Source organism: Muscardinus avellanarius (genome assembly GCF_963383645.1).
Source record: "Muscardinus avellanarius genome assembly, chromosome: 13".
NCBI classification, from domain to species: domain Eukaryota; kingdom Metazoa; phylum Chordata; class Mammalia; order Rodentia; family Gliridae; genus Muscardinus; species Muscardinus avellanarius.
Window position 1 is genome coordinate 96,411,269 of NC_137799.1, and position 143,341 is coordinate 96,554,609.

General features: G+C 47.2%; 2 protein-coding genes across 3 annotated transcripts in view; one reads left to right on the forward strand and one right to left on the reverse strand.

The window, feature by feature from the left end:
- Positions 1-4,660: 4,660 nt before the first annotated feature.
- Positions 4,661-120,706, forward strand: FANCC (FA complementation group C; the record flags this gene model as incomplete). The annotated part of the gene is made up of 17 exons (XM_080709023.1): positions 4,661-4,825; positions 7,336-7,420; positions 10,819-10,913; positions 60,739-60,852; positions 62,499-62,563; positions 82,079-82,243; positions 92,416-92,572; positions 101,876-101,928; positions 103,111-103,210; positions 108,571-108,646; positions 110,605-110,686; positions 112,653-112,827; positions 116,179-116,385; positions 116,563-116,748; positions 117,164-117,270; positions 120,419-120,509; positions 120,563-120,706. The coding sequence occupies 17 exons, from the start codon at positions 4,661-4,663 to the stop codon at positions 120,704-120,706; spliced, it is 2,067 nt and encodes a 688-aa protein (XP_080565149.1).
- A 21,710-nt stretch (positions 120,707-142,416) lies between these two features.
- Positions 142,417-143,341, reverse strand: part of AOPEP (aminopeptidase O (putative)) — a gene marked incomplete at both ends in the record, with an annotated part of 267,301 nt that continues 266,376 nt past the window's right edge. For both annotated transcript variants that reach the window (XM_080708670.1, XM_080708669.1), the window contains one exon: positions 142,417-142,557. In XM_080708670.1, coding sequence (XP_080564796.1) covers positions 142,417-142,557 — 141 coding nt within the window. The remainder of the gene's footprint in view (positions 142,558-143,341) is intronic.

The following is a 143,341-nucleotide window of genomic DNA, read 5'->3' on the forward strand; positions in this document are numbered from 1 at the left end:
TCACTCAGTATTTATTGTTCGCTAGGCATGTCTAAGTTCTAGGACGACGTCCAGCAGAAGGTGCAGTAGCCAGGTGAACAGATAGATAAATACTTGGGGTAATTGCTGCTGTGCAGGCCTGCGAAGGGCAGTGGGGAGGCGGCCGAGGGGAAGGAAGGGGTGGTGTTTGTGCAGAGGCTGGGGTGGGAGGCCGAGCTGGCTGCTGAGCTGGGAGAGCAAGCCGGACGGTGTTTTACAGGCTAAGGAGTTCGGGTTCTCCGGCAGGGAGCTGGGTTTCTTCCCGGGAGGATTTGGAAGAGGGGTTTTAAGTGGGAGAAGGGCTGGTGTGAGTGATGATACACAGGGTCGACTTAGGAAATAGAATCCGCAGATCTCCGTGGTGGCTCGCAGGAGGCGACAGGGAGAGGAAGGCAGGACTCGGGCCACCACCTGCACGCTGGCAGGCCGTTCTGACAGTCCACCTGCTTCCTCATTATTAGCCCAGATTTGCTCATTGTCGTCACGGCCCCATCCTTCTCAGAACAGTTAACTGTTTAGTGCCATTGTCTTTTGCAGGGTAGCCAGGTTGTATACGCGTTAACTTTCGTGCTTTCCTATTTACTAATGGAAACTTCTTTGTTGATACTTTTAGTATTTCACTTGGAATATCTGATCTGTTAAGTGTTCTGTCAAGAATTTAAGTGGAGCTGGGCGTGGTGGGCAGGCTTGTCATCCCAGCATTTGGGATGACAAATGATCCGGAGGATCGAGGTTCGCGGACAACCTCAGCTACTTAGTGAGGCCCTCTGCAACTCAGTGAGACCCTGTTTCAAAATAAAGAATAAAAAATTAGGCGGGGGGTGTAGCTTGGAGGTTGAATGCCCCTGGGTTCCATCCCCAGCCCCGCAAAAAAAAAAAAAAAAAAAGAATTTAAGTGGAATCAATTTCTTTTTTTATTTTTTTTATTTTTTATTGGTGCACTGTATTCATACATCATAGTAGGATATATACTTTTGTAGACATACATGCACACTTTTCCCAGTCAGCCCCCACCCAATCCCCACCCCATTCTCTCCCTATCCCTCCCTCCCAGGCTTGGCTTAGTAGTTGACATCTAGTATTATGGCACTTTATCTAAAATTAAAAATGATAATCTCACATAACAGTTTCATTTGTCTGATACCAAGCTTTTGATGACTTAAAGATAACATTTCAATATTTCTTTTTGCTTTCTTTCTTACCAGAGAATATTTTTTTCTATTTTTTAGGTGAAACTATCATATATTTATATATTTATTTTTCAGAAAAAAATCTATCCTAATATGGAATATGGAGTCTAGGTACCCAAAACGATCTTGAAAAAGAACAAAGCTAGAAGATATATATTTTCTGATTTCAAACCATATAAAGCTACAATAATTGAAACAGTGTAGTACTATTCTAAAGGCAGATATATAAACCATTGGAGTTAAATAAAAGTCTAGAGCTAAATTCTTCCCTATATTGTCAAGTTATTTTTGACAAGGTTTCCATGAACATTTGGTGGTGGAAATGATAATCTTTTAACTAAATATTGTTAAAAAATGATAATTACATGGAAAAGAATAAAATTGGACCCTTACCTAATCCCATATACAAATATTAACTCAAAATAGATAATAGACCTAAATACAAATCTTAAGACTATAAACTTTTAGGAGAAAATCTGGGTCATAAAACCTCACAACATTGAAATTGGCAGTGATTTCTTGGTTATGATTTCAATGACACAGGCAACAGAGGAGTATACAGACTCCCTAAAAAATAAAAAAATAAAAATTGTATATCCAAAGACAATGTAAACAGAGTTAACAGTTACTAATAGAATGGGATAAAATATTTCCAATTGCTATATCTGAAGGTATATTAATATTCCAACTAGAAATCCTAAAAATTAACAACAATAAAGGCAAACAGTACCATTTAGAGATAAGTAAAAGACTAACATAAATAATGAATCTCCACAGATAACCAATCTTAGTTGTCTGTTGGATGGAAAATCTTGTTTCTCTGGTTCTGGTGTGTGTTACCTATTTCTTCTTTGTAGTTAATCTCTTTGAGTATTTTCTCTAGTGCTGGTTTTGAAGACATAAATTCCTTCAGTTTCTGTTTGTCATGGAAGCTTCTTATTTCTCCATCTAATTTGATAGAAAGTTTTGCTGGGTAGGAAATTTTTGGCTAGAAGTTGTTTTCTTTCAGAGTTTGGAATATGTTACTCCAAGCCCTTCTGGCTCTCATAACTTGGTTTGGGAAGTCTGGAGTGATTCTAATTGGTTTGCCTCTGAATGTCACTTGGCCCTTTGCTTTTGTTGCCTTTAAGATTCTCTGCTTGGCTTCCACATTGGTCATTTTGACAATTATGTGGCGTGGGGATCCTCTTCTCCGATCCTGTCTAAAGGGAGTTCTATAAGTTTCCTGGACCTTTGTATCAACCTCTTGCTCTATGTTTGGAAAATTTTCTGCTATTACTTCCTTGAAGAGATTGTTGATCCCTTTGGTTTCACTTTCTTTTCCCTCCTCTATTCCAATTATTCTTAGGTTAGCTCTCTTAAAATGGGCCAATATTTCTTCAATATCAGATTCCTGCTGTCGGATATTTTTTTCTAGATTAGAAACTATGAGTTCATTTTTGGAATGATCATCTTCTAAGAGCGAGATTCTGTTCTCCATGTGTTCTAATCGGTTGTTTGTGCTTTGAATTGAGGCCTTTACTTCATTAATTACATCCTTTATCTCTTTTTGGCTCTCTCTGAGTTCTTTTCGAAGCACCTCTATTATTTCTACAGTTATTTTCCTGATTTGATCTTCTAGAAATCCCTGATTTTCTGTTTTATCGGGTTCTGATGTTGTGGGGTTGTGGGCATTCATTGCTCCAGTATTATTCCTCTTTCCCATGATTTCGGAAGTTTGTGCCTTCTCTGGGTTCTTCCCTTGGGTCACTATGACTTCCCTTAAGGTGTTCTGGATCTCGAGTCAGTAGTATCTCGGACCCCACTACTCCTTTACTGGGTTGTATCACAGAGTCTCTGACCCAGAGAGTCGATAGAGGCTGCTTTAGACTGTGGGGGGTGCCAGGTTGCACGTTCTCCTATGGTGTGATATCTCTGCCACCACCCCTCCCCCACTGGGTCAAGTCCCAGGGAGTACAGTACTGGGATTTCTCCTCTGTGGCCCGCAATTTGACTCACTGTTCTTGAGTACGCAGATGTGGCTGTACTGGCCTCGCTGAATTCACTGCTGCTGCCGCCGGTGGCAATATGGCGCCGCTGCTACGCCCTCGGCTATGGGGCTGGCGTTTTTCTTCTTGATTTTGATTTCTACTCTGAATCACTGCAGTGTGTGCTGAGTTCGGCCACTGGGAGCTTTAGATGCTCTCTGCGCGGAGAAATCCCGCCTGGCTGTTCCGCAGTGGCTCACCTCGGCTTGCTGTAGCCGTCCCGTGAATTCGCCGGTGCCTCTGGCAGTATGGCGCTGCTGCCGCGTCTGCCGCGTCCTCGGGCGCGAGGCCGGTTATCTCCTCTGTGGCTCTGTTCTCAGTCCGCTTTCTCTCTGGAGCCTGGTGATTTTTTGTTTCACTGGTGATGGTGTTTTCTGGCTATGAAAGGCGCTGATTTTGTGGTAATGGAAATTTGTTGTTAGCGGGGCTCTTAAGCCCCGCTTTTTTCGGTCGCCATCTTCCCGGACTGGAATCAATTTCTTGAAATGACATCTCCGAGTGTCATCCCCGGCCCTGGAAGCGCAAGTCCGTGAAAGCCTGCACCTGCTGAGAAGGGCCTCCTTTCCCACTCTGCTTCCCAGAGGCCTCCGTGGCACGGCTAGGAGGAGGGCTGAGTCCACTGCCTAGCTCCCTGGGCGCATGCTCCCCGCAGGTCCCCGCGCTTGCACATGGACCTCAGGGCAGAAAGTCAAGTCAGGAGACTGCTTTCAGTCACCAAAGACTTGTGCACTTCCTTAATAATTGGAACTTATTATATTTTACTAAAATATAGTCCTTCCTTGTGAAGTAATTGAGATCAAGCATGTGAAGCAGTCTTTAAGCAGATTGTTTAAATTGATGCATGTGGAATGACTTCTACTTTTTTCTAAGAAATAAAGGAAAACTGGGAAGAAAATTCATTAAACAGTAATGCATAGAGGTTTATTTTATACCTAAATGAGAAGCCAGAAATGCATATCAAATATAAGAACTTCAAAAACATTTCTTAGGCACAGACTACTATTAAACACCCATGGATGTTTTTGATTTCCTATTACATTGAAATACTCAAAGGAACTTTATATTCAGAACGTTTAAAAATAGCTCGATCTTACAAAGAAGATGTAGAGCATTATCAGCTGAGCTTTTGGTGCACAATTAGCATGTGCCTGTGGAAGTAAGTGATTCTGATCTAATGATATTACTCATGGTGAAAAGCTGAGGTGGTAAACATCAGAGCCACAGCTGGCGACACGTTTGAAGATGGTCCTGGATGGGTAGCATCGAAGGCCAGGGAAGGCCCCGGCCTCCTCTCCACCCACCAGGGTGTCAGGGATCCTTTCCAACTGCCTCGTTTTCTTCCTCCCTACAGATTTGGGGTGTGCTCCCGTTCCCCCCAGTGCTTGGCAGGCTGCGGTGGAGGAGGTCACTTTCCCCTGTGTTGAGATGGCCCGGGATTCCGGAGGCCTTGCTTCTGACTCTGAGTTCTGGCTGCAGAAGCTCTCTGTGTGGAATCAGGCCTCCACTGTGGAAGCGCAGCAGGACACCTGCCTTCACCTGCCTCGGTTCCAGGAGTTCTTGAGACAGATGTATGAAGCCTTAAAAGAGATGGTAAGTAATACGCCGAGATGATGAAATTATTGTGTGACATCAGGGACTCTACCAGATTCCACCAAGCCATGACGCTGCCCAGGACATGGTGGTACTGACCCCAGTATAATCAAAGATTAGAAAGGTCCGTTCTCCATGGGTACTGCACACGGCAGCTGCTTTCCTGCCCTCTGATTTATGATGTTGGCCTTTTCTTTTTGGCTACTTATATTTTCACATGAGGCTTTCTAACCAAGCAAGTCGTTTTTATTTTTACTTACATACATATTGTTTTTCTAGTGCCCCTCTCTCTCTCTCTCTCTCTCTCTCTCTCTCTCTCTCTCTCTCTCTCTCTCTCTCTCACACACACACACACACACACACACACACACACATATTTTTAAATTAATTAACTTATTTTGCCATGCTAGGGGTTGAACCTTCTGCATGCTAGGCAGATTCTCTACCTGTAAACTATACTCCCAGCCCAAGAAAGTTGTTTTTATTTTAGTTTTCCTACTTTTACTGGTGTGTCATCATCTCACCTAAGTGCTGGTGACACACGTGCACACAGCCTTGGCGGCTTCCCTGCCCCCTCCCCATACAGGATACTGAAACTGACGTTGGTATTTGCACAGATGAACATAATACCAATGGAATTATTTTAAATCAACAAGAATGCCTGTTGTCAAGTAGTAAACGGGTTCTCTTCCAGGCCTCGGATGTCAAGGTATTTGCTCACGTGTGTATTCTTTCCTTAACCCTGTTTTCAAGCGGGCTGTCCTAAGAGATACTAAAGTCTGTTCTAATACTGAAGTTTCATAAATGAGATCTTATCTATTTCCGGGCGTGGTGGCGCACGCTTGTGATTCCACCACTTGGGAGGCTGAAGCAGGAGGATCGTTGTTCACGGACAGCCTCAGCTATTTAGTGAGGCCCTTTGTAACTTTGTGAGACCCTGTTTCAAAATAAATAAAAAATTGGGCTGGGGGTGTAGCCCAGAGGTAGAATGTCCCTAGGTTCCATCTCCAGTACCGCAACAAATAAAAATAAAAAATAAGGCTGGGTGTGGTGACGCACGCTTGTAATTCCAGTACTTGGGAGGCCGAGACAGGAGAATCAAAGCCAGCCTTAGCTACTTAGTGAGGCTATCAGCACTTTGGTGAAACCCTGTTTCCAAATAAAAATATAAAATAGGTTGGGAGTGTAGCCTGGAAGTAGAAGGTTCCTAGGTTCCATCCCCAGTACCATAAAAAAGAAAGAAAGAATAAAATATAGGGCCGGGGATGTCACTTGGAGGTAGAGTGCTTCTAGGTTCCATCCCCAGTACTGGGGAAAAAAAAAAAAGATTTCGTCTATGGAGTATCTTTTAGTATATTTTCATCTTTTTAGTAAATGTTTCAAGTTCTCTTTTCTGATATCAAGATTTCCTGTCTTCACTATTGCTATGTAATTTATTGTTCAGAAAACATGATATATTTTCCTTTTGATGTAATGTTGCTTTCATTGTGAAGGATATTTTTATGACAGCACACACGCTCATATTAAGAGCGCATCATTCATTTTATATTGATTCTTAATTTTCAAAACAAATGCCAGTAGCAGAGCTGTTCTGCTTCCTTTCCATTAAACAAAGAAGTAGAAAATTTGAAGACTAATTTCGTTGATAATAAGAGTTCTTATGGCTTTAGAAGTTAGAAAGATATAGTCTGTATGGACAACCAGTGGTAATTTTTACAATTGTTTTTGGTGGTAAGTTGACCTTCCTGTGGCCCCAGGAAGTCTAGGAGCAGCCTTGATGCTGAGCCAGATGAGGAAGTGATTGCTGCAGCCCCAGGAGGTGCTTATTGTCTCGGCTTGCCTGCACGTTGTCTCATTTTGGTCTTACTTTTAATTTTTCATGAAAGGTAAAGAAGTGAGAAGGGCCCGTTGTGCAGCAGCATGTGCGTTGTTTAATCCTAAGCTGTTTTCTATTTGGTTGGTTCTTTTTCTTGTCTTGTTGTTATAGATTAAACATGGTGTCACTTAGCATGTGACAACCACGATAGCAGTAAACGGAGGTATATGTCTTCTGCTCTGACTGCGTTCGTTTCTTTTCACAAATTCCAGAATTCTTTTCCTTTCGAACATTCTTTGAAATAACCTTCCTGGAGCTGAGTTAGAAACCTCTTTTATTTTGCTAGAATAAAAAAAAAAACAGGATGAAGACAGGGGATTATAAAATTATCAATCAAAAATCATTTTAAAAATTCTTATTCAGTTTATGTTATTTTTCAAAAACTATCCTTTCCTGACAGTTATGATTGAAGTAAAATTAATTTTGGTATCCTGGTTTAAGATGAATGGCAGAGGGTCGGTTGGTTGTTTACCTGTATTTCGTTTTCTTAGCTGAAGATTCTCTAATCCTTCTTGCCTACTTTTCTAAAACATAAGAAACAAGGAACATCCACCCTTCTTCAGCCTGTGGTGTCAGTTCGTTTCTGTGACTACATGGTGCCCTTTTATTGACCCAAACATACCTTTCTTTTCAGGATTCTAATACAATCATGGAAAGATTCCCTACAGTTTGTCAACTGCTAGCAAAATCCTGCTGGAATCCTTTTGTCTTAGCATATGGTAAGAATCCAAGCTGTGTCCTCTCAAAATAAAAATTTCTAATGATAATGTCAACCTCGGTGTTGTTTAACAGATGATAGAGGCCTGAATGATAAACTTATCAGTCCCTTTACCTCGTGACCTCCATGGAAGTGCTCGCCACATGTATTCATTGCTGCATTGCAGAGAAGCCGCTCTTTATTATTGTCTGTTGTATTTATCTGAACACACACACACACACGTGCAGAGGTGTAGGAAAACAGGCTTGTTGCATCAAAGAGCAGGAATATAACACTTGTCTGCAATCACCTCATCAGGTCATTTCTAACTCCATCTGAAGTGGCTGTACTAATGATACCAAGTTAATTTCTTTGTTTCATATTAGCTCATACACGTCTCCCCTGTTCCCCAGGGGCATTCTACCTCCAAGCTACACCCCCAGCCCTATTTCTTGTTCTGTATTTTGAAACAGGGCCTCATTGAGTTGCAAAGGGCCTCACTAAGTAGTGGAGGCTGGCCACGAACTACCATCCTTATGTCTCCCCAATGCTGGGATTACAATCATGCACTACCACGCCTGGCTAATGTTGCTTTTTGAAAACAGTAAATTTCCATCATGAAATGAAGTCAGCCGCCCACAGTGTAAATTGAGATCAGGATCAGAAGTAAGAGTAATAAGGAAGGAGAGGTTACTTGGAAATGAAAAGACATCACAGACAGGAGAAGAGCCGGGCGTGGCGGTGCATGTTGTCATCCCAGGACTCGGGAGGCTGAGACTGGAGGATTGCAGCCAGCCTCAGCTACTTAGTGAGACCCTGTTTCAAAATAAAGAATCAAAAATATTTTCTGGTAAGAAAGAAAGCAAAAAGAAATACTGAAATGTTATCTTTAAGCTATAATACTAGATGTCAACCACTAAGCCAAGCATGGGAAGGAGGGATGGGGAGGGAACGGGGTGGGGATCGGGTAGGGGCTAACTGGGTGATGTGTACATGTATGTCTACAAATTTTTTTTCCCATTATGCTGTATGAATACAGTGCACCAATAAAAAAATTTTTTTTTAAATGTGGCTGGGGTGTAGTAGTGCCTGCCATGCGGTGAGATGCCCCTGATGGGATAAGACAGCACACTTACTCAGGGTGTGTGCTGCATGCAGCGGCTGCCTGTACTGAGGACGGAGGCCGTTGGCCCAGCGCTGCTGTCTCGCTGGAGCCGGAGGTAGAACGCCTTCGTTGCCATTCACTGTCCAGTCTGTGTATCAATTTCTCCCAAAGCCTGCCAGCTTAAAACAGTAAAGAAACACTCGCTGTCTAAAAATTGATGGCTTCACAACTTTTAACTGTAGAACAAAAGACTGCAGAATTCAGCTTCTTCCATTTGGGATTTCAGTTCAAGGTATAAAAAATAACCTTGGTTATATCTTTTCCTACCACTCATTTTTGCAATCCAAATTTGCACTAAGATCTGCTGTCATGGCTGTCCCCAAAGTGAGCGGTTCACCCAGGCAGTGTCCATGTCATGACGTGCCCACTGGGCGCTCCAGCCCTGACCTCAGCATCTAGGAGGGTCTGCCAGACCCGCCCAGGTGCTCAGTGCTCAGCACACAGTGACAAGTGATGATGGCCCGCGCCTGCGCTTGAGCGGCTGGCTCTGGCCAAAGAAAGCCCTGCAGCCCGGGGCATTTCCCTGCCTCTTCTGTATCCTGCTCTGTCTTCTTTTTAGAGAAAAATCCAAGAGTGTTTCCTCATTGAGCTGAGAGCAGAAGTAATACTTGGGAAACACGACCTTTTGGATTCTTTTATATTTAAGTTCCACAACTACCTTTATCCATTTTCCTCTCCTCTCTCCTCCTCTGCTTCCCCCGCCTTTCTTTTCTCTCTTTCTCTCTCGCTTTCTCTCCCTCTCTCTTTCCCTTTCTCCCTCTCTCTCCTCTCTTTCTTTCCCTCTTTTTTTGGTGGTACTGGGGTTCCTGGAAACCCTTCTACCTCCGGGTTACATTCCCAGACCTATTTTTTATATTTTAATTTGGAAACAGGGTCTCTTAAGCCAGCGCGGCTGGCTTTAAACCTGCGCCATCCTCCTGTCTCCGCCTCCCAAGTGCGGGGATGACAAGGTGCGCCACCACGCCCGGCCCTCTTTCTTTCTCCCTCCCTTTCTCTTTCCTTCTCTCTTTAATCCCTCCCTCTGTCTGTCTCTGTCTGTGTGTCTCTCCCTCTGTTCTGGAAGTGCTGCCCATTGCAATCCATTCTTTGACCCTGGATGCTGGTTGTGCCAGCATTTCATTGGATGTTTCTGTCATAGAGTTTCTTCAGATATTTAAGCCACAGGAAGTGCAGCGGCCATGACTTTACAGAGAGGTGCTGGTTAAGCCTGAAGAACCTCAGCATCCTTCGAGGTTAGCTTAATAGGACTCTCAGACTGAGAGCATCGTAGGCAAACCGGCGCCCTAGAAGGTTTGCTTGAGCTCGGAACAGCTGGGGGAGTGAATGTCCTTTAGAATAACCTCTGACGTGTTTGCTTAGCAGTATTAGTTACTGGGTGAACAGAAGCTTATGACTGTGACGGGGAATGGATTTAAAACTTACTGTTAGCATCCTTTGCTTTGTGGTGACAGCACAGGGGCAGCTTCGAGCGTGGTCCCCATCCTTGCAGCACAGGGGCAGCTTCGAGCGTGGTCCCCATCCTTGCTCGTCGCGAGCTGATGCGCAGGAGCAGCTGCTGGCTGTCTGGGCCTCAGCTCCACGGCCTCGGTAAAGCCTGCAGTTGCCTTCTTCTGGTTCGGGCACTGCCATCTTCAGTTTTTAAGCGTGTTCTAAAATCTCTACCTGGAACGGACTCTGTCACCACAAGAGGAAAAGCTCCCCAAGCGCTGTTCCCGCCCGCGCAGAGGGCAAAACTCGGCGTTTTCCTCACACCCTTGCTAAAGTCTTGCAGTTTAAAGTGTTAGGAGCGTGGCAGTGGTGTCTGTCCCATCAGGCTGTTGGGCACTAAGCAGAATATGTTGTAAAACAATCCCTTTTGTTAAATTTGCTTTGAACAAGTGAGGGTATTTTGGCAAATTAGAGGATTAAACTAGAAATACTGGCTACTGCCACACCAGCAGTCATGCTGCCTTAAAAAGCCTGAAATCGCTCGTGGTTGAGATGTGGAGTAGAGAGCTGACCTTGAGAAAAGCCCCGTGCTTCCAGCTCCTCCCATCACTCTTGTTGCCTCTCAGATGCTGCTCTTACAGAAGGGACTGAGCACACAGGGTGAGCACAGTGACCCCGAGCCCGCAGAACACCCAGACTTGAGCTCCACACACACTCCTAGCTGCCGCTCCCGTGAGCCGAGGAGTCGGAGATTTTAAAGGGTTTAAAAACAGGTTATCTTTTTATCTGCTTGGTGACCTTATTCATTTTAGTTTTCCTTTCCACAGATGAAATACAGAAAATTCTAATATGGTGCTTATCTTGTCTGATTAACAAAGAACCACAGAATTCTGGAGAAGCAAAACTTAACTCCTGGATACAGGTAAGAGCAAACCTTGCTCTGCACTGCTTTGAAATAAATCAGTTATTTAAAGGGACCGCCTTTATCTCCCCCCTTCCTCTCTTCGCCCAGTTCTCTGATGCCTTAGAGATTTTTTAGGCATACTTTCCACTGTCCATTGCCTCACTGAGTGTAAAGGTATTCAAGAGAGTTGAATGAAATAAATTCTAAAAGATGATGGCTTAGGGTAAACGTTTACCTAATCATGCTGACAGAACCCAATATTGAGTCGTTTTGCAGAGCTGCTTTGAGGTCATTGAAAGGATGTACTCCGCTTCCTTCTAGCAGGTGGTGTCTTTCAAAAACAGCGATTTCTTACTACCAAGCTAGCTTAAGTCCTTATACGATTCCTTTCCAAGCATTCCTCTGCCTCTCAGGACCTATGCTGTATACATTTAAAACTGAGAGGGGCCGAGGGAGCAGCCGCCTGTCTCTCCTCCCTGGCCTAAGCCGGGGCCTGGCCAGGTGCTCCCAGGTGAGTTCTGGTGCCGCGTGTCCACTTTGCTCGTGCTGCCAGGGCCCTCGTGGTGGCCAGACCCGGCAGCCACACCTCCCTGTGTGTCTCCGCCTGTCTCTGCTTCCTTTGGGAGGGCGGGCACAGCTGGAGGATGGTGAGACCGCCCCTACCACCGGCATGCTGGCTGTCCCTCGCTCTGCGCTGCTGTCCTGCGGCCTCGGCCTGAGGACTCGCTGATGCCTGTCGGACAGCACTTAGTATGTCGTGGCTCCCGTCGGCCATGGGTGTGGGGGGCGTGAGGAAGCCTTCCCGCTGGGTCAGTGCGCACAGCTGTCAGCCTGGCTGGTGAGATCTTTACAGTCCCTGCTTTTTATGATTCCTTCATTTTAGACAGAGTTGCTTACAGAAATGGCAAGTGTTTTTCCCTTAGGTTAAAAGGAGAATCGAAGTGGAAAGGATGTAAAGGACTGGGTGAAGGAAGGGAGCAAGGCACGGTGCAGTTGCACGGGCAGTTCGGGAGAGGGCTGACGAGGAGCCCTGAGGGTGGACCTAGAGACGGAGGCGTGTGCTGAGGACCAGCTGTGGTGGGGTGCCGCTTCAGGCTTTGACCGTGGATGGTTGCCTCTATTGAATAACTTATTTTAAAGACTGCTTAGTTGTGACTTTGTGTTGACTAGCTCAACGAGTTCTTCTAATTGACTATCTAATAAAGTATTTTTAGAATGATTGGATTAAGTCTTCGTGTAGCTTATGACTTTAATAGCCTATTCTTGCATTTCTTACCTCTTTTATTCTGTGGTTTTCCCTCGTTCAATATTGTGCCTACTTTTTAAATTTTTAAAAATTTTTAAAAATTTTTTATTGGTGCACTGTACTCATACATCATAATGGGATTAAAAAAAACCTTGTGTAGACATACATGCACACATCTCCCAGTTAGCCCCTACTCAATCCCCACACCATTCCCTCCCCATCCCTCCTTCCCATGCTTGGCTTAGTGGTTGACATCTAATATTATAACAATTTATCCAATTTCACCTTAAAAAAAAAAGAAAAAAATATCCTCTGGTAAGAAAGAAAGCAAAAAAATATTGAAATGTTATCTCTAAGTGATCAAATGTTTGATATCAGACAAATGAATCTGTTATGTGAGATTGTCATTGTTAATTTTGTATAAATTACTATAATATTAGTGGTGGTACTGGGGTTGGAACCCAGGGGCTTTCTACCTCTGGGTTATACTCCCAGACCCCTTTTATATTTTATTTGGAAACAGGGTCTCACTAAGTAGCTGAGGCTGGCTTCGAACCTGTGCAATCCTCCTGTCTCAGCCTCCCAAGCACAGGGATTACAAACGTGCGCCACCACACCCGGCTTCATTTTTGTCTTTTAAAGGAGACATTTTAACTTTATTCTAATCAAATTTATCAGTCTTCCTCCTACCTCCCTTTTCTTTGTAGTACTAGATGAAAATTGAACCCAGGACCCTCCACCATTGAGCTGTATCCCCAGCCCTTTCTGTTTTCATTTTGAGATGGGCAAGTTGAACTCACAGTCCTCCTGCTTTGGCCTCCCAAATCACTGGGATTACAGGTATGTGCCTCTGTGCCCGGCTAATTTTTCCCTCCAAAGTTAATTATTTTACATCTTATTTGAGAAAACTTTTCCAACTTCAAGGTGTACTGCACACCTTCGTATTTTTAAAAGCATGTTGAAGCCGGGCGTGGTGGCGCACGCTTGTAATCCCAGCATTCGGGAGGCTGAGAATGGACGATCACGGTCTGCGGACAGCCTCAGCTACTTAGTGAGGCCCCTTGCAACTCAGCGAGACCCAGTTTTAAAATAAAGAATAAAAAATAGGGCAGGGGTATAGCTCGGAGTTCGAATGCCCCTGGGTTCCACCCCCAGACCCCTCACGCACACCCCCCCCCCACAAAAGGCATTTTGATTTGCCTTTCTCATGTAGAGCTGTGTCTGACAGTTGAAGGTAGGCATTGATTTTTACTCCTTCCACATGGCGGTTAAAAGTTGTTTCTCCCATCTGAGGCTCCTGTTGTCATGAATCAAGGATCTTTGTGTGTGCGGGTATGATGCTGGATCTCTTCATTGGTCTCATGATGGTGAATTTTATGTGTCAACTTGACTGGGCCACGAAGTGCCCTGATATCTGGGCAAACGGCATCCTGGGTGTCGCTTTGAGGGTGTTTGGACAACCTTCACATTTAAACCTGTAGGCTGAGGAAAGCAGATGGCTGTCACTCATGTGGGCCCTGTCCGTCACTTGAAGCCCATCAGTTTGTCCAGGATCTCAATGGTCACTATGCCTGTGGAGCAAAATTAATTTTTATCAGTTTTGTTGACTACTAACAAATTCAGTAGTACCTGGTGCAGAATAAGTTGTTGAATGAATTAATTGTTGACAAGATATTATACATTGATTATTTCAATTAGTCTTCCTGGTAACTTTGAAAACGTTTCACCAAATTTGTATTAGCATTATCTTTGAATGAGGTTACAGGAATAGGGAGGTGCCAGCCATATGTCCCCTGGCTGTTCGCAGGAGGACAGGTGCCCGTTGTACTGTTTCCTGCATGTTCATTAGGGTTGTCTTTAATCTCTGACTTCTTTGCAGGGATCTTTTTAAACAATTCTGGGTTCCCTTTCTGGAAGCTCAGATTTGTCTTATTATTTATTTATTTATTTATGTACTGGGGGTGGAACCCAGGGGCTTTTCTACCTCAGGGCTACACTCCCAGACCTATTTTATACTTTATTTGGAAACAGGGTCTCACTAAGTTGCCGAGAGCCTCACTCAGTAGCTGAGGCTGGCTTTGAACCTGTGCGATCCTCCTGTCTCAGCCTCCCAAGTGTGGGGATTACAGTGTGTGCCACCACGCCTGGCTTCAGGCTTGTTTTAAAGGCCAGAACACTGCCTGGCACATAGTATGCATCCAGTTATTATTTTCTAACTCATTAAATAAGAGAATGGCATTTTAGATGGTCACACGTGCCGCTGTGGTGGGGAGGGGTGTCTCTCATGTGGAATGACGAGAGTGAAGGGAGGGGGTGTAGTGCAGTGGACACTGAATGTAGGCAGGCTAGAGAATGAAGCATTTATGGGAAAAAGTCAAAATGAAGATTACAAAAGTAGTTCAGCTTGTGAGCGTTCATGTAAATTTGTTTATAAATTTGTACTGTAAGGCAGTCAGCAAAGCGAAGCAGTGAATCAGGAGCATTGCAGGATGATGTTGAGGTTTTAGAAAACTAATCACGCTTCTGACATCTCCTGAGTTGGAAACCAGAGACAGGCCGTTGGAAAGCTGAGCATCCCTTCCACAACAGATTTGTGTGTGCTTAGCAGGGGCGGGGAAGAGGGCACTGGGGATTCAACCCAGGGGCATTCTCCCTCTGAGCTACAACCCCACCCCTTTATTTATATATATATATATTTTTTTATTGAAATAGGGTTTTGCTAAGTTGCTTAGGCTGGCCTCAAACTTAAGATTCTTCTTTTCAGCCTCCCAAATATTGAGGTTACAGGTATGCTCCACTGTGTCTGCCTACTCCCAAAAGAGATTTAAAATGCACGCTATGCCTGGTTTGGGTGGACTGCTCTGGAGTTTGTAGACAGCTGTCGGGCACAGGGGAGCCTACCTGGCAGGAAGGGGCCTCTGTGGCCTGGGGTCGTAGGTTAGTGTGCAGTGGCCCCGTGGGGGAGGGAGGGAGGTGGGATCACACAGAAGAAAGAGTTGAGCTGCAGCTGTCTCCCTGAAGGCCTCTGCTGTACCGGGTGCTAACCCACCAGTCACTGGGGTGTGGCCTCTGTGATGGGGGTCTGATCTTGGGTAAGCAGAGACAGCTGAGGCCGGTGTGGCTGTCAGGACTCATCATCCTTCACCAGGACCAACACTGTACCATTCCCCTGGGGGAATGAGATGGACGTTCTGTCCTCTCTGGGACTCAAAAACTGGGCAGCTTGCATCCCGTAGGGTTCATGGCCAGTGGCAGTACCATTTCCCGAGGAATGAGTGTAAGGGCAAGCGGGAGTGGGATCCCTGAAATAAGCCACATGGAATGTCCGAGAGGGAGAGCAGGAGGTCAGCGCGGCCTGGCCTCTCCTCCGCACGTCCCTAGTCTTCTCCCGCACACAGCCCACGGCCTGTGGCATTGTCTCCGGGCATCCTTAGGACCCTAGTTCAGGGAATACAGTACAAATTATATTCCATCCCCTGCCTGTTCGTAGATGAAAGTGGATGGGTGTAGGCAACCGAGGAAGAGAAATTTGGATTATTCCTTTATAATTTTGTTTTCCTTTTCTTCCTGAGACTTTGGAAACCCCAAAAGCTTTCTAACACACTGTCTAGGGCATGGGAGTTCTGGTGGGAGACTACCAAGTTCAGCAAGTACGTTTAGCAGACTCACGGAATGGCATCTGCTATTATTAGGTATCACACTTTTATTTAGTCTGCCAAGAGTTTCTTAGCATCTCATAGTTCTGCAATATAAATACAGCATTTAGCATTTTGTGGGGTTCTGGAAAATGTGGGAATCACTGCTGTTCTCATTTGCAAGTATTCCAGGGCACTCACCGTGATCCGCACTTCATTCCTCACGTGAAGTCGAGCCGTGCCTGTTTTTTATGTCTGTGCCTGTGCGTGCGCTGGGGAGTGGTGACCGTCTTCGAGTCATTAACCTGAATGCACAGCGCTTCTCATTAAACTTCCTAGAAGGAAGAAAGATCTGCTTCCTTTGAAGAGGTAAATGAGATACCATTTGCGTTCCTGGCTAGGTTTTGGTTTTTTTGTTTGTTTGGGGTTTAATTTTCTTCCCATTTCATTTAGATGGAGTCCTGCTTATTTTAACTCTAAATTGTATCAGATTGTTTTTTCGTAGGTTGCCACTGCTCAAATAGGCCAGATCAAGACGTTTACTGCCAATTAGGAACAGGATGTTGGAGATGCTTAGTGATGGTCTCCGGAGGACCTGTTTTATGTTTTCGGTTTGTTTTGTTTTATTTTTGTTTTATGATCGTGTTGGCTTTTCCATTAAACTATAACTTTAATTGAGTTGACTTAGTTAATAGAACACTGACCAGATCCCCTACTTATCCCCCTAGCCTCCCCTAGCTCCCCACCCTACTCCTATTGTGTCCAACCTGTCTGAAGTAAGGGGAATGTTTAGGTTTGTGTATTACAGATCTATGATCCCGAGACATAGGTTTACGTCTTTAATCTAAATTGCCTCAGTAGTGCACATTGAACAATTAGGAATAAATTCATAGGAAGAGTAAATTAAATGATAATGTCTATAGTGGGAGCGTTTCTTAGTGAGACTTTGGAAACCCCAGGAGCTTTCTACCACACTGTCTAGGGCAGGGGAGTTCTGGTGGGAGACTACCTAATCCAGCAAGTGGATCATACAGTGTTTGTTATCTTTTTAATTTACGCAAATCAGAGTATGTAATTTATGAAAGATCTCTCTCGCAGGGCTAGGACAGATCTGGAGTTTCTGATTCCTAGAACAGTAACGCACCTGAGGCTATCTCAGAGTTTCCGATGATGGCTGCTGGCGAAGGTCATGTGGGCATCTGCCCTGCAGCGGCTGCCCAGTGTCTGCATCTGTTTTGAAGAGCGGTTTTTCCCAGACCACATGTGCATTTCTTTAGGGGGCTGACATCCCTCCCAGGAGCCCGGCCTCGTAAGCTGGTAACTGCAGCTTACTCTCTCTGACCTAGAGATGTTATACTTTGCTTTGTTTGACTCTTGTTCTTATCAGATCTGGTTCTGTTTAATATTGGCCGCATTGCAGTTTCTATGAATTAGCAGCATTGCAAAGGAACCAGGCATATTTAAAGTCGTAAATCTTGATTTCCAGGACTTTTAAAAGCTTTGTGGTTTAAATAGTCTTTTATTCTATGGTAGACATAAAGCATACTTATAAAAATTCTGGCTATCAGGAGGCTTTCATTGTTCAACGGAAACTCTGAAATAGCCTCAGATGAGTTATTGTTCTAGGAATCAGAAATTCCAGATCGGTCCTAGCTCTGCTAGCGAGATCTTTCATAAATTACATACTCTGACTTGCATGTATTAAAAAGATAACACATGCTGTATGATCCTATTTATATGAGGTTTCTAAAATAGTCAAATTCATAGACACAGAAAGCATACCAGGAAGTAGGGGAGAGGGTAACGGAGGAGTTGTTTAATGGGTATAGAGTTTTAGTTTTGTAGGATGGAAACATTCTGGAGATATGTTGTACCAAACTGTGAGTAAACTTAACGCTACCGAAGTGATCCTTTAAAAATGATCATGCTAGCTGGGTACAGGGACGTGCACCTGTAACCCCAGTGCACGGGAGACTGACTTAGCAAGACTTTTATAGCAACCTAGCAAGACCCTGTTTCATAACAAAAAATAACAAGGGCTGGGAGTGTAGCTCAGCTGCAGAATGCCCCTGGATTCAATCCCCAGGGCCAAATGTAAAAAATAAGTTAATTAATGAAATAAAAATGGCTATGATAGCGAATTTTACATTGTGTTTTTACCACAATTTAAAAATTAATGCTTTTGTCAAAATGGCAGATTTACTGTTCATTGATTCTTTACTGTTGATTTTGTTCTGTGATTACTCTTCTATAACTTATAGCGAGTAAGCTTGACAAATTAGATTTAACCGTGATACAGAAGTAGCATTGAATTCTGGCTTGTGCGAGGCCATGGCGCAACTCAGTGTTAGCAAAGTTAAGGTGTCAACAGTGATTGTTTCTGTGGAATGGCACAGTAAAGACTGAGAACAGCTCTACCTTTTTATTATGGGTTTTTTTCTGTTTTTGAGGCTTTTCTTTTTGATATTGGAGATTGAACTCAGGAACATTCTATACCCCAGTCTGCTCTACTTATTATTTATTATACTAGGATTGACCCATGAACATTCTATCTCCAAGCTGCACCCTGGCCCTGTTTATTTTTTTATTTTAAGACAGGACCTTGCTAAGTTGCTGAGCTAGCCTCAATCTGTGACCCTCCTAACTCAGCTTCCCAAGTGCTGGGATTGCAGATGTGTGCCCCCACATTCAGCTCTGCTTTCTGAGTTTTAATAACAAGTCTATATTGCTTGGGTTGAATTTGTGTCTTCCTCAGATTTCTAATGTTGAAGTCCTCGTCTGCATTGCCTCAAAATATGATCATATTTTAAAGTGGATCATTTGGTTAGTTAAGATGAGGTCATACTAAGTAGAGTGAGCCCCCAACTCAGTATGACTAGTGTTCTTATAAAAAGGGGGAAACTAGACACGGAGACTTGTATCCCAGCAGAGCACCACGTGGAGAGTAAGGCAGAGACGGGATGGTATCTGTCCAAGTCAGAGAACACAAAGATTGCCAAAACCCCAGAACCTAGGGGAGAGGCCTGGAACAGATTCTGTCTTGCAGCCCCTACAAGGGCCAACCCTAGTGTTACTTCACATTCAGAATCCTGGCGTTGGGACTGTGAGACATTAGTGTTCTGTGGTTTAAGCCCACTTAAGTTTGTAGTACTTTGTTACAGCAGTACTAGCAAACAAATACAATTTCTAAAATGAAGAGTTTTTAAAAATGAAGAAGGAAGGAAGGAAGGAGTCTTCTGTGGCTCCTGGGAGTTTGTTCAAAGAATACTCAAATTAAGAAGGAATCTGTATCATGTGAAGTTGTTCATTGTAATAATTTTTCTGTGTATATGGTACTAAGGATTGAACTTCAGACATTGTACTTCTGAGCTACACCCTTAGACCTATATTATTATTATTTATTATTATTAGTGTGTGTGTGTGTGTGTGTGTGTGTGTGTGTGTGTGTGTGTGTGTATGGTACTGGGTACAGACATTTTACTTCTGAGCTATACCCTTAGATCTATTTTTATTTTATTATTATTATTATGTGTGTGTGTGTGTGTGTGTGTGTGTGTGTATGTGTATGGTACTGGGTATTAAACCCTGGCGCATTCTACCTTTGAGCTACACTCTCAGCCCTATTTTGTTATTAAACTTTGAAACAGGATCTCACTAAGTTGCTAAGGCTGGACCTGAACCTGCGATCCTCCTATCTCAGCCTCCCAACTACTGGGATTATAAGCATTCATCACCACACCTGACTTTATTTAAATTTTTATTTTGAAACAGGAACTTGCTAAGTTGTTGAGGCTGGCCTCAAACCTGAGCTCTTCCTGTCTCAGCTTCCCAACTACTGGGATTACAGGTGTGTGCCACCGTGTCTAGCTTATTAATTTCTATAATTGAGGAAAATGAGAAATAATCCAAGCATCCAGGCATTAGTGAATAGCCAGCTGATTCATATAACATATCGACTTGATGAAATACTATGTTGTCATTTTGTATAGCGTGTGAAATGCTAAAAATATGAAAAGCATGAATAAAAAATCGAATGCAGAACTACTTACACAAAATGGTAATTGCAACACAAAAGATATATGCATTGAACTAAAATGGGAAGGGAACACATAAGATGAAAAGGCTTTATTAGGATAACGAGGTCATGTTTTTTCAGTGATTCTTTTAATTTGTTGCCTTCATTACATTGAATTCTAGTAATATATTGTGGCTATAATATTATTTTAAAAAGTCAACTTTAAGCCGGGCGTGGTGGGGCCAGCTTAAGTAGGGCCGAGGGTATAGCTCAGAGGTAGAATGCCCCTGGGCTCCATCCCCAGTACTACACACACACACACACACACACACACACACACACACACACACACACAAAAAAAAAAGTCAACTTTATTGAGGAAAATTTTATATGGAATAAAAAGTATCCCATTTAAGTGTATAATTTGGCAATTTTAACAAATTCATGCACCTTATGAGCACTACTACAGTCTATCAGTAGACATTCCGTCATCCCCAAAAGTTCTCTATAGCCTTTTATAGTCACCGTCTCCCATTGCTGATCTAGCTAACCACTCTGCTTACTATCTCCATAGCTGATCTTTTTATTTTCTATAGTTTCATATAAACAGAATAATATGGGATATATACATTTTTATCTGGCTTCTTTCATTCAACTTTTTTTTTTTTTTTAACAGGTGTGGGGATGGAACCCAGAGGCATTTGACCTCAGAGCTACACCCCCTGCCCAGTTCTTTATTCTTTATTTTGAAACTGGGTCTCACTGAGTTGCAGAGGGCCGCACTAAGTAGCTGAGGCTGTCCGTGAACCGCAATCCTCCTGTCTCAGCCTCCCGAATGCTGAGATTACAAGCGTGCCCACCATGCCTGGCCTTTCAACATTATGTTTTTGAGGTTGGAACTTAAATAAATAGTTGATTACTCTTTATTATTGATGAATATTCCATTGAATCAGAAGGCCAGTTTGTGTATCTATTTATTGGTTAAAAGCAGTTTGGTTTGTTTCTAATTTTTGGCTATTATGAATTTATGAATAAGTTGCTATGAACATTCTTGTAAAAATTCTGTTGTTGCAGGGCGTGGTGGCGCACGCTTGTAGTCCCCGCGCTTGGGAGGCGGAGACAGGAGGATCTCGCTGGTTCGAGGCCAGACTCGCTGGTTTAAGAGACGCTGTTTCCAAAAAAATATATAAAAATAGGTCTGGGAGTGTAGCCCAGAGGTAAAAGGATTTCCAGGAACCCCAGTTCCACCAAAAAAAAAAAAAAAATTCTGTGCATCAACTTTTCATTGATCTTGAATCAGTGCTTAGCATTGGGATTGTTACTGTGTGGTAGTAGGTGCGTAACATCATAAGAATCTGCCGAGAGCCAGTGGTTCCACATTTTCACACATTTCTTTCTTCCATGAGGAAGGAAAACCAGGAATTTAAGCGCTTCCTCCCTGCCTGGCTGCACAGGGCGGGCGGGCAGGGCAGCCGGCCTTGATGGAGCGGCCTTCTGTGGTGGGTGTGACTTTCTTTGATTGGCATTTGCTTGGCTGTGGAAGATGAGCGGCTGTTTTCCTCGCTCCCACACACCTCGTCTGTGGTTGTTTATTTGGTGTTTTCGTGGATGAATGAGGCCTGGAGCTTCCTACTCTGTTGCAGACATCAGCCCGTCAGATTTTGAATACCTTAAACGCTTTATTGGGAGAAACCTTAGTCATGTAGTGGTTTCCTCTTTATCTATTGCTGCTCTTTGCTAGAGTGTTAAAGGTTTTTGTGTCTGTGTTCATGAGGAGTATGGACTATGTCCAGAGTTTCCTTATGGCCTTTCTTAGTTTTAACATCAGGGCAGTTCACCCTGATTCGGTAAATTTGTTTGTTTACCAAAGGTTTGGTAAAACCGTTGTTGGTTGTAACATCAGAGTAATGCATCTTTTTTTTTAAGTTTGTGTAGGAATAATAATTTTTCTTTCTTGAATGTTTAATTGAAACTTGTCCTGACGTTGTGTGTGTGTGTGTGGGGGGGACTTTTAAATTCTGGGTTTGTTTTCTAAATAGGTAAATGCTAGCTGGGCATGGCCACGCACACTTAAAATTCCAGCAATTAGGAGGTCGAGAGGAGAGGATTGTAAGTTTGCAGCCAGCCCCAGCTACTTAGTGAGGCCTTCCACAACTTAGTGAGACCCTACTTCAAAGTAAAAAATAAAAATGGGCTGAGGCTGTGGATATAGTCCAGAGGTAGAATGCCCCCGGGTTCAGTTCCCCAGCAACACATGACATGCCTTTAAAATATTTTTAATATATGTGCAATGTGTACAGATGTTCTTTTTCATTTCTTTTCTTTTTGGGTATTGGGGATGGAACCCAGGGGCTTTCTACCTCCAAGCTACATTCCCGGTCCTATTTTTTAATCTTTATATTTTTTGAAACAGGCTCTCACTGAGTTGCAAAGGGCCTCACTAAGTAGCGAGGCTGTCTGCGAACCGCAATCCTCCAGTCTCCACCTCCCAAATGCTGAGATTACAAGCGTGAGCCACCATGCCTGGCTTTCTTTTTCATTTCTGATATTGGATCTTGTGCCTTTTCTCTTATTTGCCTCATAAACTGAGCAAGAGTTTAATAAATTTATTAAGTTTATTTTTTTATTTTTTTTTATTGGTGCACTGTATTCATACATCATAGTAGGATACATACTTTTGTAGACATACATGCACACTTTTCCCAGTCAGCCCCCACCCAATCCCCACCCCATTCTCTCCCTATCCCTCCCTCCCATGCTTGGCTTAGTAGTTGACATCTAGTATTATGGCAATTTATCTAAAATTAAAAATGATAATCTCACATAACAGTTTCATTTGTCTGATACCAAGCTTTTGATGACTTAAAGATAACATTTCAATATTTCTTTTTGCTTTCTTTCTTACCAGAGAATATTTTTTTCTATTTTTTTTAGGTGAAACTATCATATATTTATATATTTATTTTTCAGAAAAAATCTATCCTAATATAGAATATGGACTCTAGGTACCAAAAACAATCTTGAAAAAGAACAAAGCTAGAAGATATATATTTTCTGATTTCAAACCATATAAAGCTACAATAATTGAAACAGTGTAGTACTATTCTAAAGGCAGATATATAAACCATTGGAGTTAAATAAAAGCCTAGAGCTAAATTCTTCCCTATATTGTCAAGTTATTTTTGACAAGGTTTCCACGAACATTTGGTGGTGGAAATAAAAATCTTTTAACTAAATATTGTTAAAAAATATTAATTACACGGAAAAGAATAAAATTCGACTCTTACCTAATCCCATATACAAATATTAACTCAAAATAGATAATAGACCTAAATATAAATCTTAAGACTATAAACTTTTAGGAGAAAATCTGGGTCATAAAACCTCACAACATTGAAATTGGCAGTGATTTCTTGGTTATGATTTCAATGGCACAGGCAACAGAGGAGTATACAAACTCCCTAAAAAATGAAAATAAAAAAAAATTGTATATCCAAAGACAATGTAAACAGAGTTAAAAGTTACTAATAGAATGGGATAAAATATTTCCAAATGCTATATCTGAAGGTATATTAATATTCCAACTAGAAATCCTAAAAATTAACAACAATAAAGGCAAACAATACCCTTTAGAGATAGGTAAAAGACTAACATAAATAATGAATCTCCACAGATAACCAATCTTAGTTGTCTGTTGGATGGAAAATCTTGTTCCTCTAATTCTGGAGTGTGTTACCTATTTCTTCTTTGTAGTTAATCTCTTTGAGTATTTTCTTTAGTGCTGGTTTTGAAGACATAAATTCCTTCAGTTTCTGTTTGTCATGGAAGCTTCTTATTTCTCCATCTAATCTGATAGAAAGTTTTGCTGGGTAGGAAATTTTTGGCTGGAAGTTGTTTTCTTTCAGAGTTTGGAATATGTTACTCCAAGCCCTTCTGGCTCTCATGACTTGGTTTGGGAAGTCTGGAGTGATTCTAATTGGCTTGCCTCTGAATGTCACTTGGCCCTTTGTTTTTGTTGCCTTTAAGATTCTCTGCTTGGCTTCCACATTGGTCATTTTGACAATTATGTGGCGTGGGGATCCTCTTCTCCGATCCTGTCTAAAGGGAGTTCTATAAGTTTCCTGGACCTTTGTATCAACCTCTTGCTCTATGTTTGGAAAATTTTCTGCTATTACTTCCTTGAAGAGATTGTTGATCCCTTTGGTTTCACTTTCTTTTCCCTCCTCTATTCCAATAATTCTTAGGTTAGCTCTCTTAAAATGGGCCCATATTTCTTCAATATCAGATTCCTGCTGTCGGATATTTTTTTCTAGATTAGAAACTATGAGTTCATTTTTGGATTGCTCATCTTCTAAGAGCAAGATTCTGTTCTCCATGTGTTCTAATCGGTTGTTTGTGCTTTGAATTGAGGCCTTTACTTCATTAATTGCATCCTTTATCTCTTTTTGACTCTCTCTGAGTTCTTTTCGAAGCACCTCTATTATTTCTACAGTTATTTTCCTGATTTGATCTTCTAGAAATCTCTGATTTTCTGTTTTATCGGGTTCTGATGTTGTGGGGTTGTGGGCATTCATTGCTCCAGTATTATTCCTCTTTCCCATGATTTCGGATGTTTGTGCCTTCTCTGGGTTCTTCCCTTGGGTCACTATGACTTCACTTAAGGTGTTCTGGATCTCGAGTCAGTAGTATCTCAGACCCCACTACTCTTTTACTGGGTTTTATCACAGAGTCTCCGACCCAGAGAGTCGATAGAGGCTGCTTTAGACTGTGGGGGTTGCCAGGTTGCACGTTCTCCTATGGTGTGATATCTCGGCCACCGCCCCTCCCCCACTGGGTCAAGTCCCAGGGATTTCTCCTCTGTGGCCCGCAATTTGACTCACTGTTCTTGAGTTCGCAGATGTAGCTGTACTGGCCTCGCTGAATTCGCTGCTGCTGCCGCCGGTAGCAATATGGCGCCGCTGCTACGCCCTCGGCTGTGGGGCTGGTGTTTTTCTTCTTGATTTTGATTTCTACTCTGAATCCCTGCAGCGTGTGCTGAGCTCGGCCACTGGGAGCTGTAGATGCTCTCTGCGCGGAGAAATCTCGCCTAGCTGTTCCGCAGTGGCTCACCTCGGCTTGCTGTGGCCGTCTGGTGAGTTCGCCGCTGCCGCCGGCAATATGGCGCTGCTGCCGCGTCTGCCGCGTCCTCGGGCGCGAGGCCGGTGTATCTCCTCTGTGGCTCTGTTCTCAGTCCACTTTCTCTCTGGAGCCTGGTGATTTTTTGTTTCACTGGTGATGGTGTTTTCTGGCTATGAAAGGCGCTGATTTTGTGGTAATGGAGATTTGTTGTTAGCGGAGCTCTTAAGTCCCGCTTTTCTCGGTCGCCATCTTCCCGGAAGTCTTTTTTTTTTTTTTTTTTGTGGTGGTACTGGGATTCCTGGAAGCCCTTCTACCTCCGGGCTACGCTCCCAGACCTATTTTATATTTTTGAAACAGGGTCTCTTACGCCAGCGGGCTGGCTTCGAACCTGCGCAATCCTCCTGTCTCTGCCTCCCAAGCGCGGGGATTACAAGCGTGCGCCACCACGCCCGGCTAAATTTATTAAGTTTTTTAAACAGTCAGTTTTGGATTTATTGATTCTATCTATTGTTTGTGATTTTTTTTTCCGTTTCCTTTTATCTACTTACTTTGGATTTAATTTGATTTTTTTCCTAGTACTTAAGCAGGAAGCTTAAATACTTGATATGAGACCTTTCTTTGTTTATAATATAAGACTGAAAGGTATAAATTTCGCTCTAATCACTGCTTTAATTATAATCCCTTGAATTTTGACACTGTGTTTTTATTTAAATTTAACTCAAAATAGTTCCTTTTTTTTTTTGTTTGGATTTCTTTTTTGACCCATTGGTTGTTTAGAAATGTGTTTTTAAAATTTCTAAGTATTTGAGGATTTTCCAGATATCATTCTGTTTACTGATATTTAATTTAATTCTGGATTTTCCAGATATCTTTCTGTTACTGATATGTAATTTAATTTTGTTGTATCTGAGAACATATTTTTATTACTCAGTCATTTAAAATTCACTGAAACTTGTTTTATGGCACTGAATTTGGTCAGTCTTAGGGACTGTTTCATGTAAACACAGGAATGATGTTGGATAGAATATTCTCTAATTGTCATTTGAGCTGAAGTGCTTGCCGGTTGTTATAGACTGAAAGACTTGGGTTTTCTTTCCCCTCACAACCTAACAAGTTAGTCTGCTTTTGTTTCATGAACGCTGACAGAAGGTGTAAGATTCCTGGGTCATAGGCAGCACAGCCAGCAGCAAGAGTTAGATGTTTGTGTCTGTACCCCTTGTCCTGAGGCCCAGGGAAAGGTGCAGAGAGTGTTCATAAATACTGTGCGCAGTGCCTTTGAGGAACCTCACTGCGCTCACATTTTTCATAGTAGGCTACAAAAAAATCCCATTTTCCTGGAGGGAGACATCAGCTATTATGTCAGGCAGTCACACCTCTGTCCTTTGCTCCTAAATCAGACCCTGTCTCTTCCAAAGCCCTTGGCTCTACCCACAGCCTTCAAAAGGTGGCCTGGAAGAAAGGCCGCCAGCGCCTCTGCTCACAGAAGGCAGGAGCGCCAGCGCCCAGAGGGCTGGCTTCCGGGAGCCGCGTCGGCGTCTGCAGCCTCACTGGCTTTCTCTCTAAGCTCAGATAGTTACCAGATGACGATGAGCCCCAGTTGTGAGCTGCCCACTTGTACTTTCCCTTCTCTCATCCGTTGCATGGCTCAAAGCGCGGTTACTGGGTACAGACACCTTTGGAATTGCAGCGTCTTCGTTTCATTTTGCTCTTGTGAAATTTCTTTTGCTTTTCTCGTAATCGTCTTTGTCCTTGAAGCCTTACATCACAAGTTTTCTTTCAGTAAGTGTTTGTGTGGTACATCCTTTTCCTTTTTCGCTCCCTTACTTTTGGGGGGGTGCTGGCGATTGAACCTGGGGGCACTTGGCCACTGACCTATATTCCCAGACATTTTTATTTTGAGATAGGGTCTTGCTACGTTGCCCGGGGTGGCCTTGAACTCCCCAGTAGCGAGGATGATAGGTGCGTACCACCACGCCCGGCTTACCCTCTCACTTTTAAACTATGCATGTCTTTGTACCTAAAGTGGGTTTCTGTTAGGTGCATATGTATCGTCGTTTTATTTTAATCCAGTCTGACAACTGCTGCCTTTTTGTGCAGTACTGAATACATTTCTACTTGATGCAATTTTATGCGGCTGGTTTAAATCTTTAACACCAGTTACTGTTGATCAGTCACAATATTGTAACTGGTATCACACAGTTCGTGGCATTAAATGATAATCATTTTAATGTCCTTTTTGATTTTCAATGCAAGGAACTCTGCTTTACAATGTCCTGGCACCTGCTGGGGCTGGAATGCCTGGCTAAGATGGTTATTTCTTATTCTGTTAAGAATAGCTTTGGTATTTTGACGAAGATTATGTTGTACCTGTAGATTTCTTTTGGTAATATTGCCATTTTATTGGTATTAATTCTCCCAATCCATGAACATGGGATATCTTTTTATCTTCTAGTGTCTTCTTAATTTTTTCTACATTGTTGTATAATTTCCACTATAGAGTTCTTTTATCTTACAGGTTTATTCCTTTTTTTTTTTTTTTTTTCATTTGTCTGTTTGAGGTTATTGTGAATAGGATTGCTTTTCTGATTTCTTTCTCAGCAAGTTTGTTTCTGGTGTATAGAACAGCTACTGGTTCTTGTATGATGACGTTGTGTCCTACGATTTTGTTCATCTTTTTTTTTTTTTTTTAACAGGTCTGGGGGTGGACCCAGGGGCATTTGACCTCCGAGATACACCCCTGCCCTATTTTTTTTTTTTTATTCTTTATTTTGAAACCAGGTCTCACTGAGTTGCAGAGGGCCTCATTAAATAGCTGAGGTTGTCCGCGAACCACAATCCTCCGGTCACGGCCTCCCGAATGCTGGGATTACAAGCATGCGCCACCACACCTGGCTCATCTTTTTTTTTTTTTTTTCATAGAATTGTTAAGTTTTCTAATAATCATATTTTGCAAACAAATAATATGTTTTTCTCCTTTCCTACTTGTGTGTTTCTTTCTCTTACCTAATTCCTCTGGCTAAAATCTCAAGTAGCATATTGATAATGGATACCCTTGTTTGGCTGCTGATTTTAGAGTTTTTTCCTCCATTCTGTATGATACTGGCTGTGGGTTTGTCATATAAAATCCTTGTTATGTTGATATATGATCCTACCAAGCCTAGTTTATTTGGGACATTTATCGTGAAGAAATGTTAAACTTTGTCAGAGGCTTTTCTTGCATCCATTAAGATGATCATGAGATTTTATCTTTGATTCTATTTATGTGTGTATCATTTTTACTGAGTTTCGTGTGTTGAACCATCCTTGCGTCCCTGGAATGAAACCAACTTGATCATGGTGTATGACCATTTTAACGTTCTGTTGATTTTGATTTGCAGTTATTTTACTGAAGTCTTTTTGCACCTCTGTTCTTCAGGCAGGATGGCCTGTAATTTGTTTGTTTGTTTTGTTGCTGCTGCTGCTGTCTCCTTATCAGGTTTGGGTAGCAGGACAGGACTGGCTTAACAGAATGAGTCTACAAGGGTTCCTTCCCTTTCTATTTGGTGAAATTATTTGAGGGTCACTGTTGCTAGTTCTTCTTTAAAAGTCTGGTAAAATTCAGCAGTGAATACATCTGGTTCTCGGTTTTTCATTGTTGGAAACTTTTTATTACTGCTCCAGTCTTATTGCTGGTTACTGACCTATTTAGGATTTTTTTGTATCCTCTTGATTTAATTCTGGTAGGTCATATGTGTCGAAAATGTGTCCATTTCTTCTAGATTTTTCAGAATATTCCTTAATGCTCCTCTGGTTTCTGTGGTATCTGAATGATCCTCTGGTCTCTGTGCTTTAGTACTCCCTTTTTCATCTTTAGCTTCACGTATTTGGGTCTTCCTTCTCTTTCTTTTGGTTAGTTGAACAATTTGTCAATTTTGTTTATCTTCAAAGAATCAGCTTTTCATTGATCATTTGTTCTTTTAGTTTCTATTTTATTTATTTCTTTTTTATCTTAATTATTTCTTCCACTTACTTGATTTTAGTTTGTTCTTGCTTTTCTTGAGATGCATCATCAGGTTATTTTAGATCTTTTGTGTGTGTGTGTGTGTGTGTGTGTGTGTGTGTGTGTGTGTGTATGTGTGTGTGTGGTACTAGGGATTGAACCCAGCGCATTCGACCTCCGAGCTACACCCCCAGACCTAGTTTTTGGTCTTTATTTTGATACAGGGTCTCACTGAGTTGCAAAGGGCCTCACTAAGTAGCTGAGGCTGTCCGGGAACTGCCATCCTCCTGTGTCAGCCTCCCGGATGCTGGGATTACAAGCGTGCGCCACCACGCCCGGCTGTCTGTTTTTTTAAATATAAGCCCTCATGGCTCTAGATTTCCTTCCTACTACTTTCTTTGCTGTATCCCACAGGTTTTGTGTTTTCATTTTCATTTGATCCTAGGAATTTTTTATATTTCCCTCCAATTTCTTCAATGACTCATTGTTAATTCAGAAGTATATTAGCCAATCTCTACATGTTCATATAATTTCTGTAGTTTCTCTTATAGTTGATTTCTAGTTTCATTCTATTTTTATTTTATAAGATGCAAGAAATTATTTAATTATTTATTAATTAATTATTAATAGAAATTAATAATTATTTAATTAATTATTTAGTATTTTAATATTTGGTAAGACTTGCTTTATGCCTAATATATACTCTGTATTGGAAAAAGTTCTGTCTGCTGATGAGAAGGATTGTGTGTCCTGTAGCTGTTGGTTGGAATAGTCTATAGATGTCTCTTAAGTCCAGTTTATTGATTGTGGAACTTAACATGCTTTTGTTGATTTGTGTGTGGAGGGGTAGTGGGGATTGAATGCTGGGGTGCTCTACGTCTAAGATATACCTCCAGTCGTGTGTGTGTGTGTGTGTGTGTGTGTGTGTGTGTGTGTGTGTATGTTTTTGGAGACAGGATCTCATAAAGTTGGTAAGGCTGGCCTTGAACTTGGGTTTTTCCTGCCTCATCCTCCCAAGTCACTAGGACTACCGGTGTGTGCCAACATGCCCGGTTGGTATTTTTTCTTTCTTTTATTTTTTTAGTCTGGATAATCTATCTGTTGATGAGAGTGGAATATTGAAGCCACCCAGTCTTACATATTGGGGTCTAGCTCTCCTTTTATTTCCAGTAGTGTTTGTTTTATAAAATTGGGTCCTGTAAGCAGAGTGTGATGGCACATACCTGTATTCCTAGTACTTGGGAGGCTGAGACAGGAAGATCACAGGTTTGAAGCCAGCCTCAGCAACTTAGTGAGGCTGTCAGCAAGCTAGCAAGACCCTGTTTCTAAATAAAAAATAAAATGTGTGTGGGGGGGTGTAGATGAGAGGTAGAGTGCCCCTAGTTTAATCCACAGCACAAAAAAAAAAAAAAAAAAAAAAGAAAAGAAAAAGAAAAGTGAACTGGGTCCTCTGCTATTTAGAGCGTATGGTACAGATGTATTTACATTGTGATGTCTTTTTGATGACTTGCTCCCTTTATCCTTGTGTAGTGACCTTTGTCTCTTCTGACTCATTATTGCCTTGAAGTCTGTTTTGTTGGTGTAAGTACAGCTACTCCTGTTTGCTTTTGAATTTCGTCTGCTTTAAACATCATTTTTCAGGCGTTCACTTTCAGTCTTTCCTGGTGAAGTTTCTAGCAGACAGCATATTGTTGGGTAGTGGCATTGTTATTGTCATCATGCTTGGTACTAGAGATCGAACCCAGAGGCATTCTACTTCTGAGATATGCCCCCAGTCCTATTTTTTTATTTTGAAACAGTGTCTTGCAAAGTTGCTAAGTCTGGTCTTGAATCTGCAATCCTCCTGTGTCAGCCTCCCAAGTACTAGACTTACAGGTGTATGCCGCCATGCCTGGTGGGTCTTATTTTTCAATTCAGTCAGCTAGTCTGCAATTTTTAATTGAAAAGTTAAGATCAAGCTGGTTGTGGTGGCGCACGCTTGTAATCCCCACATTTGGGAGGCTGAGACAGGAGAATTGTGCAGGTTCGAAGCCAGCCTCAGCTACTTAGTGAGGCTCTCAGCAACTCAGTGAGACCCTGTTTCTAAATAAAATATAAAATAGGTCTGGGAGTATAGCCTGGAGGTAGAAAGCCCGTGGGTTCCACCCCAGTACCACACACAAAGAAAAGTTAAGATCATTTACATTCAGGGTTATTATTGAAAGGTATATGTTTGTTCCTGTATTTTGTTGTTGTTTTTCTGGATGTTTTAAGTATTCTGTCTTAATTTCGTTATCTCTTTTTTTGTCTTAAAGGCTTGATGGTTCACTCTGTTGGTAGTGTTTAATTCTTTCCTGATTCTCAGTTACTTATCTACTCTTCTGATGATACTTTTTCCTTCCTATGTGCTCATTATTTACTATTAAATCATGTTAATAGTGTTTACTCTTCTTTCTCTTATTGGTGTAGGATTCTGTAAGTGTTTTCTGTAATGCTGGTTTTAATGCATTTTCTTAGTTTATGATTTTCTTGGAAGGTTTCTTTATTATTATTCTGAAGGATAACATTGCTGGGTATAATAACCTAGGTTGGCTCTTACTTTCTTTCAGGACTTAAATACATTATTCCATACCTCTCCTACTGAGAAATTAGATAAATACATCGTACCATGCCCTTCCAATGAGAATTTCTGCTGAGAAACTTATTATTCTGGTTGGTTTGCATTTAAACTTGTCTTGGCACTGCTTTCTTGCAACTTTTAATATCTTTTCTTTGTCTTGTACTTTGGAAGTCTAGTTATAGTATTTTGTGGAGTGCGTCTTTTCTAGACTGCTTAAGCTTCTCAGTGCCTCCTGTTCCTGGCTGTCCACCTCTTTTTTTAAGTTTTTGGAAGTTTTCTGTTATTTCATTTGGTAGGTTTGTATCTATCTCCAGTCTGTAGTTCTTTTCCCTTTCTATTCTGATTATTCCTATTTTTGGTATATTAATGACATCTGAGAGCGCCTATATACTCTGTTTATTTTTCTTATTTGTATTACTATCTGAATATGAAAATTCACCAGGCGTGTGCTCAAATCCTGATATTCTTTTCTTCTAGTTTTTTGTTGAGGTTTTGAACTGAGTCTTTAACTTTTGTGGTAATGAGGATTGAACCCAGGGACACTCTACCTCCAAGCTATAGCCAAGTCATATTTATTTTTAATTTGAAACAAAGTCTCCTTAAGTTGCTGAGGGACTTGCTGACTTGCCAAGACTGGCCTCTCACCCCAGATCCTCTTGCCTCAGCCTCCTGGGAGTACAGACACCTGCCATCATGCCTGGCTGAATTCAGTTGGTTTTTCTTATTGTTTTGTTCTAACTTGACTTACTACGCTTTGCATTCCTAAGGTTTCTGTTTGGTTATTTTTCAAATTTACTTCTTCATTGAATTGCTTCTTTGTGTACTTCATTGTCCTCCTCAACTCACCTAGCTATTTGTAAGTGAATCATTTTTGGTATCCTCTTGGAATTTCTTGAGCTGTCTAAAGATCATTCTTTTGAGACCTTTCCAGGCGTTTTATCCATTGGTTCTTTTTGGGGTCGGTTACTTGGAGTTTTAAAACATAAAGAGAGCTATATTTCCAGCAGGTAGTCTTCCCTGGGTACCATGTTGGTTACTTGGAGTTTTAAAACATAAAGAGAGTTATATTTCCAGCAGGTAGCCTTCTCTGGGTGCCGTGTTACCTAGTGTCAACTTTAATTCAATAGACATTCTTGTTTACTATCCTTGTGGGGTTTTTTATTGTGATTGTGGAAACCATACATTATGCATCCTGTCGGATCCTGGGGGATCCACTTTTCCTGTAGGTCTCATTCAGAAAGGTATGGTGTAGCACCAGACAAGATGGGTGTGCCTTCTGTGGCTCTTCAGTCCTGTCAGCAGCGTGCAGTCTGAAAAGGTTTGGGAGTGAACTATGCTGAGGTCCCTCACTGTTTAAAAAGGTGTGGCTTTTTGCTCTTGCTGTGGGCTGTGACTGGCCCCCTTCCCGTGCCTACTTGGGGTTAGGTCATCAGCTGGGTCCTTTCTTCTTCCCTTTCTTCCTCCCTCCCTCCTAGAGGCACCTCTGACCTACATCCCTAGCCTTTTTTAGTTTTTGTTTTGAAACAGTCTTGCCAAGTTACTGAGGGGCTCACCAAATTGCTGAGGTTTGCGTCAAACCTGCAATTCTCCTGTCTCGGCCTCCCAAACTATTAGTATTACAGACTTGCTCCACCACAGATGGCTGGCTACTGGTTTTATCTCCCATGCTTGTGAAATTGAAGTACCCACAGGGGAGCATGAGTCCAGAGAGAGAGAGGGAAGGTGTTACCTCTCCCAGGGACAGCACAATTCGAGTTGGTTTTGGGAGTCTGAGTCTTGTGGTGTTAGGGATTTTGTAGCCCCTTTGTGTTTGGGAGAGAAAGCTTTTCACATCTTGCTTAGCCTATGCATGTAACCTTTAAGGACTCTGGTCACTGGAAAGCAGGATAGGAGACTGTCACCTGCCAGATGAGAAGCTGTCGTTGGCAGGAACGTTGCTGGGGTGGCATCATGGTTATTTTGGTGGTTTTGAGTTTATGCTTCTCAGAACGTTCTTCAGAAATATCTCCTGGCTGTCTTGACCTCTTCTTTTTGGTGTCTTTTCTATTCAGTGACAGAAGCCATGGCCAGCTGTCGGTGTGAGCTCATTGGCACACCTCCCAGGGAGGGGCTTCTGTGGCCTGGTTTAGGGGAAGGCTTGGGTCTTCCTTACCTCTGCAGGTTCCTGGTTGAACTTACTTGTCCATTAAAAAGGGAGGCAGGATTTGATTGTGTTCTCCTCTTTCCTGAATGCCCATTTTGGGTATCCTGCTAACATTTAAATACAGCCTGAGTTAGTACTTGAAAAGTATACCTTTAAAGTCACATTACTGCTGCTGTGAGCAGAATGAGAATGGAAAGCAAATTTTTGATGGAAAATAGAGTTTGGGCATAAATAGACCCCAGGACACTACAACTACTGTGTTTTTGTATTCTATGAGTTAAATTATTGGACAAATGTAGGGGAGAATTTTATTGTTTCTCTGGTATATGCTTGACCTATATCCTCACTATTAAGGGTTTAGCTTGGGCTGTATATCTTTTTTAAGAGGATTGAAATGGAATTTGGAGGGGCGCATCTGTTTTATTGCAGTGTGAGATGTATGGTAAGTTAAACCATTTTTGTGCAAGCTGAAAATGTAATATTAAAAGTATCCAGTTTTCTAGCCATTTGTGCATGTTAAAAATAACTCGCTCTTCATGTTCAGTGGTGTTCTTGTTAGACAGTATAGGGGCCTTGCTGTAACACATGCAACAGATTATAAAAAGACTGCAACTTTAATACTTACAACATGGCGCAGACGGTGCCGGCAGACCCTGGAGCGCAGCACACTCTGATCGCCCTGCTTCCCACGGCGTGGGTGGCCACAGCCTGCACACGGCCAGGCCCGGCCAGGGCCCTCGCGAGGGCCTGTAAAGCAGAGCACGAGTAAACAGCATTCCACAGGCTATTTCGAAAGTTGAGCTTTCCTTTAGGTTGCCTTTCCCTCTCACTCTCCTCCTTCTCCAGCCTCCTCCCTTAAATCTTTGTTATTTAGGCCGTTGGCTTTTATCAGGCAAAACCTCATTGCATATGTGTTTGCTTTCATTGTCCAGCTTTAAAAAAAATAGCTTTACAGCAAAATAAAACATATTGAATGCTCCTACAGTCCCACTTAGTTTGTATCTATTCGTTAGAGTTATGAAGCTAGTAAACCTCCCGGTCCGTTTCTCTAGGAAGATATTATTTTAAATAATAAATTTATAGAAATTTATCTGAAAATGTAGCTACCTGAATCTTAAGTATTTTCTCCCTGGAAGAATGACTTTTAGAAGAAGGATTTGGGAAAACATAGATATATTAATAAAGAGCGGTTAACATTAGAGATAGGCACCTTCCCTCTTCTCATGTCTGTGGATTCTCTTAGAGGGACAGTGTCTTATGTTAAAAATTATTGACAGATTGTTCCTACTTTCATACATAAAAATAAAGATAGACTGTTCTGGGTCTCCATTTTTAAAATAAAATGTGACTCTTAGTCATTATTATAATAATTGAGTAAAATAAACTACCTAAAAAATAAAAGTTTGCCGGGCGTGGTGGCACACGCTTGTAATCCCTGCGCTTGGGAGGCTGAGACAGGAGGATCGCGCAGGTTCGAAGCCAGCCTTAGCTACTTAGTGAGGCTCTCAGCAATTTAGTGAGACCCTGTTTCCAAATAAAATATAAAATAGGTCTGGGAGTATAGCCCAGAGGCAGAAAGCCTCTGGGTTCTACTCCCAGTACCACCAAAAAGAAAATAAATAAATAAAAATAAATAAAATAAAAAAATAAAAGTTTTCAGTCTTGTGGTATATAGTAAACTACAGTCCCTAATAAAGTCGTAGTATAACTGATTTTTTTAGCATAAACTGATAAAAATAAATTGCCTGTAGTTATACTTTATAATGATATTGTCAAAACTAACTTAAATAGAAAATAGAATGAATATATATATGTTTTAAAAGGAATAAGTTCCTTTTAAAATCATACCTGTATAAAATTTAATGCTCTACATAGATTTGGGGGAGTTTTGTTGTTACTCATGAAAGCATTTAAAAAATGCTTTAGTCATTTTCACTTATGATAAAACCAATCTAATTCTCTATTCTGATGCTCCTTGCCAAGCTTTAGATCACAGCAGCTTAATTTAAGAAAAAAAAAAAAATGCTGGCTAATCCTCTTTGGTATTCTGAAGCTATTTTGGGCACCCTTTGTTCTATGGGAAGTTCCAGTCTGTTTACGGGAGCCATGGGTGTCTGATGTGGGACCCTCTGGCAGAGAGGATTGGAACTCTGGAGTCGGGTATGACTGGGACAAGTTAAGTTAGTTGCTGAATTTAACTTAGTTTTGGATATTTTTTATCCATAAATTGAAGATTACGTTTAGTTTTAATTGGGTATGGGCGAGGCGGGTTAGTTTTGGTTTAGCATTTGGTAACCATATCAAAAGCACGGATGCTGGCATTGCAAATGTTGGTATTACTGGCTAAACTTACACTTGGGACCAGTGCTCAGTTCTCCCTTTGCTGAGCTTCCTGATGGGCCTGAGGTTTGATGAAAGACACCAGTCAATCCTCCCTCCCAGAAAGTGTGTCTGAAGTGCCTGGGCTCTCCTTTCAGGCTCACACTGTGGTTCCCAGCCTGAGCTGCCTGACACCGTGGAAGTTCAGACTCAGAGCGCTTCCTTTAAACTGACCGTGTCCTCATGCTGGAGGCCTGTGGGCGGATAGGAGTGTAGCTCCTCGAACACCTAGCAACTAAGGCAGGGAGGCGGGAGAGTTTGAGGCCAGCCTCAGCAATTTAGTAAGACCTTGTCTCAGAATAAAATTGAAAAAAAGGGGAGGTGATGCTGGGGGTGTCGCTCAGAGGCAGAATGCTCCTGAGGTCAGTCCTCAGGACATCAGAGTCTCAGGTGCACACACAAGAAGTTGCCTATCCACATGAGACAGGTGGTTAAGAGGACCGCAAGGCTGACCGTTGTGCATATTTTTTGTGTGTGGTTGTTTGAGTGAACTTAAAACATAGATCTTTTACATGAGTTTAGACTACTGTTCCTGAGATGAATTTACTTTTCTTGCCTTGGGTCTATAAAAACGCATTAGCATATACGACCTTGTTTTATAATTGACTGCAGTGCTCCTGTGCCTCTGGTGGTAGGTACAGCTCTGTATCTACCCTAAGTATTTGTAATGGTATTTGTGTTGAAGATTAGCAGCTCTCAAAGTATGCGCCAAGGATCCCTCTGTATTTACCAGTAGAGTAAAAGAGCCATAGATAAAACCTATGTAAACACAAAATCTTTTGGGGGGTCCAGAGACCGGAAAACGTAAGAGGTGCTCTGTTTTTTGGGCTTGTTGCTGTGATTCTCAGATAAAATGGTCGGCTTCTATGAAAATCTTGTGTGAGTGAGCTTGTAAATGTAGACTGAAATCGACCCATAGTCCTGAGGTTTTAATTCAGTCTGTCTCCTTTACATTTTCAGAACATTTTAATGAATGCCTTTTTATTTATTTTTTATTTTATTTTATTTTATTATTATTATTATTTTATTTTATTTTTTTTTTTTTTGCAGTACTGGGATGGAACCCAGGGGCATTCTACCTCCGAGCTCCACCGCCAGTCCTATTTTTTTATTCTTTATTTTGAAACGGTCTCACTGAGTTGCGGAGGGCCTCCCTAAGTAGCTGAGGCTGGCCGCGAACCCCGATCCTCCTGCCTTTTTGTTAAGGAATCGTTTATCAAGCAGAGCTGCCAGTGTCCTCTTCTAAGTGCAGCGAGCACCATGAGTTTCAGAGTTACGGTCTCCTTTTTCATTTATCTGCTCTCTCCTTGCAGTTTGGTGCATCTGGACTCCTCTGCCACCTGCGTTTCAATAGTTGGCTCCTGGCAGACACTGGAGGTTGTCATCATTCACGTGTGATTCTGTGCCTATCCAGCTTGGATATGGTTGGAGGGTGTCCCTCAAGAGTTCGTGCAGTGGGGTCTGGTCCTCAGTGTGGCTTTGTCAAGAGGAGATGGGCCTGTAAGTGAGACCTTAGGCGTTGGGCTGTACCCTCGAGAGGGGATGATGTGCTTCTCTTGAGACCCAGCTGGTCTCAGCCCTTCGCTCTGGCTTGCTGTCTCCTCTACGTGATCCTTCTCCCTTACACGTTCCCTGACAGGAGGACAGCTGCCATGAAGCGATGCGCATAAGAGAACCCTCACCAGAGAACTACCGTGCTCTTTGGATTTTCAGCCTCCTGAACTGTGGACGAAATAAACCTTTTCTTTATAAGTTTTCCAGCCTCAGGTATTTCATTATAGCAATGAAAAACAGATGAATCCACAGACCAGTCATGGACTCCATGGAAATTTTATTAAGACTAGAACGTGGTATTCTTTTGTGCATTCTGGGTGTGTTTCTAACGACCTCATCTCAATTACCTAATATATTTTTTAGTTTTCCATTTTCAGTTGTGTTTTTGTGGTACTGAGGATGGAACCCAGGGGCATTCTACCTCCGAGCTATACCCCCAGCCCTCTTTTTTTTTCTTTATTTTGAAACCAGGTCTCACTGAGTTGCAGAGGGCCTCACTAAGTTGCCGAGGCTGTCTGTGAACTGCGATCCTCCTGTCTCAGCCTCCCAAATGCTGGGATTACTAGCATACGCCACCACGTCCAGCTCAGTTTTTAATTTATATGTCCTCTGTAGTTAAAAGTACACCTTAAATCTTTAGGACAAGTGATTGCTTGCCTTCTAAGTCCATTATCTCTAGAACCAGGGAGTTTTCCCTGGTAGCATAGGGCAGGGCTGAGTCACTGGTTGTGAGAAGCTGTCAGTCGTGTGAACGGTGCTGGGAGTTCCTGCTCTTCCTGGAGATGGGCCTCTTGCCCGTGGTGCCCACTTCTCTCTGCATGGCCGCGGCTTCTTCTGCTGGAGCAGTTCCCCAGTTCTCTTTGTAGCCAGCAACAGCTCTGGAGCCTTTGATTGGGTATCCAGTCTCATGGACAGGAGAGTTTTTCTCCTTCTCTGAGGTTAATACAGCAGATTTATATTTGACATCAGGGGTTATTTTCGTGATAATAAGCTATTATCCTGTTTGTTGAGTTCTGCCAAGTGCCTAATTGATTTTTTTTCCAGTTTTCTTCCAAGATTATAGTAGTTAAGAATCGTGTGTCTTACGTATTATGTGGTTATAGCTGCAAATACTTCTTTAAGCAAAATATAGGTGTGTGTCTTATTATAGAAAGCAGTACAACATCACCAGTCTGAGGTTTGGAGTATATTAAAGGACTTGGCTTCTGGAGATCTTTTTAAACTTGGAAACCTTTAAACCTGCTATTACCTATCACTTAAAAATGAATCTACAGCTATCTAAGTAGGTGGCCTGCCATGTCTTGGCTAGGATTAGAGAGCGGTGTTTGTTTCTTAAGCATAAAGGAACAAATTTAAGTCACCAGCTGCTAAACCAACAGATTTCAGTGTGGGTTAGTTAGGGACTATTGTAGGTGTTGTTGTGTGGTGGTAGAACATTTTTTTCCTCTTCTACATTTATTTTTGGCAGAATCTTTCTTTAATCTTTTTCTTTTTTCACCCCCCCAAAAAAAAAGTAGCAATTTTGTGAGTAGATTGCTTTGAAGAAAATGCGAAAGGAAAGAAGGATCCGGACTTGGCTTGTGCCTGCTCGTCATGAGTAGTGGATAAGCAGGGCTTCGAGGCTTGCCAGACCTTCATTTTGTTTTGCTGTTCCCCCTCCCTTCACATTTCCAAAGGTTTTGTTAGTGACTTTCAGATGGGACTTCAAGTCTTGGAACAGCTCCATTAAAAGTTTGTGTGGTCTCGCCACAGTAGCAGCCCTGCTTATTTTGTCCTATACTAGTTTCATAGACGTTAACTGAGCTGGAAATGAGGAGAGGGAGCAGCGCACAGGGCGATGTGTGGGCATTTTCCCTCTGATTTGTGTAAAAAATGTTCATCAGAACGGACGTTTACTTCAAATGTTGCTTACAAAGGAAACAAGTCACATCATTCTAAAATAGCTCATACTATATCATTTGAAATTCTCCGATGTGTTGTCTTTTATCATTGTGTTTTAATATTGCATAATTCTAGACCAAATGGATAAAGGGCAATTCACTGTGTGGATTTTCTTTCTTGTCAGGAGATTGGCTACAGTTTGCAGCTCAGCATAATCTTAGTTGACTTGTTCGGGGTGGGAGGGAGGGATACATTTTGAGTGAATCTAAAAGAAAAACTTGGCTAACTTTATGATTAAGATGGGCTTATTCTTGGCTCAAACAAATATCTTGAAGTTGTCTTGAAGTCTTTTATTTCCTACCGCGTTTATTTCACATAATTCTCCCAACCATCTCATGATACCCCAGGGCAGGGATAATGATCTCCATGTTCCCCAGAAGTGAGAATAAGAGCAGTGTGCCTGGAACGGCACCCGGGAGTGGAGGAGGGCCTGACTGCCACTGCCTAGCCCTGCTGCTCCTCCGGGGGGCCTGGCGACAGCCTTTGTGTTTAATGCAGTGACTGCCGGAGGACACAGCCACGTAGTGTTGATACGTTTATTGACACTGACAAAGGGTCACACTTTGAGATAAGTCCAATCTCAATTAATTGCTCCAACAGCTCCGTGAATTAGGAACTATTATTATATCCTTGTTTTTTATACTGGGAAAGAAGGCACAAAGAAGCTAATTGTCTTCCTGAGACTGTGTGGCCAACAGGAGGTGGGCGCTGTGTGGACTGCGGTCACACCCAGCTGGGACCCCACCTGTGCCACTGGCTCCCAGGACTGGCTCATGGGCCCCACTCTCACACACCAGACACTGATTGACTTGGGATGGAACCCAAGGCCATCCTACCTCCAAGCTACACCCCCAGCCTTATTTTTTAATAGACCTTTATTTTTTAATAGACTCTTTATTTTGAAACAAGGTCTCACTAAGTTGCAGAAGTCCTTGCTAGGCTACGAACCTGCAATCCTCCCAACTTAGCCTCCCAGGTACTGCTTGTCTCATGTTTTGTTTTGTTTTGGTGGTACTGGGGTTGGAACTCAGGGGCACTGTACCTCTGAGCGACACCCCCAGCCCTATTTTTTAGTCTTTTTTATTTTTTAATCAGAATTTCACTAAGTTGCGAAGAGCCTTGCTAAGTAGCCGAGGCTGTCTGTGAACCGTGATCCTCTGGTCTCTGCCTTCCGAATGCTGGGATCACAAGTGTGCACCACTACGCCCAGCTTTATTTTTTATTTTGAAACAGGGTCTCTCTGAGTTGCAAAGGGCCTCAGTAAGTAACTGAGGCTGACTACAAACCACGATCCCCCTGTCTCCGCCTCCTGAATGCTGGGATTACAAGCGTGAGCCGTCAAGCCGGGCTTGATTGATGTTTTAAATAGCATCTACTTGCATTTGTCTGTAATCTTGAAGATTTGACCATGAAAACTTAGAAAGGAGAGGTCTATTAAATTTACAATGATAGAAGTAGAAAATTTTAACTGCTAACTACATTTTATCATCAGAACTGATGGGTGTTAACTACTGTAAATCATCCTAAGAATAAAAGAAAGGTTGATTAAGAAAGAAAAAGAGTTTGTCTAAACAAGCATTTTACCTAATTAAAAAGTATATAACAGGTTTGAAGGTGTAAAACTTTGGGGGGAAATGAACTACGGGAGAACATCTCAGCGACAGAGCCGTCGTGCCAAGTAAACGAATACCTTTTGAAACTGGAAGTCGTTGCCATACCCTCAGCCATGGTACAGAATCAGGGCTGGTGGTGGGTTCTCCTCTGAACCTCTCCTTCCTTCAACAAATGGAATGCCTGTGTGTGCCAGGCACCGCCTGTTCTCTGCCTGCTGTGTGCTGGTGTGCAGTGGTGCTCAGATGGCCCAGCACAGACAGCTGTCAGTCAGCACTTACTCAGCCCAAAGTGGTCTGTGTCCTGCTGGGAGACAGATGACCCAGGGGGCCAGGGCAGATGGATGTGGTCACTGCTGGCCTGGTCAGGAATTAGAGGTTTAATAGTGAGAAAGAGGGAGGGCGGTATGTGGCAGGGAGGGACAGGCCAGTATGCGAGGCTGGAGAAGGCAGAGGGCTTAGCAGTTGACCCTGGGGGCTGGTCTACATCTGAGCGGTAGCAAGAGGGCACAGGGGGTCCTGAGGATGGGGGGACGTGTCCAGGGGATGTGGTAAGGACGTGATGCCTGGCAAGGTCTCAGTCCCTTCAGAGCCAACACCAGTTTTTCAGAATAGATATTTATAACACGCCCTTAGCTGTCCTGAAGCAAAACTCCAAGATATGAGTGCAGCATCTCTTTCCTGAGACGCTGGGGCCAGGAGTGCTTTTTATATTTTGGAATCTTTGCATGTACATAATGAAATTTAAGTCAAAACTCAAAATTTGTTTTATATACACCTTTTGTACATAACCTGAAGGTAAGTTTATCCTTTTCTTTTGTGGTACTGGGGATTGAATTTAGGGACATTGTATCTCTGAGTTATACAGCCAGCCCCCCGACTTTTATTTTGCGGTACTGGGGATGGAACCTACAGGCATTGTACCTCTGAGCTACACCTCCAGCCTCATTTTTTAGTCTTTTTATTTTTTGAAACAGGGTCTCACTGAGTTGCAGAGGGCCTCGCTAAGTAGATGAGGCTGACTGTGAACCATGATCCGCCGGTCTCAGCCTCCCGGTGCCACCACACCCGGCCACCCAGCCATTTTTTATTTTTTATTTTTTATTTTTTATTTTGAAACAGAGTCTGGCTAGGTGGCTGAGTATCAAACCTGTGACCCTCCTGTCTCAGCCTCCCAGTACTGGGATCACAGGCTGAGCCACCACGCTCCATCATTTAGGAGTTAAGCCCAAGAGCATCCTTCCTTAGAGCTAGAACCCCAACCCTATTTTATTTTTGCTATGGAACGGGGTGTTGTTAGGTGCTGTTAGTTTATCCTTGTTTCTGAGGCTGTCCTCGAACCTGCGATTCTCTTGTCTCAGCCCTTCAACTACTGGGAATATAGGCATTCGTAAGTCACACTGACCTTTTATACATTTTTTTTTTTTATTTCGGTACGAGGGATGGAACTCAGGGGCATTCTACCTCCGAGCTACACCCCTGGCCCTAGTTTTTAGTCTTTTTCTTTTTTTTATTTTTTGGTGGTGCTGGGGTTCCTGGAAGCCCTTCTACCTCCGGGCTGCTACACTCCCAGACCTATTTTATAGTTTTATTTGGAAACATGGTCTCTTAAGCCAGCACAGCTGGCTTCGAACCTGCGTGATCCTCCTGTGTCCACCTCCCAAGCGCCACCACGCCCGGCCAGTCTTTTTATTTCTAAAGCAGGGTCTCACTGAGTTCCGAAGGACCTCGCTATGTAGCTGAGGCTGTCTGCGAACTGTGATCCTCCAGTCTCCACCTCCCAAATCCTGGATCATAAGTGTGCATGCCACCACACCCAGCTTATACAGTAGTTTTAATAATTTGTGCATGTAACAAAGTTTCATGGCATAAAATTTTCCACTTGTGATGTCATGTCAGTGCTTAAAAACTTTTGGATTTTGGAGCATTTCAGATTTCAGAGTTAGGAATGCCCAACCTGTACTCTCTCTCTCTCTCTCTCTCTCTTTTTTTTTTTTTTTTTTTTTTTTGGTGGTACTGGGGTTCCTGGAAGCCCTTCTACCTCCGGGCTACACTCCCAGACCTATTTTTTTATATTTTTATTTGGAAACAGGGTTTCTTAAGCCAGCGAGGCTGGCTTCAAATCAGCGATCCTTCTGTCTCCGCCTCCCAAGGGTGGGGATTACAAGCGTGTGCCACTGTGCCCGGCAACCTGTACTCTTTCAAGAAAAAACAAAAACAAAATACTATAATGCTTTTACTAGAGTATACAGAAAAAAATAATATAAACACAATATAAAGAGCTGGTGTGAGCCAGGTGTGGTGGTACATACCTGTAATCCCAGTGCTAAGGAGACCTCTGCGGATCCCGAGCAGCAGAGGAGAGTGGCAGGGCACAGAGGCAGATGCCTGTGAGCGCTTCTACCAGGAGGTCACTTGCCAAAACAGTAGGCAACTCTTAGTAAGCTCCCGAAATACAATCAAATCTCTCCCGATGGACATGGAGAAGTCAGAGGACGTCGAAACATGTAAGGAAGCTGGGTGTGGTGGCGTATGCTTGGAATCTGAGGACCTGGGAGGGACTTCCCTTTCTAACAATTGCAGACTCAAAAATTGGTGAGCCCTCCTCCCGGGGGTGAGAAAATCTGAACAGATTGTGGGAAAATATGCTTGAAGGTATGAGGAAGTTTATACTACGTGAGTAAATATTCTAGTAAATATTTGTGAGGTTGGATTCAGGAAGGAACAGGGGTCAGGCCTGTCATTTGGGATGGGTGCTGCCAGTTCCAGAGTGAGGATGATAGTATTGCAAGACCAGGAGGAGAGTGGCAGAAGCTTGGGCCTCACGAGCGACCACATCCTGCTGACCCTCTTGCTGTAGGTTGGGATTGCCAAGGGGCCTTACGAGTGCGCATGCGCTGAGGTAGGCTGGCTCTGGCAGGTTGGGCATAGCAGCTTCAGATGGCTGGGGGCTGGTGCCTGACCCCTGTTCCTCCCTGAATCCGACCTAGCTAATATTTACTAGAATGTTTACTTACATATTATAAACGTCCTCTTACCAGCTTCAGATGGTTGGTGGCTGAAACTAAGGCAGTCCTGGGGGGCCAGGGCTTTAGGATTGACAGAAGCCTCCTTGAAGAGGGGAGATACAGTAGCCCTACCTTATCTGAAATTTTACTTTCTGTGGATTTAGCAACCTGTGGTCAGCCACAGTCCAAAAATATTAAGTGAAAAATCTGGAAATAAACACATTATAAGTTCTAAATTGTGCACCATTCTGCGTAGTGTGATGACATTTCTCACCGTCAGGCCGGGGATGCGATCAGCCCTTTTCCTCGAGTCCTCCACTCTGTATTTCCTGTGCCCACGAGTCGCTTAATAGCCATTTCCGTTATCAGATTTTCTGCGTAGGTTTTGCAGTGCTTGTGTCTAAGATCCGGTAGCATCCACGATTTCACACATCCACTCAGGGTCTTGGAATGTGGTCCCCATGATAGGAGATGGGAAAATGATTATAATATTGTCTTGGTGCCTCAAATTATTTCTGCCTCCATTCTGGCACATGCAGTATCTCATGCAGATAAAAATAGCCAGACGCACAGAAAGCCAAGATAATGAAATTGAACCTGTAGAACCAACAGGCATTAAAACAGACACGTCAGAGTGCGTCTGACACGGCGGGCATTAGAAGAATCAGACTTTAAAACAGGTATACTAAATCAGTCTGTTTAACCCACCATAGTAAAGAAGAAAAATCAACTAGTGTGGAAAAAGGCATTTTATAAACTCTCACGTCTATCCATGATAAAAATCTCAGCACGTTCATAGTAGTAGGGGTAGCCTCAGCTTGTGTGGCATTCGTCAAACACCTGCAGTTACCACCACACCTAGAGGGGAAGGCTCACCAGGAACCTAGACAGCTTTAAAAGGCAGGAAAAAGAAATAAAGGACCACATATCAGAAAAGAATAAATTATTATCTTATTTTATTTTTAATATATTTTTATTGGTGCATTGTAGTCAAACATCACAGTGGAATACAAGACTTGTGAGGATACACAAGCACACATCATCCAGTTAGCCTTTGTCCACTCCCCTCCCCCTCCCTCGATCCCATGCTTGATTTAGTGTTTAACATTGATATATTTATGTGCATCTTGTGTTCTGAAAAGATTCCATCTTCCCCCTTCCCATCCCCTCTGATTGGTCGCCGTATTTGCTCCTCCACGGGGCCCTCTCTTCCACTTGATTCCCTCCAATTACCCATTTCTTCCTAGTTCTTGCATACTAAGGAGAGCATCTGATTTTTTATTTTCTGTGATATTTCTCTGTGTATGCCGCATTGCAGGTTAGAAAGAAAGAAATTAAACTGCCCCCTCTTTTCACATGATATGTTTTCATAGAAATCTAAAGGGCCGGGGTGTGGTACTTTTTCCTGTTACAACAGGAGGATCACAGGTTCGAGACCAACCCCAGCAACTAAGCAGGACTCTCGGCCACCTAGTGAGATCCCCTCAGCCTCCCAGCACGGGGATCACAGGCACGCGCCGTCACCCCGTCTTCTCTCTTGTTAGTGTGTCTTTTGTTATTGGGCTTTTGCCAAGACATCCTGCTGCCTCGGCATCTATGTGTTGAGACCCCCCACTCCACATAGTTAATCGGCAAAAAGCCCCGAGAAAGAGGTATCGTCTCTGGCCAAAATATCCCCCACTTTTACCCTTCATGACTATTAATGATTCCTTTTAACTTTCTACACGAATTGCTCTGATGATGTGAGATTAGGACTATGAAAAAGAAATTGAGTCCGTGGATATAAATTTTCTAATAATTTGTCTAAACGTCCTTGGCCTTGCTCAATAGTAATGAAAAAACTGGCCAGAACTCAGATGCTGTAATAAGCATTCCAGCTCAGACTCTCACTTTATCACTAACTCAGGATTAAGCCATTAACTAGCTCAGTTCAAGGTAACCCTGTTTACCCTTGAGACCCTGCCTAGAAACTTTGGGTGTGACTTCAAAGCAATTTGACTGAAGGACAGCTTAATTGCCAAAATACAATAGAGCCAAGGAGAAAGATTGTTGACCTTTACGCCCAGTAGGAGTGTCCCCGAGACAGTGAGAATGCCGCATGGCTAGAAATGAAAATGACAAAATAAAGGACAGATATTCTAAATATATATGTATGAAGGAAAGGAAATACCGTAAGAGTAAGAAAGCACTTTTTCATGAAGAAGAGCTTATCATAAGAATGTCCCGACTGGGAAAGAAAGGAATTAGAAAGTTAGAAGCAGGTTGCAGAGGGTTTGTGATAGGGGCAGTTAAGGAAATACATCTGACAACTAAATCCAAGAACTTCATGGTGTTGTTTGTGGTGTCTTATTTGCCAAGCTGTGTTGTGAGTTTTTGTAAGCTTTCAGACTTCAGAAGGCAAAGCGGATGAGATCTGAGCCCATCGCATCTCCCTGGACGCCATATCTCCCCATGCTTGTCATATGGATATAGATGGAAACCTCAAAAAAAGAAAGCAAAAGAAGATTCCATGAGAAGGTGTATTCTCCAAGCCCTGGGCCTTGGGCGTGCCTGTATTGCCTTTGGAATTTGCCCTTGGACCTGCCCTGCTGCAATATCGGAAGAAAGAGCTGGAGTTAATCTCTTAAATGCTGGACTAATCATTTACTTTGTTTATATGTAATTTACTATTGTTTTGCTGTGATTGCCCCCCTTCCCTTTCTTTTTTCTCCTATTATTAATCTCACTGGTGAAGGGTATAAATTTCTCTGGGTTCCTGTAATAAATTGTCATTGGCTCAAGAAGCCTTTGTCCACCTCAGATTCTTTCCCAACTGTCGTACCTAAAAAACTTAGGGAATTCATAGAGGGGAAGGAATCGCTGCAGATAGTTTTCTGCAGAACTCCACCTGCCTTTTGCCCCATCTTTCTGAGGATTTGACCGGGAGCTGACAATAACGACCCAACTGAGATTAGTCGGCGACAGGCTTTGGCTGTGATCCCCGTGCTGGGGAGGAAAGGTAACATCCCCACAGAGGCAAGAATAAGAAGAGGGCAGCCGGGGTGGAGGCTGTGGCTGCGTCCAGGTGGGAGGGAACAGTGGTTGGGTTGGGCCCAGGGTGAGAATGGCAGTCCTGGGGAGAAACCCACCAGCCTGGGCGTCTCGGCGGAGTGGGAGGGCTGCTGGTGGGTGGTGTGGAGGAGGTGGGGAAGGTGTGAAGATGAAGCCAAGGCAGTGTCTAAACTGGGCGGTGGTGCACACCTGTAATCCAGTACTTAGGAAGCTGAGCCAGAAGAATTGCAGATTCAAGGCCAGCCTCATCAACATAGCAGACACCCTGTTTTATTTGTTTATTTTTATTATTTATTTTTTTGGTGGTACTGGGGGTGGAACCCAGGGGCTTTTCCACCTCCGGGTTATACTCCCAGACCTATTTTATATTTTATTTGGAAACAGGGTCTCACTAAGTTGCCGAGAGCATCACTAAGTAGCTGAGTCTGGCTTCAAACCTGTGTGATCCTCCTGTCTTAGCCTCCCAAGCACGGGGATTACAAGCGTGCGCTATCACTCCTGGCTTGACACCCTGTTTTATTTTATCATTTTATTGTATTTTATTATTATTATTATTATTATTATTATTATTATTATTATTTGGTGGCACTGGGGTTCCTGGAAGCCCTTCTACTTCCGGGCTACACTCCCAGACCTATTTTTACATTTTTATTTGGAAACAGGGTCTCCTAAGCCAGCGCACGCGGCTGGCTTCGAACCTGCGCGATCCTCCTGTCTCTGCCTCCCAAGCGCGGGGATTACCACGCCCGGCTTGACACCCTGTTTTAAAAAAATAAAATAGGGCTGGGAGTGTGGCTCAGAGGTAGAATGCTTCTGGGTTCTGTCCCCACTACTGCATAAATACCCCCTTAAAAAAATAACAAAACCCAGGTAGTGTCTAGACTTTTTACTTGTGCACCCATGTGGATGGCATTTAGTCTGGTTGCAGAGATTAAGAGGGCTTGTAGTGGGATGTGAGTCTGGACGTGGTAAGGTTAAGCTGTCTGTTGCACCCTTCGAGCTGGTGATGGTGTGTATGACAGTCGTGTGTGATGAGCCCGGCCAAGGCTTGAGAGCTGGGTTGCGGTAGAATTTCGGGAGGCGTTGCCGCACTAGTACAGGTTGGATATTAAAAAGCCTCCAGAGGCCATTGTTGAAGGCTTGTCCCCAGGTGGTGGCCCTGTTGGGAGGTGGCAAACCTTAGGAAGTGGAGCTTAGTGGAAGGGTCTCCGGTCTCCGGGGTCATGCCCTTGGAGGGGCTGTTGGGGCCCTGACCCCTTCCTCTCTCCATCTGCTCCCTGGCGGCCGGGGGTGAACAGTCCCCAGTGGCACTCCCACCACCGTGATGTACTGTGGTGCCACCAGCCCAAAGGACGGGCGGTGTGATGGCAGAAGAGACAGAGCAGGGCCAGGCACGCGGGCCAGGGTCCTGCTCTGCAGGCAGCACGGCTGACTCAGCCCTGTGGTGCTGAGAAGGGAAGAGAAGGTGGTGGTGAGGACTCGCGAGGGCTCATCAGGCAAGGGCCACCGTGTGTTGGAGAGGTGGGCGCGCAGAGAGTTGGGTGTGTTTGCAAAGACAGGCAGAGTCACACTCAACAGGATGTTTACCAAACATACCATCTGCTCAGGGCCTATTTTCTTTGTAAAGGATACACTTCTGGGTCTACCCATGCCTTTCCATGTACATTCTTAAAAGTATGTTTCAGCACCATGGTTTGAACCATTCACACTGCTGTTTTGTTCAGGCTTATTTTGTAAAGCCTTTTGATTTTGATTTTTGGAAACCCAGCCGTTTATCCCCCCTGGAACTAATGAGTGAGCAAGCGAGAGGTTCTATGAGCAGAAGGAAAAGCTGCGGGCTTTATTATGATTGGACCCGAGTTTGGAAATTCTGTGAATTGTGTGATGTCAGCATCCTGCTCGCGGAGCGGGCTGTGTAAACAGTGGGTGTTGGGGCCTGTGAATGAGCAACCTTCTCACCCACGGACTGAACACTGCAGTGCTCCGGATTCCGAGTGTTTACTTCATAATAGAGAGGGCTCTAAAAATACCACGCCAGTTAAGTTTTTATTGTAGATCATTCTATTTAAACTGAAATGGGACATATAAATTTTAAAGAGAAAAAAGAAAACCAGTGAAGGCAGTATTTTTTTTTTTTAAGAAAAGCTACAGAGAGCTGTCTGCAGTAATTGCTTTGTCTGTGGTAATAGTTTCATCTTTTAAGTTAGAGTAATTGGTATTTTGCATCGCTATGTTCGAAGGATTTGAGTAGCACACTCAAATGCACAAGTAGTGTACAATCATGGAAATGTATGTCAGATTCGAGATGAAAAGAAAGTCTTCTTTCTGAACCTGACTCCAAATACAACGCGTTTTTTATCTGTAATATTACTTTCAGAAATTATAGAGACATGTCCTACTGTAATTTTGCGTATCCAGAGTGAGGACAGAAAAGCATTTGGAAGGACTCAGCTGTGGGCCGAGAGACAAGGCAATGGTTCAGGGTTGGTTTGTAGACAAACAGAATTATGCAACAGAATCCATGAAAGACCTCTGTCTTCTCCTAATGAGGGCAGCTTCTAGACATTTGGCCTGTCTCAGAGAGGCCAGATCAGCGCTGGCACTGTGCCATGGAAACTAACAGTTATTTAGCACCTCCTATGAGCCACATCTGCATATAGGGTTTCTTTCATTACTACTAACCTTCATGGGTATTATTTTTGCCGTTTTAAAGAGAAAGAATCTGAAGCTCACAGACAGTGAGGGATTTTCTCCACTAAGCAGGAGAGCTGCGGGTGCAACCTAAGTGTGTTTCACACTTCCCGTCCCGGGATGTTTCAGCCTGAAAGGATCTACTGCTCTGAGTAATCTCTGCACACGGCCGGAGGCCTGGCTGCATCCCTGTGATAGGTTTGGGCCAGAGGAGTGAGCAGCTCCAGCCAGCACAGGGAGAGAGTAGCACGCTGTGGGCTCCCCTCTGTAGTCTCCTCTGGTTCGCTCCCAGTGGGTGTTTAGATAAGAGTCTGGGCTGTGGCCAGGCCTTAGGGAGGGGCCCCGGGGTGTTGGAGAAGGGAAGCGTGGAGTTCCTCAGCCGCCAGAGTCTGCGATTTGCTGGGCCTGCGCAGGATGAGCGGAGTCTGCCTGGCAGCGAGTCGAGGGGTTCCCATCAGAAGGAGCTGCAGTCGTTTCAGGAGAAACTCCGACTCGGCTTCCCAGGTGTCACCTGTGGCTCCTCCTGAGCCCCTTCACACGTCTCTTATTTGGTGTGGGAAACTGAGGGTGGTACCACCACTGTGAGGGAGTATCTACAAGAGCAGGCTGTGGTGATGCAGGGCAAGAGGTGCCTCGTCCATGACAGGGAGGAAGAAGGCAGAGGCTGCTGCCAGAATTATCTCCCTTCTTCCCAAACTAAGGCTCAAGTCACAGCAGCTCCCGATGACCGGACCCGGCCTTGAGCCCCAAACCTGCTTTCCATCTAACTCCGTGATTTTGTTGACAGTCCTAGGAAGTCAATTTTATCATCCATGTTATATAGAGAGAGCTAAGAACTGGGGAGGCTTGACAGTGTTTACACGATTATCCTGAGGGTTATCTAGGACTCAAAGTCTATTTAAGACTTCATAACTTTTCTTTCCTTTTTCCTTTCCTTTTAAAATTATACAAATTATCCATTAACATAGACTTGTTAGAACAATCCAGACACATTAGCCTCCCCACACCTCATATTCCTCCCCAGACGTCATCTCTGACCTCAGCGACTTCAGACCCTTTGAGTCTTCTTTGCAAATACGGAAACACGCGCGTTCGTTTTCACACAAGCGGGAATATTCTGAATGTCTTCTTCAGCAGTTCCTCTCTTCGATAATAGCAGCTTTTGTAGTTATTTCTATATCAACTGCATAAATCTCTTACCTGCTACTCATTTTTAGAGCAGAGGTAGGAGGAATATAAAAAACTTTAATGCAAATTAATTTTTTGCGAACCAATTTTTAAACATTGAAATATGTGGGTATAAGTCAGAGCTTCTCAGCCAAGGTGACTTTTTTCTCCACGGGGACTTGCCAGTGTCTGGAGCTGTTTTGGGTGTCACAGCTTGGAGGGGCTGGGTGCTACAGCGTCTGGGGGTAGAAGGCTGGATACAGGACAGCTCTCTGCAGCAAAGAATTACCAGCCCAAAGTGCCCATTCTGCCAAGATTGGCAACACTGTCTTAAACGACTCACCTTGATTTCAGCAGCTCTTCCAAGCAGCTTGAGGAATATGTCGTTTCTTAGCACTAACCTTTGCCTAGAAGAGTGCTGAATACTAAACTTATTTTAACAGTGGAGCTGGCTGTGGTGATCTAATACTTAGGAGACTCAGACAGGAAGATGGCAGGTTCAAGGCACATAGCATAACCCTGTTTCAAAATGAAAATAAAAGCTGAGGGTGGTGGTGCACGCTTGTAATCCCAGTGCCTGGGAGGCTGAGACAGGAGGATTGCACAAGTTCGAAGCCAGCCTCAGCTACTTAGTGAGACCCTGTTTCCAAATAAAATAGAAAATAGGTCTGGGAGTATAACCCGGAGGTAGAAAAGTCCCTGGGTTCCACTCTCAGTACCACAAAAATAAGTAAATAAAATAAGGCTGGGGATGTATCTCAGAGGTAGAATGTCCCCAGGCTCAATCTCCAGTACCCAAAAAATAATAAATAAAAATAAATATGGTAGCTGGACGTGGTGGCGCACGCTTGTAATCTCCGTGCTTGGGAGGCTGAGACAGGAGGATCGCGCAGGTTCGAAACCAGCCTCAGCTACTTAGTGAGGCTCTCAGCAACTGAGTGAGACCCTGTTTCCAAATAAAATATAAAATAGGTCTGGGAGGATATCTCAGAGGTAGAAAGCCCCTGGGTTCCACCTTCAGTACCACCAAAAAAATAAAAATAAAAAATAAAAATGGTAGAATTTCAAGTTTTCTAAGGAAAATTCAGTTATGCTATGGCTTCCCCCTGATTCAGAATATTTTAATGCACCCAGAGTGTGGTTCATGGAAGAGTCAACATCTCAATGACAATTTACTGACTCTTGCTGTCCACCCATGTGCTGGGAAAGTGTTTCTCACACATGTTCTATAGAATTAGCTTTCCTTCTGTGGGAGGTTGTTCCACTTAGGATCGAGTAGTCACGGGTTCTGAAAAATTGGAAATGTCTAAATTTAAGTGGTGTTATGTAACATGAGGAACTATGGTGATTGCAGATCTATTGAGTAAATCCGTCCTGTCCTAATGTGCGTGAACAATAAGAACTTTAACTGTTGGGGCAAGTTTTGGGATCTAGGTTGGGAAGCAGATATTATTGAGGTTAATTTATTTAGACTGAAGAAATTAATGTATAGGCCCCAAGCAGAGACTCTATTTATTCTTAAAGCCTAGCCACTCATTATTTCCTTGCTTATAGAATGCATTATTGCAAATATTCATAATGAAGATAATATATTTTTCTCAAAATTATTTTAAATTAATTTAAATATGCCTGACTTTCAGGAAAAATTGATTAAAGATCATGCCTTTGAGTTAGGGCGTACGTATCTATTTGGACTGCAGCACATGTGCTGGTTGTATGTCAAGATATCTTTTCATTCTTTATTTGACAAACACAAAGAAATACCATGGAAATGAAACCATATTTTAACTTTAAAAATTCTAACAAATTTTCAAGTCATTTGCTTCTTGCTGCTTTTACAGTTTTATCTCTAGCAATGAGTATGTGTTATGCCTTATCATTTGATAGCAGGTGGTTCCTCACAATTCTATTAAAGATTCCCATCTTGAAAGTTGCCCGTCAGACGGCATCACCATAATGAAAGTTCCTCCTGGAGAACTTCGCATGCTCCAGATGACAGCCCGAAGTAGCTGCCGGCCTTACCAGCGTGTGTCTGAGAGCCTCGCGGGGTCGGGAGGGATGTGAGCCTCCCCACGCGTGCATGTCGGCTGAGCCTCTCGAGACGGCTGCATTTCGTCTTGATGTGAGTGGAGCGTGCCGCCTGTTGAGCTCCGTCCTTTCCTCTTTCCCGTACACCTGCTGCGTTGGGTCCATTCAGGATTGCCGTGGATCCTGCACTGTCTCTGTGCCAGAGAATTGACATCTTCGTGACATTACGTTTTTCTTGCTAAAGCCATTCTATAAGCCGGGCCTGGTGGTGCACACTTGTACTCTCAGTAGTTGGGAGGCTGAGAGAGGAGGGTCGTAGATTCGCAGCCAGCCTCAGCAACCCTGTGAGGCCCTGCACAGCTTAGCGAGATCCTGTGTCAAACTAAAAGAAAAAATAAGGCTAGGAGCGTAGCTCTGAGATAGGGTGCTGCTGAGTCCCCTCCCCAGTACCACAAACACAAAAACTAAAATAAAACCATGCCATGTATCTCCACCTTGCGGGTCTCTTAAAGCAGGTTTTGGTACGCACTACTTTGCTCATCTCCGTGGTGCTGTGCGGGGCATCACTGCCCGCTTCACTCCAGGGGCAACATTTCCTTTTCACTTCCTTCCTGTCCTCTGAAGGAAGTGAGTTTACTTATTTATTTATTCCACACTTACCTGTTTTACTTTAAACAGATTGTCTTTGTGGGCGGGGGGAAATAATAATTTCAAATTGTGTTATTAAGAAAATAAGCCAATTTTCAGTATAACAACCAGTTTAGAAAACTACACATCACTTGCAGGTGATTTCATTAATTTAGGGGTTTTTATTAGTTAAGTAAATAAACAGTTCCAGCATAGCAATAACAATATAAATGTTTTACTAGATATGTACATAAGACGTCATGGCATCCTAACACGGGGAGTGACTGGTTCGGTGTTAGGGCACAGGTATTTTATACAGAGGTAAAGGACTGCCAAGTGTCACAGTGGCAGCACGTCTGCGCCCATTTCTCACCTAGTAAGACAGAGACTTCGCGAAAGGTTTGTTAGAAGATTAAGCACATTGTGATTATCTTGGGAGGGTGAATAAAAATTAGATGGAACTAAAAAAAGCTTTGTTTTACCAGATTTTCAGAAGAGATTTTCAAGTGAGTAGATCTGCATCATAGTGTGCGTGTGTGTGTGCGTGTGTGTGTGTGGGCACGCGCATGCTCATGCACTGGGGATTTAACCCAGAGGCATTCTACCTCTGTGTTATACCCCCAGGCCTGTTTTATTTTTTATTTTTATTATTTAATATTTGGTGCTGGGGATTGAACCCAGAGGCATTCTACCTCCAAGCTATACCCCCAGCCTGATTTTATTTCTTATTTGGAAACAGGGTCTCGCTAGGTTGCTGAGAGCCTCACTAAGTTGCCAAGGCTGGCCTTAACCTGTAATCCTCCTGTCTTAGCCTCCCAAATATTGAAATTACAAGCATGTGCCACCATGCCCAGCTCTTACGTTTTATTTTGAAACAGGGTCTCATTAAGTTGCTGAGAGCCTCGCTGAGCTGCTGAGGCTGCCTTAACATGCAGTCCTCCTGTCTCAGCCTGGCATAATGATTTTTATTTAAATACAGCTAGTAGCCGGGCGTGGTGGCGCACACTTAAAATCCCCGGGCTTGGGAGGCGGAAACAGGAGGATCACGCAGGTTCGAAGCCAGCCTCGCTGGCTTAAGAGACCCTGTTTCCAAAATAATAGAAGGGTTTCCAGGAACCCCAGTATCACCAAAAATAAAATAAATAAATAAATAAATAAATACAGCTAGTACTGAGTGGACCTTTCCACAGAGGTGGTGCTTTCTGCTTCTCCTGTTCTTCCTGGTCTGCTCGGCTGCGGTGTGCCCTTAGGTTACAAGCTGCAGAGCTGTAGTGCGTCTGGCTAGTCAAGGGAATTGCATCCACGGTGGTATGGGGTTTCGGTCAGCATTATCCAATTGAGCCAGCCTCTTTAAAGTAAAAGTACTTAGCAGACTCCCCCCAGTATTCTGTGGGTGTTTTATGACTCGAAACTTAGGAAAACTGACTGAGAAAAAGACAGTTCATGGAGTTCTGTAAGGAGGACACAAAGGAATCCTGTAGTGTTACGTTGTACGTAGTTTATAGAAGTAAAGATGAAGTAAAGATGGAATGACAAGCGGCTGGCTCACAGATGCTCTGCAGCTCTGCATAGGGATGTCGAGGTCTGTGAGGCAGTCCCTCCGTCCAGAGCGGAGGGCGCCGGGCACAGTGCGGAAGGAGTGTGTGGGACCACACCGCAGGGCTCCCCAGAACGGAAACCAGGAAGGAGCCCCTGGCGCCTTCAGGAGGATTAGATCTTAGCTGGCTAGAAACCAGGGCAGGGCTCCTGGAGGAAGATTTGGCAGATAGGCGTAACTCAGCTAGAGATGGGAAGGAGAATTTGAGATTCTCAGGATAAAGGGATGAGAGGGGAGTGGGAAAAGCTTGAGGAATTTGAGGACCAGCGGGGAGCCTGACTTTATCTAATAATGGGGTCAAAGAGGAAGGCTGCAGGTGGGTCTGGCCAGGCGACTGAGGCTGTGGGGCAGCCGTGCTTAGTAACCCAGAGAGAGTCTGAGCGTAGGGGTCTCGGAGAGTTTCTGAGGTGACCATCCTGCCTCTTTTCTGTTCCCTCCGGGCCCTGCTGTCAGAGGCAGCGAGCCGCCATCCCTCCGGAGCACCCTAGAGCTGCCGGTTGGACCGCAGAGTGGTTGTCTGACCCTCCTTACGGAGCCCAGTGTTGGGCTTGTCTTCTGTCTGTTCCTGTCTCCACGGCCCATCACCCCAGGAGCCCCGTAGGAGGCTTGAATACAGATCACACTCAATACGTGTTTGTTGAGTGAATGAATAAGGGATCCTGGTTTACAAACAGATTTTTCATATTGTTTGTTCGTTTTTATTTTTATATAAAGAGATGTGTAATAGAAAGCAAATTAATGGAAATTCTAAAAGAATTTAATGACCGGATGAAGAAGTTGTTTGGAGAACCATCAGCTTTGTGCTGTGTCTGTCTCAGTTCAGAACACCAACCACGTGTGGCTGTGCTAGCCCTTTACCTGATCAAAACTACAACTCTTCATCCACAGGCTGATGGCACGCCAAGCCACAGCCTGCGGGGCGGCTCCCGGCTCCTGCCTGCAGTGAGTGAGGAGCACCCAGGAACGAGGCCAGCTTCCCCAGCTTACTTACAGCTTCTCCCGTGAAAGGGTACGCCCAGCGCGGTGGCGCACACTGGTGATCCCAGCATTCCGGAGGCTGAGACGGGAGGATCACGGTTTGAGGACAGCCTCAGCTACTTAGTGAGGCCCTTTGCAACTCAGGGAAATCCTGTTTCAAGATACAGAATAAAAAACAGGGCTGGGGGTGTCACTCAGAGGTAGAATGTCCTGGGTTCCATCCCCAGTACTGCAGAAAAAAAAAAAAAAAAAAGAGAGAGAAAAAGAAAGGGCACCTTTGCGGCATAAGCACTTTGAACGGGTTTCCAAACACAGAGTTCCTTCTTCCTTAAAACTACATGAACCAACATTGAGCTTAAAACTGCGTTATGCTTAGTCGTGTTGGTTCCTGAACTTTCTGCGTTTGAAGGATTTTAAGTCATGGATCAGGGTGACATATTTGCACATTAAAAAAAAGTCAGAATCTGTTTCTTTACATCCACATCCTGTCTGTAGTGACCGCTGCATATATTTAAAACCCCGGTTCCTCCTTGGTAAAGCTGAGGGGGTTGGAGCAGAAGATCTCCAGGATTGCTGTGCAAGCATTGGAAAAGGATCGATTAAATCACTGGAGGAATTGTCCAAGGCCAATACCTAATGGTTTTGTATTCAGACTGTGTGCCACTAGGTGGCACTAAAAACATTGTTCTTAGCAGTGAGAAATCGAATTGCTTGTTTATGTTGTGATGCTGGGGACTGAACCCACGGCCTCCACATACACTACCTCTGAGCTGCATCTCAGCTCAGCCTCATCAACTTTGGAGTTTACTTTCAAAGCGAGAGTTAGGGGAATAAAGTTTGAAGTGTCTGTTTGGAAGGTATGTAACTACGGACAAGCCTCAGTCTGTTGTTTTGAGGGCTTGTCCCTTTATCCTCTTATCCAAGGGTAAAACTCTCCCGGCCCACCATAAAAATTCATACTCGGGAATCATGGAAGACCAAACATAAGCTAAAGCAAGTAATTTTGTTTCACAAAATATTTTATGATAAAAATTACAACGTAGTAGGGCATGGTGGTGCACACTTGTAATCCCAGAATTCTGGGTTCGCAGAGAGCCTCAGCTAATTAGTGAGGCCTGTTTCAAGATAAAAAACAAAGAGGGTTGGGGATGTAGCTCGATAATAAAGCTCCCTTCATTTCAAGGAAAAACAAAAAGAGAGAAGAAGGAAAAGAAATTTCAAATTACTCCTAAAATCACCCGTTGGCTTTTATTCTGTTTTCCCCAGTCCTTTTTTGTACCTAATAATTAAGATCACACTGAACATGCAGTTTTATACCTTTCTTTCCAAATTATTATACTAGCTTTTCCTATAAAATTTCTTTTTGCAGTGTGATAAAACCATGATAAATTCAACCGAACCGTTGTTGTTGGGTATTTAGTTACTTTCAGATTTTTACTGTTATGAACCCAAATCTTTCCTCAGATGCACTCTTGGAAATTGAATTACCAGGCAAAAAGGAGCTGAACATAATGTTTTGGCTACTATCAAAGTTGATTTTGTGCTGAGACTGGGTAATTTATTAAGAACAGAGCCTGACTTCTCGGGTCCCGGAGGTGGAAAAGCCTGGGGCCCGCGCTGGGAGAGGGCTCCTGTTGACCACCCCATGGCATCGGGTGGAAGGGCAGGAAAACGATGGAAAAGAGACAGGTCCGACTTACCCTTTACCAGAACCCACTGCGGAGAACACAGCATCAGTCAGTCCTGAGGCAGAGCTTCCTCCCTGCCCCCAAGACCCTGCTCTCAGCAGCAGTGTGCTCGGTGGTGGTGGAGGGCTACATTCAGTCACAGCAGCTAAGCGCTGGGCTCCGCACAGCAGCAGAGGGCCCATCTCACCACACGTGTGCCAGCCCTGAGTTTTGTGGTATAGGGTTGTTTGTTTAACTGCAGCATGAACTATTCTTAGAGCATTTGATTTTGTGTGTACGTATGGTTCTGGGGATTGAATTTATATAACCTTTGGTTTAAAACAATCAGCTTCTAACTATATTATTTTGGAAGGTCAGCACAGGAGATCTGCCAATGGAATGCTTTCCCCTTTATCCGCAATTTCTCTTTATGCCCTTTCAGGAGCTATGGGCAGTCTGTGGCCAGAAATATTAAATGGAAAATTCCAGAAATAAACAACATACAGGGTTTTAAGTCCATGCCATTCTGAGGCATGTGAGACTCTCTAATTCCACCCCACCCTGGCCTTGAATGATGCGTTTCTGCCTGGGTTTTCAGAGAGGCCATGATGGTATCAAAGCACTGGTGTCCAGCTAACCCTTACTTTGCTAATGAGGGTGCAGGGCAGTGATGATGGCAGTGTTAGTACAGTATATTCAGTACATTGGTAAAATTGTTCTATTCTTATTACTGACTCTTGCTAATCTGTTACTGTGCCTAATAAATTAAACGTTATATACCTTGTATGTATTAGAATAAAACAGTACAGACAAGGCCCAGCACTGTTCAGGGTTTCAGTCATCCCCTGGGGGTTATGATGCCCCCAGGATAAGGGGGGGCTACTGTGTTTTCATTGGCACAACAGGCATACTGACCAGTGGAACAGAATAGAAGATACAGAAACAAACCCACACACCTATCGTCAATTGATCTTTGACAAAGGGGCCAAACTCATATGAAGACAGCCTTTTCAACAAATGGTGCTGGGAGAACTGGCTATCCATTTGTAGAAAGATGGAACGAAATCCTTACCTCTCACTGTGCAAAGGGATCAACTCGAGATGGATCAGAGACTTAGACATTAGACCAGAGACTGTGAAGCTATTAGAGGAGGGCATAGGTTCAACACTCCAACATATAAGCACAGGCAGTAACTTTCTCAACAAGACCTCCAAAGCGCAAGAAATTAAAGCAAGAATTAACAAGTGGGATGGCATCAGATAAAAAGTTTCTTCTCATCAAAGGAAACCATCAAGAACCTAAAGAGGAAGCCTACAGAATGGGAGAAGATCTTTACCAGCCACCACTCGGATAGAGGGCTGATATCCAGAATATACAAAGGGCTCAAAAGACTCTACACTAGCAAAACAACCCAATCAAGAAATGGGCAACTGAACTGAATAGACACTTCACAAAAGAGAGATACAAATGGCCAATAGATACATGAAAAGATGTTCAACATCACTAGCCGTCAGGGAGATGAAATCAAAACTACGCTGAGATTCCATCTAACCCCAGTGAGAGTGGCAAAAATAAGGAAATCAAATAACAACAAACGCTATCGAGGATGTGGGGAAAGAGGAACTCTTCTACACTGTTGGTTGGAGTGTAAACTAGTTCAGCCGCTTTGGAGATCAGTGTGGAGATTCCTTAGAAAACTGGGAATGGAGCCACCATACGATCCGGCTCTACCACTCCTGGGTATCTTTCCAAAGTTGAAATCAGAGAACTACAGCAACATATGCATACCCATGATCACAGCAGCACAGTTCACAATAGCCAAAGTATGGAACCAACCTAGGTCTCCATCAGCGGATGAATGGATTGCAAAATTATGGGAAATACACACAATGGATTCTACTCAGCTATAAAGAAGAACAAACTCATGCCTTCACAAGAAGATGGAAAGATCTTGTGTTAAGTGAGATCAGCCAAGCATAGAAAGAGGAGGGACATATGTCTTCTCTAATATGCTCAAACTGGGGAGTACTCTTTGATTATTTTTCCATCCATCTGTACTAAGATGGAGCCTGGAAATGTTCTGGCACTGAGCTACACCCCCGAGCCTTTTTTTTTTCTTTTTTTTTCTTTTTTTTGCAGTACTAGGGATGGAACCCAGGGTCATTCTACCTCCAAGCTACACCCCAGTCCTATTCTTTATTCCTTATTTTAAAACAGGGTCTCACTGAGTTGCAGAGGACCTCACTAAGTAGCTGAGGCTGTCCGCGAACGGCGATCCTTCTATCTCAGCCTCCCAAATGCTGGGACCACAAGCATGCTCCACCACACCTGGTTTATGTTTTATTTTGAGACACGGTCTTGCTTAATTGCTGGGGTTGATCTTAAACTTCCAATTGTCCCAAGTACTGGGCTTACAGGCATTCTCCACCATGCCCAGCTAAGGTGCTAATTTATTTATTTATTTATTTATTTATTTATTTATTTATTTATTTATTTATTTATTTATTTATATTTTTTAAATTTGAAACAGGATCTCTTAAGCCAGCATGGCTGGCTTTGAACCTGCGCGATCCTCCTGTCTCCGCCTCCCAAGCGCGGGGATAACAAGCGTGCGCCACCACGCCCAGCTAAGGTGCTACTTTTAACACTAACTTAATGTCCTTACACCTGGAATCAACAGGAACTGGGTACTTGGACAAGCGCAATGACTAGCTTCTCAGTGACCATCTTTACAGGATGACTTGGTCCTAGGCATGTACGTAATAGGCACTTCATGAAGTTAACTTTTACCTTTCTGTTTGTTTTTTAGGATTTATTATCTCACATACTTTCAACATTCAGATTTGATATCAACGAAGTTAGTCTTTTTACTCAAAGTCTTGGATATGAGTCTGTAGATTACTACCCTGGTTTGCTTAAAAACGTGAGTATGTTGTATTTATTAGTATTGAAATTTTCATTGCCAAATGTCTCATCAGCCCCAAGGATAAATGGAAATACTTCATTCCTCCAGGGGAAGCTGTTTAACTTTTCTTTGTTTATCTCTTCTTACCTTGGGTGGACTTGCGGCCATGTAAGGAAGAATTGTGAGGTGGAAGGTTGCAAGAAGAAAGGAGACCAGGCAAGCTCCGTGAATCAGCAGTCACCCTCTCTCTCTAGTAACACGCCACTTCTTCATTCACGTTTGAGGGGAGAAAAGCATTCCTTAGTATAAACTCAGCCTTGTTCTGTTCGACAGATCTTATATTTAAAATTACTTCATAGTGCCGGGTGCACGCTTGTGATCCCCGTACTTGGGAGGCTGAGACAGGAGGATCACACGGGTTTGAAGCCAGCCTCAGCTACTTAGTGAGGCTCTCAGCAACTTAGCAAGACCCTGTTTCCAAATAAAATAGAAAATAGGTCTGGGTGTAGCCTGGAGGTAGAAGGCCCCTTCCTAATACCACACACACACACACACACACACACACACAAAAAAAAAAAAAAAAAAAACCCTTCATTAGAATTTTATGTTAAAGCAAAGAAGTAAATTAAATAACTTTGTAAATAGTATTACATATTTACATCTTAATATCTAAGCTATGTTTTCTTCTGCCTTTCATTTCAGCCAAATTCAAGATTTTTTTCTTTTTTTTGGCGGTGGTACTGGGGATGGAACCCATGGGCTTTCTACCTCCAGGTCCCAGACCTATTTTATATTTTATTTGGAAACAGGGTCTCACTAAGTTGCTGAGAGCCTCACTAAGTAGCCGAGGCTGGCTTCGAACCCATGTGATCCTCCTGTCTCAGCCTCCCAAGCGCTGGGATTACAAGCGTGTGCCACCACGCCCAGCTTCAAGTTCAAGATATTTTAATTTATGATCATGAGATAACTCTTCTAAAAGTGTTAATTGGTTTTCAGTGTTTGTATGTTTGTAGTCATTTTGGTCTTTTGGAAATTCCATATACAAAACGCATTTTTTTAAAAATAAAGAACTAAATTTTAGCTGGGCATGGTGGCGCACGCTTGTAATCCCAGCATTCGGGAGGCTGAGACCTAGAGGATCATGGTTCGTGGACAGCCTCAGCTACTTAGTGAGGTCCTCTGCAACTCAGTGAGACCCGGTTTCAAAATAAAGACTAAAAAATAGGGCAGGGGTGTAGCTCGGAGGTCGAATGCCCCTGGGTTCCATCCCCAGATCCGAAGGAAAAAAAAAAACAAAAACAAAAAACCAAAAAAAAAAAAAAACAAAAAACAAAAAAAGAACTAAATTTTGAAAGAAGAAATAAATGGACTCTGATACAATTTTTTTTTCAAATGAGTGTGGTTTTATGTCTTAGGAAGTTAAGTTAGCGATCTGTCTCCCGTCCTTTGCCAAGGTAGGAATGATGCACACTAACAGACACTCAGCTTAAACCCCACTCATGGCAGATGTGACCCGGCAGCACCCTCTTCTCACTGGACTTCGTAGAACACGAGGAGAGGGTGGGGAGGGAATCTCCCCGGGAATATCAGTCACAGCAAGAAAAACAGAGCTGACGGAACCCTGTTTGCAGAATGAGCTAACCTGCAACGATTCTGTTTTACAGATGGTGTTATCATTAGTGTCTGAACTCAGAGAGAATCATCTTAATGGATTTAACACTCAGCAGCGGTAGGTGTTAAACTAAACACCCCTCTTCTCCAGTTGCACAGTGTATGGATTCAGTTATGAGAGAGAAATTCTGACTCCTAGGAAACGATCGCTCAGAGTTCATGAATTGTATTCTGTTTGGAGAGACCGTTGGGTGAGAGCCGTGGCAAGCGGGTGGCCTTTGCAAACTTTCTGGTTTGAATCACTATTTTTCTCAACTCTTACAGGACAGTAAGTAAACCGTGGAACATCTGTTGTATATCCATTAGATAAAAAGCCCTCTGAGGCATACAGACAGATAAAGCCGCACTGAGGCTTCTCCCGGGATTGCTCAATAAATAAGAGGAGAATATGCAGGGATGCAGGCGTGCCCTCGCACTGGCCCACGCCTGCTCTGCCCACCACCTCGAGCGCATGTGTGTGTGCGTGATCATATATATGTCTATATGTTTATCTACACGCAGTACCGGGATATTCGCAGGCAGTAGATATTTGATGTGCAGTTACGGCCTATTTTAAGAAATATAATATTCCAAAATCTAGACTAAACAAACCACATAAATTCAGATATATTAAAAAGCAGTTATACTTTATAAATGTTTCTTTATGAAAGAATTCACAGCTGTTTTCTTTGAGCATTTAATATATTTATTTATTTTTGGCACTGGGAATGGAACCCAGGGACATTCTACGTCCAAGCTACACCCCAGCCCTATTTTTTATTCTTTATTTTGAAACAGGGTCTGACTGAGTTGCAGAGGGCCTCACTACGTAGCTGAGGCTGGCTGCGAACCGCGATCCTCCTGTCTCAGCCTCTCGAGTGCTGGGATGACAAGCGTGCCCACCACGCCCGGCTTGAGCATTTCATTTTAAATCATTAACCTATAGATATGCATGTATGTATTTATATATGCACACATACTTGTAAAGCTACTGTCGATCCAAGTTCTATTAGAAATGGTCTTTGTCCCTGTGCAACTCAGGGAGACCCTGTTTCAAAATAAAGAATAAAAATAAAAAATAGGGCTTGGGGTGTAGCTCGGAGGTAGAATGCCCCTGGGTTCCATCCCCAGGACCACAAAGAAAGAAAAAGAGAGAGAGAGAGAGAGAGAGAGAGAGAGAGAGAGAGAGAGAGAGAGAGAGAGAAAGAAAGGAGGGAGGGAGGAGAAAGAAAAGAAAAAGAAATGGTCTTTGTCCTTATTCTTTAGAAACCCTTTGCATCTAACCCTCAAGCTGTAAAATTCTTAGAAGATAACATTGGGAAATCCTCATGGCATTGTATTTGGCAAGAATTTTTTAGGTATACATCAAAAGTATAAGCAACAAAGAAAAATAGCTATGTTGGACTTTATTAAAATTAAGAACTCGTGGCTGGGGGAGGTAGCTCAGTAGAAGAGTATCTGCCTAGCATGCCCATGACCCTGTTTTGTTTATCTGTTCATGAGTTGATGGGTATTTGGGTTGTTCCTACTTTTTGCCTATTATAAGTAATGTTATGAACATTCATATAAAAGCATATATGTGCTTATACAAGTATTACTTATATGACTTTTTGATGAAATGTGTATTTCAATGTTTTGCCCATTCTTAGGCTGGATTATTTGTCTATTATAACTGAGTTCTAGATATGAGCCCTTTATCAGATATATGATTTGAAAATACTGTCTCACAATTTATGACCTCATTTTTAAAGTGGAAGTTAACTTCATCTGTTCACTTGGCGATGGTCCTTTGAGTTATTTCTGTGTTTGAACTATTACAAATAAAGTAGCTGTGAATATTCGTGAGTATTAGTGAGTATCCATTGCTCAGTAAGAAGGACCTGATCGTGCTATAGTATGGTTGAACCTGGACAACGTGATGCTGAGAGAAGCCACTCACAAGAGACCACGTATCACATAATCTCAGTTATAGGAGATGTTCAGAGTAGGCGGATCTAACGACAGAGAATAAATTAGTTTTCTGGGGCTAGAAGAAGGAACGGTGATTTTCCATACATGAGAACTAAAGATCTTCTAAGGTAACAGAGGTGCCCTAACCCGAGGTAATAGCGATGGGTTTTCAACTCAGTAAATGCATTAACATCATTAGGTAGGACATGTAGGCTAGGAAGTTTTGTGATAGGATGATCTATACCTTAAAAATGGCTCTCTAAGAGGCATGGAAAGTATGTAGACTTATTTATTAAATGTCAGGTAAAGACTGACTTAGCTTTGAGGGAAATGTGTCGATGAGGAAAACAGCTACACAAGGGGCACGGGAGCGGGGAGGCAGTGGAGGCGTGTTAACATCAGCAAGGGCCCATGCAACACGGGAGGCAGCGGAGGACAGCGCTGACACGCCTGCGGACGGTGGCGAGATGGGGAAACAGCTTCATCATCGTTATAAATGAGCACGAGTTCAACTCCGTTCAAAAGCTGTAGCGTCTCTAAATAGATAAAAAGATCTAACCATATGCTACCTGCAAGAGTCTCGTCTTAAATATAAGGACATAATATAGACTGGAAGTTAAAGAATCGAAGGCAAGTAGGAGCATCCATATTTATATTAGGTAACTGTCATGAGAGGCACAGGACATTATATAAGGATAAAAGGATCAACTCACCAGAAAGATGTAATAGTAATTTTTATTATTCTTTATTTTGAAACCAGGTCTCACTGAGTTGCAGAGGGCCTCACTAAGTAGCTGAGGCTGGCCGCGAACCACGATCCTCTGGTCTCAACCTCCCGAATGCTGGGAGTACAAGCGTGCGCCACCACGCCCGGCTAATACATAAGCTTTTAATAGCAAAACCTCAAGTAAACATTGAGATAACTGAAGGGAGGCATAGTAACAGCAATAGCAGGACATTGCAGTAGTGGGATATTAAGCAGGCTGAAGATCAGTAAGAAAACAGAAATTGAACAGTGCAGTAGACCAGTTGGATCTAGTAACCGTACACAACTACTCCACCAAATGAGAAAAGAGTGTACATTTTTCTCAAGCACACATAGAACATTCTCTAAGATAGGTCACATGTTAGACCACAAAAACTAGTCTTAATTTTTTTTTTATGGTACTGAGGGTGGAACCCAGGGGCTTTCTACCTCCAGGCTATACTCCCAGACCTATTTTATATTTTATTTGGAAACATAGTCTCACTAAATTGCTGAGAGCCTCACTCAGTAGCTGAGCCTGGCTTCGAACCTGTGCGATCCTCCTGTCTCGGCCTCCCAAGTGCTGGGGTTACAAGCGTGCGCCACCACGCCCGGCTTAAACCAGTTTTAAATTTAAAAAGATTGAAGTCAGATCAATTTCCTTTTCTGACCATAGGGAAGCAAACCTAGAAAGCAATAGCAAAAGAAAACTGGAAAATTCATAATATGTATAAATTAATATGTATAAATTAACATCTTAATATGTATAAATTATGTTTTATTATGTATAATAATATGTATATTTTATACATATGTATAAATTATGTATAAATTAACATCTTAAATCAGGACAAAGAAGTCACAGTGAATGTATGTATGTATGTATGTATGTATGTATGTATGTATTTATTTATTTATTTATTTTTGTTGGTACTGGGGTTTGTGGAAGCCCTTCTACTTCCAGGCTACACTCCCAGACCTATTTTATACTTTTTTTTTTGGAAACAGGGTCTCTTAAGCAGCACGGCTGGCTTCGAACCTGAGCAATCCCCCTGTCTCCGCCTCCCAAGCGCGGGGATTACAAGCGTGCACCACCACCCCTGGCTAATCACAATGAATTTAGAAAATATCTTAAGATAAAAATTAAAGCACAACATAACAAAATTTATAGGTTTTTGCAAAAACGGTACCAAGAAGGAAGCTTAGAGTGGTAAATGCTTATATTAAAAAAGAAGAGCTGGGCATGGTGATGCATGCTTGTAATTCTAGTACTTGGGAGGCTGAGACAGGAGGATTACAGGTTTGTGGCCAGCCTCAGCTATTTTGTGAGGTCCTCCGCAACTTAGTGAGTCCCTGTTTCAAAATAAAGAATAAAAAATAGGGCTGGGGGTGTAGCTTAGAGGCAGAATGCCCCTGAACTCAATCCCTAGTACTGCAAAAGAAGAAAGAAAGAAAGAAAGAAAGAAAGAAAGAAAGAAAGAAAGAAAGAAAGAAAGAGGAAGGAAGGAAGGAAGGAAGGAAGGAAGGAAGGAAGGAAGGAAGGAAGGGATCTCAAATCAACAAGTTAGTTATTTTAAATTTTTTATTGGTGCATTATATTCATACATTATATTGGGGTAAAAAACTTGTGTGGACATATATGTACACATTGCCCATTTAGCCTCTACCCAATCCCCACCCCATTCCCTCCCCGTCCCTCCTTCTCTTGCTCGGCTTAGTGGTTGACTTTGATTTGTTTAAGTACATTGTGTGTTTTAGAGATTTTCCTCCCCCCCCCCCTTTCTCCTCTTGTTTGCTCCTCTATAGGATTTCCTTTTTCGTCTAGAGTTCCTCCTATGACCCATTTTTCCCTAGCTCTCACATATTAGGGAAAGCATCTGATTTCTTATTTTTTGTGACTGACTAATCTCACTTAGCATAATGTCCTTCAATTCCATCCATTTACCTGAAAATGATGTAATTGAGTTTTTTTTTAATGGCTGAGTAAAATTCCAATGTGTACATATCCCACAGTTTTGTAATCCATTCATCTGTTGATGGACATCTTGGCTGGTTCCATAGTTTGGCTATGGTGAATTGTGCAGCTATGAACATAGATACACATGCATTAGTTTGGTAGTTTGGTTTCTTTTCTTTTGGGTAGATACCCAGAAGTGGTATTGCTGGATCAAATGGTAGATTTGTTCCCATTCTTCTGAGGATTCTCCATACTGTTTTCCAAAGTGGTTGCACTAATTTGCAATTCCACCAACAATGTTTTAGAGTTCCCACTTCTCCACATCCTCGCCAGCATTTGTTGTTGTTTGTGTTTTGAATGATTGCCATTCTAATTGGGGTAATGGGAAATCTCAGAGTTCCATTTTTGTTCCTCTTTCCCATGATTTCATAAGTTTGTGCCTTCTCTGCTTTCTTCCCGGGTCATCTCGACTTCACTTAGGGTATTCTGGATCCTGAGTTTGTGATAATTTCAGCCGCCACTACTCCTTTGGGTCGTATGGCACAGTCTCAGACCCAGGGAGTTAATCAAGGCTGTGCGAGACTGTGGGGATGCCAAGGTGGGCGTTTTCTCATGGGGAGCTGTGACTAGGATGTGTTATCTTTGCCACCACTACTCCTTTACTGGGTTGGACTGTAAAATCTCAGACCCAGGGAGATTATCAAAACTGCGCAAGTCCCTGGGGGTGCAGTGCTGGGATTTCTCCTTTAGGGGCTGCAATTTCACTTATGGTTGTTGTGCACGCTGATCTGGAGCTGTCATGGGCGTGGTGAACTCACCACCACTGTTGGCAATAGGCGCTGCTGCCATGCCCTCGGCTGTGAGGCTGGCGTATTTCTTTTCTGGTTTTGAGCTCCATGCTGAGACCCTGGAGGACGTGATGATTTTGGCCACTGGGAGTTTTAGACGTTCTTTGCACTGAAAGAACTGCTGAATTACACCTGAATGATCCACAGCTGCTCACTTCAGCTCCTTGTTTACCTTTCCTCTCTGGAGCCTGGTGCTGTGATGCATGATGGCGCCGGTGTGGCTCCACAGTGCGAGCTGGTTTCTTTTCTGGTCTCTGGTTGTTCTTCTAGTCTTTTTTTTCTCTGTCCCTTGTATTTACAGTTTTTATTTCTCTGCTGATAGTGTTTTCTGGCTATGAAAAGCGCAGATTTTGTGGCAATAGAGATCGAGTGTTAGCAGGACCCGTAAACGCTGCTTTTCTCGGTCGCCATCTTCCCAGAAGTCTGTTGTGTCACTTGTACTTTTCCCTGCAGTCTGCCTACGTAACAGGCAACCCTGTCATCATAGACAGGGGCTGGAGCCTGTGACCGCTGGACCTCCTGGCTGGGAAGGCAGGCACTTTGTATCTGCAGTTAACCTGGCCGTGAAGAAAACCAGTCAGTGCTCTCTGGATGGAAGGGCTAAAAGCTCAATACAGCGATTCAGGCATCTGCTCAGCACCAACGGCTACTATGAGAATTTTATCCCATTTAATTTATCATCTGAAAGAAAAAAAAAATCCTGTCATACCACCGCACGGAAGAAGCCATTAGTCAACAGTGCAGCTCAGCGGTGGCAGGAATAGCATTGAATGGCAAGTTGGCTTGGCAGCAGGGGGGTCAACAAGTTAGATTTACACCTCAAGGAATGAGAAAAAAAGAAAAAACGAAACCTAAAGTTAGAAAAAGGAAGGGAATAATAAGGACTAGGACAAAAATAAGGAAAATAGAAAAACAATGGAAAGAATCAATAAAATGGAGTGTTTTTTTTTAAAGACCAACAAAATTGACCAACCCTTTGTTACACTGAGAAAGAAAAAAGATTTGAATAGCAAAAATCAGAAGTGAAAACCGAGACATATAAACAGATGCCACATATATAAAAAGGATCATGAGAGGCATGGCACGGTGACACACATCTATCATTCAGCTGCTTGGGAAGCCGAGGCAGGAAGATTGCAAGTTGCAAAGCAGCCTGGGTAATTTAAGGAGACCACGTCCCAGGAAAAGGCTGTCGGGTCTGAAGATACAGTTCAGTGGTGGAGCACCCTGGGTCCAATCCCACATGCCAACTCACCCAAAAAGATCACAAGAGACTAAGAATAATTATTTGCCAGCACATTGGATAACCTAGAACAAATAGATCATTTTCTAGAAACATACAACCTACAGGTCCAAGTCATGAAGAAAAAGAAACGGAACAGACTTAGAACCAAGGAGGCAGAGTCATTCACTCACAACCTGCCAACAGCACACAGATTTCACTTGGCTTCACTGGAGGACTCTGCTAAGCACTTAAAGAGCAATTAGCACTAGTCCTTCTCAAACTCTTCCAACAAATTGAAGAGGACCCCGTTTATGAGCCGGGCATGATGGCGCACGCTTGTAATCCCAGCGCTTGGGAGGCTGAGACAGGAGGATCATGCAGGTTCGAAGCCAGCCTTAGCTCCTTAGTGAGGCTCTCAGCAACTTAGTGACACCCTGCTTCCAAATAAAATAGAAAATAGGTCTGGGAGCATAGCCCGGAGGTAGAAAGCCTCTGAATTCCATCTCCAGTACCACAAAAAAAAAAAAAAAAAAAAAAATCAAACCCAGTTTGTGGGCCAGTGTTACCCTGATACCAAAATCAAGCAAAGTTATTCCAAGAAACAAAAATAGATTAATGCCTTTGATGAATCTTGCTGCAAAAATTTCTGACAAAATGTTAAAAACTGAATTCGCCAGTACATTAAAAAGATTATACATGACCAAGTGACATTTATTCCTGGAATACAAAGATGGATGAACATACAAAAATAAGTATAATATGTCACATCAGTAGAAAGATAAACAGTACTATAGCATCTCAGCCAAGAAAAGATCGGACAGATCTCAATACCTATTCATGTCACATCCATAGAATGATGAACAGACCCTCAGCTCAGAAAAGCATTTGCCAAGTTCCAACACCTATTTATAACAAAACACTCAACAAATTAGGACTAGAAGACAGTTACTTCAATATAATAAAGGCCATATTTGGTGGTCCTGGGGATGGAACCCTTCTACCTCTGGCCTATACTCTCAGACCTATTTTTTTTTTGTATTTTATTTGGAAAAAGGGTCTCTTAAGCCAGTGAGGGTATATACCTTCCTACTTTCTTACTATTTGTATTCGATATAGTACTAGAAGTCTTTGCCAGAGCAATTAGGCAAGAAAAAGAAATTAAAGACATTTAAACTGAAAAGGAAGAAGTTTATATCTGTTCATGGATGATATGGTCTTATCTACAGAAAATATTAAAAGATTACACACATACAGACTATTAGAATTAATAAAATAATTCAATGAAATGTCAAGATACAAAATCAAATACCACTCATATTTCTGTAAACTAACAATGAACAGTCCCACTTGCAATAGTATCAAAAGGGAATAAAGTATTTAGGAGTCAACCAGGAAAGCAGAGATTCCCACACTGAAAACTACCTAAAGCCATCTATAGGTTCAGTGTAATACCACCAAAATGCCCATGACATGTTTTGTAGAAACAGGAAAAACATCATAAAATTCATATAGACACTATAAGTTCCTCAGATAGCCAAAAGTTCAGTCTTTGAGAAAGGAAAACAAAGAGATATTACACTTAAAAAAATTACAGGGAGGCATGGGTGTACACTTGTAATCCCAGTACTTGGAAGGCTAAGATAGGAGTATCACAGGTTCAGAGCCAGTCTCAGGAACTTAGTGAGGCTGTCAGCAACTTAGTGAGACTTTGTTTCAAAAAAAAAATAAAACTAAAACAAAATAGGGCTGGAGTAGAGCTCAGAGATAAAAGCTCCAGGATTCCATCCCAAGTACCACAAAAAACAAAACAAACAAAAATATTACAAAGTTAGAGTAATCAAAACAGTGTAGTTCTGGCATAAAGATAAACATATAGACTAATGTTGACACCAGAGACCCCAGCAACAAATCCTCACATGTATTCCCCAAAGATCTTTGAAGAATCATGGCTACAAGATCAGGAAATAATAGTCTCTTCAATAAATCACCCTCGGAAAATTGAAAACCACATGCAAAAGAATTAAGTTGGGTCCCTAATTATAACATATCCAAAAAAAAAAAAAACCCTCAAAATAGATTAAAGACTCTAAATCCCTAGAAGAAAGCAATGGGGGAAAGTGTCATGACTTTGGGTTTGGCAGTGACTTTTTAGGTACGACACCAAAATCACAGAAAAGAAAAGCAAGAAGAGATAAGCAGGACCACATCCAATTAAAATAATTTGTACAAACATGGAACTCATTATCAAACCGTCTGTCTGGATAACAGGTTAATATTCAGAATGTACAGAGAACTCCAGTAACTCAATATAGCAACAAGAAAAAATGTGATTAAAAAGTAGGCAACGAACTTGAACAGATGCTTCTCCAGAGAATGTGTAAAGATCACTAACAAGCGTATACAAAGGTGGCAGCATCACTGATCATAAGGGAAACCCAGATCAGAACCGCCATAAGGCATCACACACATCGATTTAGGATGGTCCCTAAATGAGGGGGAAGCTTAGAGAGATCTTGTGTCAGAATAAAAAGTGAAAAAGGTTCGGAGATGGAGCTCAAAGGTGGTTCGATCCCATGTACCGCAGACGGCGGGGCGGGGGGTAAGCAAGGAAGGTGAGAGGAGATGTAGAGAACTTGGAACCGTCGTAGGTGGGGATATAAACTAGTACAGCACTACAGAGAGCAGAGTGGAGGTTCTCTAAACAGTTAAAAACAGAATTATCACAGTATCCAGTAACCCTTCTGTGGACATATCTGAATCTCTAAGATACTTGCTCACCTCTGTGTCCTGCAGAGATATTCACACTAGCTGAGAGGTGAAGGCGATCTGTGCGCTCATTAGTGGATGAATTCGTAAAGGGAACAAGTGCACAACGTTGAATAGTCCTCGTCCTTTTAATGCTGGAACACGCATGAACCTGAAGGACATCGTGCCAAGGGAAGTACGGCACACAGAAAGACAGATCCTGCACGTGCCCGCTCCTCGCAAGGCTCTGAAGTGCTCAGAAGTGTCTAGAGCGTCGGCCCTAGTACCAGAAGGCAGACCAGTGCTGCGGGGCGGCGGGGAAGCGGGGGGAGTGTGTCAGTGGGCATGGGTTCTGACTTTGTACGACTGAAAGTGGTAGAGATGTACTGCACAGCCAGGGCATACAGCAACAGCGCTTCTATGGTACACCGAAGTGGTTGAGAAGGGAGCCAGGCGTGGTGGGCACGCTTGAGATCCCAGCATTCCGGAGGCTGAGACTGGAGGATCGCGCTTTGTGGACAGCCCCAGCTACTTAGTGAAGGTTGAGATGGTAAATGTGATACAAACCCAGACTATTTCTTCAAGCCTCTTTGTTGATGGGAAACCATAAACATTAGAGAGACATCCTTCATCTACAGAGAACTCCAGGTTGTGACTGGTGGGGACATTAGTCGGTAGACGTCCTGTGGAGAACATCATGGCCTCCCTGGAATTTGGGATTTGCCACTGACTCTCCGAGTGTGTTGTTTGCTGTAGCCCGCCCGTAGCGATTGTGGGCTACAGGCTGTGGTGTTGGTTGGGGTGCTGATCAAGGTGTTTTGGGCAGCAGAAGCATTCCCTAATCCCCTTGGGTGGACACCCATGCGGTGCTTCTTTTCCTCCATCTTTTCGGTTGGAGACAGGACATTTCTGTTGTCCGTTGCTTGGGAGGAGTCGATAGGAAGGAAAGTGTTTGAAAGCTGAGGCTCTGGCTGTCACTGGGAGGAGGTCAACGGATTGCTGGCTGCCAGGTATGCACGTACTCCTTGAATCCACCCCAGAGTAGCTCTTACGCTTTATATCTCTTGTAAGGCTTTTGGGCTGTCGTATTTTCCCTCAGAAGGATACCACCCATTTGCCATTGCAAGCTTTTCACACAGTGTGTGGATCACCAAAAGTATCATATAGGTAGCCACTGCCAGGAGGTAGGTCTTCAGAGAGTGTTAGGACAGCCATGCTTAGCCCATCGCCAGGCTCACTCTCTCAGGTTACATTTTTATCTTGTTTCTTCTTGCCCAGATTGTGAAAGTGGCCTTTGTTATTCCAGGCCTCACAGCCTGTCTAGTCCCTAAATCAGAACTATACAGATTGGTCCTTGGAACCAGCAGCCTCCGAGACGCTGGCGGTGAGTCCAAGGACTGATTTTTAGCATCTTTGTGTGTGATTCTTGCATTTTGAGGAGAGCTGCTCCCCCTTCTTTAGTAGCAGCTCTCAGAACTAGATATCACCCCCTGGGGACAGCCTGAATACTGTCAGGTGACGTGAGAGGATTCTGTTTAAGGTGCTTGTTTTTGTTGAAGATTCCCTATGAAGTATTATTAGTTTCACTCTGTTATTTTCTTGTTGGTAAATAGTAAAACTCGTAGATTTCCTGAACCACAGGCAGTGCTCTGTTCTCACGTATGAACATTTTGCCTTCACTCTTCAGATGTGGAACTTTTGCAATGCTCACTTCTTGTTCTTACCCACTCCCCTGGAGGACAGAGTTCCTTTCGACCACGACGCCTCCCAGGGTCTGCCGTCTCATTTTTAACTCGCCATCGCAGTCTTTAGACTTAGTGTGGTTGTGAGTCCATCTTTCAACCTGTTAACAATAGCCACATTTACCTTGGGTTTTAAATATCTTAAAGCTTTAGAACATAGCAGTTTTCGGGTGGTGTGGGGTGGGGGAAGCGTGCACGTGTGTGGTAGTGGATGGTCTTCATGTGGAAATTTTACACGGAACTAGCAGAATGTTTTGCATAGAGCCGGGACCTCATGGGTAGTTGTGAAATTGAATGGTGCGCTCATTTGTTACCCAGAGTCAGAAATGAGAACGCAGACAGGTAGCGATCTCGCCCTCCAGCCTTGACTCATCTGTCTCCCCCACAGACCTATCAGTGTTTCTCTCGTGATCTGAGCTGAGGATGGGGAGAGGTGGAGGCTGTCACCAGCCACAGTGTGGGCAGGGATGGTGACCGAGTAGGATGTTGACCCGGCACCAGAGCTCATAGGCTGCAGACTGTCTCTCAGCTAGGACTGAAAGGGGCTGAGTTAGTTTCCCTGAGAAGTGGCAAAGCTCCTGTGGACCTAGGGCTGTGGATCCCGGCATGCAGCAGGCCCGCTGACAGCCCTGAAAGGCTCCAGGCGCTCGCGGCCTTCGTGCTCCCGTGGTGGGCCATGAGCGCTTTCAGACTGAATTACACTGAGTCTCGACTTAGGGCCAGAGCGCTCCAAAGGATTTGAGCACAAGAGCTTGGCGGCAGACGGCTGGGTGGTGGCCGTGGACCACGGGCACCGGCCCTCTGTGGGCGCTGCCCTGCCCAGCCTGCGGCACACGATGGCCACATGCCCTCCAGAGTGGCCTTCCTCCTCGACGGCCTGGAGTGAAGAACTACACAGCACTTAACGTTCGCTTGTTGAATTGTCGATTTTACTTGATGGCAAGTGAAACCATTTAGAACTGTATGACAAGATCGTTTATCAGCCTCGGGAAAAATAATGCCAAAGGAAGCCAATTTATTCCCGGGTGTTTTGTTTCTTTGACAGTCGATGTGTCTGAAGATATGAGGCCAGTCTGTCTACTTTCTGTAGAATACAGTGTATACTAGGGTTTGAACCAAGGGACATGCCACCTCTGAGCTTCTCAGCCTTTTCCTTCTTTGTTTTGAAACAGGGTCTTGCTAAGCTGTTGAGGGTCTCACTAAGTTGCTGAGGCTGGCCTTGAACCTGTCATTCTCCTGTCTCAGCCTCCCAAGTACTGGGATTACAGATATGCACCACACCGTGCCCAACTCTTTGAAGCTTTTTGAATCTTTTGAAACAAACCTTATAAATATTCAATTAGCAAAAAGTTAAATAAATAAACACCTCATACAGAAAAACAGCATGTCTCTGTTAATATAGTGTTGAAATTTAGGGGACTTTTGGATTCTTGAGCTTTTGAAATCATACTCATGAAAGGAAAGGAAAAAAATCTCAGCTTCATAAAAGGATAGGAATTTCCTACTCATAAGACCAAAAAGTAGTTTGCCCATTCTGTTGGGTTCCGACTCAAGTTTTTGATTTGTAAATCTTAAAAAGCATGCAGATGACTTCAGATGTGTGCGAGAACAAAGTCCCCAAGTTTATTTGACTCAAGTTTATTTTCAGAAAAATGATCAGCGCCCTCCTCCAAGTCTACCTTTTGGAAGCTAATGAATAGAAAGTTTCAGTGAAGATTTTACATTCTTTTATGTGTCTATATTTTATTCCAGGATGATGGTGCCCACTCTGGAAACCTTTGTGAATATTCTAATACTTATTTTATTTTTATTTATTTAGTTATTTATTTTGGTGGTACTGGGGTTCCTGGAAACCCTTGTACCTATGGGCTACACTCCCAGACCAATCTTTATGCTTTTTTATTTGGAAACAGGGTCTCTTAAGCCAGCACAGCTGGCTTCGAACCTGCGCGATCCTCCTGTCTCCGCCTCCCAAGCTCGGGGATTACAAGTGTGCGCCACCACGCCCGGCTTACATATTTTAATTACCACTAAGAACAGCAACAACTAGAATGTCCTCAGCATGTTTAGCAGCTGTCTTTCAGATGTTATCACAGAGCTATGCCCTTACCTGGTTTCACAAAATCAGTTTCTCCTCGAGGCAGAAGAACACGCCTGGTTGACTTTAAAATTCACTAGAGAACTGTAGACGTAAAGAGTCAGAGCACAAGCTTTCAGGGCTCCAAGTCCTTTTATGGTGAACAGAACTTCCTCGTCTCAGCTCTTAAATATAAGATTTTAAAAGCTCATAAAAAGAGTCACCAAGCATGTTGGGCATCAAGTTGCTTGTGGGGGGGCTGCAGGAGATTGAACCCAGGGACATTCTGTCCCTGAGCTGCACCACCAACCCTATTTTATTTTTTATTTGGAGAAGGGTCTCAGCTAGGTTACTGAGTTGCTGAGGGTGACTTTGAACCTGTGATCCTTGTCTCAGCCTGTCAAGTACTAGGATTACAAATGTGCGCCACTACACCTGCTCTCAAGTCGCTTCTTCAATTCACCCTTCTGTTAAGTGTAAATCATAGATTCCCAAGCTTATTTGGCTTCCTACCCCTCTCTAGGAAGAAAAACACACACTCAGTGCACTCCCAGGAATCTGCCTTCATTTGCTTGTTTGTTTGCTGTTTGGTGGTCGGTGGTCCTGGGGGTGGAACCCAGAGGCTTTCTACCTCCAGGCTATACTCCCAGACCTTTTTTATATTTTGTTTGGAAACAGGGTCTCACTAAGTTGCTGAGAGCCTCACTAAGTAGCTGAGGCTGGCTTCGAACCCGTGCGATCCTCCTGTCTCAGCCTCCCAAGCACGGGGATTACAAGCGTGCGCCACCACGCCCGGCTGAAATCAACCTTCTTTAAGTGAATAAACAGAGAGATTCGATGACAAATTTGCCATTTTTCATATATCTGTTGTTTTGTTCCCATCCCCCCCCGGGGGGGGGTCATCCACTTTGGGAACCTATGGTGTAAATGAACTTAGTAGAAGAAAATGAATTTCCTAGAAAACACATTTGGAAAAGTACCTGGAAAAAAAACGTGTCACGTTGAATTCTAAGGTTCTTTGGAAAAGAAAAGACTGTGCTCACCGTGGTAGCAAGGAGCAGGGTATTATATGTATCCAGAGGTTTGCGAGCAGGGTGTGCCGGACCGTCTTAGTAAATCCAGTTGGGAGTTTCACTAATGACCCATAGATTTGCTTTCACTGGGAATAGCCTACGCTGCTAACAGGATTAGTTACCGTTTTGCCCTTGCTGCTGCTGTAGCTGATGTACCAGCGTGGACTTCCCTCTGTGCCAAGGAGTTTGTCCATATTGTTTATGAAAACAAGCACCCTTAACAAAGAAACAGTTACGAGGCAGTCTGTCACAAATGGGAGGTTTTTCAGCTATATAAAGAACACGTGAGCTGGATGTGGTGGCACGCACCTGTAATTCCATAATCCCAGTACTTGGGAAGCGGAGACAGGAGGATTGCAGGTTCCAGGCCAGTCTCAACAATTTAGCAAGAGTCTCGGCAACTTAGACCCTGTTGAAGAATTTAAAAGTAAAATAGGGCTGGGGGTGTAGCGCAGAGGTAAGATTCTGCTTGGAAGCCGGGCGTGGTGGTGCACACTTGTCATCCCAGCTTTCAGGAGGCTGAGACTGGAGCATCGCAGTTTGAGGCCAGCCTCAGCTACTTAGTGCGGCCTTTTGAAACTCAGTGAGACCCTGTTTCAAAATAAAGAATAAAAATAGGGCTGGAGGTGTAGCTTGGAGGTAGAATGCCCCTGGGTCCCATCCCCACTACTGCAAAAAAAAAAAAAAAGAAAGAAAGAAAAAGAGTACCTCAGTGCCTATGAGGCCGCATCCTCTCCTAAATAGTAGCCAGGAGTTTGGACTTGGAATGGTTGCCAACAGTTCCCAAACAAGCCAAGAACAAATTGTTCAGTTGAAGACTCCATTGAAGAATTTGGCCCCCAGAGACAAATTATTCAATTGATCGATCACCCTTGGACAGACAGCAGATCAGAAACACGTTTGAGCCCAGAGTTCGGCCTGGCTCCCCCATTCACAGTGGTCCAGGGGCTGCATGGGACACTCAACACCTTGGTTCCTGGAGTGCTCTGATGAGCCTGTGTTGGCCGTGCATGCCTGGAACATCCGGGTCTGCGGCAACGTAAAGCAAGGGGCGAGACCACGAGGGCTCCTTGCGGTCTCCTGGGCTCGTGTTTGGCTGAGCTGATGTGCTGCGTTCGGTTTGGAGGTAATGCTTTCAGTTTCCTTTTACTGAGCACATCACAACAGTCCCTGCTCACTGATAAAATGATTTAGCTTTTGGGTTTCGTATGTTTAAGTACAAATATCCAACAAATTGCTCATTCAAATACATCTGAGAGAGAGCCGGGCGTGGTGGCGCAGCTTGTAACCTCCGCGCTTGGGAGGCGGAGACAGGAGGATGGTGCAGGTTCAAAGCCAGCCGCTGGCTTAAGGGACCCTGTTTCCAAATAAAAATGTAAAAAATAGGTGTCTGGGAGTGTAGCCCAGAGGTAAAAGGGTTTCCAGGAACCCCAGTACCACAAACAAACAAAAAACAAAACAAAACAAAAAACATCTGAGGGAAATTGTTTCAGTTGACTTGCATGATAAAATGCGAAGCTGGTTGTGGTGGCGAGCACCTGTCATCCCAGTACTTGGGAGAGTGAAGCAGGAGGGTTACAGGTTCGAAGCCAGCCTCAGCAACTTCTTGAGGCGGTTTACAAATAAAAAATTAACTGGGGGTGAGCTTAAAGGCAGAATGCCCCTGGGCTCAATCCCTAACGCCACAAACTAAAAAAAAAAAAAAAAAAAAGCACAAATAATTCTAAAGAGACCAATATAATCAAATAATTAAAAGAATACCAAAATATGTGAATAAAGGGGAAAAGTACTCTGTAGGGTTATGAATAAATTAAATAACCTGAGCTGATTAAAGTTGGTTGCTGTTTCAGGAACAACTTTGACTGTTTTAGAAACAAGCGCCTAAGGCAGGAAATAACTTCCTTATTATGAATGTCCTTTCACGTTTAGCATGTTATTAGTAAGCTGCATTTTAGTTTAGAGGTTTAGTTATAAAATAGTTATGACATGGAAAAAACTGTGTACCAATTGCCCAAATGTTGCAATGCTAACCTTTTATTACTATTTATAGTTGCTGTTTTTAGGAAAATAAAAGGTGTCAGTTACAGTTTTGCAAGCATCTTTCTGCCTTCCCGTTTTTCTTCCCCTCGCTAGGAGTAACACGCCAGGAAGCTGGCGTAGACGCTTCTGGTCATGTTTTGACGTACAATAGGTGTCCTCTGGCTGGTCGCTTTCTCAGTTGATTAGTGTGCCTGGAGATTCAGTTACGTGGTTAGGGCAAGCTACTTTATCGTCGTCACTGCTATCTAGCGTTCCCTTCTAGAAGTAAGCCATCGCGTGTTCATTTCTGTGCAAGTGGGCAGCGAGACTGGGTCTCCTCCGCACACACGGCTCTCTTGGTCTCCTTAGTACATGAGAAGAAGCGGCATCCACTGATTATGCTCCAGGTTGGTTGTGCCTCTCTACGTAATCCCCATCAGCAGCACCCTGAGTTCTTTCTGTGTGATCCCAGGGCCGACCCACTGCTGATGTCCCACGCGCGGTGAGGAGTTTGCGTTGAACATCCAGAGTCGGTCAAAAGCAGTCACACCTCTGGGGTCAGAAAATGAGCGAGAATGCCTTCCATTTTTCATACACTTGGAAGAACTGGCTAACGACTGACGTAGATACATCAGAAATAGGAAAAAAGTAAAAACTAAGTTTAAGAAGAGTACACAAGCCGGGCGTGATGGCGCAGACTTGGAATCCCAGCATTCGGGAAGCGGAGACCAGAGGATCACGGTTCGTGGACGGTCTCAGCTACTTAGTGAGGCCCTTCGCAACTCAGCAAGACCCTGTTTCAAAAAATATAAAGGCTAAAGAATAAGACCAGGGTTGTAGTTCAGAGGTAGAATGCCTCTGGGTTCCACCCCCAGTACTGGAGGGAAAAAAAAAGAAAAAGAAGGTTACACAGGGCTTTTGTGATGGCCCTTGCGGCCTGACCCCTCCCTGTGCTCACCGAGCCCCACAGTGGGCTTCTTGTCTCTTCACCAGCTGCCTTGCTTCTCTGAGGCGCGTGCCCATGCGCGCCCATGCTCGCTCCGCCCCGCGGGCCGGGCTCAGAAGCATCCCACCCTGTCCTGCGTGGGCCCTAACCCGCTGCCCTTGCTTCTGAGCAGGACACCGTGGCCTGGCATCGGGTCTCTCTCCCTCACTAGGCTTGGCTTCACCAAATGCCTCAAACAGAGCCTTGAATATAGTGAGCGATTGATATATCGGCATTACACGAACAGATAGAGGCGGACTCTGGCACTCGCCTGTAATCCCAGTCCTCAGGAGGCCAAGACAAGAGGAGTGCAGGTTCGAGGCCAGTGCATGGTAACTTAGTGAGACCCTGTTTCAAAATAAAATATAAAATAGGGCTGGGGGTGAAGCACAGCGGTGAGAGTACTCCTGGGTTCGTTCCCTGAAGCACACGCTCAAAATGAAAGGATATGAAAATACACGGATATGAAAACAGGCTCACCGAGGTGGAAATCCCAGTGGGCAGCACTGCCTCAGCCTCGTGGCTCATCTGCAAAATGCAAATGCAAACAGTGAAAGAGTATTATCAGCAAGGAGTGAAAACAGAGCGTCGTATCGTTAGAAGGCTGGACAAGTCAGTTGGCACCGTCAGAGGCACTTTTACATAAAAGTACTGGACAGAGCGGCCGAGCGGAGGCCCCGTCGGAGGCCACCTCGTTGCCTCGATGGGAGCGCTGTTGACGGGGAGCACACTACTTTATAATGTAGGTGGCGAGTCTGAGCTGGGGACAGATCCGTGTTGGGGATGGCGGTGCTGTTTGAGGACAGTATGTGGGAGAGCCGTTGCTGGTGTCGGGGAGAGAGCGAGCCGTGCAGGGCGGGGCCGGCCCTCAGCTAGCTCCTGGCTGGCAGGAGGCGCAGCCCCGGCTCGGCACCCAGCGCCCGCGGCTCATCACAGCTCGGGTGCGGAGGGCAGTGAGAGGAAGGGTCAGCGCAGGGCGGGAGGGCGCTGGCAGCCAGTCGACCGGCACTGCCTCTGCACCAAAGCACATGCGCTGTGAGATTGTGCGGTGCCTTCCCGGAGCCAGCGGGCATTTGACACGCGGCAGTGCAGCCACAGCAATGCTTTGCAGATTTGATTTCAAGTTGCCGCGAGTGATGGGCAGTGTGTTCGTTGATGCAGATGATCAGGGAAACCTCACAAAACAACATTTGAGGCAGGCCCACTGCAAAGCGAGGGCCCTGGCCAGATGTCACGGAGGGAGGAGAAGGGACGAAGGAAGAGCAGAAAGGCATAGAGCTGGTGAAGCCGAGGCCCCGTCACAGACAGCTGGTGGCCCTATCGCCTCACCTGAAGCTGGGCAGGCAGCGGCTGTCCTGCCCAGGCAGCGGCGTGATGGGGGAGTGGGAGTTAGCCAGGGACCCTGCCACGTCCAGGCGGAGGTTAGCAGAGTCGACGGTGCTGAGAGCGGTCAGAGGAGAGGCCTGAGAGGGAGGGAGGACCAGGGCCAGGTCCCGCAGAGGCAGCACTGGGAGAAGACGCTTGGGACAGGAATCCAGGAGTTCCATCGGGGGTGAGCTGGAGTTCTGTGATGTTACACCAAATGGAGTCCGGGCACTCTGATACTGAAATGAGAGTGGCCACTGGAGGGTTTCTTTGTCGGTTTTCTACTGGATACTGGGGGTTGAACCCAGGGACATTCTACTCCACCTCTATTTTTATGTTTTTATTTTGAAACAAGGTCATGCTAGGTCACTATATTGCTGAGACGGTCCTCGAACCTGTGATCCTCCTGTCTTTACGCTCCCAGGACTGGGTTTACAGGTGTGTGCCACCATGCCCTGCTGCTGGACGGTTTCTTTTTAGAGAATTGGTTAAAGAGAAGAGTTCATGTCCAGGTGTGGTGTTGCACACCTGTAGTCCCAGTACTTGGGAGGCTGAGACAGGAAGATCACAGGTTCCTAGCCAGCCTCAGCTGCTTTGTGAGGCTCTCTGCAACCTAGTGAGACCCTGTTTCAAAGTAAAGAATAAGAACTAGGACTGGGGATATAGCTTGGAGAAAGAATGCCTCTGGGTTCAATCTCTAGCAAAGAAAGAGAGAAGAGTTCATGGGTGGCGCTATGTAGCTCTGTGTTGGGTCTAAAGCGGGTGGCCTGTCGTCAGTCATTGCGCATTAAGACGTCACATGTCTCTGATTACACGTGGCTCTCGGATTTGGGCAGCTGTGTATCATTGTATTTCTTCCATAGGATGGCTCCTGAACAAATGGCGTCCCTGTCCCGAGCTTGCATCCCCTTGGTTACCCTGCCTGACTTTGAGCCACTGGTCGAGGCTCTGCTCACCTACCATGGACACGAGCCTCAGGAAGTGCTCTGTCCCGAGTTCTTTGAGGCTGTCAACGAGGCCTTTCTGCTGTAAGTGATATCCCTATTTCATTTCTCCTTTCCCATGTGCTGTGTGTTAGCATTTTTTCAAATGTTTTGCTCTCAGACCCTTTATTCTCTTAAAACTATTGCTGGGCATGATGGTAATTTCAGTACTTGTGAGGCTGAGACAGGAAGATCACAGATTTGAGGTCAGTGAGTGATAAATTTCAAATAAAAAATAAAAAGGGCTGGCCTGTAGTTCCGTGGTAGAACACCCTTGAGTTCAGTGCCCAGTACTGAGACAAAAAAGAAAGAAACTTGTAGAATTTAAACAACTTTTAGAATATGGCTTTTACCCACCAATATTTGCCATACTCAAAACGAAAACAAATGTTAAAAGTATTTATTAAGTATTTATCGGTAGAGTGATTGCTGGCAGGGATCCCTGTGTTTGATCCCCAGCACTGCAAAGAAAAAAAGAATATTTAAGAATACTAATGCATTGATTTGTGTTAATAAGCTATCATATTTACATGAAAAAATTATGATCTTTTCCAAGACAAAAAAAAGTTGTTTGGTAAAAGTGGCATTGTCTTTACATTTTTTACAAGTCTCATTGTCCAGCTTAAGACAGCTAGAGTCTCATGTCTTATATATTTTAGTCTGGTGGGGTATGTTGGTTTTGTTGAAGTATGTAAGGAAATCCACCCTCACACAGATACGTAGTTGGGAAAGGCAGGAATATTGAAATAGTGATCTCTGATGGTTTTGTGAATGTTGTTTTGATATTTCACCAAAATTTGAAAATGGTCATTTGAAAAGATCATTTGAAAAAGTTAGTTGCAGGGTGGAGTCTAAAATTGTATCAGTGAGCTTAACGTAACTTCCTGTTATACTAGGATCCACTGGTCTGTCCTACACTGCTTTGTATCTTCTGCCTGTGCATGGATCTGTAGCAGCATTTGTGGTTCATTCGGAAAATCTTGGTTTATTCACTTATACAGGTCTTCCAAGCATGGGCATATTTTATTATACTGTGTGAAAACTTAGAGTCATTACTATCACCACGGATGTCATGAGAAATGTCTTCAAGCGTTGGGAAGTCACCAGGCTCATGTCAGCAGTCACAGCTTCTCCAAAACTCTAACTTCTGCTTAAAAGCTCAAGTTTTCATGGGCCACAAATTCTGTTTGTCTTAAGATGTCCTCTAGTTGTTTTTTCTGGATTTTGAGAAAATATGTGCCAAATACCCAAGCATGAATAACTATTATTTGTCTGCTTGCCATTCTTTCAAGTAAACTTCCATGGGGGAGGGAGCTAGTTAAGACCAGGGCTCACGCTGGTGCAGGAGAGCTATCCACAGCCGCGCCTGGGGTCATAAAGAAGTGCCTTGTGCCTACTTCTCTTTTTACCATTCAAAATGTTTCAGTGTTCTCGAGGGTAACACTTTAGGATGCAGTATTTTACTCGGCCTCCTCATACGTTCCTAGTGACTGTGTCACCTTTCTGTGAGGGCATGGCGGGGAGCTCAGGCGTGGCCCTGAGCCTCCGGACACAAGTTTTACCCACTATTGGGTCTGTGCTGTTAGCACAAATGTCCCCAACAGTCCTTTTTTTCTTCATGGTAATTCCAGTCAGAAAATGGAATTCAAAGCATTTATATTTTAATTCAAAGTACAGAGTTGATGTGATTTTTTAAATATTCAAAACATTTGCTTTCACTATACATATATATAGTTCACACCTCTACCAGGGGTTCACACATGAGATTCTAAATGGAGTTGGACACTTTACATTTCTCTTCCACCTGCAGGTGTGGCCAAGTTCTCAACAAAAATCTCCTGTTCTGGGCTGATGCTGACACCATATGAATACAAGTGATAGCGAATCCCGCTAGGTCTAGTGGTTTCTGTTGTAAGGCAGGCGTATATTTCTTTTGGTGAGATACTAATGGGTCACATCTACTTGAACTGAAAGGCATTCTACCTCTGAGCTATACCCCACGCCTTATTTTATTTTATTTTTTATTTTGAAACAGGGTCTCGCTAAGTTGATGAGGACCTCACGAAGTTAATGAGGCTGGCTTTGAACCTGCGATCCTCTTGTCTCAGCCTCCCAAGTGCTGGGATTACAAGCATGTGCCACCACACCTGGCTAAATTTTAGTATTTGAAGAAATACTGGTAGATTATAATCTAATTGGTAGATTGTAATCTAATATACTTTTATAATCTAAATTATATATGAAAGTATATAAAATAAACATTGTTCATGTAAAGTAGAATATGTCATGTGAATGTGTTTTTATATAATTGGATTAAAATAATTCAGATAAAAATTTAAAGTTTTTTGAAAAATGTTATACTTATTTCTTGTTCTGTTTACATCTAGGCAAAAGCACAGCTACAACAAAAGTTATTACATCTAAGAATTGACATCAGTTTCGTACCATCATCTCACCTAATCAGAAATTAAGCTCTCCTGATCATAGTTTTCTTTCCTAGAATCAGAACTCAAAGCCCACGTTATACTTGGGTGATGGGCCCTCTCACATCCCTTCCCATCGACAGGCTGGTTTTGCAGATTATTTGTTGTAACCTGGGGTGTCCCCGCATTGGCAGGTGAGAAGACATTCCAGCCATTGCACGGTGAGAGGGTGAGGGCACCCACACCCTGCAAGAGAAGGCCTCCCTGATCATCACTTGAATTTCTATAAGCCGCTGGCTTATTTTGCTGTTTTCCGTTCTAATTCTTTGACCTATTATATATTGATTTCCCAAGCGCCATTTTGTTGAAGCTGTAGAATAGAATGTGTTCACTGTAAAATAGGACTAGCTCCTGTCTTTCCTTTCCACTTCTTGTTGAGCGGTTCGGGGCCTGGTGTCTGTATATGTGTATTATTGCTTGGTTTGGGACTCGTTTGTGGCCCAGGAAAGGCATCCTCTGTTCTTTAGGGAGACTCCTGTAAAGACAGAGGTCGGCCTGGGGAGGCCTGGCGCCTTGTGCTGTGAAGGCTTTCCATCCTCCTGTCCAAGAGCACATCTGTCTTTCTGTTTGTTCAGCTTGACTTTTGTGGTTTTAAAGAAGTGTTTGATATTATTTCCTATATATGGTTTAGGCATTTCTTATTCTCTTGATTTTGTTGTATTTTTATTTTGAAGGGTTTAGATGTTTATAAGCTGGTCTCTTCTATCTTCAGGTGAATTTTTATTTTATTGTTGCATTTGGAAAATGAACAGATTCAGAACCATACTGCTCTTACAGTTAGTCCCGAGGAAGTAGTTACTAGAAGGGTGTTCTCATTTTTCATACATAACCCTTAAAAATTAGAATGCATATTTAAATTTCATTTTATGCCAGGCATGGTGGCAACACACTTGTAATCCCAGATGGGAGGATCACAGTTTGCTGACAGCCTCAGCTACTTTGCAAGGCCCTTTGCAACTCAGTGGGACCCTCTTTCAAAACTAAAAAAGACTAAAAACTAGAGCTGGGAGTGTAGCTCAGAGGTAGCATGCCCCTGGGTTCCGTCCCCAGTACCGCAATCAATCAATCAATCAATCAGTCAATCAGTCAATAAGACCAAGGGTGTAGCTTGGAGGTAGAATACCCTGGGTTCAGTTCCTAGTACCTAAAGGAATTAGCACCTCTGATCTCTCTGTCAGAATGTACCCGATACATGTGAATTTTCCTCAGGAATCTGACCAGTTATCTCTGCTCCTTACGTGAGACGCTGAGGAAGAGCCAGCTTACAGGCTTTATACAGCGCGCCGTGACCCCGCTGACTGAGTCCAGGCTCGGGCCTGATGTCCTCCCTGCCAGCGTTCGCTTTTTGCACCACCGCAGTTTTGCAGACTGTGTACGTGGAAGTGAAATGCTCTTTGCCTTTTGCAACCGCGGCTCTGTTTTTTACTTATAGGACTAGACGTCAGCAGAATATGGTCTTAACGACCTGTGTCCAGTCTCCCTTTTCAGTGAGGGGGATTAGAGGGGAGCCAGAGTGGAACCCTTCTCGGCATTCTCTGTGAAGCCCCGAAGAGCTGTTTCAGAGTGAGTGGCGAGGGGGCGTGGGCTCCAGGCACGGCGGGGCCCAGACCCCCAAGATGCCCGCAGGGTGGTCTGCACCATGCCCGGTGCCCACAGCTTCAGCGTGCTTGGTGCACACGCGGAGCCTCGCCCTGGGCGCTTCCCCGTGGGTGGCGCGCCCGCCTCGTGCTGCCCGGGGAGGCTGAGTCGGGGCTGATGTGTATCGCCACCCCGCGCCCGGCCCTTGGACGGTCCCCGCGTGGGCTGCGTGGTCGCTTAGAAGCTACACGCCTTCTCTGGCTGCTTAGCCTCCAGCGACTTGCTTACCCGGTGTGCCAGTGGGATTTCCTGTTTCGTGGTTGGCTGTGTGTCTTCAGCCTTGGCTTCCAAATCCAGCCATGTGTTTCCAGATGGGCTGCTTGTCCTCCTGGAGCAGCACGTGCTTAGCCCTTTGCAGGTAGTCGACCCAGAGGAGCGCCTTCATTTCTTGGTCTAAGTGTCACAAGTCCGCCAGCTGTCACTCGGTTGCCGGCCCAGCACCTGCCAGCTGCAGGCTGCGTAACAGCTTTCTGGGGGCCGCCGAGGTTCTCAGAAGGGGTGTGCGCCATTTGTGGTGTAAGTAATTGAGTGTGGCGGGTCCTGAGGTAAGTCCAAGTCCATTGGTTCAAGTCCATTGGTTCAGAAACGCTGAGCGCTGTGACGCTGCCTGGGTAGGCACAGCGAAAGCGCGAGGAGGGGCAGGCTTTGAGACGGCCCTGCGTTGAGACCTTGGCGCTCCTCCGTGGTCAGGGAGAGGCGTGCCTCTGCTTGCGATGAGCGCCCTTCAGCCACACTTGCATTGAGGATGGGCGTGGCTCTCGGGGGACCCTGCAAAGCTTCTGGATGGGCTGGTCAGCACGGGAGCCAGCCACATGACTGAAGTTGGCTGTCCAGCCCTCTGGGTTTGGACTGACTCACCAGTGGATCCTGGGGTGCCGTGGTGTCCAGGAAGTCAGGCCGCCATTAAAGCCCCTGAGCCTTGGGTTGGTGACCGTCAGGGCTGGCCGGGAGGGCAGAGAGGGTGCCAAGGCTCCAGGCCTGCCCACACCTCGCCCTGGGAACCCCAGCCAAGTGTCCAGCCTGGAGAGGGCTCCTGGTAACCCTGATTAGAGGACTGGCCGGCCACACTTGTTGATACCTGTCGTGGGGTCATTTGCAGGTTGAGCCTGTAGGCTGTGCACTCACCCCAGGCAGTTGATGTCAGAATCAAATGGAATCACTGGACATGCAGTCGGTGTCCGGAGCGATGGAGAATTGGCTGGTGTGGGGTGGGGGGCCACACAGTGGGTGTGAGAAGTGTTCCGTGAGCACAAGAGCTTATGTGGCAGCAATGTCTGACCCCGCCAGCCTCACGGGTGGCTTCGGGTGATGACTACAGATACGGTGCGGACCACGGCACCTGAGAGTCGGACGGACCCCCGTTATAATTATGAACTTGCCCAGGCTGACAGATGCATGCTCACCCCCAGATGTAAGTCGGTGTGTCGCCTGTAACTCACAGAACACAGGGCCGGGCACCCAGAGGAGACGCCCAGACACTGCCGACTGGGCGCTATTCTTGGTATTTGACTTTATTGACAGTTATATCTTTTGACAGTGCGTATTTTTTCTCAAGCTTATATCTATTCCTCCTAGTGACCAGTAAAGAAAGGCAAAATGTAAGCTGAATTCCCATTGCTGGAAAGAACTAAAAGGGCTTCAAAAGATGCTCAGTAATGAGTTCTCAGAGCTCATTGGTCAGTGAGAAGAACCTAATGTATACCCCTCGAATAATTGGCTGAGGAGTAGCTACCATCTGGTGTGCGCCTACATGTCAGGTTACAGACACATAAATAAGCTAACTGGCATTACTGTGAGGAGCCACAGATCATAGGAAATGCCCTCGGTACGCCAGCGTGGTGCCAAGCAGGGTCGGGCCTGGTTAGTACTTGATGGGGACCACCTGGGAATACTGGGTGCTGCAGGCTTTTTGCCTTTTGCCAGGCGTGGTGGTGCACGCTTCTAATCCCGGCACTTGGAAGGCTGAGACAGGAGGATCACACGGGTTCGAAGCCAGCCTCAGCTACTTAGTGAGGCTCTCAGCAACTTAGTGAGACCCTGTTTCCAAATAAAGTATAAAATAGGTCTGGGAGGTAGAAAAGCTCCTGGGTTCCACCCCCAGAACTACCAAAAAAAAAAAAAAAGGCCAGATATGTAACTCTAAAATAAAATTATTTTTAAAAATGGGACTGAGTATGTAGCTGAGAGTTAAAACACCCCTGGGCTCAATCCCCAGCCAAGGTGGGGAGGAAGGGAGAGAGGGACGCGGGAAGGGAGGATGGGCGTCCTCAGTATTGCAACACCCACGTACAGTCTGGAAAACAAGGCTCTGAGCGAGCAGAGAACCCTTGATCAGAGGGCTTGCAACTAAGCTCCTGGTTTTCGTTTCGTGAACTCAAAGGAAAATCAGTGTTTAAAGGTTGTCCAGTAATACGGGTAAATGAAGAGAGTTATGTGATACCAAGGACAGAAAAGTAGCAAAAAATTAGTAGTAGAGCCAGGCGTGGGGGCACTTGCTAGCATCCAGGAGGCTGAGACAGGAGGATCATCGTTCGTAGCCAGCCTCAGCTACTTAGCAAGGCCCTTCGCAATTCAGACCCTGTTTAAAAAAAAAAAAAAAGACTAATAACTAGGGCTAGGAGTGTAGCTCAGAGGTGCATTGCCCCTGGATTGCATCCCTGATACTGAAAAAAAAAAAAATAGTAGTAGAGCCAGGCGTGGTGGTGCACACTTATAATCCCAGCATTTGGAGGCTGAGACAGGAGGATCACGGCTCTCAGCCAGCCTCAGCCTCTGCAACTCAGTGATACCCTGTTTCAAAATAAAGAATAAAAAATAGGGCTAATGGTGTAGCTTAGAGGTAGAATGCCCCTCGGTTCCATCCCCAGTACTAAAAAAAAAAAAAAAAAAAAAAATTAGTAGTAAGTAAAATTCTAATTTCTGTTCTTTCATTGAAACGTCCTGTCTCTCCCTGTCTGTTTGATACATGCAATCTTAATGACACAAAACTGTCATTGAAAAAGTTCACATAAAGCCCGCAGGTACTGATCTGTAATCATTAGAAATGGCAGTGCAGGCTCTGTGGAGTGGGACTGGGCTGTTCTCTGCAGACAAATTAATGGCACAGCTTCCCCAATGTTGGTATCTTACTTAAATCAGCTCATCATTTAAACATTACCTCTAGGATGAAGTAGAATATCCTTCCGGTTACTTGGGATTCACCAATTCCCTGGAATAATTGGTCCAGTTTTTGTGGGATCTCCCTCTGGCAGCCTGAACAGCCTTGACCTCTTTCTGGTTTGAAGAGTGGACGTCCCAACGGCACACCTGTCTTAGCTGAGGAAGCCCCAGCCTCCCGCCCTCCAGACAGTTTCAGAACAGAGAGCATGCCTATCAGGAAGGTCCTCCTTAGCCGGGCGTGGTGGGCACGCTTGTAATCCCAGCACCCGGGAGGCTGAGACAGGAGGATCGCGGTTCGAGGACAGCCTCAGCTACTTAGGCCCTTCGCAACGCAGTGAGACCCTGCTTCAAAACATAAAAATAAAAAAAATAGGACAGAGGCTGTAGCTTGGAGGTAGAATGCCCCTGGGTTCCATCTCCAATACCACACACACATAAATAAATAAATAAATAAATAAATAAATAAATAAATAAATAAATAAATGGAAGGCCCTCTCATCAAGAACCATTCTTGTAGAGTGTTCAATTCTTTGTTTTTAAAGTTGTAGCTGTAAAAAAAATAAATCAGAGTAAAAACTTTTAATAAGCAGCTGAACTAAATTATTTTTTTTTACCTCTCACACCTTTCTGGAGAGGATGGGGTATATCCCTGCCTCGCTGAGTATTTCAGGAAAACGAAGCTGTTTTCTAAGTGTCGGGAGGCGGCATCTGACTAGGCTGCGCGCAGGACCTCCTGGGCAGGCAGGGCCGTCCAGGCTCTCCTGTGCCGTGCCGGCCTTCTGTGCCACAGCACCTCCGGGAGCCTCGGGAAAAGTCACAACATCTTACAGTAAACCCAGTGTCCTGCCAGTCACACGGTACAGAGCCTCCCTGACTGTCAGCAGGCATTTCAGAGCCGAGCTCTATTTCATCCTGCTTCTCCCGGTCAGCACTCTGCTCAGCGTCCTGACAGCTGGACCAGGCCAAGTGTAAAAGCAGCCCTCGGGTTTCCAAAGCGGCACGTTGAACAGAATTACAGCTCACTGTCCCCAAAACACTCACTTTTCTTTTTCATTCCATTTGCTTTTTAAATTTTCCATGGAAAATTTAGTATATTTAATATATTCATTTTATCAGGTCAAACGACACAGTGCGGGGGTATGAACATATATGTCTCTCTTCCCGTCCTCCAGGATTCCTGGTACCATGCCTCCTGTTTTCCCATGAACGTGGAGTGGTCCGTAGAAGGCAAATCTCTCTCTTTTTAAATAAATTTTTTAAACAAAACAAAAAAATAGCATCATGCCATGTACACACAGAAACTTTTTTTTAAAAATCAACATATCTTGGATGCCATTCATAAGATATAGAGTCAGATGTTTTATTTTTATTTTTTAGTACTGGGGATTGAACATAGGACATTCTGCCTCTGAGCTACGCCCATTTCATTTCTTTTTATTTTATTTTATTTTTTGCAGTACTAGGGATGGAACTCAGGGCCATCCTACCACCTAGAATGGAGGTAGAATGCCAGACCTAATTTTTATTCTTTATTTTGAAACAGGGTCTCACTGAGTTGCAAAGAGCCTCACTAAGTAGCTGAAGCTGGCCATGAACTAAGATCCTCCCGTCTCAGCCTTCTGAATGCTGGGATTACAAACATGCGTCACCACGCCTGGCTTACTTTTTGTTCTGAAGTAGGGTTTTCCTAGGTTGCTAAGGCTGTCCGCGAACCTGTGATCCTCCTGTTTCAGCCTCCCAAGTACTGGGATTACTGGCATGCACCATGCCCAGCTAAGCCAGCTCATTTTTAAAAATAGGAACAGACTTCGTAGTATTAGTGGGCCGTACTTTATTTTGCTGTCCTCTGGGTGCACACTGCAGCCAGTTTTAATTTTACTCTGTAGTACCCCGGCAGTGAGTCAGCCACGAGGTCCAGTCTCACAGGCCACCACCCAAGGCTGCCTCTGGCTGCCCCACATCACAGCCTTCCCTCCCAAGGCCCATCTCCAGGCCTGGCTCTCCTAGCGCCCCTCCCCACTCACCTGCCTGCTGCTTCCACTAGGGCCTGCCCGTGCAGCCCTCAGGTCCACACGCAGGTGCGAAGCCTCGTGGTCTCAGCTGAGCGCTCCTTCTTGAGTCCTGTCTCTGCTCCGCTCTGGGGATGCTGTCCTCTGCCTGCGTGTCCCCTGCTCTCTGCGGTTCTTCCTCCTTTTGGTGCACCTATGGCTCCAGGTACTTGGGCATGCGCGCGCGCACACACACACACACACACACACACACACACACACACTTCCCCAGGGTCATGGCTCTGGACTCAGGCCAGATCTGGTTCTTCACTTCAAGGCTTGTTACCAACTCATTTTTATTACCGCCCTTTCTTTCTTCAGAATCCATTTGCTCATCCTTTGTGAAAGCAGGTTTTTCCTGAGCATTTCTCTTCCTTAAGGTGACTTTTAGTAGAAGCAAATGAACCTGGCTGTTCTTGGACACTGTAACTATGAGCTGCTGCTGGGACCCTGACCAGAAGCTTCTTAAACTAGATTAGAAGTTGCCTTTTGAAGCCGGGCGTGGTGGCGCACGCTTGTAATCCCCGAGCTTGGGAGGCGGAGACAGGAGGATCGCAGGTTCGAAGCCAGCGGTGCTGGCGTAAGAGACCCTGTTTCCAAAAAAAAATAATAATAGGTCTGGGAGTGTAGCCCGGAGGTAGAAGGGCTTCCAGGAACCCCAGTACCACCAAAAAGAAAAAAAAAGAGAGAGAGAGAGAGAGACCCAGTTTCCAAAAAATATATAAAAATAGGTCTGGGAGTGTAGCCCGGAGGTAGAAGGGCTTCCGGGAACCCCAGTACCACCAAAAAAAAAAAAAAAAAAAAGAAGAAGTTGTGATTTGAACATTGTTAACCTTCTCTCCTCAGGAACCCACTTCTACCTAACACGCTTCTTGCTTCTTGCTGGCAGGAAGAAGATTTCTCTCCCGACCTCGGCTGTGGTCAGTCTTTGGCTTCGGCACCTTCCCAGCCTTGAAAAAGCAACGCTGCATCTTTTTGAGAAGCTGATCTCCAGGGAGAGACATGGTCTGAGAAGGATGGAGTGCTTCATAAAAGATTCATCGCTGGTACGTGCTGGGGTGGGTGATGAGGAAAATCCCTAAAGGAGATACCGGGAATCGTTTCCTTTAGCTAAAGAACAAAAAGGAGAATGATATGGACCAAAGGGCACCAGAACCTTTCAAATAAGTATTTACATTTTACCTTCAAAATACCTAATGGAGGCCGATTTCAGCGTGCTCGAGGTATGTGGGGAGAGGCTTGAGATTCTCTTGACGTTTGTATCTTGTATTACTTATTCACAAGAATGGACATTTGTACAACGAACTCTGGGCGTGGAGGGGCTCCTCAAAGGACACTGTTTTCATATAAGGCCTTTTATTCATTTTAAGAAGATACATTAGCCAGATATATTGGTACACACTTGAAATCCCAGTACTTGGGAGGCTGAGACAGAGGACTCCCAACTTTGAGGTCAGCCTCAGTAACTTCACGACACCCTGTCTCAAAATACAGAAAAAAAAAAAAAAAAAGGGCTGGGGCCAGGTGTGGTAGTGCACACATGTAATCTCAGTACTGAGCCTGAGACAGCAGGATCGCAGGTTTGCAGCCAGCCTCAGCTACTTGGCTCTCCGCAACTTAGTGAGACCCTGTTTCAAAATAAAGAATAAAAAAATAAGAGTGGAAGCCGGGCGTGGTGGCACACGCTTGAAATCCCAGCATTCTGGAGGCTGAGACTGGAGGATCGAGGTTTACTGACAGCTTGCAGTAAAGGGCTCGCCCTGCAGCCCGCCTCCAGCAGCCAGCCCTCCAGGGCGTGTCTCAGTGGCTGGCTGCAGGTCCTGGCCCTCACTGGCAGTGTTACCTTAGCTTCTGGTGTCCGCGTTTGGACGGGGAGGTCTGGGGCGCCGACTCTCACACGGGAGGTCAGCCAGCCACTTGGCTCTGTGACTAGAGAAAGCCAAAATGGAGTTAGGACTGTCACAGCCCCGTGACACTCCTCATAGCTGAAATACCAACATACCCAAGCTCACAGGAGTCCTCTGGTGGCCACGCACACACCGTGACACCGTGGGGCCCAGGGGCCACGGCGCCTGTCTTCCAGGAATCCCAGTGACGCCACAGCCGGCCTGATGGTCAGACTGCCTGTGGGGGATCTGGACAGTTCAGAGAGCAGTGCTGGTAGCCCGATCTCAAGTCAGTGGTAGGAACCTGGGTGGGGGCGGGCGCCCAGGAGCCACCGTCCTCCTCCCCTGTTGGTTTAATTCTGCCGGAACCCTTTTTAGTTTTTATTTTGAAACAGGTTCTCGCTGAGTTACCACACAGGGGCCTCAGGCCTGCCACCTCCTGTCTCAGCCTCCCAAGTGCTGGCGTTACAGGCATGTGACTGGCCCAGGGAGGGTATTTTTATGGATAATTACTCCTCATTTCCAGTAGACTTGCATGTTAAGGCAAGAAGTATGAATGCACCTTTTAAAATAATTACAACAGCCTTCAGAAGCCCTCTGGCAGCCCATCGCAGGTTACTTAGCATGATAAATCACCTTTATTGTCTGGTACATCCCTTCATTTTTAGCTCAAACATGCATTCTCTACTGTAAGTTACTATTTCAGGGCCAAAGTAGAGTGCCCGGGCCAGTTTGCTTCCAGGATGCCAAGTCCTCTCGATGGAAAACCTCCACCCGTGGGGTCCCATGTCGCCTCTTGTTGACCTCTGACGTTCTCGATGTCTTTCTTACCTGGGACCTCGAGCCTCACCAGCACCTTAGTGAGCGCAGCAGACGAGAAAGACCACCCCCGCCCCCGACATCGTGTAATCTCCACCTCGGTTACGCTTACCGTGACCTCCCCCGTCAGGCAGCTTGAAGCCAGTTGATTTCCCAAAGCGTTTATCAGGGTCATGTGTGTAGGGGTCCCGAGCTTTTGTCATGGGTAAAGGGCGATTGTGAAGGGTGTTGTTTGGTTTAATTTATTGTGGCATTGGCAGGATGTGACCTCTGTGTGCCTCGTGGTTCGCGGAGGTAATTACGATGCAGACGTGAGCTGGAAGCCCCTCATTGGCGGGGCTGTTCTCCGCGGGCACCCAGGCCCGCGGTGCCAAGAGCCTAGAAGGCTGGAATAGGCCTTGACCTGACGGGGTGATTACAGGGTAACTGAAGAGCCTGCTTCCTGATTGCATAACTGAGCACTTATCACACGCGGCATCTTGGTGCAGCGACGGCCGTGCAGGGGCATCCGAGAGATCTCTAAGACCCGGGCAGGGCTGCCGGCTGCGCTCCAGAGGAAACCCGACGCCTATTACATTAGCGTTGGATTCTGAGAGCAATTATAGTGTGATGGTCCACGTAGCTCGTGTTTTATATGGCACACTGTTAATTATATTTCCATCTCTCGGGACTGTGCAGAATGAGCCCTGGAAATTCTATAGTTACCAAGATGTAGCAAACACAGGAGATAAAAGTGTTGTACAAAGTGTGAGACCTCCCCAATTGCTCCTCAGCCTTTGGGGACCTCAGGGGCCCGTTGTATTCCATTAGGACTGCGGATAACAGGAGAATAGTGTCACCTGAGCGCTAATGTACACACACTATGTAAAGAATATATGTGTAAAGTATCTTGTGTATGTACATACACGCACGCACACACACACTTCTAAAATAAAGTGTTTTTCGAATCTCTATTCGTCTGAGGTTCCCATTTTGACTTTCATGACTGCCCCCAAGTCCCTGGCTGGCTGCACAGTGGTGACCCCTGAATAAGTCGAGGTGTCCACCCCAGTTTGTCCTTCACTGGGCAGACTGGAACTGGCGGGGTTTGGGTTTGGTTGGTTGGTTTGGTGTTTTTTGTGTGTGTTTTGTTGTTGTTGTTTTTTCGTTTGTTTATTTGAGCCCAAGGACCTGAGCTAAACACCCAGCTCTTTTTATTTCTCACTTTGAAATGGGTCATGCTAAATCGCTAAGGCTGGCCTTGAACTTGTGATCCTGCTAGCTCAGACTGAGATGTCTTTCCTTCCTTCCTTCCTTCCTTCCTTTTTTCTTTCTTTCTTTTTTTTTTTTTTTTTTTTTGGCAGTCATGAAAATCGAACCCAGGGGCAGTCTTCCTCTGAACTACACCCCAGCCCTATTTTTTATTCTTTGTTTTGGAAACGGGGCCTCACTAAGCTGCTGAGGTTCTGCGAACCTGTGACCCTCCTGCCTCAGCCACTCAGGTATTTGGATTATACCATGCCTGGCTTTTTTTCTTTTATACTGGGGTTTGAATTCCAATCCCAAATGCTGGTTTCAGACCTGCCGTCCTCCCATTTTAGCCTCCCAAGCACTATGGTTACAGGTGTGCACCATTGCCCTTGGTGGTGCTTCTCAAAAGCAGATGGCCTTAGCCAGGTACGCCCTTGTTCATGTACAAGATCCCAGCTCTAAGGAGTCTGAGGCAGAAGAGCACAGGTTTAAGGTCAGCCTGTGCAGCTTAGGAGACTCTATTTCAAAATAAAAAATGAAAAGGGCTGGGCATGTAACTCAGTGGGAGAGTGTCCCTGAGATCCTTCCCCAGCACTGCAGACAGCAGGACAGCCCTGCCTTGTGTTTCCTGGGCAGTGCAGGCGCTGACGACCGCACACCGTAGCCCTGTGGAGCCAGGCCCAAGGCAGCGGGCGCCTTGAGGGTGCTCTGTCTTGGGGCTTGGTGTTCCGAGGCCGGCTGGATTCACCAGCGTCGTTGTGTTGTCTTCCCCTTACAGTGTATTGTGGGCCCAGAAAGCTGTTGTTGGGTTCCACACTTGAATGGAAAGGGCTGGCTGGGTGGCAGGGTAGCCCTGGGCGTTGCTGCTGCCATCCTGAATGCCAGGCAGTGCCCCCTGGCCCCCTCGTGGCAGGCCCCCTTCCCCCTCCCGCGCCTCGGCCACCTTAGCCACGGCCAGGAGGCTGCTCCATCGCCTCTCCGGGAAGAGACTGTTCCTTATCGATTCTCCGACCTAGAAGTCTTCACTTCCCAGTATCCCCCCAAAAAGAGTAAGAAGCATCGAAGCTGGGCACAGCTGTAAGCCCAGTCCTTGGGAGGCTGAGGCAAGGGGTCGCAGGTTGGAGACCAGTCCTTGGGAAGCTGAGGCAGGAGGTCGCAGGTTGGAGACCAGCCTCAGGAACTTAGTGAGACCTGTTTCAACACAAACAGTGGGGGCTGAGGGTGTGGCCCGAGGTAGAATGCCCCCGGGTTCCGTCCCCAGTCCGCCCCAGAATGAGGAAGCAGCACCCAGATACCTCAGTGCTCTGTGTGGGCCAGGAGGCGTTCTCTTCTTCATTGCCAGATGGCAGCCTTCACCACTTCAACAGAGAAGGAAACTTTGTTCTTCGTTTCCAGAAAATCCCAACGCACACGTCTCCTAGGTGCGAGGTTATGCTGAAGAGCTGACCCTCTCCCGACACTGGCGGTGTCCGCCCCTGAACCTCTCTCGTGCACGCTCCAGGGTTCCTCTCCTCCTCTCCCATCAGCAGGTATTTAGGCCTTTCGTCCCAGCTCTTTAACGCGACACATGTGATTTAGCAAGCAGCGCAGCCCAGGCTTCAGTGGCCGGGTAGGAAAGCACACGGGGATGGCTGCGGCCTGGACAGCACTTCCCAGTGTCCACCTCAGGGGGGCGCCAGGTGTCCCCACACGGCTCTAAAAGAAAGCCCACAGGGCAAGCTGAGTTTTTTGCCACGGGGACAGAGGAATTTGCAAGCCAAGGTGAGAGAGGGAAGAAACCAGACAGGAAACACAACAGCAGTTCCGAAAGCCCGGAGCAGCGGTCGCCGGGAGCCCTCCCCACCGAGAAGAGGAGCCCGCTCCTGCTGGCTTCCCAAGCTGACGGGCAGGGCCGGTTCCCGGGGTTTGTCCCGCACCCAGACCTGGGCATCCCCCAAGCACGCCTCCCACTTCTGTGTCCTAACAGAGAGCACATGCGGGTTTAAAGCGCGCACGTACATTTGGTCCTTGTTAAGTTTCTAAGCCCAAGAATGACAGATTTATCACTAATTAAACAATAATTGCGTTATGGAGTACTGAAAAGAAATGCTTGTAGTATAAACAACATATGGAAAAGATTAAAAGGAAAGAATAATTCTTCCAAGCTCAAACTTGTTGTAAGAAACTGGAATGTTTTTAAAACAAAATAGATTCTGAAATATAAAAGGGATATTTAGTTTTATGCTTAGCATTTTGAAAATAGAAAAGGAAAAAATGGCATCATGAAAAATATATATTTATAAAAGGTGCCTCATGATGTAAAGATCTTTATGTAAGATTTTTAAAAAACAAGTCATTTTTTAGCTCTATAAAGCAGTTTACTGTTGAAATCCATTATATAGAAGAACTTTTTAAGTAGAAAGTTCTGTAGTGAATATGATCACCCTTTGGTCTGTGCCCAGGGCTTCCCCATCAGGAGAACAGGGTTTGGAATAGTGGCGTTCATATCGGGCAAGGGGCCCAGCTGAGGGTAGATGGGGAAAGCCTTCCAGAACTACATTAAAATGGACCACGGGCCAGGCGACCTTGGGAGGCTGAGATAGGAGGGGCCTTGGCAACTTGGTGAGACTCTGTTTCAAAATAAAAAATAAAATTGGAGCCGGGCGTGGTGGGCACGCTTATAATCCCCTCACTTGGGAGACTGAGACAGGAGGATCGCGCAGGTTCGAAGCCAGCCTCAGCTACTTAGTGAGGCTCTCAGCAACTGAGTGAGACCCTGTTTCCAAATAAAATATGAAGTAGGTCTGGGAGTGTAGCCTGGGGGTGGAAAGCCCCTGCGTTCCATCCCTAGTACCACAAAATAAAATGAAATAAAAAATTGGTCTGGGGGCGTAGCTCGGAGTTAGAATACCCCGAGTTCGTTCCCCAGTACCACACGTACACAAAACACAAAACATAGAGCCCGGGCAGAGAAGCTCCTGATCTCGGGGGCTCGCGCCTGCTCTCTCCCCTCCGCTTGCGGTCTGTGACGGGTGGGAACTGGGAGGGGTTCCAGGGGCTTTCCTGTGCCTTTTTATTTTATTTTGAGTGCCTTTGTACTTTTCCTACAAGGCGTTTACCTTACATGTGATTCGCCTGAGCGCGCTTCCTTCCTGGTCCTGCTCCGTCTCCCTCCCCTCCCTCCTCTCTCACTTACTGTCTCAGGAGCAGCATCAGAAAGTGATAGAGATGGAGCTCTCTCCCTGAATCCTGCTCTGTGATGCCCTCCGGCCTCTTTCAAGTGGCCGCAGTCGTCGTGATGAGCGGGGAGGCCATGCCTTCGCGGAGCCCAGGCAGAGGGGGCCACCCTCGCCTCGTCCAGTGCAGAAGTAGCAGACATTATTATTGTGTTTTGCTTTTCCAGTGGGGATTGAGCCCAGGGGTGTTCTACTTCTGAGCCACACTACCCCAGCCTTTCGATATTTTGAAACAGGGTCTCGCTGAGTTGCTGAGGCTGGCCTCGAACCTGTGATCCTCCCGTCTCAGCCACCGCAGGCTGGGGTTACAGCTGTGCGCCACCACGCCCAGTCTACTGTTCATTTCTTTGGTGCCGACCTGTCTTTCATGGTTTTCTTTAGGGTTTTCTGCACACAGGAGATAAACAGTATGGTTCTGGGTAATCGCGGGGATGAACTGGGGCTGGTAAGTAAGCAGGGAGAAGGCGGGGATGCACACCTCAGAAAACACTCGGCTCCCAGGAGAGGAAGCATTGCACGCTGCGCTCCATCTCGTTGTCTAGCGAGAGGACTGGGAGAGGATAGAGGCGCCCAACTCATGCCGTCGGCGGCCTCCTGGCGGCAGAGCGTCCTTAGACGAGCAATCTGCACGTAAAATCGTCAGGCCAGACGGAGGAGTTTGAGAAGGAGCAGGTTTTGGTGAGATGGAGAAAAACATACGAGCAGATAGAACCCAGAAAGCTTTGCTTTGACTTCCTCGTTTCCATGGAGAAGATAATGCACGGCCAGTGAGGCTCCAGAGCTGGGCCCCGAGCCCCCGGCTAGCGCGGCCCACGCTGCCCTGCCGGTCAGTGGGATCAGAGATGTCGAGTCTGTGCCTCGGCGCTCACGGGGAGGCTGTAAAGACAGATGTATACAGCGAAACCTCAATTCTAGGCAGGCGTGGGGGCTCAAGCCTGTAATCTCAGTACTGGGAGGCTGAGACAGGAGGATCACAGATTCAGGGCCAGCCTTAGCAACCTGTGAGACCTACTGCAACTTAAGTGAGACCCTTTTTCAAAACAAAACATAAAAGAGGGCTGGGGCTGTAGCTCAGAGGTAAAATGTGCCCCGGTTCAATCCACAATAAATAAATAAATCAGTTTGGAAGCAGTCTGAGAGTAAACATCTGAAATGTAGGTGGTTATTCATCTGCATGGGGACGCGGGCAGATATGTGAAAGGTTTGCTTGAGCTATGTTTCTGCAAGTCTCAGGTTCTCCTTTGACAACCGAGTCAGAACGCCCTTGCTTGCTTGTCCCTGCGGTTCTCGTGGTGGCCCCTTGGACCATCCTTTTCTTGGCCATTTAGAAATCTACGCAGAGCCAAAGGCTTCCGCGAGCGCCCGAGCTGTGGGGCGGCTCTGGGGCAGCCAGGCCGTTGAGAGCAATAAAAACGCTCTTTGACTGCGGCCAGCTCTGATCTGGCTTCCCACCAGGCTGTTGTCAGCCTCCGGACACGCAGCGAAGCCCTTGTCTGAACAGCCTTGTCCACAGGCCTGTTGTCCACGCATGAAACTCTTGAACCCTGCTGCAGACCTAACCGAAGCTTACTTCTTCAGGTGTGCAGTTTGCTTTTCCCTTGAGTTTTTTTTTTTTTCCCCGGTATGCATACTGGAAAAAAAAAGTTATATTTTTTAGGCATATATGCAGTGGCCTTATAATAACCATTAGTATTTACAGTGGAGGCAGGGAGATGACCTGGATCGTGGAGATCAAAGCCAGGGAGTCGCCTGCTTTCCCTCTGTGGGGTGACTTTCTTAAATAAGGGATTTATTTAGGAGAATTTCAGGTTGGCTCCTTTGAGATAAAAATGTGCTTGAGTAAAGGATTAAAGAGCATGGGCCCCGCTGAGTTTAAAGAGTAGGCCGTTTTAATTAGCACGCCGCCGGTCTCTCTCCTTCAGATCTTTCGGGGCGCCATCCCTGTTTGCCTGGAGCCTCCTGCGGCAGCTGTAGTGGCAGTGTGTGCACACTAGGTGGCGCACGCTCGGTGTCCGGCGTTAGGAAGCCAGGCTTCTTAACCCAGAGGGAAGCCCCTGGAGGGGGCCATGCTTTCTTCAGAGCAGGCCAGAAGACCCCAGAGGCAGAGTGTATCCCCTTTTCTTGTTGAGCAGGGCTACAAAAAATGCTTCCCAAAGCCAGTAAGTTTATCCAGCGCAGTAGAACTCAAAGAAATTCCCTGTGAAGTCTGTTACAGTTAGGATGGCGTCTGAGCAGCTCCCAGATGGGTGTTTGCAGTTTGTAGAATCGGCTCCTGAGGGTTGTAATCCATTGCAATGGCCGTATCTGGGTGGGGCGCAGGCCGGCAGGGTGCAGCTGGAATACGTGGGTCCCTGGGGCGCAGCCTTGGCAGCCATCATGGTACCTGCCCGGCCGCCATGCTGTGAGGAGCGCAGCCTCCTGCTCTCCTCCTCTCCGCTTCCTGCGCTGTGCGCTGAGGGCTGCGGTCCCTGCCTCACACAGACTGAATTCAAAATCTCCAGACCGTGAGCAAACACATCTCCCTCCCTCCAAGTCCCGTGGTCCTTGCGTTAGACTGCAGCAGGGAGCTCGCCGACTAGCATGCTCACCTTCGTGCGTCTGGATGCTGTTGCAAATGGCCACTTTCATTTGGCATAAATTTCTGCTTTGAGCTCTGGCTAAAGATATGTGGAAGCTGGGTGGGGCCCGTAGAGCCCCCGCCCGGGCTGCCACGGGGGCCAGCTTTTGCAGATTTGACCTGCCGCGAAGACACTGTAGGAATAAGCAGGATCTCCCATCGCTTGGGGCGATGGTAACTTTTTCTTCCATTAACCATTTTTTCCGTCCTAAATACTTAAAGCTTCTAAGTTCACAGCGCACTGACTGAGCAGTTACTTGGCCCTGCACGGTAGCGGACACTGAGTCTAGATTGTTTTCTCTTCATGACCAAATAAAGAGGAGAAAAAAGACAACAGAGCCAGCCTGCCCCGAGGTCCGTCTAGGCCAGCGGAGTCAGGCCGCGGCGTGTTTGAGTAAAGTCAGCCGCACAGGAGGCTCCGTGTTTTCCCTACGGCACACTGCTAGAGGTGTTTTTGAATGGTCCATGAAATGTTTTTTTTTTTTTTAACCTTATGGGTTTAGTATAGAAAATGACCTAATGCGTGCATGCAGTTCATGGTGAATGCCTGATTCCCTTCCTCTGGGCCTTTTCCTCTTCCAGCCTCAAGCGGCCTGCCACCCCGCCATCTTCAGAATTGTGGATGAGATGTTCAGGTAAATACTATGCTGTTTCTGCTAGCCGTTGATCTAAAAGCTCAGCTTCAAAACAGGAATAAAAGTTCTGCCTAGTCCCTGGCTCTGCCTTGGAAAAATGAGTTACTGATCCCTTCTTACCCCAGTGAGCTTTCTGGGGACTGAAGGGGACACCCAAATGTTAGTGTAGATGCTTGAGAATTAAGATAACTTTCTTTTCTTTAAACTTCAAAAATTCTAATAATGGCAGAAAAGCAGAATTAGGTAGGAGCTTAAGCCTTGAGATGCTCCCGGAGCCATCTTCCCAGATCGCAGTGAAGTGGATTCCAGCAGTGTGTTCCCCTCGCCACACGAGGGCCCAGCGCGCTTTGTAAAAGACTTGAAAGCTAAGGAAAGCCGCTCTGAGCGGAGGGAGCTCTTCTGAGAGGCGAGTGGGCGTCATAGCACATTAACTTTTATTTTGAAAATGTAAGTCTTTCTGGGGAGAGGCATCATCGGGTGGAGGGTGAGGTGAGGGGCCCTGCACCCTGGCTTGGGTTACGGCCAGTGGTCATGGGGCTCTAGCCTTGAGTCCTGAGTCTAGACCCGTAGGGAGCTTGTTTCCCAGGGAGCTCTAGCTTTTCCCAGATGCTGGGAGCCAGGGCATGGGCCCTGCCCTGCCCACCACCTCACACGGTGAGGCGGCCCCAGAGCGGACGGCAGGCTCTGGGGAAAGGGACTTACAGCAAGGAACCGTCACTTGGGTTGACTTAAAGCATACTCACTATAAGCTAAATGACCCCAGAGATATGAAGCTTAAGGCTTGCCAAGTGTGAGTTGGCTGAAACAAATATAAAGTTAACTGTATGAAAACGCATGGGAGCCACCCAGGTGCACCCAGGTTCTGCGGCCCCTTTGCCAGGCGCCGGCAGAGCCATTTTACCCTCTTGCGCAGCTCTGTCGCTGCCTGCAGAAGCTACCTGCCTGCTGAGTCCCTCGGAGCACACATTCTTGTAAAGCGCCTGCAGGCCTTTACAAGCTTGGGGTAAAGCCAAGCTCGAGCTCTGCACCTTGTGCCATTAAAGAAGGTGCTTAGAAGGGGCGCGGCGGGTTTTCCTGCTTCACCCAAGGACTGAGCCCCAGGGCTGAGGTACCACTGGAGCCTGTGGGCCTAGGTCCGCGTGGTGATCATTCGCCGTGTTGTGGTCTGCTTTGCACCCTCAGGTACACACTCCTGGAGACAGGGGGAGCCCCGGAAGTGCTGGCCGCCATCCAGGTGTTCACCCGATGCTTCGTGGAGGCTCTGGAGAAAGAAAACAAGCAGGTGTGACACGCCGCATGCACCACTCCCCTTTTAGGCTAAGCACCAGGAGGGAGCACTGTGTTTTGGGAAAGGTGGCTGGTTGGTGTATTTGCTTGTTTGCTTTCTGTGGTGCTGGAGACCAGACCCAGACCCTTATGAATGGTCAGCATTCAACCACTGAGCTATACCCCCAGTTCTATTTTCAGAATAAAAACTAATTTTTGTACTAGAGATAGAAACAGGGCCTCATACCTGGTGGGCACGTGTCCTGGCATACCCCAGCCATCTCATTTCATTGTGAGACTAGGTCTCACTAAGCTTCTAAGGCTGGCCTCAAACTTGGGGTCCTCCTGCCTCAGCCTCCTGAGTAGCTGGGGTTACAGGCATGCGCCACTGTGCCCAGTCATGTTCAGAAACATCAGTGCACTGTTTTGCTCACAAAGAAAGCTTCTGAATGAACACCCCAGCAAAGGTGAAATGGATTCAAAGAGCTGGGCGCGGTGGCGCACGCTTGTAATCCCAGCTTTCGGGAGACTGAGACAGGAGGATCACGGTTCACAGCCAGCCTTAGCTACTACTTAGTTAGGCCCTTTGCAACTCAGTGAGACCCTGTTTCAAAATAATGAATAAAAAAATAGGACTGGGGGTATAGCTCAGAGGTAGAATGCCCCTGGGTCCCATCCTCAGTACTGAAAAAAGCAAAAAAACAAACAAAAAAAAACGTAGTTTCTTTCTGCCCTGTGCCCTGGTGCACGGAGCACGTCTGTAGCTGTGTGACGGCTGTCCTCAGGGCCTGGCCCCCTCCACTGGCCTGCCGTCTTGTGTTCTGCCCTGGCCCTGGCTTTGGTGCCCTGTCGTATTGGGCCTCGCGTGGCCCTCTTTTCTTGTGTGCTTTGTTTGTCCATCCATGTACGGTGACCCTCAGTGGACCCAACCCTAAGCCCTGGACCACACGGCAGCACCTTTTGTCCCTGCGTTGCTCCCGTAGCCCATCTCCGCCTTTCATCTCCATGTCTTGAACTGTTTACTAATGTTTGTTATATTTATTAATCCTTTGCTTTTTCTGATGATAATTTGATCATGTACACATGACTGTCTAAATCATGTGTTGTTTAGTTTGGGTTATTTTTCTTTCTTTCGACCCTTCTACCCCTAGGATACACTCCCAGACCTATTTTTATATTTTTATTTGGAAATAGGGTCTCTTAAGCCAGCGCAGCTTCGAACCTGCGTGATCCTGTCTCCGCCTCCCAATTACAAGAGTGCACCACCACACCCAGCTATTTTTCTATTTTTTAAAATAAACAAGCCAGGTGTAGTGGTGCACACTTGTAATCACAGCATTCGGGAGGCTGAGACAGGAGGATCGCAGTTCACGGCCAGCCTCAGCTACTTAGCGAGGCCCATTGCAACTCAGTGAGACCCAGTTTCAAAATAAAGAATGAATAATAGGGCTGGGGTGCAGCTCGGAGGTACAATGCCCCTGGGTTCCATCCCCAGACCTGCAAAAACAAAACAAAACAGTAGCGCACAGTGTGCTGCCCCGTGTGACCTGCATCAACCCGTGTGTTAGCTACGACGCTGTGGCCACGGGGACAGTCACCACGGAGACATCGCGCACCCGTCCCACAGAGTGTTCTTTTTCTGGTTCGTGGGCATTCGCATCGTAGAAAGGTTTTATTTCTATTACAAGCATGGCTGCTGCGGACACCGTGCAGTGGCATTCAGGAGAGCCTGGTTATTAGAGCGCAGAGGTTCAGCCTTGGGAGATCCTACCAAATTGGTTGCAAAAGGGCAGCACCATTTTATTCTCCACAACAGCTATGCGAGAGCCCGCCAATCCCCAGTGCAGTGCCCTGTCCAGTCCCCTTCGGAGCCCCTCCCTTTCCCCTTTCCTCTCGCCCTGCCCTTCGTGGGCGGCCCCACCACCTGCCCAACATGGCAGGCGAGAGCTTCAGGTCCTCCCCCCTGTGTTCCAGAACGGGCACAGTGCCCGGAGCCGCTGGTGAGGTCTGGTTCCAGTTCAGCAGTGGCAAAGTTTGATAGTGGACCAGACTAAATCTCCCACAGATAAAATACATAAACTCAAAGATAAAACGTTTTAAAAACTCAATTTGAGGCCCTGGAGAGCGCCTGACAGAGCGGAAGGAAGCAGGACCACTCCTGAGACAGACAGCACCGCGCCCCGTCCCTCAGGCCTTGAGAGGGAGGCGGGCCGGCCCAGGTGCCACCTGACGGACTCCAGAGGACGAGAAATTAGACAGGCCGAGAAAGCCACATCAAAAGAGAGACCTAAATGCAAAAATGCCCCCAAAAAACCCCACAGTAATTACAAACTTAAATGAAATCCTAGTAAAAAGGCAGAGATGTCAAATTGGATTTTTTTTAAAAAGACCAAGTCTCTGTTCCAGATACCCATCCTAATGATAAAGACGAAGACAGATGGAAAGTGACAGGAAGGTTTATGTAAGCAGTAAGTTCAGGAAAGCTGGAAAGGCTCTGTTAGCAGACGAAGCAGACTTCAAGACAGGTTTGCCAGAGAGAAAGAGGGAGGCCTCCACGACGCAGGCCGCTAACCAGGAGAAACACCGGTTATAAATGGGTCTGCGCCCAGTAACAGTTCCACAGTCACATGCAAAGGACGTGGGCACAAACTTAACAAAAGATGCATGCATCCTCTAACTCAGAGCCGCAGAGCCCACTCGAGTGTGGGGAGAGGGGCCGTGCCAGCCAGCTGTGACGACGTCCAGCCCCTAGGACCACCGCGGCCTCGGCTCAGCTCCTGGCCACCTCTGGAGGCTTCTGAACGTGACGTCGCCAGGCTGTTTCTGACACTTGCATGGAAGTGCAGGCATCTACAACAGCCAGGAGAATTCTGGGAAAACAATCCAGAGGACTCAGGCTGCCTGACTTAAGTTGTAGTGGAGGAGACGGGGAGGCCTTGGCAGCAGACAGACGGAGGTCAGAACAGAGTCCAGATACAGCCCACACCGTGCACCAGGTGATGTTTTGGCAGATGCCAGGCCAGTCAGGTGGGGACAGGAAAGTTTTCCACAAATGGTGTGGAATACATGGATGTTTGTCCGGGCAGGCGTACCTCAGCCTCCACCTCGGAAAACACGTAGCCTGCCCTGAGGCTGCTCAGCTCTCCCTGTCCTCCCTGAAATAATTCAGATAGGCCTTTGTTGCTGGGCACAGTGCCGCACACCTGGAATCCCAGTACTTGGGAGGCTGAGACAGGAAGCCTGCAGGTTCAAGACCAGCCTTTGCAACTTAGTGAGACCCTGTTTCAACATGAAAAATAAAAATCAGGCTGGGGGTGTAGCTTAGAGTTGGAATTCCCCAGGGTTCAACCCCTAGTACCACACACACACAACCCTTTGTTCATACACGAAGTTATCTGTATCAATGCAAATATTACCTATTAGGGGGGGGGGGGTCGGGGAGGGACCAGAGGGAAACTGGACGAATGCGTGGGCATGCGTGATTCTATCACTGCAAACCTCACTGTGGTATATAATTACAGTGCAGAAACAAAAACAAAATAAAGCAGAACAACACCCTTAAAGCTCCTAGGAAAAAATGTAGGAGAATGCTTTTTTGACAGTGGGGTAATCAAAGTTATTAGAAGAGGATTCAAAAAAAAGGAAGCAGTGGCCTTACAAGAAAAATGGATAAATTATCTCCAAGTTACACCCCCTGCCCTATTTTATTCTTTATTTTGAAACTGGGTCTCACTAAGTTGCAGAGGGCCTCACTAAGTAGCTGAGGCTGTCCGCGAACCACGATCCTCCGGTCTCAGCCTCCAGAATGCTGGGATGACAAGCGTGCCCACCGCGCCCAGCTTCATCAGGATTTAAAACTTCTATTTGTTTGGTTTGGTTTGGTTACTGGGGATTGAATCCAGAGGAGTTCTGCCTCTAAACTATACCCCCAGACCTTTTTAGTTTTTATTTTGAAATAGGATCTTGCTAAGTTTCCGAGGGCCTCACTAGTTTGCCAACGATGGCCTTGAACCTGCGATCCTCCTGTCTCAGCCTCCCAAGTACTGGAATTACAGCCATGCTCCATCATACCCTGGCTTCTTTGACAGAAGCCATTTAGGAAAATAAATAAGCAAGCCACTAACCAGCAGGGAGGGAACGTTTGCCTACATCTATGCCACAGAGCACTATGTCTAGAAATATGGGACACTCTCTCAGAGTTTTATAAGAAACAACCAGTTTAAAGAGTGGACAGGAGACTAACACACAGGCTTCAGGAGAGAGCGATAAACTGGCAATGCACAGGAAAGCTCTTCGGCATCGCCGGCTGTTGAAATGCTTAGCTAGTGTGCAGGGAAGCTAGTGTGCACGAGGCCGCGCTCCACACCCACGGGCACGGCTGAAATTAAGAAGCTTGACAAGACCAAATGCTGGCGAGTCCGTGGTGCATCCAGTCTTCACGTGCTGCTGGTGGGAGTGTGAAATGGTACAGCCCCCGGAAAACTGTATAGTCTTGTTAAATTAGACCGGCAACTGCTCTGTGCCCCAGGAGTCCTCCTGCGGTGCTTCCCCGAGAGAAATCGGAAGGCCTGTCCACAGACAGAGATGCAGATGTTGATTGCAGGTGTATTTGCAATAGCCCCAAACTGGAAACAGCCCAGCGCTCCTCCACGGGACGGTGATAAGCAGATCGTGGTATGTGCTTATGACAACTGCTTCTGACCGATAGAGAAGACTAAACTACTCATAGTCAACGACACAAGTGAATCTTGGATAAGTCTGTTGTTGAGAGAAAGGAGCCAGACACAGAGGAAAACGCCAAGGACAGGCCAGGCTCAGGCTGGTGTCCTGGGTGGGGCACCGGAGCCGGGCGCAAGTGAGGTGGCGCCTTCTTGCTGTGACTGGGTGCTGTTCCATGGTACTCTGCTTTTACCCACCCCGTAGCCTGCCCTCGGCGCCCGGGCACAGCATGCTGTGTAGGTGTGCCCCTGTTTTAAGGGCGCTTCTAAAACTCTGTGCCTGCAAGGGCATGGGATGGGCAGTCTGGGTCTTTGGCCCTTGGTCATGTGACCACCACCTTTGTTCCAGAACCGCGCTGAAATATGGAACATCTCGTAAGGCGGTAGCAGCTCTCACAGAGAGGGAAGGTCCACCTGGGGTGTGTGGTTGAGTGTGGGAGGTATCTCTGTTTCTCTGACATCCCTAGGGTGACTTTTAAAAGGCTAATTTTTCTGGGTAACATTTATAAGGTTTATTAGAAGCATATTTTTTAAGAAAACATTCGTATTCTGCTAGGACAGTGGGTCATGTTTGGGCAGAGGAGACAGATTTGTAATTCCCCGACGCCCTTCAAGCCCTGGTGTGCGTGATGACTTTGAGTTTTCCATCCTAATGCAGCTGAGGTTCACACTCAAGACGTTCTTTCCTTACGCCTCTCCACCGCTGGCCGTGATGCTGCTGCAGCGACCTGAAGGTGAGTTACGATCCAGCTTCGGGGACGGGGTGAACGTTCCCTCCCTGACCCTCATCTGTCACCAGAGGGAGAGGGACTGATTATATCACCATCCCTCACAATCTCAGGAGCTCACCTTCTTTGGATTTTCATGGGGGAATCTACTTTCCTTCCGCATTACGGCCCCTTAGCAAAGGAAGGGGAAGATCCAGGGTTGAGGGCCCCTGGAGTGCGAGCTCCCTGGGGCCGCGGGTGCCCGAGCCAGATGGGCTTGGCCGAGGCCGGACACAGCAGTGCACAGGCTTGTTTTCATTCTTTCTGCTCCGTGCAGCCTCATTGCAGAAGAATAAACGATGGGCGATGCCAAAGAAAACTGGGGAGACTTCACCTACGGAGCCGAGGGTAGACTTTGAAAGGATGTAGTAAGACTTTTGTGGGGCCGCAGCCTCTGTTGACTTCATTCGCCAGCTTTCTCCCAGAATCCCTGGGTATGACTGGTGTTGATCTGTGAACACGTCTGTGAGCTCATGTTTAGGAAACATTTCAAAAACAGAGAAAAAGGCATCCTCTCCCTCCAACGCCCAGGGTATAGGACAGGAAGCACTGACACACAGCTTGTGGTGGGTCTCGTCTGAACTTGGAGGGAGACAGAGGAGGAGGAGGAGCCCTCGGGCTCCCCATTTTTGCCTGCCTGCTTTTTTTGGTCTCTCTCTCCCTTCCTTCCTTCCTTCCTTCCTTTCCTCCTTTCTTCTTTTGGGTACTGAGGAATGAACCCAGGGGCATTCTACCTCTAAGCTATACCACCTGCCCCATTTTATTTGGAAACAGGGTCTTACTAAGTTGCTGAGGCTGCCCTTGAACCTGTCTCAGCCTCTGAAGTTTTGGGATTGCACTGTGCACCACCACGCCTGGCCTTATATGCCATTATCCCCCCAGGCTCGAGTGATATCTGGGGTGGGGGGGGACCTCAGCGGCAGAACGCTTGCCTAGCTGCACAAGGCCCTGGCTTCAATCCCTAGCACCACCAAAAGGAAAACAACGATCTGAGGACAGTAGATGACTCAGAGTTTCAGAGCAATTTATAAAGTCTGAATTCCTTCTCCCTCTGTAGAAGATTGCTCACGGTGACCCCGTCTGACACCATCGTTTTGTGAAACGTAATGTGCAGAGACACGATGTGAAAATGTCACTGAGTGCACGGGAAAGTGAGGGTGCGCTCCCCGCACCCCTGCAGCGGGGCTCAGCGGGCAGGGCCTGGGCCGGCCCTCAGGGGCGCAGCTGAGTCCAGGAAACAGGCCGTAGGTGCTGATTCCCTCTGGGGGGTACTAAGCTACCTCTGAGCCACACCTCTAGCCCCACCTCCTTTTCAAAGCAGCGTCTCTAGGTTGCCAGGGCCGGCCTCGAAACTGCCACCCTCCTGTCTCCACCTCCTGGGACTGGGTTATAGGCGTGTGGCACTGCTCCTCCTGTATTCACGCCATTTCTAAGTTGAGGGTAGACTGCTTTCTCCATAGTGTTTTGTTTGTTTTGTTTTGTTTTGTTTGCAGTACTGGGGATGGAACTCAGAGGCATTCTACCTCCAAGCCACCCCCCAGCCCTATATTTTTATTCTTTATTTTGAAACAGGCTCTCACTTGCTGAGTTGCAAAGGCCTCACTAAGTGGCCAAGGCTGTCTACAAACCGTGACCCTCCTGTCTCAGCCTCCCAAATGCTGGGATCACCAGCCTGTACCACCGTGCCCGGCTGGCTGTAGTTTTTATCTACATCCTTGTACCTGAGTTAAAGATGCTTTGACTTTTCACTTGGGCAACACTGATGGATCTTTCTTCCAGCCTGAGACAGGTCCTCTCTCAGGAGAGCAGAGCGTGAGCTCCCAGAGCCAGGGCAAAGACACACTTCCCACAAACTCTTCCAGCCTCGGCTGCAGATGGGGCTTGGCTTTCTTCTGCTCCACCTGACTTCTTCTCTCCCCTCACAGATGTTCCCCAGGGGCACTGGCCTCAGTTTCTCCGGCACATTTCCCAGCTGCTCAGAGAAACAGTTGAAGACCCGACTGAGGGGTGAGTAGCAGGGGCCACCGCAAATTCTCCTGGCAGGTGTCTCCTTGACCCTTGTCTCTGCTGGCCCTTCAGCAGGTGGGTGCACGTTTGCTCAGGGAGACAGCGCGAGGCTGTCAGACTGCTGTGGGCAGGTCAGACTAGAGGCCACACACAATGCTGGCGCGGCTGGCTCCACGGCGGCCACCCCTCTGCACTCGGGAATATGCAGGCACAGCCACAAGCCTGAACAAACAGCACCCACAAGCAGGGAGCCCTGGCCGCGCAGGCTGCAAGGCCCTCGCTGGCCTTCCCGGAACCTCCCCAAGGAGGGAGACTGAGCTCAGAACTGAGCTGCCTCGACCTCTCGGAGGGAATGTTAACTGGGTGGAGCGTTTGCTTTTCTCTCCTCTTTATGAAATGTTTCTCCAAAACTAGCCCATTCAATCAAGCTCATTCCTAACAGTATGACGCGCTGTGTGTGTGTCTGTGAGTCTGTGTGTGTGTGTGCTGCTCAGGACTGAGCCTTGGGCCTCTCTAGCTCTGAGCTACACATCCAGCCCCTCTCCCCCCTGGTGCTACTAGAGATTGAACCTAGAAACTTTTTTTTTGTACTACAGGTGGAACCCAGGGGCCTTCTATCTTCAGGTTACACCCCCCCCCCAGGCCTATTTTATATTTTATTTGGAAACTGGGTCTCACTAAGTTGCTGAGAGCCTTGTTAAGCTGCTGCTGAGGCTGGCTTTGAACCTGCACGATCCTCCTGCCTCAGCCTCCCAAATACTGGGATTACAAGCGTGTGCCACCACGCCCAGCTTCAGAGACTTTCTACCTCTGAACTAGACCCCCAGCCCCAATTTTTTTTTTAAATCAGGGTCTCACTAAGTTGCAGAGGACCTCATGAAGTTGCTGAGGCTGTCTGAACCTGCGGTCCTCTTGTCTCAGCCTCCAAAGTGCTGGGATTCTAGGTGTGTGCTCCCATGCCCCACACGTTCTTCCCTAGCAGGAATCGCAGTCCTGGTTCTGAATTTGTCAAGGAGACAGCTTTGAAACGGCTTTATCCTTTCAGCACTGGTACAGATGTGATGCAGTGCGCACCCCACTAAAACTTCATAATCGCTGAAACATTGACCCCAGGCTGTACCTCGGCTGCAAGAAAGGGGCACGTTTCTGCCTTTGGGCCACCTCCCACCTCTGTGCCCCAGAGGGAGGAGGCTACAGCCTCCTCCAGTCTCCACCTGCACCCACAGCTCTGCCTCCCTGGCTCTGGCGCCACCTGGTGGCCTTGGCTGGGAGGCCCGCTCCCCACAGCAGCCCCCTGCGCAGGCGCTCGTCCTGTGTGTGCTTGAGTGCAAGCCGGCTTCCCCCTCACCTGTGCCTGCACTGACTTGAGCATTCAGAGTCCTCAGAACATGAGGGGTTTGAGCGGGTCCCTCGGATGGGTTCGGAGTGGCACCGGGGCTTTGAGTCTTAACATGTGTCCTTGCAGATCATATTTCACTGGGTTCACAGTTTAAGCCAGCCACTCACAAACATTAAAGTTGCTTTATGAACCAAAAGGGAGCCGGGCGTGGTGACGAAGGCTTGTAATCCCAGTATTGGGAGGCTGGGACAGGAAGATCGCAGCCAGCCTCAGCTACTTGGTGAGGCCCTCTGCAACTCAGTGAGACCCTGTTTCAAAAATAAATAAATAAAATAAAAAGTAGGGCTGGGGTTGTAGCTCGGAGATGGAATGCCCCTAGGTTCCATCCCTAGGACCACAAAGAAATAAAAGGGCCAGGCACAGTGGTGCGCCCCTGTAAGGAGTGAGACGGGAGGATCACAGGTTCCAGGCCAGCCTGGGCAACTTAGCAAGATGCTGTCTCGAAATGAAATGAGAAGGGCTGGGGGTGTCGCTCAGTGGCGGAGGCCCTGGGTGCAGCCGCACTGTGTGTTTCGTGCAGGAGTGGGAGGAACCCTGGCTCTCGGGCCTGCCCTGGCTCTTTTGCAGGCCCCACGGCGGTCCCTTTCGGAGCTGGTTCTTGCTCACTCATTTTGGAGGATGGGCTGAGTTGGCGGCTGAGCAGGTCCTGAGCCCGGCGGTGGAGCCCCCGGTGGCCCTGCTGTGGCTCTTGGCGTTCTACCACAGCCCCCTGGACGGGAGCGAGCAGAGAGAGCGGACAGTGGTGAGTGCACAGGCTGGGGAGGTCTGCCTCTGCCAAACCCCAGGCCCCCGCGCTCTGGACACCCACGGTGCAGAGCACGTCTGGCCACCTGGAGAGGCCTGAGAGGACTCGGCCCTCAGCCCTGTCTGGGGGCTGTTCTCCTGGCCTCTGTCCTCAGGGTCATTGGTCTGAGTTTGCTCAGTGGCCAGGTCTTCCTCTGTCTCATGCCTAGCGGGGGCTCTGTCCTTGGCAGGAGGCCAGGAACTGGACCCAGAGCCACGCCTGGGTCCTCTGGTCCATCGGCAGCCCCGTATCGGCTTCCGTCGACAGACTGCTCCTTGGATCCATCCACAGAGGCTGACGTTACCAGCTTGGTTTAGACCCTTCCCAAAGTAATCACAGGCTGTAACCACTCTGCTTCTGAAAAGGACGTGGTCATTTCCTAAATAACTGAGGCCGAGCGCAGGCGGTGACCCACAGCGACAGGCAGTACCACAAGGGCAGTAACCGGGAGGCTGCGTCCGTCACAGGATCGGCGCCCTCGCAAACACTGACGCGCTGGTTTTTAAACCTTCAGCTGCCAGCCTTTTGGGCTGATTTTAATAATTAAAGGGAACAAGCTTAATTATGTATGGAAGAATATCCCTGTTTGTTTAATGTTGTTTTAAAGAAAGTGGAGACTAGTTCAGATGCCTGTCTCCTTTGTTTAAAGGCATGAGTGGCGGGGAAAGACAAGCATTGGGATTTTAGAAAGCTGGACTTACAGATGATTTCTTTGGGATCAGAATAAAACATTTTAAAGAAGTTGTCGTATGTATTTAAGATTGCAGTCTGATTGAAGAGCAGGCCTTCTCTTCCCTTTAATAGCATGTGAAGGTAATTAAGGGAAATCCTGGTGAGAGCCGAAGCCCATACTTCTGGGGCCCTCTTGCACACGTCTCCTCTTCGCTTCTGTATAATCTGCATTGGTAGGCGTGCCCCACATTCCACACGGCTCACAGATAATGCAGGAGAGATTTACTTTCCAAGTACAGAGAAAGAAATTGTCCAATAGGATTAATTTCTAAAACATTCTACATTGACACCCTTCTGCTAATTACTAGCCTGTTTTGTTGGCTTGTTTGGGCTTTTGCTTTTCCTTTAGATAAAAACTATCGCATCTGTTTACGCAGGGGTTACTTAGACCTTCTGGATAAAAGTGGATCAACTTAGCCCGGCACACGGTGCTGTATGCCTCTAATCACAGCATCTGGGGAGGCCAAGGCAGGAGGATCACAGTTCAAGGCCAGCCTGGGCAATTTAGAGGCCCTGTTTCAGATTTTTAGAAAGACTTGGGGATATAGCTCAGTGACAGAGCACGCCTGGGTATTAGTCCCAATACCCCCCCAAAAAAAAGAAAGAGAAAAAGAGAGGGGGGTGCTGGCCGTTCGGAGTGGCGTGGCGCTGAGCTGCTCTGTGTGCCTGAAGCCAGGGCTTGGTGCTGTGGGTGCAGGGCTGCTGCATGTGACACCCAGACGGCTTTCCCGGGCTAACTGAGCATGCAGACCCTTGGGCCTCTGGGTTTGTGAGCTCCAATCCCATGGCGGGCTGCCATGTGGCTTGAGAAGCCCACCGTGAGCTGTGGGGAAGCGTGACCACTACCCGGTGATGGAGCTGGCAGTCTCTGCCTGGCTCCGACACCATGACTGACCGGAGTGGCCGCCTCAGGCTGTCCTCAAGGGGAGGGCCGCGGGCCGGAGCATGCCTGCCTCTCCCTGCTGGCCACTTTCTCTGCTGGCCAGTGTTCATCTTTTTTTGCTGACTGGACCGGATCATGATAACCTCCAAATTTCCAGAGACCCTTAAGACATAGGCAGGGGGTCACACCCTTGAGGCCTGTCTACAGTAGGAATCATCCTAGGGAGAGATTCCCATGTACAAGGATATTAACCACAGCATTGTTTATGACTGCAGAAATTGGAACCAGTTTAAGTTTTCAATAGTGAAGTTGTTGTGATATACCCTAACCGTGGAACAGCAGTCTACCAGAAAATCTGTTATTAGACATGGTAAAAAAAAAAAACACATTCTATAGATATGGTAACTCTCTCAGGTTACATTGTGAAAAGAAAAATATAAGATATAAAACATTGTGTGTAGCGCTTTCTCCTGCAGAACTCAGAAAGCATTGGGAGTATGGGCATGGTTTGGAGAGAGTTCTGGACACACAGGGCATTTGAAGGGAATGGCAGGCTGGGCGAAAACAGGGAAGAAGAAGAGGGGAGGGCAGGAGCCCGGAGGCGGTCAGGTGGGAAGTGGATAGGAGGCCTCAGTCCTCCTCTGATGGCCTGGCAGGCCCCGCAGGCGGCAGGCCCGCAGGCCCCACAGATGCCATCGGCGGAGGGCAGGTGGGTGCTCCGGGAGGAGCGGGGAATGGACGCACTGTGCAGGGCCCCGCGGTGCCCTTTTTCATGGTCCCACGGCAGTCAGGAGCCTCAGCCAGCAACCCAGGGCGGCCCTGCAAGAGGCCTCCACGACCAGGCAAACACCGGCTCTCACGTTGTAAAGCTAGTCCTGGGAATCCTCAGGACGAAGGCTGTGTGTGTGTGAGGATCGAATCCAGGGCTTTCTGTCTCTGAGCCACACCCTCAGCCCTTTTTTAGTTTTTATTTTGAAGCAGAGTCTCACTAAGTGGCTGAGGCTGGCCGTGAATCTGCGATCCTCCTGTCTCAGCCTCCCAAGTTCTGGGATTACAAGCCTGCGCCACCAGGCCGGCCTAAGGATTCTTCCAGAAATGACAAAGCGTGGCCGGCGTGAATTCCGCGCGGCATTCTGTTCTGCCTTGCAGTGTCTGCGTCGTTTTCCAAGTCACGACTTGATGAACTGTTCTCGTAGCAGCAGAATTCTCAGCATAAAATACATATTTTTATGTAAAATGCTCCCTATATTCTCACAGTGGTTAGCATTACTATGTGGATTCCCCCGCGTGTAGCCTCTGCACAGGCGTTGAACATGTGCGTGCATGCGTGTCTCCCATCTCTCAAAGGCGGGGCAAGGCGCAGCGCTCCGGCTCCCTAGAGGCGTGGCTCCAGCTGATCTGTGGCTGGTAGGCAAGTCTTCAAGGAGTCCTTTGTTCTTTTCCCCACAATATATAAAAAGAAATCTGCCTGCTGAGGCTGTCTCTCCATTTCCTTTAATCAAAAAAAGGTCAACTCCTGGCAGAGTGTCCTTGCTGCCTAGCGAGAAAGGCAACAGAAAGTCAGGGCATTTCCACTGTGCCCGGGTGGCTGTGGGCCTCCCCTCTTGCCAGGGCTGCTTCAGGGCATCTAGCACAGCCTAGGCGCACTCGTGTCCCGCCTCCCCCTGACCTCTCACCCCTGACCCCGCTGCCAGGCGCAGGTGGAGGCTGTGCTCGGCCGCCTCCGAGGGCTCCAGGACAGCGCCCGCCTCTCGGCCAGGGATCTGCAGGCGGCTGCTGGAGAGGCCGGCCACGCGGAGCCCCGATCGCCAGCGTGCGCTCAGCTCATCAGGCTCCTCCTCCTCAACTTTCTGCTCTGGGCTGCTGACGGCCACGTGGTCGCCCGGGAAGCCATCGCCCTGGTAAGCTCCCGCTTCCCCTGAACCCCGGGTCCTGTTTATGCTGTAGGTACAGGCAGCTCCTGAGAGCCCCGGTCTGTGCGAACGTGTCCCCGCGTGCTGCCCTACGTGTATAACGGGTGCGTGAGGCTGACAGCTAGGATTGGCCGAGAACCCGCCAGGCAGCTCCTCGTGCCGCAGAGGAAGAAACAGGACATCATGGTCACGTGGGCCCAGCAGGAGCAGGCCTCCTGGCCCCTCGGCCAAAGACGGAAAGCTGCAGCAGAGACCTGCGCACCCGCAGCCACCCTGCAAGAGCTGGAGAGACTGCTTAAGAGAAACCAGTCGCTCACAGGAAGCCCTCCTGAAGAGTACAGAGCGCTCCAGGTCAGGGTGGGTGCCCTTGAGTCAGGATGGTTTCTTGATTCTGGTACCAACGGCACAGGGAGTTTTGCAAAAGCAAAGGTGGGTGAATTGGACGTCAGAAAACTAAAGACATTTGTGCATCAAAGGGTACAAACAAGAAAATGCAAATCAGTTCTCAGAGTGGGAGAAAATATTTGGGAATAATGTATCTAATGAGGGTTTAGTATCCATATTATATAAAGAATTCCTATAACTCAACAACCAAAAGGCAACCCAATTTCGAATTGGTAAAGGACTTGAATAGACATTGCTTTAAAGAAGTTATACAAATGGTCAGTTAGCATTTGGAAAGATACACAACAGCACATTCGTTAGGGAAATAAATATCAAAACACAGCGAGGGTCGCTTCTCACCCACCAGGGCGGCTGTTACCAGGAACAGGAAGTTAATGGTGAGGACGCGGAGAAGGTGGACACTCCTACGTCTCCAGTTGGGAGTGTTAACGCGGCGCAGCCGCCATGGGAAGGGCTGGGCCTCCACAAGTGACATGCAGCGCTCCCGAGGACGAGGAGGCGAGAAGGGAGAGCAGGGGCTGGCGAGGCGTCTGTCAGGACTCACAGAAGCTCCAGTCACAACCGCCACAAGACGGGGACAAGCCACATGTCCGTCAGGAGGAAAAAGGGCCCACAAAATATGGCCTAAACATTCGGTGGAATAGTCTTCAGTCTGGAAGAAAGGAAGTTAGTTCCGGCCTATGCCGGAACCTTGGAGAACCTTGAGGATAGGATGTGTAAAGGAAACAGACCTGTAACAAGGAGAATAGTGTGTGATTCCACTTAGCTGAGGGACCTAGAACAGTCATTGGGGGACAAGCAGCAGAACGGAGACTACCAGTGGGGGACAGGGGTGAGGGATCCGTGCTTAATGGGGACGGTTTCTTTGGAGATTATGAAAGAGAGATGTTGGTGGTATGTTTATCAAAGAAGGCGGGCTGGGCAGCTGAGTGCTCCCACGTGAGAGGCCCCAGTCCCTCCCCAGCACCGCAGAACGGAGAGAGCACAGCACTACTGGCCTTAGGTTTTTAATACTTTTTATTGGTTCATAAATACATAAAATAGGATAGTGTGACAAATTTTCCTAAACCCAAAACACCCATGCATCCAGTGCCCAAAGCAAGAGAGGAGCCCAAGCCGTGCGTGGTGCACACACCTGTCATCCCCTGCTTGGGAGGCCAGGACAGGAGGCCCCCAGGTCCCTCAGCAAGTAGCAAGACCCTGCTTTAAAATAAAAATAAGTCCGGGAGTGGTGGCGCAGGCTGGTAATCCCTGGGCTTGGGAGGCTGAGACAGGAGGATCGCGCAGCTTCAAAGCCAGCCTCAGCTACTGAGTGAGGCTGTCAGCAACTTAGTGAGACCCTGTTTCCAAATGAAATGTAAAATAGGTCTGGGAGTTTAGCTCGGAGGTAGAAAGCCTCTGGGTTCCACCCCCAGTACCACCAAAAAAAAAAAAAAAAAAAAAAAAAAATTTTAAATAAAAAATAAATAAATAAAAATAAAACAGAAGCCGGGCATAGTGGCACACGCTTGTAATTTCAGCATTTGGGAGGCTGACACCGGAGGATCGCGGTTCATGGACAGCCTCAGCTACTTAGCGAGGCCCTCTGCAACTCAGTGAGACCCGGTTTCAAAATAAAGAATAAAAAAATAGGGCAGGGGGTGTAGCTCGGAGGTCGAATGTCCCTGGGTTCCATCCCCAGACCCACAAAAAAATAAAATAAAATAAAATAAAATAGGCTGGGGGTATAGCTCAGAGGTGGAATGCCCCTGGGTTCCATCCCCAGTACCGCAAAGAAAAAGAAAAAAGTCTGAGAAACTGTCACAGCCAAGAGGAGCCTCAGAAGCTGTGACAGGTGGTGGTGCAGCCTGTGATACCTGGGAGGCCGAGACGGGGAGTGCAGGCTTGAGACCAGCCTCAGCAACTTAGCAAGACCTGCTTTCAAAATAAAGAATAAAATAGGGCTGGGGTATAGCTCGGGCCGGGATGCCCCTGGGCCACCCCCGGCGCCAGGGGTGTGACAGATAAATGCCCTGCGGCATACTGGCTGAGATCCTGGAAGAGAAAAAGGGCATCGCCATACTGTCTGGACTTGAGTAAACAGCGCGCCCAGCGACTGTGACGTGGACCTTGTGGCATTGACAGTGGAGGACAGGCCGGGGCCTGCGTTTTGAAAGCTCTACACTATAATCCTTGCAGTAGCACTGTCAATCTAAAACTCCTACACATCATGACAGTGTTGGCATTTTGCCATTTGACCTCTGACCCTGCGGGCCGTCTGTGGGTGGAGCCTCGGCCTTGCTTTGGGGACCAGGCAGGCGTTCCGTGTGAGCTTGCGCCCCTGCCCTGCGCTGGCCTCACACACAGCCCTGAGCCAGTGTGGATCAGTGCGCCACAGCACAGACCTGCACCAGCCCAGGCGCAGGGACGTGTGCGGCTCACGACCCCGGGGGCTGCGGGCTGCAGTGTGATGGCCAAGTGACCTGTGGCGACGGAAGGCCAGCTCTGAGAAGGAAGCAGCCCTCCACGCACAGGCTCCAGGCATCAGGGAGGCCACGGGCTCCACGGCGAAGCATGGGCTGGTCCACAGCACCTGTCACTTGTGAATGAAGCCAAGTCCCGGTGGTGCAGACACCAAGGCCAGCCCCACACCGCAGCTCCCGCCCCGCACCCGGCAGAGCCCATCCCCACAGCCGGCTCGCCCCAGGACTGCGGGTGCTGAGGCCCCCCCATCTCAGCCGCCACGACGTGGTCTCCTCTGAGGAGTGCGTCTCCCGAGGGCCAGGACTGGGGAAGGCGGCGTTGCTGCGCACGCCAGGCCCTCGGTGGCCTACCGAGGGCCTGGGAAGTAAGAGGAGCGAACCGGGGCTGCCAGGTAAACACCAGGCTCCCTAGGAACCAGCACACAAGACGATGCAGGTCACCCTCCCCCCTAGAGCGTCCTGATGCTCTCTGTGTCTGAAGAGCAAAGCTCAGTCAAGAAGGGCCTTGCGCTGCTAACTTGTGAGACTCTCATCCCTCCTTTTACTCAGCTTGAATCTTAAAGAAATCCACACCCACAGTAGGATTCCTGGAGTCCTCGGGGTAGGTCTCCTTTCTCCTTGTAGACGGAGAAAACCTCCGAGGCCTCTTTAAAAATCTAGTAGTCAGCCAGGCGCGGTGGCGCACGCTTGTAATCCCAGCATTCGGGAGGCAGAGACCAGAGGACCGCAGTTCCAGGACAGCCTCAGCTTCTTAGGGAGGCCCTTTGCAACTCAGTGAGACCTGGTTTCAAAAATAAAGACTAAAAAGAGGGCTGGAGTGTAGCTCAGAGGTACAATGTCCCTGAGTTTCATCCCCAGTACCACAAAATAAATAAATAAGTAAGTAAATAAATAAATAAATAGCCAGAGGTCCTGGTGAGGTGGCCCAGAATGCCCCCAGAGGGTCCTGTACATTCTGCAGTTCTCACAGTGGTCTGCGCCTTGCATGGAGATCAAGCCACACACACCTTTGCGTTTGCAGCCCATGGCAGATAGTCCAGCTGGTGCCTGGCGTTCTGGGAGAGGCTGTGTCTTGGGCCACGCTTCTGTGAAGCCCACGTGGGGCGGTGGTCGTCGGGAAGGGGTGCCACACAGCACAGCTGCCTCTGACACAGACTTGTCAGTGGCCTAGTGGACCAGACGCCCGGAGCTTTCCCGGGGCCGCAGGGGGCTGCAGGTCCCGGGCAGGGGCTGCAGGTGGTCAGGGTGCGGCCCACGGCTCTCCTGAAACTGCCCTCACGCTCTTCTCTCTCCTGCAGATGGCCCCCACGGCCGAGCTAACCCGCGAGGTCATCGGCTGGCTCGACCAGGCCTTGTACCGATGGGATCACCTCTGCATCGAAGCCCCTCGGTCAGCAAAGCTGGCCGGGGAGCTCCTCCAAGAACTGCGGGCTCGGGTCTGAGGAGACACCAGGTGGACGCCGCACACGGGTCGGGCTCGCCAAGGCCAGGCACGTGGAGGAGACCCGCGGTGCAGACCAGCTTGTGGAATGCGTCCTTTGAGCCACAGACCGAGCCACACACATCTTGATTTTACAAAACAAGAAGCCGCGCCTGGCCAGTTGGCCCCACCTCCCGAGGACCAGAGGCACATTGTCTGGCTTCCCTAAGAACCTTCTCACAGGGGCGGGATCCTGCCCCGCCGGCCCAGCCAGGCAGGGGAAGCTGCGGCCTGAGCCGGGAGACTACACCCTGGGGAGAGGCCGAGGGAGAGGAGGCCGCCTGCTTGCTCAGTAGCACCCTGCTCCCTGATGGTTCTAGAACCCGCAGAGGAGGAGCACATCATGAAACCAACGCGGGAATGAGAGCCCCACGAGGGCAGCGCCCCTTGCTGTCAGCTGGGGATGTCCGTCCAGGCTGATGCCTGTGTTGGTCCTCGTTCTCCTGTGTGCAGTGTTGAGTCAGTCAAGACTGGCCCAGTATTGGGGATGGCTAGGAAGATTTGAGAAGGCTCTGATTATTAATAAATATGTTTCAAAGATCACTGTGTAAAAAGGGCAGGCCTGGGGAAGGACGCGGTTTCTTGGTTTCGGCCAGGAAGCAAGCAGCTATTGAAACTTAAATTAACCAATTAGCTAGTCGACAGGAGAGAGAAACTAGGACTTCCTCATTCTCATTCTCCCCCCCCCCAAACCTACCTCCAGGCTACACTCCCAGACCTATTTTATACTTTTTTTTTTTTTTTTACTTGCAAACAGGGTCTCTTAAGCCAGCACGGCTGGCTTCAAACTTGTGCAATCCTCCTGTCTCCGCCTCCCAAGCACGGGGATTACAAGCGTGCGCCACCACGCCCGGCAGGACTGCCTCATCCTAAACACAGGTTTACATGATAAGTGATTTGAGTTAAGAGGATGGGAGGAGGGGTCGACCTTCAGGAAAGGAGAAAACTGGTCATAAACAGAGTTCGGCAGGAAAATTGAGAGGAGGGCCTTTACCTAGGTCAGAGTGACGTAGGAAAAAGCAAGATGGAGGACGTCATGTCTGTACAAAGGCTGTTCTGGGTTTTGTATTTTGGTGAATTCGTTTGAACACCCCCCCCCATGCCACTCCTGATTGGCCTGGGGCTGTGACTGTCTTTCTGTCTTTAATAAACCCCTTTAAATCTTCGGCAAGAGTCCGGGCTATTGCATATTTACCCCGCGGTTTTTGTTTGGGGGGAATTGTTTCGACAGGGCTACAGGGGTCCCCAGGAACAGTTCCCTCAAACAGTAACAAAGACTGCCGGGGTCCAGCCCTAGCAGAGTCGGGGTTCGTGTGTTGATGAGGGGGAACCGAGGCCGATGAGAGAAGACGCCACACGATTCAGATTCAATCTCCATTTTATTCAGGATTTGTTACAGTTTTTATACTTTATTTTTTGGCAGAAAAGCAAGAGTGTAGTCATGCAAGCAGGATTGCCAAGGACAATAAAAATTATTATTTTCTATAAAGTTTAGGGCAAGGGTGCTGGACATAGTATGTTTTGTCTTACTTCACAAGGCCGTCTCAAACTTAATCGTACACAGTGGCTCTAACTAAGGTCAGCTTGAACTTAATATTTGGCCCAATATTTTTATCTTTGGGAAGATATCTTTGCTGCCTGAGTCTCTCACAAGCCGCTGCCCATCAGTTTTAGTTATAATGTTTATACATAAAATTCCAATTATATATATTAATCCAAATAATCCTAAAATAATTTTTTGAAGAAAGGAATGCTAGACATACTTCATGGGGGACCTACGCCGTTGCGGATCCCCTGATCGAGCTTTCTCAAGATCTGCATGAAGTTGCTGTGGCAAAAGACCATTACGTGTGATGGCGTGTGTCCATACAGCGCCTAAGGAGATTCGGCCTGAGCGGCCTGCAGCCTAAGGCAAAACTTTAAGTAAAGTGATTCAGCAAAAAACGGTCAAGATGGCGCCTGGAGGAAGCTAGGAAGGCGTGGTTTCCCCATTCACTATGGGTGGGGAGACTGAGTGGTTTTTCCCTTTCTACCTTTAAAGGAGCTTTCCGCACACATGAATGGCTTATGTACTGGCCTGGGATTGGCTGTGAACTACATGCTAGTGATCTTTATCTGGATAGGCTAGGCTATTCCTCATGGAAATTCCCCTCGTGGCTTGGTGCTATATAAAGAACTGCTTGGAGAGAAATAAATGAGATCTCGCTTGACTTGACTCCCGGCTCGTGGGTTTGTGTTCGAGTCGTCGGTACTCACCATCTCGCCAAGCCCCATCAGCTGTCGGGCTGGATTCCCGACATACGTGTCTTTGATTTATATATTAGGAGGCTCTGAATCTTCACTCCTGTTTGAGGTATGAGTACCAGCCTGTGAGACTTGAGAGTAACCTTTAGGGGAAAAACTAGTTTGGGTGTAAAACAATACTAGTATATCCACCTCGAGATCTGGAAAACTCCAGGCACTTTTGACCTGGGCGCTTGCTGTGAAAAACTTCCCAGTATTGAAGGCATGCTACTAAACCAGGGAAGTGGCAGGTGCCTGTGATCTGAGTACCTGGGAGGCTGAGACAGGAGGATCACCAATTCTAGACCAGCGTCAACAACTTAGGCCCTATTTCAAAATGAAAAACATCTGGGCGTGATAGTGCACGCTTGTAATCCCAGCATTCGGGAGGCTGAGAGCGGAGGAGCGTGGTTTGCGGACAGCCTCAGCTACTTAGCGAAGCCCTCTGCAACTCAGTGAGACACTGCTTCAAAAATAAAAACAAAAACTAAAAACTAAAAAATAGGGCTGGGGGTATAGCTCGAAGATACAATGCCCCTGGGTTCCATCTCTGGTAACAAAAAAGAATTTTTTTTTAATTTTTAAAAAGGGCTGGGGGTGGGCTTGTGCTTGGAAGTCCCGTGCCCCTGGGTTCAATCCCCAGTACCACACACACACTTGATCACAAGCATGTCTTTGCGTCCATGTCCCATCCCTGTCACGGCGCCGGCTGTGCGCTCCCCTTGGTCAGGAGAGTGGCTTCGTGTGTTGGAACCAGAGCCTGCGTCCTGCCCTGGAAACCCACCGATTCCTGACGTGAAGAAGAGGCTGGATCCGGCCGTAGTGAGCAACCCTTAGGGGGCTCAGGGCGAAGCCACGCGCTCCCGCGCTGCTCCGCCACTGAAGGCGCCTCCCTGTCCCCTGCACCTCGTACCGTGTGTGGTGTGTGGGCGCCTCGTGCCGCTGCGGGATGAGCCCCCATCCACCTCGGTGTCTATACCGCAGGTGCTGGCCGGCGTCCTGCACTGCGCCGGCGGGCGGTCCCCCGGCCCTCGCTGGCCTCCTCGTGCGGCCCCTTTGCCCCTCCACGCTCAGGAAGGTGCCACTGCAGGGGGGAAGGCACGTCTCCCCAGTGTGCGTCCCCTGATGCCCGCAGGGCTCCGCGCAGACCTCTCTGCCCCCCACCCGTGGTGTGCAGAGGCTGCGGGTGTGGGGAGGAAGGGTCTCCCCGAAGCCACAGCTGCAGAGATGTCCCCAGCTCTGCAGAGAATTTGGGGCGGGCTGGATGTTATTTAATAAAGGCTATCTCCTTTTCCTATTTCCTTTTCTTTTAGATTTGGGGGAAAGTCCAAACGTGGGTTCTTTTGGGGTGTGTGTGTGTGTGGTACTGGGGGTGGAACCCAGGGGCTTTCTACCTCCAGGCTACACTCCCAGACCTATTTTATACTTTACTTGGAAACAGGGTCTCACTAGGTTGCTGAGAGCCTCACTAAGTAGCTGAGGCTGGCTTTGAATCTGCGATCCTCCTGTCTCAGCCTCCCAAGTGCGGGGATTAAAAGTGTGCGTCACCACCCCCAGCTTGGTATCTTTTTTTTAAAGTTCCAAAAAGTAGGGTTCCAGCTATTAAACGTGGGCTGTGGGTGAGAACGTGTACCTACCAGGCGCAGCGCAGGGCGAGGTTTCACAGTGTGCAGCCTCCGCCCTGGCGCCCAGCTGGGGGAGCGCCCAGCCCCCCCTGGCCCAGTGGCCGCACCCAAGTCCTGGGGCTCCTGCGGGGACTTGCAAGCAGGTGCCGCACCCCAGGCCCCCATCTGCTCCTTCACAGGCTGAAGCTGCTCTAGGGAGGAGGGACTGTGAGAGTTTCTTTTTTCTTTTTTCCATTCTAAATAGAGCCGGGCGTGGTGGCATACACTTTTTTTTTCTTTTTTTTTTTTTTTGGTGGTACTGGGGTTCCTGGAAGCCCTTCTTCCTCCGGGCTACACTCCCAGACCTATTTTATATTTTTGAAACAGGGTCTCTTACGCCAGCACGGCTGGCTTCGAACCTGCGCGATCCTCCTGTCTCCGCCTCCCAAGCGCGGGGATTACAAGCGTGCGCCACCACGCCCAGCATGGCATACACTTTTAATCCCAGCATTTGGGGAGCTGAGACAGGAGGATCACGGTTCGCGGCCAGCCTCAGCTACTTACTGAGGCCCTTTGCAACTCAGTGAGACCCTGTTTCAAAATAAAGTATAAAAGCGCCGGGCGTGGTGACGCACGCTTGTAATCCCCGCGCTTGGGAGGCGGAGACAGGAGGATCGCGCAGGTTCAAAGCCAGCCGTGCTGGCTTAAGAGACCCTGTTTCCAAATTTTAAAAAAAAGTATAAAATAGGTCTGGGAGTGTAGCCCGGAGGTAGAAGGGCTTCCAGGAACCCCAGTACCACCAAAAAACAACAACAACAACAACAAAAAAGAAAAGTATAAAAAATAGGGCTGTAGCTCGCAGGTAGAATGCCCCGGGTTCCATCCCTGGTACTGCAAAAATAAAATTAAATTTAAAAAATAATAAATAAATAAAAAGTTAAATTGCACCTCTTTTTATATTCATTGACTATTATAATCTTCTCAAAAAGGAGAAAGTTACCCTTTCCGTCCACTTGTGGAGGCTTCGGGTCCCAGTAACCCAGCTCTGCTCCTGAGAAGGACCAATTAGGGCTGATCCTTGAGCCATGGCCTGCACCAGAGGCCGGAAGGCTAAACACCAGCTACAGTGCATTTGTATATGTGAACGTGTATATACACACATGTATACAGGTATTCTTTTTGTAAGTCAGACTTAATTATACCTAAACTATACACATTTACCTAAAACTGAAGTGTTCTATACATTATTCTCCTCGGGGTTTTTTGTTGTTGTTTTTTTTATGGTACTGGGGATTGAACCCAGGGGCATTCTACCTCTGAGATATACCTCCAGCCCTTTTTATTTTTTTCATTTTGAAATAGGGTCTTGCTAAGTTGTAGAGGGCTTTGCTAAGTTGCCAAGGCTGGCCTCAAACCTGAGGTCCTCTTGTCTCAGCCTCCCAAGTACTGGGATTACAGGCATGTGCCACCGTGCCCAGCTTATTCTCTGTTTCTGAGGCTGGAAGAACCCAGCCCCTGCTCTGGGTCCCTCCCGCTGTGGCCCAAGGCCCCAGAGCTGTGAGGATGCTGCGGACACGGCCTGTGGCTGTGGCGGGGGCGTTGGTGGATGCAGATGGCCGCAGGGAAGACCTGGCTTCTGCGCGCCCCTGCCCTGGGTGCCTGGCAGCCTGTCGTTGCCGCTGTGGCTGCTGGCTGCTAACTGGAGGCCACAGGTGCGGGTTGGAGGCACCCAACGCGCACCAGAACCAGGCACAGAGGGGTCAGCGCCCAGCGGCCCGGAGCGAGCCCCGTGTGGCGAGGACTCCAGGGCGGCGCGGAGGAGAGAAGGGACGCCACCCTGCTTTTCTCTTCTGGCCATCGCTCCCACTGCCAGGCTCTCGAATGGAATTCTTTCCTCTTCCAGACACTGGATTTTATTTTATTTATTTTTTATTTATTATTATTATTTATTTTTTGTGGTACTGGGGGTGGAACCCAGAGGCTTTCTACCTCTGGGCTACACTCCCAGACCTTTTTATATTTTATTTGGAAACAGGGTCTCGCTAAGTTGCTGAGAGCCTCACTAAGTAGCTGAGGCTGGCTTCGAACCTGTGCGATCCTCCTGTCTCAGCCTCCCAAGCGCGGGGATGACAAGCGTGCGACACCACGCCCGGCCAGACACTGGATTTTAACACGGAGTCTGGATTTTGTGAAAAAATTCCAATTTATTGGTCATCACTAAGCCAAAAAGCCCAATTAAGGCAAGATACACATGGGTGTGTCTCAAAGCCTTCTAAATTCCAGCCCCACAATCGCAGATGTCGTGGGTCCAAATCCCACCCCCCAGACATGCTCCAAACAAGGTAACTTGTCACCTGCCTCCCTGGGCCTGCGTGACACCTCCCCATGGGCTGGGTGTTTACAGTAGGAAACTCACTCCTTGGGCCGGGGGGCATTCCACCTCCCGACTACACCCCCAGCCCTAGTTTTAATTCTTTATTTTGAAACAGGGTCTCATTGAGTTGCAAAGGGCCTCACTAGGTTGTAGCGGAGGCTGTCCTGGAACCATGATCCTCCCATCTCAGCCTCCCAAATGCTGGGATTACAAGCCTGTGCCACCATACCCGGCCCTTTGTAATTATTATTATTATTATTATTATTAATTATTATTTTGGTGGTACTGGGGATGGAACCCTTCTACATCCGGGCTACACTCCCGGACCTATTTTTATATTTTATTTGGAAAAAGGGTCTCTTAGGGTAGCGAGGCTGGCTTTGAACCTGCGTGATCCTCCTGTCTCCGCCTCTCAAGCATGGGGATTACAAGTGTGTGCCACCATGCCTGGCCCTTTGTATTTATTTATTTTATTTTATTTTATTTTAATTTTTGGTGGTAGTATTGTGGTTCCCGGAAGCCCTTCTACCTCTGGGCTACACTCCCAGACCTATTTTTATATATTTTTTGGAAACCAGGTCTCTTTTTTTTTTTTTTTTTTTTTTTTGGTGGTACTGAGGTTCCTGGAAGCCCTTCTACCTCCGGGCTACCCTCCCAGACCTATTTTATATATTTTTTTAATTTGGAAACAGGGTCTCTTAAGCCAGCGTGCTGGCTTAGAACCTGCGCGATCCTCCTGTCTTCGCCTCCCAAGCGCGGGAGTACAAGCGCGCGCCTCCATGCCCGGCTGTATTTATTTTTTGAAACAAGATCTCACCAAGTTCCTGGGGGTGTTGCTAAGCTACCCAGGCTGATCTGGAACCTGCAATCCTCTGGCTTCAGCCTCCAAAGTCACTCTGATTACGGGTGTAAACCACCGCACCTGGCTTGAAATGTCACCTATTAACTCTTCTGTAGGGCAGGGCAGTAGAAAGCCTCATAACTGGGTGCTGGAAGCCGCACTGGCTCTGGGGATTGGCAGCGTGGCGAGTCCCTGCGTAGCGGTCGGGATTCTTGGTTGCCCGCAACAGAGGCCCATACTGACTGTGGCGTGCGCCTGTGCCCAGTCAGTACTTGGGAGGCTGAGGCAGGGGGTTGCAGGCTCGAGGCCAGCCTGGGCAGCTTAGTGGAACCCTGTCTTAAAAACAAACCAAGCCGGGCGTGGTGGCGCACGCTTGTAATCCCAGCATTCGGGAGGCTGAGATCTGGAGGATCACGGTTCGCGGACAGCCTCAGCTACTTAGTGAGGCCCTCTGCAACTCAGTGAGACCCGGTTTCAAAATAAAGAATAAAAAATAGGGCAGGGGCTGTAGCTCGGAGGTCAAATGCCCCTGGGTTCCATCCCCAGACCCGCAAAAAAAAAAAAAAAAAAAAAAAAAAAAAAAAACCAACCCCTGGGTTCAGCCCCCAGTACCACAGATAAACAACAAAGGATGGGCGGGAGGGAGGGAGGAGTGGGGGAGGACGGTGGGGCGTGCGTCGCTGGGCTGTTGAGCCGCGGCCTCAGAGCCCTGCCATGAGACCCCTGGCCCTGGCTCTGGCAGGGAGGTGCAGCTGGGGGTGCAGGGGACACAAGCGAGGCTCGGCGTGCTCGGCTCCCACAGTGCTCTTGGACATGCCGGTGCCACCCAGGATGCCGCAAGGATGCCACCCGAGCACCGCAGGCCAGGCTCTGGGCAGACCCCGCGGCGCGCTTCCTGACTGCTGGGAGCGGTGGTGATGGCGCGCACCTGCAGTACTTGGGAGGCTGAGACAGGATGGTGGGCAGTGTGTACGGAGGGGCCGGCTGTGGTCCCTGCCCGCTCCGCCCAGGCCCTGTCCGTGGTCTCCGTCGTCCCCCACGGGCGAGGCCGCGTGCCCACGGCGACTAGCTATCTCCACGGAGGTCTGCTGACCAGCTCGGCCGCCACCCCACTCCGCGCCAAGCCACAGGGCGCCCTGCCGCGGGCACCGCCGCCTTGGCAGCCCCCGGCGGGGCCTGCAGAGCCTCCATCCCTCCCTCTCTCGCCTCACCATCCTTTGAGAAACCCCACGTGGGCCCAGCATGGTGGCGCACGCTTGCAATCCCAGCCTTCAGGAGGCTGAGACTGGAGGATCGCGGTTCATGGACAGCCTCAGCTACTTAGTGAGGCCCTCTGCAACTCAGTGAGACCCTGTTCCAAAATAAAGAATAAAAAATAGGGCTGGGGGTGTAGCTCGGGGGTAGAATGCCCCTGGGTTCCATCCCCAGTACCGCAAGAAAAAAAAATTAAAAAAAAAGAAACCCCGAGTGGGACTATTCTCCTCCAGGACTTAGTGCCCGGCCCCAGGTACCAGCATCTCTGTCCTGTGTTTCCCGGAATAATGTGCAGAGGAAGCTGGTGTACGCGGAAGCGTTTCTAACAACAGGAAGAGATCGTCTCCACTCGGGCCCAAGTCAGCCCGGGCCTTCCTCCACAGGGAAATGGTGTCCGCCGGTTTTTTTCCAGGGGAAGTTCTGCTTGGGGCAGCTGGGGGTGGCACTGATCTGGGAAAACTGTATTATGACGGAAGTAAAACTTCCGCAGAGAAGCCAGGCGTGGCGGCGCACATCTCTAATGCCAGGCCTGGTGAGGCTGTGACCGGAGGATTGGGGTTGAGGCCGGCCTCAGTAACTTAATAGGGCTCGTGCGGGGAGTAGCTCAGAGGTAGACTGCTCTTGGGTTTAGTCCCCAGTATACAAAGGAAACAAGCATTCCGTATATAAAATATATAAACTTCCCTTCTCATAAAATGTAGAAAGAATTTTCTGGTTTCTCATTTAGAGCTGCTGCCCAGCCAGGCACGGTCAGGCACGGTGGTGCCTGCCTGTGCTCCCTGTCCTTGGGAGGCTGAGACAGGAGGATCCCAGGTTTCAGGACAGCCTCAGCAAGCAGGGAGACTCTCATCAACCTGGCGAGACCCCGTTTCCAAATAAGAAATAAAATCAGATTGAGAGTGTAGCTTGAAGGTGAATGCCTCTGGGTTCAATCCCCAGTACTCCCCACTCCGCAAAAAATGTCCCCAAACTGAGACTTACAAGCGAGAGACACAAACCCTGCGTCCAGTTAGCAGGAAATGGCTTTTTTTTTTTTTTGGTGGTACTGGGGTTCCTGGAAACCCTTCTACCTCCGGGCTACACTCCCAGACCTATTTTATATTTTATTTTATTTTATTTATTATTATTTATTTTATTTTATTTTATTTATTTTGGTGGTACTGGGGTTCCTGGAAGCCCTTCTACCTCCGGGCTACACTCCCAGACCTATTTTATATTTTATTTTATTTTATTTATTATTATTTATTTTATTTTATTTTATTTATTTTGGTGGTACTGGGGTTCCTGGAAGCCCTTCTACCTCCGGGCTACACTCCCAGACCTATTTTATATTTTATTTTATTTTATTTATTATTATTTATTTTATTTTATTTTATTTTATTTTTTTGGTGGTACTGGGGTTCCTGGAAGCCCTTCTACCTCCGGGCTACACTCCCAGACCTATTTTATATTTTATTTTATTTTATTTATTATTATTTATTTTATTTTATTTTATTTATTTTGGTGGTACTGGGGTTCCTGGAAGCCCTTCTACCTCCGGGCTACACTCCCAGATCTATTTTATATTTTATTTTATTTTATTTATTATTATTTATTTTATTTTATTTTATTTATTTTGGTGGTACTGGGGTTCCTGGAAGCCCTTCTACCTCCGGGTTACACTCCCAGACCTATTTTATATTTTATTTTATTTTATTTATTATTATTTATTTTATTTTATTTTATTTTATTTTTTTGGTGGTACTGGGGTTCCTGGAAGCCCTTCTACCTCCGGGCTACACTCCCAGACCTATTTTATATTTTATTTTATTTTATTTATTATTATTTATTTTATTTTATTTTATTTTATTTTTTTGGTGGTACTGGGGTTCCTGGAAGCCCTTCTACCTCCGGGCTACACTCCCAGACCTATTTTATATTTTATTTCATTTTATTTATTATTATTTATTTTATTTTATTTTATTTTATTTTTTTGGTGGTACTGGGGTTCCTGGAAGCCCTTCTACCTCCGGGCTACACTCCCAGACCTATTTTATATTTTATTTCATTTTATTTATTATTATTTATTTTATTTTATTTTATTTTATTTTTTTGGTGGTACTGGGGTTCCTGGAAGCCCTTCTACCTCCGGGCTACACTCCCAGACCTATTTTATATTTTATTTTATTTTATTTATTATTATTTATTTTATTTTATTTTATTTTATTTTGGTGGTACTGGGGTTCCTGGAAGCCCTTCTACCTCCGGGCTACACTCCCAGACCTATTTTATATTTTATTTTATTTTATTTATTATTATTTATTTTATTTTATTTTATTTTATTTTTTTGGTGGTACTGGGGTTCCTGGAAGCCCTTCTACCTCCGGGCTACACTCCCAGACCTATTTTATATTTTATTTTATTTTATTTATTATTATTTATTTTATTTTATTTTATTTTATTTTTTTGGTGGTACTGGGGTTCCTGGAAGCCCTTCTACCTCCGGGCTACACTCCCAGACCTATTTTATATTTTATTTTATTTTATTTATTATTATTTATTTTATTTTATTTTATTTATTTTGGTGGTACTGGGGTTCCTGGAAGCCCTTCTACCTCCGGGCTACACGCCCAGACCTATTTTATATTTTTATTTAGAAACAGGGTCTCCTAAGCCAGCACGGCTGGCTTCGAACCTGCGCGATCCTCCTGTCTCCGCCTCCCAAGCGCGGGGATGACAAGCGTGCGCCACCACGCTTTTAAGAGATACTTTTATTTTTTATTTTATTTTATTTTATTTTTTATTTTATTTTTTTAGGAAATGGCTTTTAAGAGATACTTAGGAGACACAAATTTCAAATATTTTTCTGTACCAGGCTGAAAGAGACACTGGAGAGGGCGTGGAGGACGCTCTCTCAGGAGGGACGGAAAACCGCATAGATTTTCCAGAACAAAAGTGAATCAAGACTTAATATGTATAGAAGCCGGGCGCGGCGGCGCACGCTTGTCATCCCAGCATTCGGGAGGCTGAGACCGGAGGATCGCAGTTCGCCGACAGCCTCAGCTACTTAGTGAGGCCGTTTGCAGCTCAGTGAGACCCTGTTTCAAAATAAAGAATAAAAAATAGGGCAGGGGGTATAGCTCAGAGGTAGAATGCCCCTGGGTTCCATCCCCAGTACTGCAAAAAAAAAAAAAAAAAAAAAAGATTTAATACGCCTGTATCCAGGAGAGCATGGTAACAGAATTACTGTACGACCCAGCAATTCTTGAAGATGCGCGCCCAGGGGGGTGGGAAGCGGGCATCCCAAGAGGTGCTTGCACACCTGTCCCACTAGCAGCTCTTGCAGCAGCCAGGACGGAGGGTCACCTTCGCCCCACGGACGCGCGGACAGGCGCAGCGCGGCCCGCGTGTAATGGAGCGTTGTCAGCCTTAAAGGGACCAGGGCCAGACACGCTACCACGAGGAAGGCTGTATGTTAGGTCCGCACAGGGGAAGATGCCGCCCGATCCCTCTGACGTGAGGCTCTTAGAAGAGGTAAGCTCAGACAGAAAGCAGCCCAGTGGCCGCCGGAGGCTGGGGCCGCGTCTGCGGGGGACAGTTCCAGCCCGGGACATGGACGGGCTCCGGGGATGGGCGGCAGCGAAGGCTTTACCGTGTGTGGATTACCTCCTGCTGCCGAATGGTACACTTGAAATGGTGAAGTTTATTTCATATATATTCTTTTTTTTTTTTTGCGGTCCAGGAGCATTGTACCTCTGAGCCACACCCCCAGCCCTAGTTTTTAGTCTTTTTATTTTTGAAACACGGTCTCACTGAGTTGCGAAGGGCCTCGCTAAGTGGCTGAGGCTGTCCGTGAACCACGATCCTCCTGTCTCAGCCTCCCGCATGCCAGGATTATTATTTCATATATATTTTATCATAATAAAAACATATAAATAAGACTTCTGAAAAAATGATATATGCCTTCACTCTGCAACACCACCAACAACAAAAATAACCCAGTTTGTCAGCACCCCCCTCATCAAGGAAACAGCAGCACCGGGGGTGCAAGTGTTGACCTGCTACACCGAGAACACGGCGTGTCCGCAGGCGGCGGGCGAGGCCGTGCTCTCTCTGGAGTTACTGGACGTTCCTGCCCTGGAGCCAGCCACGTAAAGCGCAGCGATGCCTGTGTGCCAGTCCCGGGAGACTCTGTCCCATGGGACAGTTACAGACCTGCGTGTACACGGTACTCTAATGTACCCACAGATTGCACATCTAAGGATCCAACACAGATGGAAAACACTGGAAAACTCCATCGGCTGAGGGTAAGCACACTTAGTTTTTCTTGTAGCCATTGTCTATGTGGTCAAGAAGGAAGAGCCACAGACGAGGATTGGCCGCCCCGGCGCGGTGGTGCTGTGCGCTGGAGCTCACTGAGACTCTGCCTGCGTTAGCTCGGTCCATTTTGACACCGACGGGCTTGGAGAAAGTGACCTGGGGGGGGGTTGCTTACTTATTGTTTCTGTTTGCATTTATTTATTTATCCATTCATTCATTTATTTATGTATTTATTTATTTATTTTGCAGTACTGGGGATGAAACCCAGGGGCATTCTACCTCTGAGCTACACCCTCAGCCCTATTATTATTATTTTTTTATTCGTTATTTTGAAACAGGGTCTCACTGAGTTGCAAAAGGCCTAACTAGCTGAGGCTGTCCTCGAACCGCAATCCTCCTGTCTCAGCCTCCCAAATGCTGGGATTACAAGCGTGCACCACCATGTCGAGCTTTTATTCTTTATTTTTAAACAGGGTCTCACTGAGTTGCACAGGCGGCCTCAAACCTGAGAATTTTCCAGTCCACTGACACTTAATAGCTCCTACTTAACCTCTTGGCTATCCTAAAGTTCATTTTTATGAAGGCTTTCCCCTCAGAACTGCCTCAGAACCCTCCAGGGCCCACGGTGCTGTGCTGGGGACAGGGACAGGGCTGGACAGGGGCCCGTATCCCTGGCAAGGATATGGCTGCCCCACCCGCGGAGCCTGCCAAGAATCGGGGCCCAACTTCAGGGCACACACTCGGCTTCCAGAAGCCTGTTCTTCCAGACCTTGTGTGTGGAGGGGTGACTGCTGGGGGAGGGCCCGTGGAACCTGGGGATCCTGGTGGTAGATACCTGGCCTCTGGCATCCTCAGCACCTTGCAGACACCCCAGAGCAAGAACAGGGCTGGGCTGCGTGCCACATAGCAGGTCCTAGGAGGTGGGCTTAGGGGTTCACATGCCCAAGGAACTGAGAGGAGGCAGAGAAGAAACCAGGGGCTCACATGCAACCACTGTCCCAGATAGCCACGGCTGTCTGCAAGGGGAGCTGTGCCCCTGCGCCCTGCTGGCACCCCCAGCGGCCCCGTGAGTGCCCCAGGACTCCCAATGGCCAGGCGAGGGGGGCGGGCAGCCAGAAGCCACCGAAGGCTCCAGGAGGGAGCGGGTCCTGGGGCCGAGAAGCCAAAACCCCAGCGGTTCCTCTTGGCGACAGCTGTGCCGACCTGAACGGTGCAGGAGCAGACAGATCTTGTTGCGTTTACCATCATTCTCTGTCTGCACCGCCAGCCCTCAGAGCCACACCGTGTGCCGCCCTGTCCAGCCTCTTTCCTCCGGGGCCTACTTGGGGACAAGGGCTGTCCTGCCCCTCTCCCAGGCCCGCCTCTGCCCGGGCGCCTCTGCGGCTTTATGGCGGCTCCTGGGCTCCAGGCTCGCTGATGGCCTCCTCCCTGGGTCTCACACTGCGTGCTCATCAGACCGCAACAGGAATGCCTGGTTAGCTGATCGCGCTCCCAGACAGCGCCCAAGGCTGCAAAAGACCCATTAAAGCGTGCCGCGCCCCTCCACCTCGCAAACCTGTCTGCCCACAGGGAGCCAAGGGCATCGTGCAGGGTGCCGGTGGCCTGGCCATGGGAGAGGAGTCTGTGCTCCCCACCCCCACGGAGCTTGGCCTTTGGGAACCGCTGGGGAGGTCGAGGCAGCCTGTCGGGGTGGGGGCTGTCCTCAGCCCCGGCCTCCTGGCTCTAGGACTTGAGCTGGGCCTGAGCTTGGGCTTGACCCCCACTATCCAGGCGCCCCCTAGCATTTCCCAGTATTGGGAAATGGCTCCAAAATGTATTTGAAAATAGGTTTGGTATTAATGTGCCGTATTGGAGAATGACTTTGGTATGAATACATTGGAAAATGAATTTGGAAAATATATGGAAAACTGGTTTCAAAATGTAAAGAGCAGTCAGGGCCTGGTTGCTGCCAGGCACTCAGGCAGCTGTTATAATGCAGAGCCCCCTCACTAAAAGTAATTAGCAAGTAGACAGAAGAGTTGGGACCCAGGGCCTTCATAGTCTAAAAACAGGTTTACATAATAAATGACATCCAGCAGAAAAGCTAAGAATTCCGAATTCCCCAAGAAGTGCAGGAAGAGGGCGCAGGCCTCTGTCAAAGGGGAGCAGATACCACACGACCCTTTGTTAATCATTCGGGTCCTAACAAAGAAACCTAGGCTTACACCTGCAGTGAGGTGGGAAGGTTTTTTGGCCAAAGAAGAAATCCCCATAATCATAATCTCCACGATAATAAATAAGGGGCCTGCAAGGAGTTCATGGGCAGACCTAGGTCGGAAGATGAAGGGCCACACGTCTGTAAAACTGTTCTGTATCCAAACACTCCAGTGAATTATTTTCAAGTCTCTCCCCGTACTCTCTGGGATAGGGCTTTATTAGCCTTCCTTTCCTTCCCTCTTTGTAATAATAAAATTGCTTAAGCTAACAGCCAAAAGAGAGGAGTTCTGGCTATTGTCTTCTACACACAGCTAAGAACAAAAGCCCGCGGCTACATCTCTCTGTTACACTCTGGAGTCCTTGGGGTGTCCCGGCGAGTGTTCCCAGGGACAGGGTGGCCCCTCTTCCTGGGCGCGGGTGTGACTGAAGACGCCACATCTCCCCGGGCCCGTCACTGCAACTGGGTTCTCCTGCCTGGACCATTATTTCAATGATTTTTTAATTTTGAAATTCCAATAAAAGTGTTCCCTATCCTTCAGTTCTCCAGTACAGACCGAGATGGCAAATGGGGACGTGGTCTCCTGAACTTCTTTTCCCAACCCCACCTCGCTCTTCTTGTCTGGGTCCAGCTAGAATTCCCAGCATCCCTCCTGGCCTCAAGGCCCACAGCCAGGGCTCCACGGGCGGGTGGGTGGGGGCTTCCAGGACCGCTGCCCTTCCCGGGCTCAGCCCTCAACAGGCCAGGCGGGGAAGGGGCAGTGGCTGCCTTCCCAGGCCAGGTCTGGGTGGAGAGCAAGGCACAGCGCAGGTGTGGTCGCTGCTGCTCCGTCCTGTGTGGGATGCGTGGCTGTCAGAGGCCTGGCCGGTACTGACCGCGGGCCAGCGCGGCCACCTTGCCATTCCTATGTGGACGGAGCTTTGGAAATACCACTGGTCTCTGGAGCCGCGGCGCCTTTGTGCCACGGCGTGTTTCCCGTGGCCTAGCGGGAAGGGCCGCGGCACCCGGGACACGGGGAAGTTAACACAGTCAACCAGCTCGCCTGTGTCCAGGCAAACCGCGAGGCTGGAGGGCTGCTGGGGACAGGGGCATCAACCTCAGCGCCCCTGAAGCCCTGCGCGCCTGGCCCTGGCTCCTGCGCAGGACTGGGGGTCCCTGGCTGGCAGCTTGCCCCCTCTGCTCGGGAGGGGGCCGGCTAACATCCCCCCCCTGCGCTCGCCTGAGGCCCAGGTGCCAGGCCCGGCACAGGTGTGAGGTCTGCGGCGAGCTCCTCCACGGACCGCTGAGGCATGGGCTGAGCCCTCCTTGAGGGGCAGCGGCGTGGAGGCCCCCGGGGTCTGGATCCACACCTGAATCCCGCCCGCCACCGCATGGCTGTGGGTATAGATCTGCCGGGCCGTGCGCAAGGTCCCTGCACCTCACCCCCCCCCCCACCTTGGGCCAGGCAGCTCCGTGCAGGGCCACCCATGGGCTTCCCCACCCAAATCCTCCCACACCCGGCTGGTCTCAGGCAATAATACACCATAATACACCATTTGTCTGAAGTCAGATGAATTGTTTGAAAATGGGGAGTGCTGGCCTCCACTCGGTAGTGACCCCAGGAGACCGACTGGCTGCCATTCTGGACGTGAGAGGCCCCTGCTGGCCCTGCCCAGCGGTTCTCTGAAGCTCCTTGCTGGGTACCTGAGGGTGGGCGAGAAGCCCTCCCAAACATCCAGGGAGGGTAACTGGCGCAGACACAGGGCTGCTGCCTCGTGGGGCTCCTGCCTCGGCCCGGGGGACGTGGGCCCCGTTCTGATACTGACAAGCCTCCCGCTGACTCACGGCAGCCTTCTGGCCGGAGTCCGGGCAGCCAGAGCAAGCTGTGGCCTGGTGACTAGCAGGGAGCAGGGGACCAGTGGTGTTTGTGCAAAATCCCACAGGTTCCGCAGCTTGGCTTGGCTCTGGTGGATTCTAAAGAAGGCAAAGCGCAGCTTTCACCTTCTGAAAAAAATGAGACCAAAGCAGAGCCCTGGGAGGGGTGGTCCGCGGCTGGCTGGAGGCAGGCGGCACAGAGCATCCGTCCCAGGGAAGCCTCTGTGATCCTGGGGTCCCCGTCCTGCTCTGCCTCAAAGGAAGCCAAACATCCTCAGGAGGACCCAGAAGTTTAAGCAAAATTTAAGTGTTCACAGAGAGAAGGGTGTTTAAACTCAAATGTCAAATTTCGGTCCTTTGCCGGGCGTGGTGGCGCACGCTTGTTATCCCTGCGCTTGGGAGGCGGAGACAGGAGGATGATCGTGCAGGTTTGAAGCCAGCCGCGCTGGCTTAAGAGACCCTGTTTCCAAATAAAAATATAAAAAAAAAATAGGTCTGGGTGTGTAGCCCGGAGGTAGAAGGGCTTCCAGGAACCCCAGTACCACCAAAAAAAAAAAAAAAAAAAAAAAAAAAGCTGGTCCTTTTTTTTTTTTTTTTTTTGGTGGTACTGGGGATGGAACCCTTCTACCTCCGGGCTACACTCCCAGACCTATTTTTTATATTTTTATTTGGAAACAGGGTCTCTTAAGCCAGGGCGTCTGGCTTCGAACCTAAGTGATCCTCCTGTCTCCGCCTCCCAAGCATGGGGATTACAAGCGTGCGCCACCACGCCCGGCAAATTTTGGTTCTTTTATCAAGGTGGTAAAGCGAGGGCTCTCAGACCAGGCCCCCACATCTCACTCCGTCCCCACAGGCCACACGGGAGGCGCTGAAGGCTGGGGTCCGTTCTCATGGCTCCGTGACCACAGCAAGTGCTGGGCCCTTCAGGATCTAACCACCACCCACCTCTCTGGACACTACAGAGAACTCACGTTTCCAGCTTTTGTCCTTTAAACATTTGTGGGAAGGAAAAGGGACATCGGCGCAAACTCGAGCGGTCCCTCCGTGGGCCCAGACACCACTGGGGACAGAGGCCCAGGGCGCACCTGCCCTCAGGCTCCGGGAGGATGGCACTGCCTTGAGGGCCAGACCCCGGGGAGGAGCGCCGCTGAGAAGCGCAGCTTTCTCTCTCCCGTGTTTTTTTTTTTAGTTTTAAATGGAATGAGAAGCAAACAAGGAATAAGAGCCTTTATTAATACATCTTAATTCTTATCTTGCTTATTTTATAAAAGGGTATAAAATTTTTGAAAAATCTAACTACTACACATATCAATAAAATAATCCTGCAAAATCTTTTGGCGCCCACGCAGGGAGAATGCACAGTGGTGTTCGTTCGCTGTCCGGGTGGTAGGAGCCGTGACTCCCGTGCAGCCGCGGGCTGCGCAAGGGGCTGACGCCATCGCTGTCGCCGCAGCAGCGCCTCTCCACGTCGCTCCTGTCACTCGCCACTCCTGGGAAGACGCCGTACAAGCCCAGAACTCCAGAGCAGACTCGGCTAGAGGGCCGGGCCATGGCTGCTGCTGTGTGGACACCGTGCCGGGTTGAGCCGGCCTTGGGCTCCCCGTGCCGGGTTGAGCCGGCCTTGGGCTCCCTGCTGCCGGCTGAAAGCCTCAACAGCCCCAGGTCCTTCCTGCGATGTCCAGGTACGAAAGAGACCCTCACTGTGATCTTTCCTGCAGAGGAAACAGCAATAAACGTTACTACCCAGTGGCAACGGAGGGAGTCTTATCAACCAGTGCCTCTGTGACCTCCTCTCTGCCCTCTGGAGGGGACTTCCATCTGAGAGCGAGGATGGGGCCAGGCCACACCTCGCAGCCCTGGGGGTGGGTTAATAGCGGGCCAGGTGTCATTCCTTTGCTCACACTCAGCCACGAAGCCTCGTGCTGCAGCTGGAGGCTTTGCACACGAGGCAGATGCAGGGCAGAGCTCCCCGGGTGCGCCTGCTCTAACCCTCGGGGAGGCGCAGTCGGCCTCCGGAGGGCGGGCCCTTTCATGCCGCGCCTTCGAGGCCACAGGTCCCACAGCACAGAGCACATACAGATGGCTGCGCAGGCGGGCGGGCGCCAGGCCGTCCTGGGGCTGGAGTCGGTGCAGCTGCGGGCGCACACGCAGGAAGGCCTTTGCTCAAGGGCTCGACTCCTGTTCCTGCTGAACTGAGCCAGTGTGTGAAATGACAACTGATATCAGCTCAGTAGGCACCGGAGGGCGGGTCCAGTCGGCAGCCCCAGAGCAGCACCTCGCCGGAGCTCCACGCGGCACGTTGGTCGCACAGCGACGGCAGGACAGAGACCTGGACTGCAAATACAAGACAGAGTTCACGCGCCCGGGAAGTGACACAGAGCCCTACTCACGGCGACCGCTGCCACGTGGTCGACGGCATCGCCTAATGATCTGCTCTCGGTTTCTTAAAAGGAATGGTTCTGCGACTCTGAACACATCCGGCCTTTCAGACAGAGGTCTGCCTAGTGGGCGCGTTTCTGTAGACACGCCGCGGGCCGGCCGGCCAGCGCCTGCCTTCATGGCGGAGGCAGCGCGTCCTGGGGTGCGGGCCCTCCTCCGCAGTCGCCCGCCATCCCCGTCAGCAAGGGCCTTGCCCGTGGCTCCAGGGCAACTGTCCTCATCTCCCCTTCTCTTCAGGTGCAGAACTTAGCCACTGTGAACAAGGCGGAGACCAATCACTGTTCACCAATCAGCTAAGCTCTGCACCTCGTTAGAGAGGTCATGTCATCGCTGGGATAATTAAAGGGCGGGCGAGCATCTTCCTCAGTCGCGGGCGTCTCTTATTTCCAGAGAGCTACGGGATGCACCTGTTCTCCAAACGCAGAGGAGATAGCTCCGGTCTCTGGAGGAGCAGCCAAGGTCGTGGTTGCGTGGTAATCCCTGGCAATGTGATTTTAATCTTAAGTCACAAATCAGCATGCCAGGAACCCAAGCAGCCAGAGCACTGGGGCGCGGCACGGGCCCGCCGCTGTCTGCACGCTTGACGCACCGTCGGGACCGCCGCGCAGCAAGCCGCCGTCTGCCGGCTGCGTGTCGGGCATCCTAGAGGGCTGAGGCGCCATAAAGACGCCAGGGCGGCTCGGGAGCAGGAGACAGCGCGCTCCTTGGCCGGCCACAGGACGCAGCTATCCCAAAGCGCTGGCCTCGCTCCCAGCGACTGCGTCTGAGCCTCGGGGACACAGGCCCTTTTGCCGTGGCGGGTGGGGGCGAGGCCCAGGAGCGGCTCCCCGGTCCACCAGAGGACATGGTGTGTGGGCTCTGCACCTGCTGGGAGGCAGGGAGGGGCAAGAAGGAAGGTTCTGGAGGGAAGGAAACGGCAGCTCCTCGGCCCTTGCTTCTCAGGGGTGAAAAGCGCAATGAACCGCCACCAGGGGCAGCGTGATGGCGCGCCTGGACGCCAGAGACTGGAGCGGGGCCACTTAGCCAGACTCTGCCTCAAAATAAAAGGGCCAGAGATGGCGCTCAGCGTAGACCGCCCGGGGTTCAGTCTCCAGTACCACAAACATCAACGGCAGCAGAGTCCTGGGAGCCGTGTGAGCCTCTGTGCCTCTCCAATTTTATTATAATTTTTTCAGTGCAGGGTCTGAAGCCCTGCGCTCTACAGGAGGAGTCGCACAAATGGCCAGGCCCGCTGCAGTTTTCTCACCTCAGCAACGCAAATTCTCCATGAAGATAAAAATCTCAAGAGAAGCACGGTTTATACTCCTTACCACAGGACGCTGGAGACAGTGAGCTACAGGTTCTCCTGCTTTTAAATTTTTTAACTTTTTTACTTTTTAGTACTTGGAATTGAACCCAGGGACATTTTACCTTCAAGCCACACCCACAGCCCTATTTTTTTTTTTACTCTGAAACAGGGTCTCACTAAGTTGCTGAGGCTGGCCTTAAACCTAAGATCCTCCTGTCTCAGCCTCCCAAGTCCTGGGATTACAGGCGTTGCGTCCACGTTTAAAATGAGGCTGTCCTCAGAAGTTTGGGGGCTGTGTGATGTACAGTCGCTCAGTTATTCCTGGTCTGTCCTCTTCCTGGCAAACATGGCCTGATATTTCTGGAAGAATATGATTACACTTCAGAAGAGCTCTCTTTTCTCTTCAGCATCAAAGTTCTTTTAGATACGCAAGATACGTAAACATATTGAACAGAAATGGGTTTTGTGAGCAGTAAAACAAATGTCAACAAAGGGTTCCATCAACAAAAAAATACTAAATATTTGTTAAAATTATACAGAAACTCTATGATATGAAGAATGCTTGAGATCTGGTCAGTTTTTAAAGAGGTACAAAATGACATTATTTTGCATAAAACCTTGAAAAAAAAACTAAGAAGACACAGAAATAAAAATGACTGTTAGAAAAACATACTAATCCCACATTCTCCTCCTGAAACTCTACTGCTTAGTTACCTTAACGGTGCAGAAATCCACATTTAAACACTGGCCACTAGCAACTCTACCTAACAGGTCAATTCCAGGCACACCGAGCAGAGGGAGCCGTCGGGGCCGTCCATGACGGGGCTCCTCCGTGAGCGGCAGGAAGGGTGTCCCGAGGTGAGCGAGGTGCGTGCCAGCTGGGGACCTGCCAGCCCACCACGGGGCGGCGGAGTGGGAGCTCGAGGTCACACGGCGGAGGCCGCGTCTACACGGGGCAGCGAGGACTTGGATGTCAGGGCCACACACCCCTGCCCCGGGCTCAGCGCTTCTGTGGGGTTCCCATGGCATCTCTAGGCCTCATTTCCCAGCCTACGTGTTAAACCCCAAGGCTGTCAGCGTAGTGCGCCAGCGCCGCCTGCCTGCGGCGGACGCCCACGTGGCCTGACCTCCAAGGCCAGCCTCCTGGCCGCAGACCCCCGACACTGGCTCCCTGGTTTCCGGGCTCCCAAGAGGACCCAATGGTTAGAATCACAAGACAGGGAAAGAGAGGGAGAATCACCGTTAGAACAGCATCTCCGCCACCACCTCGGCCGTGGGCCTGTCCATCTGCTCCCTGGCCAGCTCGAAGCACCTGCGGGCCAGCTGCTGTTGTCGCGCGTCCTCGCCCACCATCAGCTCCCCGTAGAGATACACGCCCATGGCCTGCAGGGGCACAGGACGCGGGGTCAGGGGGTGCACGCACGGCCCTGTGGAATCTGCGGCTCAATCTGACTCTTCCTGTTCTCACGGAAGCCCACACGCCTGGCTCTCAGAACTCTCAGGATCCTGGTGACCCCTGGCGCCCGCGTCCTGTGCTGAGGCACGCCATGCTCGGTGTTAGAGGTGGGACTCCTTCCAGGACTGTGTGGTAGCCGCTGCCAAGGCCGCTCTGAGCGCGGGGCCCAGCGGGCAGCCAGCATCCATGGCAGCCCTGGGGGGCGGCAGGGCAGGCGCCGGCCACTTGAGCCGCCTGACCACATCCCACCACCAGCCCCGGCTGCAGCTGGCACTGGCTCTCGGGTCCTGAGGGCGCTGCTAACAGGACTCACACCTGTATTCTGCCTTTCTACCAGCCAGACGAGGGCCTGGCTCTGGCTGCTCAGGCTCCACGCCTATCACCCCGAGGGCCCGGCTCTGCAGGCGCACACTGAGGAGGACCTCAAGACAGCAGGAGGAGCACCGAGCAGTCAGGGACTCCGGAAGCTCAGACATGGCGATCCTTACGCCGCAAAGGGCATGGTTCTGAATCTTCCGCCTGAGCTGTGCTCTTGGGAACAGAGCTAGGCGCTCTGCGCCTTCCCTTCCTGTGCCGTCGCTGCTCCAAGACCTCTTACACCATGGTGCAAATGTGGCGTTTCTGCCGCTACGGAGCCTGGGCTTTTGTTTGGGGAGCGACCCTGGCAGTCATTTCGCTTGCCTGCCCCCCCACCAAATGATGGCGGCTCCG